At 45.1% G+C, this 143,837-nt stretch overlaps 3 protein-coding genes across 5 annotated transcripts; all 3 read right to left on the reverse strand.

Moving 5' to 3' along the window:
- Positions 1 to 18,830: 18,830 nt before the first annotated feature.
- RFWD3 (ring finger and WD repeat domain 3) lies at positions 18,831 to 59,198 on the reverse strand. 2 transcript variants are annotated; one of them, XM_070500250.1, is made up of 13 exons: positions 59,062 to 59,198; positions 53,915 to 54,740; positions 41,536 to 41,738; positions 36,272 to 36,342; positions 34,140 to 34,331; positions 33,949 to 34,040; positions 29,414 to 29,528; positions 28,687 to 28,915; positions 26,171 to 26,321; positions 24,833 to 25,009; positions 22,972 to 23,186; positions 21,507 to 21,718; positions 18,831 to 19,684 (listed from the first exon to the last, which is right to left on the reverse strand). In XM_070500250.1, the coding sequence occupies exons 2-13, from the start codon at positions 54,736 to 54,738 to the stop codon at positions 19,541 to 19,543; spliced, it is 2,625 nt and encodes an 874-aa protein (XP_070356351.1). In that variant the 5' UTR covers positions 54,739 to 54,740; positions 59,062 to 59,198; the 3' UTR covers positions 18,831 to 19,540. The 2 variants fall into 2 exon arrangements, with proteins under 2 accessions (XP_070356351.1, XP_014705800.1); XM_014850314.3 differs by having other exon boundaries at positions 34,140 to 34,334.
- A 3,633-nt stretch (positions 59,199 to 62,831) lies between these two features.
- On the reverse strand, positions 62,832 to 83,574 carry MLKL (mixed lineage kinase domain like pseudokinase). 2 transcript variants are annotated; one of them, XM_014850012.3, is made up of 11 exons: positions 83,299 to 83,574; positions 78,961 to 79,429; positions 75,677 to 75,751; positions 74,652 to 74,835; positions 72,424 to 72,521; positions 71,176 to 71,311; positions 68,524 to 68,608; positions 66,528 to 66,679; positions 66,269 to 66,318; positions 65,875 to 66,015; positions 62,832 to 64,360 (listed from the first exon to the last, which is right to left on the reverse strand). In XM_014850012.3, the coding sequence occupies exons 1-11, from the start codon at positions 83,488 to 83,490 to the stop codon at positions 64,329 to 64,331; spliced, it is 1,614 nt and encodes a 537-aa protein (XP_014705498.1). In that variant the 5' UTR covers positions 83,491 to 83,574; the 3' UTR covers positions 62,832 to 64,328. The 2 variants fall into 2 exon arrangements, with proteins under 2 accessions (XP_014705498.1, XP_014705578.1); XM_014850092.3 differs by having other exon boundaries at positions 78,961 to 79,419; positions 83,299 to 83,557.
- A 9,811-nt stretch (positions 83,575 to 93,385) lies between these two features.
- Positions 93,386 to 143,146, reverse strand: FA2H (fatty acid 2-hydroxylase). The gene is made up of 7 exons (XM_014849904.3): positions 142,739 to 143,146; positions 116,657 to 116,749; positions 105,960 to 106,102; positions 105,251 to 105,357; positions 97,789 to 97,961; positions 96,086 to 96,338; positions 93,386 to 94,849 (listed from the first exon to the last, which is right to left on the reverse strand). The coding sequence occupies exons 1-7, from the start codon at positions 143,006 to 143,008 to the stop codon at positions 94,770 to 94,772; spliced, it is 1,119 nt and encodes a 372-aa protein (XP_014705390.1). The 5' UTR covers positions 143,009 to 143,146; the 3' UTR covers positions 93,386 to 94,769.
- Positions 143,147 to 143,837: the final 691 nt, after the last annotated feature.

Below are 143,837 nucleotides of genomic sequence, written 5' to 3' on the forward strand. Positions count from 1 at the left end.
TCTCTTTGAGAATGTTCCATGTGCAGTTGATAAGAATGTGTATTCTGCTATTTTTTATGGAATGTTCTCTATATATCTATTAAGTCCATCTGGTCTAGTTTTTCATTTAAGTCCCCTATTTCCTTGTTGACTTTCTCTCTGGATGATCTAGCCATTGATGTAAGTGGGGTGTTCAGGTCCCCTATATTACTGTGTTGTTGTCAATTTCTCCCTTTAGGTCAGTTAATTGTTGCTGTATATACTTTGGCACTTCTGTGTTAGGTGCATATATATTCATATGTTATAGCCTCTTGGTGAAATGCCCTTTTTATCATTATATAGTGCCCCTCTTTGTCTCTCATTGCATTTTTCATCTTGAAGTCTGCTTTGTCTGATATAAGTACAGCAACACCTGCTTTCTTTTGCTTGCCATTTGCTTGGAGTACTGTTTTTCATCCTTTCACTCTGAGCCTGTGTTTGTCTTTGGAGCTGAGATGTTTTCCTGGAGGCAGCATATTATTTGGTCTTGTTTTTTAATCCATCCAGCTTCTCTGTATCTTTTGATTGGAGAATTCAATCTATTTACATTTAGATTTATTATTGATATATGAGGGCTTAATACTGCCATTTCATCTCTTGTTTTCTGGTTGTTCTATATTTCCCTTTTTTCTCTTCCCTTGTATTTCTGACTGCCATTTCAGTTTGGTGGTTTGCTGTGATTGTTTTCTCTTTGTTTATGATTTGTGTCTCTGCTCTGATTTTTTGTTTAGTGATTATTGTGAGGTTTATATAAAGGATCTCATAGATGAGATAGTCCATTCACTGACAGCCTCTTATCTCCATTAGCCTAAGCAGATTCCATCCCTTTCTTCTTCCTTGTCTAAGTTATTATTGTCACAAATTAGTGTTCTGTGTTGTGAGTTTGTGATTAAAATGAAGTGTTTATAGTTATTTTTGATGGTGTCTTTCCCATTATCTTTTATGTTATAATTAAACATTTGCTAACCTGTTCTTTTGGGGAAGAGGAGTGAGGAAGATTGGCCCTGAACCAACATTTGTTGCCAATCTTCTTCTTTTTGCTTGAGGAAAATTGTTGCTGAATTAACATCTGTGGCAATCTCTCTCTATTTTATGTATGTGAGATGCCGTCACACCATGGCTTGATGAGCGAGGTGTGTAGGTCCACATCCAGGATCTGAACCCATGAACCCCCAGCTGCTGAAGCAGAGCACATGAACTTAACCACTATGCCATCTGGGTCAGCCCCTGCTAACCTGTTCTGATAGAGAGCTGTAATTTTCTGATTTTGTCTGTCTATTTATCTTCTTGCTCAAGGCTTTGTAAACCTTTGCTTTTTTGTTTCAGGTATGAGGGCATCCTTGATCATTTCTTGTAAGGTAAGTCTAGTGGCAAAGAACTCCCTCAGCCTTTGTTTATCTGGGAAAGTTTTCATATACTTGTAAGTCCATTTCCTTCCCCATGTTTGGGAAATTCTCAGCTATTATTTCTTTGAACAAACTCTGCTCCTTTCTCCCTCTCTTCTCCTTGAATACCTATAATCCTTATGTAGCATTCCCTAATTGAGTCAGATATTTCTCAAAGAATTTCTTCATTTTTTAAAAGTCTCAGTTCTCTCTCCTCGTCCACCTGAAGCATTTATGTCCTCTAAATTACTAATTATGTCCTCCATAACATCCGCTCTTTTTCCTAAGGTTTCTAGATTGTTTTTTTAAAATCTCATTTGTTGTGTTCTTCATCTCCAGAATTTCTGTTTGTTTTTTTCCTAGAGTTTCAACCTCTTTGGTGAATAATTCCTTCTGCTCATTAATTTTATTCCTGATTTCATTGAACTGTCTTTCTGAGTGTTTCTGTAACTCATTGAGTTGGTTTTTTTTTAATGCTTTTTTCTCCCCAAATCCCCTCAGTACATAGTTGTATATTTGAGTTGTGGGTCCTTCTAGTTGTGGCATGTGGGATGCCGCCTCAGCATGCCCTGACGAGTGGTGCCATGTCCACGCCTAGGATCTGAACCAGCGAAACCCTGGGCCACCAAAGTGGAGTGCGTGAACTTAACCACTCGGCCACGGGGCCAGACCCTCGTTGAGTTTCTTTATGACAGACAACTCTTCTGAATTCTCTGTCATTTAGATTGTAAATTTCTATGACTTGAGGATTGGCTTCTGGATACTTGTCATTTTCCTTCTGCTCTGGAGTGTTAATGTAGTTCTTCATAGTGTTTGATGAAGTGATCCTTTGCCAGTGCACAGTGGTGATATCAGGTCACAGATTCCACCTGCCACCACTGGGGAGAAGGGGACAGGAGCTGTGTTTTCTGAACCTGCTGCATATGCTGGAAGTTGTGCCAATATGCCTAATCTGCATTTGCCCCCTGGCTGCAGCCACTTGGCAGATCACACATGCACATGCAGGTGTTCTGGTGCAGGTCTGCTGCCTTGGTTGGGGACTAGCTGAGCTGGTGCGCTAGGTGGAGTAGGGTGACACTTTATTGAATGCATGCTGGCCCATTCTGCACTCACAGGTGGCCCACCTGGGCTGCTGCATTTGGTGGGGGTGCCCATGTGGTGGCTGACTTGCACCACTTGGTGTGGAGCATTCCTGTAGGCCAGGCTGCAACTCTGAAAGTGAAAGCATTCACATATGGGCCTGCTTGCTCCCCCACCTCCTCTTTTTTTTTTTTTTTTTTTATTTATTTATTTTTTTATTAATGTTATGATAGATTACAACCTTTTGAGATTTCAGTTGTACATTTTTGTTAGTCATATTGTGGGTACACCACTTCCCCCTCCGTACCCTCCCCCACCCCCCCTTTTCCCTGGTAACCACCGATCAGATCTCCTTCTCAATATACTAATTTCCACCTATGAGTGGAGTCATATAGAGTTCGTCTTTCTCTGACTGACTTATTTCGCTTAACATAATGCCCTCGAGGTCCATCCACGTTGTTGTGAATGGGCCAATTTCGTCTTTTTTTATGGCTGAGTAGTATTCCATTGTGTATATATACCACATCTTCTTTATCCAATCATCAGTTTCTGGGCATGTAGGCTGGTTCCACGTCTTGGCTATTGTAAATAATGCTACGATGAACATAGGGGTGCAACGGACTCTTGAGATATCTGATATCAGGTTCTTAGGATAGATACCCAGTAATGGGATGGCTGGGTCATAGGGTATTTCTATTTTTAACTTTTTGAGAAATCTCCATACTGTTTTCCATAGTGGCTGTACCAGTTTGCATTCCCACCAACAGTGTATGAGGGTTCCTCTTTCTCCACAACCTCTCCAACATTTGTCGTTCTTGGTTTTGGATGTTTTTGCCAATCTAACGGGGGTAAGGTGATATCTTAGTGTAGTTTTGATTTGCATTTCCCTGATGATTAGCGATGATGAACATCTTTTCATGTGTCTATTGGCCATATTCATATCTTCTTTTGAGAAATGTCTGTTCATGTCCTCTGCCCATTTTTTGATCGGGTTGTTTGTTTTTTTGTTGTTAAGCCGTGTGAGTTCTTTGTATATTATGGAGATTAACCCTTTGTCGGATAAGTGGCTTGTAAATATTTTTTCCCAATTAGTGAGCTGTTTTTTTGTTTCAATTCTGTTTTCCCTTGCCTTGAAGAAGCTCTTTAGTCTGATGAAGTCCCATTTGTTTATTCTTTCTATTGTTTCCCTCAACTGAGGAGTTACAGTGTCTGAAAAGATTCTTTTGAAACTGATGTCAAAGAGTGTACTGCCTATATTCTCTTCCAAAAGACTTATTGTCTCAGGCCTAATCTTTAGGTCTTTGATCCATTTTGAGTTTATTTTGGTGTGTGGTGAAAAAGAATGGTCGATTTTCAATCTTTTGCATGTGGCTGACCAGTTTTCCCAGCACCATTTGTTGAAGAGACTTTCTTTTCTCCATTGTAGGCCCTCTGCTCCTTTGTCGAAGATTAGCTGTCCATAGATGTGTGGTTTTATCTCTGGGCTTTCAATTCTGTTCCATTGATCTGTGGACCTGTTTTTGTACCAGTACCATGCTGTTTTGATCACTGTAGCTTTGTAGTATGTTTTGAAATCGGGGATTGTGATTCCGCCGGCTTTGTTTTTCTTGCTCAGGATTGCTTTAGCAATTCGCGGTCTTTTGTTGCCCCATATGAATTTTAGGATTGTTTGTTCAATTTCTGTGAAGAATGTTCTTGGGATTCTGATTGGGATAGCATTGAATCTGTATATTGCTTTAGGTAGTATGGACATTTTAACTATGTTTATTCTTCCAATCCATGTGCAAGGAATGTCTTTCCATCTCTTTATGTCATCGTCAATTTCTTTCAAGAAAGTCTTGTAGTTTTCATTGTATAGATCCTTCACTTCCTTGGTTAAGTTTATCCCAAGGTATTTTATTCTTTTCGTTTCGATTGTGAATGGGATAGAGTTCTTGAGTTCTTTTTCTGTTAGTTTATTGTTAGTGTATAGAAATGCTACTGATTTATGCACGTTAATTTTATACCCTGCTACTTTGCTGTAGTTGTTGATTATTTCTAATAGTTTTTCTGTGGATTCTTTGGGGTTTTCTATGTATAAGATCATGTCGTCTGCAAACAACGAGAGTTTTACTTCTTCGTTACCTATTTGGATTCCTTTTATTTCTTTTTCCTGCCGAATTGCTCTGGCCAGCACCTCCAGTACTATGTTGAATAGGAGTGGTGAAAGTGGGCACCCTTGTCTTGTTCCTGTCCTCAGAGGGATGGCTTTCAGCTTTTGTCCGTTGAGTATGATGTTTGCTGTGGGTCTATCATATATGGCCTTTATTATGTTGAGGTACTTTCCTTCTATACCCATTTTACTGAGGGTCTTTATCATAAATGGGTGTTGGATCTTGTCGAATGCTTTCTCTGCATCTATTGAGATGATCATGTGGTTTTTGTTTTTCATTTTGTTGATGTAGTGTATCACATTGATTGACTTGCGGATGTTGAACCATCCCTGTGTCCCTGGTATAAATCCCACTTGATCATGGTGTATAATCTTTTTGATGTATTGCTGTAATCGGTTTGCCAAAATTTTGTTGAGGATTTTTGCATCTATGTTCATCAGTGATATCGGCCTGTAGTTCTCCTTCTTTGTGTTGTCCTTGTCAGGTTTGGGGATCAGAGTGATGTTGGTTTCATAGAATGTGTTAGGGAGTTCTCCATCTTTCTCAATTTTCTGGAACAGTTTGAGGAGAATGGGTATTAAGTCTTCTTTGAATGTTTGGTAGAATTCTCCAGAGAAGCCGTCTGGTCCTGGACTCTTGTTTTTGGGGAGGTTTTTGATTACCGTTTCTATTTCCTTACTTGTGATAGGTCTATTCAGATTCTCCATTTCTTCCTGATTCAGTTTGGGGAGATTGTAGGAGTCTAGGAATTTGTCCATTTCTTCCAGGTTGTTCAATTTGTTGGCATATAGTTTTTCATAGTATTCTCTTATGATCTCTTGTATTTCATTGGTATCTGTTGTGATTTCTCCTCTGTCATTCCTGATTTTATTAATTTGCGATTTCTCTCTTTTTTTCTTGGTGAGTGTGGCTAGGGGTTTGTCAATTTTGTTAATTCTTTCGAAGAACCAACTCTTTGTTTCATTGATCCTTTCTATTGTCTTTTTTGTTTCAATATCGTTTATTTCTGCTCTTATTTTTATTATTTCCCTCCTTCTACTGACTCTGGGCTTTGTTTGTTCTTCTTTTTCTAGTTCTGTTAGGTGTCGTTTGAGGTTGCTTATGTGAGCTTTTTCTTGTTTAGTGAGGTGAGCCTGTATTGCGATGAATTTCCCTCTTAGGACTGCTTTTGCTGCATCCCAAATGATTTGGTATGTCGTGTTCTCATTTTCATTAGTCTCCAGATAAAATTTGATTTCTTCTTTAATTTCTTCAATGATCCATTGTTTGTTGAGAAGCATGTTGTTTAGTCTCCACATTTTTGCACCTTTCTCTGCTTTTTTCTTGTAGTTGATTTCTAGTTTAATAGCATTATGATCAGAAAAGATGCTTGATATTATTTCAATTCTCTTGTATTTATTGATGTTTGCTTTGGTTCCCAAAATATGGTCAATCCTGAGAATGTTCCATGTGCACTTGAGAAGAATGTGTAACCTGCTGTTTTTGGATGAAGTGTTCTATATATATCTATTAAGTCCATCTGGTCTAATTTTTCATTTAATTCTATTATTTCCCTGTTGATTTTCTGTCTGGATGTTCTGTCCATTGGTGTTAATGGTGTGTTGAGGTCCCCTACTATTATTGTATTGTTGTTGATGTCTTCTTTTAGTTCTATTAAGAGTTGCTTTACAAATTTTGGTGCTCCTGTGTTGGGTGCGTATATATTTATAAGTGTTATGTCTTCTTGGTGGAGAGTCCCTTTTATCATTATATACTGTCCCTCTTTATCTTTCTTTATCTGTTTTGCTTTGAAATCTACCTTGTCTGATATTAGTATAGCGACACCTGCTTTCTTTTGTTCGTTATTAGCTTGGAGTATTGTTCTCCATCCCTTCACTCTGAGTCTGTGTTTGTCTTTGGGGCTGAGGTGTGTTTCCTGGAGGCAGCATATTGTTGGATCTTGTTCTTTGATCCATCCTGCCACTCTGTGTCTTTTGATTGGGGAGTTCAATCCATTTACATTTAGAGTGATTATTGAGACGTGGGGGCCTTCCACTCCCATTTTGTGTCTTGTTTTCCGGTTTTCTTCAGTTTCCTTTGTTTCTCGTCCCATGGTTTAATCTGTTCTGATGTAGAGCTGCTACTCTCTGTTGTTGTCCTTCTACTTATCTCCTCTGCTCTTGGTTTTGTAGCCCCTTTCCTTTTTTGGATTTTTCAGGAGTGAGGGTTTTCCTGAGGATTTCCTGAAGAGGAGGTTTTGTGGCAATAAACTCCCTTAATTTTTGTTTATCTGGAAAAGTTTTTATTTCTCCATCGTATTTGAAGGATATTTTCGCTGGGTAGAGAATTCTCGGCTGTAGATTTTTGTCCTTCAGATTTTTGAATATATCATTCCACTCTCTTCTAGCCTGTAAAGTTTCTGCCGAGAAATCTGCTGATAGCCTGATGGGGGTTCCTTTGTAGGTTAGTTTCTTTTGCCTGGCTGTCCTTAATATTTTCTCCTTGTCGTTGACTTTTGCTAGCTTCACTACTATATGTCGTGGAGTTGGTCTTCTTGCATTGATAAAGTTTGGAGATCTATTGGCTTCTGTCACCTGCAGATCCATCTCCCTCACCAGATTTGGGAAGTTCTCAGCCATTATTTCTTTGAATAGGTTTTCTGCCCCTTTCTCCTTCTCTTCTCCCTCTGGTATACCTATAATCCTTACGTTGCATCTCCTAATTGTGTCTGATAATTCTCGGAGAGTTTCTTCATTTCTTTTAAGTCTTGCTTCTCTCTCCTCCTCTGCCTGCAACAATTCTATATTGCCATCTTCCAAATTGCTAATTCTTTCCTCCATATTATCGGCCCTACTGTTCAGAGCATCTAGATTTTTCTTAATCTCCTCTATTGTGTTCTTCATTTCCAATATTTCTGTTTGGTTCTTCTTTATCGTATCAAACTCTTTTGTGACATAGCTCCTGAACTCGTTGAGTTGTCGGTCAGAGTTCTCTCTTAACTCATTGAGAATCTTAATGATGGCTGTTTTGAAGTCGTCATCATTTAGGTTATATATCTCATTTTCTTTGGGATTGTTTTCTGTGTATTTGTTACCTTCTTTCTGTTCTGGAGATTTAATGTATTTTTTCATATTGCTTGATGTTGTTGATTTATGCCTCCGCATGGAGATAGAGTTTAGTTGCTCCTTTCACTTGTTTCAGCTGCTGTGGTGGGGGGAGCCGCTGTTTATACTTCACCTACCAGGAACCCTGTCCGTAGTTGCTAACTGGGCCTGGGCCCCTCTTCGTAGCCACAGTGGCCCTTTGTATTCCCTCCTCTGCCGTGGGGGCCGTCACAGGGGGGCTTCAGGCTGCAGGTGCCTACTGTTGCAGCCCACCTAGATGTGCTCTCTCCTTGGGGTCTGCAACGGTGTTATGGGCTTTTCCAGCGGCCAGGGGTGGGATCACTTATATTTGTTGCTCCGTTGCTCTCTGCACCCACCAAAACTCACTTGTCCTCTATGGGTCGCAGGAGAGCTATTGGCATCTTCTACAGTCTGTGGTTAGTACACCTAGCTATGCTGCTTTTGCCCTGGGGTCTTCCAGCCTTGTGGCTGGCGGCTGGGTGCCTTCTACTGGTGCTGTGCAGAGGCTTTCCCTAAGGCTGCTGTGAGCCTGTAGGGTTTCCCACTAGGCTACTAAGCTGGGTCTCTGGAACTCTCTCCAGCCCCAGTCCTCTCTGAGATCTCCGGCAATCCCTAGCCTCACGGGGTGGGCAACGGCAGCTGGGGGTCGCCCCGCCCTCTGGGATTCTCTCCGGGCCTCTGCCGGAAGCCCTGAATGCTGGGCGTGGCCCCTCTGCTAATGGCAGACAGAGAGTTTTGTCTGCTGCCTGGCGGAGCTCCGGCGCTTCCCCTCCGGGTCGCAGGACCGGCCTTTGAAACTTCCCCCCGCCCCGGTCCTCTCCGAGATCTCCGGCAATCCCCAGCCCCACGGGGCGGGCAACGGCAGCTGGGGGTCGCCCCGCTCTCTGGGATTCTCTCCGGGCCTCTCCCGGAGCCGTGACTGCTCAGCGTGGCCCCTCTGCTAACAGCAGACAGAGAGTTTTGTCTGCTGCCCGGGCGGAGCTCCGGCGCTTCCCCTCCGGGTCGCAGAACTGGCCTTTGAAACTTCCCCCCGCCCCGGTCCTCTCCGAGATCTCCGGCAATCCCTAGCCCCACAGGGCGGGCAACGGCAGCTGGGGGTCGCCCCGCTCTCTGGGATTCTCTCCGGGCCTCTCCCGGAGCCGTGAATGTTCAGCGTGGCCCCTCTGCTAACGGCAGACAGAGAGTTTTGTCTGCTGCCCGGGCGGAGCTCCGGCGCTTCCCCTCCGGGTCGCAGAACCGGCCTTTGAAACTTCCCCCCGCCCCGGTCCTCTCCGAGATCTCCGGCAATCCCTAGTCCCACGGGGCGGGCAACGGCAGCTGGGAGACCTCCGTGCCCTCCGTGTCTCTCTCTGGGACCCTCCGGGCGCCCCGAGCACCAGGCTGGGTCTCCCCGCCAATGGCGGGGAGAGACTCTCCCCGCGGGCTCAGGTGTGCAACTCCAAAGTTTCCCTCTGCGTTTAGGAGTAATTGCGGGGGGTTTAGGTAGGGTTCTGGTCACCTGTTTCCACCGTCGCTCCTCTGTTGTGTTCTCGCTCCTGGCCTAGATGTGTGTGGATCCTCTGGGGGCGTCCGTTGGAAGAAAGCCGCTTGCGGGTACTAGGCTGCCCGTCGGGGTCGGAGAGTTTTCACCTATTTCCACATCCTCCCGGAGGAAAGTCCATTCGCCTTCCGATGTATAGTCGCGTGGGTGTCTCAGACGTCCTGAGATGTTGTCTGGATATCCTTTGTCAAGCGATAAGTGTCCAAATAATTGTAGACTCGAAGGGCGAGAGACAAAGAGGACTACTCACGGCGCCATCTTCTCTTTAATCTACCTCCCCCACCTCCTCTTACAGTCACACACCGGCTGCTGTGTGAGGACCTGCAACTTAGATTGGAGGGGGAGGGGATCCACTTACCTCCTTCCACTGCTTCCCAGGAATCCAGTACCCCCATCTTTAGATGTATGGGTGCTTGGATCTCTCAGATGTCATTTTGTGCTTTGTAGGGAATCCTCTGTTGGTTAACGAATGTCCATCTGGCTGTTACTTAGTGGGGAGAGACTAAGGGAACAGCTTTCTCCACCATGATGCTGATGTCACTCCATATCATTTTCATATTTATTCATTTATTCAGCACTTATTTTCTGGGCACCTTTTATGTGTTTTCTGCCTTGGCGACAGCACTGTTGTTGGAAGAACCAGCCAAGACTGTCTAGGTTTCATTATCTACTCCACCATTTATCTGCTGATGAGTTAGTCTGGGTTCTATGAAAAGCAGTCTCCAGAGAGGATTAGCCATGGAAGAGATGTATTAAGATGAAAGCCTCCCAGGAATGGGCCTGCTGTAGCATCTCTGCCATGCTCCCTTCGTTGGTGGGAGAAACTCTTTGGGAGTGTGGTCTCAGAGTGAATGCCATGATGGATTTCAGCAGTCCTGGTAGCAACCATAACTTGTAGTTCAGTAGGACACTTGCTGTGTCCTCTGCCAAGGTGCACCCCCTGTAGGAACCCAGGACCTTCAACCATGTGGAGCCCAGAGTTGCGGGGATGGGAAGTACAATTGGTCAATTACACTCCCCACAGTTGGAGATCTGAGAGGCAAATTTTCATGACCACCATATTTCACCCCTTGTGCCTCACAGATTTATTTCTCCACACAATTTTGGTGAGCAGCTACTCCTTAGTGTCCATGGATCTCTCTTTCTGAGGGAAAAGCTCAGAAGAGGGAGACTAGTGGGATAAACTAACATCCATCACTGCAGGTCATTTCAGAGCTGCCACTGTTATTCATCCCCTTCTCCTCCATTCTGAATTTCCTTTATGCTCAGCTAGCATCTCAGAAGTCTTTATGGCTTACCGGGTGATGTGACACAAGCCTTTATTTTTGAGGTGGCGGTGGTGGTAGTGTCTGAACCCTTATTAGTCACCATACCCTTCTTGGTCTGTTGTTGTATTGTTGCACATGTCTGCTCACAGTTACAGAGAGGAAATGGAGTACCAGAAGGCACCCAAATAGACCACCTGGGTATTTCCCCCTGCCTCTGTTATGTACAAGCAGCTGTACTTCCTCTTGTTGATCAGGGTTAGTTACCACAGTCAGTATGATGATTCCTCTTCTCACCTACTGGTCTCTGGCTACAAGGTTCCAAAGTGTCCTGGTAGCAGCCATAACTTGTAGTTTCAGTGGGATCCTTGCTGTGACCTCTGGCAAAGTGCATCCCTTGTAGGAACCCAGGGCTTTCAACCATGTGGAGCCCAGAGTTGCTAGGATGGGAAGTACAAGGTCACCCAGGTCACTGGGAGCAATGGTAAGTGGGACCCTCCTGTTTCCCCATGTTAGTTCCTGGACCCATACATTCTCTTTTAGGGACACAGCACCATTTAGAGGTCTCTTATTTAACACTGCATCCTGAAGAATGGCACCCCACTCTTTCAGAGTGTTGCTTCTCTGTTAGTGCTTCAGCTGTGCCTTTAGAAGGTCAATACCAGTATTCTGTCAACTGGCTCCTTCTGGACGGTGTAGTATATGACATGACCAGCAGATCCCATGGTCATGGGCCTGCTTCTGCAATCCCTTCCCTGTAAAGTTAGTCTCCTAGGTCAAATGCCATGCTGTGTGGCAATTTGTGTCTCAATCAGGCATTCCACTGGCTGAGGCTCTGAAAGCAAGAAAGGCAATTCTACACGCAGAATAGGTATCTATCCCTGCAATGATGAACTGCTGGCCTTTTTAGAGGAAAGGGGCCCATTGCAGCTGACTTGCCACCAAGTAGCTGCTTGGTCTTCTCTAGGAATAGTGCACATCAGAGACTCAGTGTTGGTCACTGTTGCTGACAGGTTGAACATTCAGAGGCAGCCTTGGTAACTGGAAGTCTGTTCTCCCATGTGGACTTTGGGCCCATATGTAGCCTCTATCTCTGTTACCATGGCCACTCTCTTCTTGTGCCTAGTATATCAGGTCTGCAGGAACTGAAGCCTGGCTAATGTCAACTGGCTGAGTCATTTTGCCTACTTGGTTGTTCAGTACCTCTTCCACGGTGGAGGCTTTCTGGTGGGCATTGTCATGTGATAAAAAATCTTTACCTATTGTGCCTTCTCCCATATAGTTCATCCACATGCCTATATCCCAGACTAGGCTGTTGGACCCTGCCCAAGAATCTGTATATACTCTCACTTAAGACCACTTCTCCTTCCATACAAAGTGGAAAGACTAGGGGCACAGCTTACAGCTCCACTCATTGGGAATATTTTTCACCCTTCACCATCTTTTCTGGGCATACTTGCATCCTTTAGGTCTTTTATTTTTTTTTTTTTAAAGATTTTATTTTTCCTTTTTCTCCCAAAGCCCTCTGGTACATAGTTGTGTATTTTTAGTTGTGGGTCCTTCTAGTTGTGGCATGTGGGATGCCACCTCAGCATGGCTTGATAAGCAGTGCCATGTCCGCGCCCAGGATTCAAACTGGCGAAACCCTGGGTTGCTGAAGCAGAACATGAGAACTTAACCACTTGGCCATGGGGCCAGCACCCATCCTTTAGGTTGTTAATGGTGGTTGTAATCTCCACCACCATCCATCCTCCAATAAGACATTGCTTTTAATTTACTATCTTGGCTGGTGGTGGGGAGCAGTTTCCAAAGTTTACATTTGGCCTTGCCTGTCATGCTCATTCTTACCCCATAGGCCAGAAACACAATGTGAGGTTATTCTAGATCATTTCCAGTTATATATCTGGGGACAGGGGAAATGACCACTGGTTGGGTCCACATTTCCAGTTGGGTCACTGTAAGCCATACTTCAGCCAGGACTCCACTTATTACCTGGCCCTCAGAGGCCAGGGGGCTATGACGCTTTTGGTCTCAGTATCAATTGAACTCAGACCAAGTGTCTAATGGTCCTCAAAATATTTGGTTATTTCCCTTTCATGAATGTACATCCAGCCAAGTAAATGGCCAGGAGTCTCTCTGGGGAAGGACTGAGGGAATCACCGTGGTGGTATACACTTGCCGTGGGGCTGCAGGGTCTTTATTCCTAGGTTCCCAATTACTTATTCATCAGTGGGTTCTGGATCTGAAAACTGGCTCAAGTCTAGAAACTGAGCAAGAGAGCATGACTTAGTGGGGATGACCACGCTTAGCCTCCTGCTCTGCCATTCTTGTGGGGTTTTTTGGTTGGAGATGTTAAAAAGCACCCTTGTTGGCTGTATCTATTTTGCCCCTAGGGATTTTCTTTTTTCTTTTTCTCCCTAAATCCTCCCAGCACATAGTTGTATATTCTAGTTGTGGGTCCTTCTAGTTGTGGCATGTAAGACGATGCCTCACCATGGCCTGATGAGTGGTGCCATGTCCACGCCCAGGATTTGAACTGGCGAAATCCTGGCCGCCCTCCCCCACCCCCACCACCCCCGAAGCAGAGCGGAGGACTTAACTACTCGGCCATGGGGTCGGCCTGGGATGCTATCTTCTATTAACCTTCTCCACAACTCCCTGCTGGTTAAGACCCTTGGTTGCCTGTTCATTCTTGCTGGTAACAATGGTAATTGTGGTCTTCTGGCTTGTGGCAGTTAAGCATTACCACCTGGTCTTTATAATTCTGAGGCCCCAATCATCCCAATCTTAGCACCTGTTTTCTGGCACACTCCTGGCACTACTTGTGTTAGTCTAGGTCTACCAACAGCAGACAAGAGGGGACTAGCCATCAACAAAAAAACAAACAACTCAATTAAAAAATGGACTTATGGGGTCAGCCTGGTGGCGTAATAGTTAAGTTCACACACTCTGCCTTGGTGGCCCAGGGTCCATAGGTTCAGGTCCCAGGCACAGACCTATACACGGTTCATTAAGCCATGCTGTGGCAGCATCTCACATACAAAATAGAAGACTGGCACAGATGTTAGCTCAATGACAATCTCACTCAAGCAAAAAGAGGAAGATTGGTGACAGATGTTAGATTGGAGCCAATCTTCCTCATCAAAAAAAAAACCCACAAAACCATAAAAAATAACAAATGTGCAAAGAACTCAAATAAACATTTCTCCAAAGAAGATAAACCAATAGCCAATAAGCATATGAAAAGATGTTTCACATCCCTAATCATTAGGGAAATGCAAATCAAAACTACAACGGCGACTACCAAAAAAACAGAAAAGAACTAGAGTTGGAGAGGATGTGGAGAAAGTGGAACCCTTGTGCACTGTTGGTGGGAATGTAAAGTGATACAGCTGCTGTGGAAGAACAGTTCCTCAAAAAACTAAAAACAGAATTATCATATGATCCAGCATTTCCACTTCTGGGTATACACCCAAAAGAATTGAAAGCAGGGTCTCAAAGAGATATTTGTACACCCATGTTCACAGCAACATTATTCACAATAGCTAAAATGTGGAAGCAGCCCAAGTGTGTACTGACAGGTGAATGGATAAGCAAAATGGAATATTACTCAGTCTTAAAAAAGAAGGAAATTCTGACATGTTACAATATGGATGAACTTTGAGGGCATTAGGCCAAGTTAAATAAGCCGGCACAAAAAGACAAATACTGTATGAATCCATTTATATGAGGCAATTAGCAGTCAATTCACAGGGACAGAAAGTAGAACGGTGGTTGCCAGGAGCTGTGGGGAGGGAGAAAGGGGAGTTAATGTCTAACGGGTAAAGAGTTTCAGTTTTACAAGATGAAAAGTTATGGAGATGGATGGTGGTGATGCTCACAGAACATTATAAATATATTTAATACCACTGAACTGTACACTTAAAAATGGTTTAGATGGTAAGTTTTTATGTTATGTGTATCTTCCCACAATAAAAAGAACTGGAAAAAAAGGGGGGAGGATTAGCCTTGCAAGAAATTTATTAGGGGCAACATCTATAAAAAAAAATTGGGTGAGTGAGAAAGCCATCAAACCGTGATGCAGGTGTCACCCTCTGTGAAGCAGAGAGGGAGGGAAGGAAGGATGGTTGGGAGAAACAGATCAAATTTAGGCTGAAGTTCAATTCTAAGAGTTTGGCCAAGGCCATCGGAGAGTCTTCAAGCTAAAGTTGCCCGTCAGGAGTTCAGTGTCTCCTAGAAATGGGCCTGGATTAGTATCCCTGCAATCCTTAGTTGCTGGCTGGGAGCAACCCTTGGGAAGCGTGGCCTTGCTGTGGATGCAGTAATGGATTTCGGAGCTGAGCAGCTGGAACTATAGTCGGACATCTGAGAGGTTCATTTTTATGGCCACCACACCCAGGCAAATTCTATTTTTTTAGAAATGTTATTTTTCTTTCTTTTTTTTTTTTTTTAAAGATTTTATTTTTTTCCTTTTTCTCCCCAAAGCCCCCCGGTACATAGTTGTATATTCTTCGTTGTCGGTCCTTCTAGTTGTGGCATGTGGGACGCTGCCTCAGCGTGGTTTGATGAGCAGTGCCATGTGCGCGCCCAGGATTCGAACCAACGAAACACTGGGCCGCCTGCAGCGGAGCGCGCTAACTTAACCACTCGGCCGCGGGGCCAGCCCCTATTTTTCTTTTTTTTGGTAAAGATTTTATTTTCTCCTTTTTCTCCCCAAAGCCCCCCGGTACATAGTTGTATATTCTTACTTGTGGGTCCTTCTAGTTGTGGCATGTGGGACGCTGCCTCAGCGTGGTTTGATGAGCAGTGCTATGTCTGCGCCCAGGATTTGAACACTGGGCCGCCTGCAGCGGAGCGCGCTAACTTAACCACTCGGCCACGGGGCCAGCCCCTTCCCCCCTACCCCCATCACTTTCTTATGACAGGCCCTCATTCCTTCCTGATCTGTTCCTGGCTAACCTGACAGACAATCAATTTTCTGTACCATGTTTAAGAGAAACAACTGAGCCACACCAACGCCCAATACCTCCCACCATGGCTCAAGCCTGGAATTACCAGGACCCTTCTGGAAGCACTGCTTTAACCTTATGGTGACATTTTAATCAGATGGTAGGGAAGGTCTATGGGCATGATACAGACCTGAGCACTGCAAAGAGTTTGAAGGCAGAGTATGACTATTTATCCTGGGGAAGACATTCTCTCCTCTATTCCAGGAACAAGTGCCCTGCTAAGCCTCCACTTTCATTAACCAACAGTCCATCCAACTGTCGGCAGCTCACAGTTTAGCTTAGGTAACAGAACCTCCAGTCTTTTTACCCAAGCATCTGTTAAGTGAAGTTCTGAACTTCCTTTGTTTTCCTCTCAATGTGCAACATTTCCTTTTAATCCAGATATTGTTATTTGGGCCCACGTCTAGCCTCCAGGTGAGCCATTCTGCTTGGTGAGTCCATAACTGGATGAACCTATTGTTACTCTTTAGGGGCACACGAGGGGTCATGGCACTCCTTCGCACATTGTCTCAACAGCAGGCTCCTTCCTCAGCCAGCACTGCACTCCGCTCTCTAGGAGCAAGACAGAGCAGCTCCACCCACTTCTTTCCCCTTTCAGCTGACGTCTGTGATAGCCCTGAACTGGGGGGGTTCTAGCCCATGTGTCACGGACTCTTCACTGGATGGTGGTGTTCCCAGCCTCAGCACCCAGAAACTCAAGACAAATGAGGGCATTTGTAAGTGTCATGATATGCAAGACTGTCTGTTTTATTTTCATTTTAAATGTAGGAGAAGTTGTAGGGAATCAGCCTAGGCTGTTCTGGAAACAGAGACATCAAGGGTGGAAGTGAGCTTCCACCCAGGTTCCCCAACTCCTGCTCAGCTGTCACTATTGGAAAGTAGAGAATGTAAAGACTAGGGAATGTAAAATTTAATTGAATATCACCTAAATGCCATTTTCCTTTAATAGAATTTTTAACCTCTTTCTTCCCCTGTAAATTGGAGTAACAATACTTATTCCACAACATTGTTTAAAAATATATTAGGAAGGGGCTTTGTAAACTATAAAAGGGTTAAATAAACAGGAGATCATTACCAACAAACAGAAATTGACTGATAAAAGGGCAAGGACACACAAACATCTATTTTCAGAATTTCACTTACAGCCAGTCACTGAGATGGGAAACAAGAGGAAGAGTATTATGAACAAGAAAACAACGATGTAGGGTTTCTTAGTAATTGGGGGTTTATTTCTACCCCAGGACCTCTGTCATCTTCTGTTGGAGTACCAGGCTCCATTACAATAGTAAGCTAAGACCTATGGATTCAGTCCTCCCGGAATCTAGTATACAGACTCAATTTGCTATTCAGCTGGAACACATTTTCAGCCCTTCCAGTCTAATCCCAGAACGCCATGATTTATGGCAATAGAAATTCCTAAACTAAACAGAACAAAGAAACTGAGGCACTTGGCCAGAACTGTGCTCAGTAGGAACCCAGGAGCCCACACTTGCCCGACACTGCTGCCACCATCAGAAGTGCTGCCAAAGACTAGAAGAAATAAAAGGGTAAGTCGTCTCCTCCTATATTGCAGTCTTCTGGATTCAAAGAAACTAACAGGAAGACAGCAGGCAAAGGGAGTCTGGGATACGTAGTTTTCAGGAGTTAGCCCCTTGGATCTGAGAGTAAACAGACAAATAACCAGCGAAGGGGAATTCTTACTAGGCAAACACACAGCTTTCCATTAGCAACAGTGAAATAGAATTGCCAGCTAAACCTTAAACCACCTCATAAACGTAAATGAGATGTTTACTTCAGATCCAGGGACCGTCCTGTGTAACTCAGACCTAGGACACTGCCTGAAATGGAGAAATCTCCCAGACTGGGATTATACCCCTCTCCCAAGAGGCAGACCTGTTCCTGCCTCTGGCAGTCAAAGAGACAACAGACACCAGGAGCCGGTACACATGGCAGATGCTTTATTTTCATAGTAACATTAAAACATAAAACACAAACATTAAAACATAGAACACGAACAGAGATCCAATTGCCCTGTTTCCAAAGTAGGTAAAGGAGATCTACAATGACAGGGTATTTTCAGTCTGCTTAACTCCCACCCTCAAATAGGAAAAGCACTTTACAGACAGGGTGACTGAACAGAGTGGGGCAGGGCCAGGTCTATAGATGTAATCTCCTGCCAGGCAGAGGGGGCCTGGGGTTGGGGGGTTAGGGGTGAAGTTTTTTCCTTTGGAGAAATTAGCCATAGTCATATGAATTTGTTTCTAAAACATTCAAATTTACCAGAATAACGCAAGGCTTGGCAAGACATGAGGTTCACTCAGCTTCCTTCGGTTCCTACGCGTCGGGGCGTCAGCTTCAGGTTAGTGTGCTTCAACACTAGTCCAGTCCTAACCCTGCCCAGGTTCTGCCCCTGCCAAAGACAAAGGCAGCCAGGGCCTGACCATCTGCATCCTCTCTGTGACAATCTGTGGAAACCAGATGAGTTCTGCTTTTTAATTCAAATCTCTTTCTGCCACTGATGCTCTAGGCCTGGCAGTCATTCTTAATTATCAACATAGCAAAAGGAATATCTTTGAGAAAAGGGGGCTCTTTCCAGCCCTGGAAACTGGCTTTTTGAAAGATGACCTTAAAGAGAAAGAAGCCACTCTTTAAAAGGCATACCTAGAACTTGGAACTCTGGGGAGAATCGACTGCAATAACCTCTTGCTGCTAAGAAATACTGGAAACAGCTCAGGAGTTGACAGGTCATAACTGTTGTAAAATAAAAATAATGATAACTTTTCTCCAACAATTATTTAAGAAAATCACACTGTTAGCCATCCTGCTCCCAAGAACAGGGCAGTGGCCGTCCAGCCCTTGAGGCACGTTCTGCTGTGGACCGGGGTGTTGCAGAGTAGCCTCAGGCAAAGCAAACAGGTATAAACTGAACCCTCCGCTGGAAAAATTGCAGCTCCCAGTGTCGGACAACCCAGGGATGGAATGAAAGCTGGTGGGCATCTCCCTGCAAATCCACACACATCTCAAACCACTATTATCTTCCTGAGAATAAATATTTCACTAACAACACTTTATCTTTGATACTAGTAGAGACTTAAGCAAGAGCTTTGACATACCACTCATCTTTTCCTAATGAGAAGGAAAAGGAGTGATCGTCAAAGCTGGGCTTATATAAAACCCATCCTGAGATTCTAAGCTGGCTAGAAAAAAATGAGTCTTCCCCACTGCTCAAACAGCGGGTCTCTTTCCTTGGCTCCCACAACCTGATGAACTTCATGCCTTAGGAAAAGGTCTACGTCTCATCAGCTGCCTCCATCACTGGGCTTGTCAATATCACAGCACTGCACACCTGAAAGATAACTGTTGCTGCCACAAAGCAGATTAGATGTACTCTACCAGACACTTCTGTGGGGATAAGACCAACTTACTAAAAGGTTGTCAGCCCACAAGGTCAGAAATAGATCAAATCCCTCGCAAGGTTCTACAGTGCCCTCTTGTGTTCCACTGAAGACTCTTCTGCATCCATGCAGCGTCAAGAAGATGGTTAGTCCCTTCAGGGACATAAGCATTCTCAACTCACGCAGCTCAAGTGACAAGACCACTCAGGCATGGTGTGACATCCTCCAGAAAATGCTTGGTGCACACTCATATCCTAAATAACTGCCAGGGGAGGATACTCTCTGAGGTCCAGCAGAAAGTCTGATCGAAAATGCAGATTCTCAACAAAGATTAATGAAAACTTTTAACCCAAGGAATGGATAACGTAGATGGAGTACCAGTCACTTACTCTTTTGGTGGACACAGCAAATACATGATCTGTAGTGCTTCAGTGACCTGGAGTCCTAGAATTACACCAATCCAAAGGAACCATGATCCCAAAAGTTCTCGGCGACAGACAATAAGCAGAGCTCTTGCTCAGGGCTGCTAGGTGCTAGCAAACGATCTTTAATCTTAACCAGCAGCATGCCTGGTAAGTTTCAAGACCATGGTCACTCCCACCTATAGAGGTGGACCATCTTCTCTGTTAAGGTAGCCAAGTAGCTGCTATGGTTCACCTCAAATGGGCAGATGTCCAAGACAGGCTGATGGGTCTGCAGATCCTGTAGCAAGGAGCCACTGCCAGCATCCCACAGCTAAAGATGACAAGCAGAGATAAAGGTCAGGAGTCATTCAGGTGAGCTGAGAGACTTGCTTTCTATTTTTTTAAAGATTTTTTTTTTCCTTTTTTTCCCCAGAGCACCTCCGGTACATAGTTGTATATTTTTAGTTGTGGGTCCTTCTAGTCGTGGCATGTGGGATGCCGCCTCAGCATGGCTTAAGCGGTGCCATGTCTGCACCCAGGATCTGAACAGGTGAAACTCTGGGCCACTGAAGCGGAGCGCATGAACCTAATCACTTGGGCATGGGGCCAGCCCTGAGACTTGCTTGCTTTATCATAAGACAACTTTGAAAGAGCTGCAGAGAGCACACTGCCTGGGGAGCAAAGTAGCCCATCCCTAACCTTCACAAGGTTGCACCAAGCCAGCACACTTGACATGCTTCAGGCACAGCCTCACCTACTGCAATCAGCCATTAGTCTGCCTGGCTTTCAGAGCGGATCTGAAAATCAAGCTGAGCATCACCCCTTTAATCTGTGTGCCTGGCACTCTTCTAGGGACAGACAGGAAAAGAAGACAAAGTCCCTGTCTCTGCCTTCATGGACCCCATCTTCTAACTGGAGTTCTCTTTTCCTTTTAAAAAATGTTTTTTAATGAAAAAATTCTTAAGTAATAATAATTTTAAAGTAATAAAATTTTAAACTACAATGAGCTACCCATCACTCAGATCATTAAGCTTCTGCCACCTCTGCTTTATTGATTCTACTTTTTTCTTGGCTGATTTCATGTCATTTTACTCCTATATACTTAAGTATGCATCTCTAAAAAAAAGTTTCTTATAACAATGTCATCATGCCCAACAAAACAAACAATAATCTCATAGTATTATCTAACATCCAGCGCATAATCAAAATTTTCTGATAGTCTCTTGTTACATTTGGTTTGCTTGAATCAGGATCCAAGTAAAGTCTACATTACATTGGCAGTTATAAATGTTAATAAGTCTATTTTAATCTAGAGCAGATCCCAACCTCCCCGCTTTTTTTCTTCTGCCATTGTTGCAGAAGCTGGGCCCGTTGTCCCACAGGACGCCCGCAACCTAGATTTGCCTGTTTGCTTTCTGTGCTATTATCTACATTGTTCTCTATCTATTGCAATTCCAGTAAATGAAAGTTAGCACTACACTCTAGAGTGGTGCTATCCAATATGGGGGCCACTAGCGACATAAAGCTACTTATATTTATATTAAAAATTTAAAAATTAAGGTTTTCATTCGCACAAACCACATTTCAAGTGCGCACGTGGCTAGTGTGACTATATTGGACAGTGCTGCTCTAAGGCTTGATTAAATTCAGGTTCAAGGACATCTCACAGAAGACACCATGTGCTTCATATTGTCTTAACATTAAGAGGCAAAGAATTCCTGGTTAACCCACTTACAGTAATGCTAAGGCTGATCAATGTTTCCAGGTGGTGACAGGCTGACCCCTCCACTGTAAAATTTCCCATTAACCTTTCATGTGTTGGCTTTATCCTGAATTGATGAAGTGGATGCCTGAATCAATTATTTCATAGGGGTTTCAGTAGCGCCTTTTTTCTTTATAGGTTCACAGTCCCACAGGACACTATAACTCAGGTAAAAAGAATGAGGTGAATCTACAGATATTGAAATGGAAAGATATCCAAGATAGTAAGTTAAATGGGTAAAGAGCCAACGACAGAGCAGTATGTAAAGTGTGACTTGTGTAAAAAATAGTTTAAGCAACCACAGATATACACACATATGCAGATATATGCAATTACAGAGAACTTGAGCTTTTTGCTTTAAATTCTTCTGTATCAAAAATAATAGGCTTACCAGGGCAGAATTTGAAGCTTCATCCCCAGTACACACCAGGATGTTGCCATCATTCTTTGGGTTTTGGAAAATGGCACTTTTGGTCAGCAGTTTGCAAGTGGGTCCCCCAAGGAATGTTTGTACAGGATGGCAGGAGCAAACGGGCTCTCCAGCATCATCCAGCTTGTAGGACATTTCCATCAGCACGCTTCGTAAGGTGGTATGATTTTTATCTACGGGACAGAGAAATCAGTGTTGCTTCACAGGGATGGTCCAAAGAAAATAACCAAGTACCTGAACCTCAGATGCTTACAACCTAGTTGAATGGAAAAGCCACACTTTGTTAAACCATCAACAATAGCTACAAAGCAAACATAATAATAAGAACAAAACAATACAGCAAAAATGAAATGTAGAACCCTAGGCTAGGATGAAGCAAGGTATTTACAATAGGTTTTTGCCCATGAGGGAAATAATTCTGAGATCCTTTTTAGTAAAATCACTGTATCCTGCCAGACCTCTGCTTGGGTTTTTATCTTCCTTAAGAGTTCTGACCACAAGTTTTTTCTTCCTTCCCCCATGAAGACCCCATGAGCCCCTGGAATTGCACATCTTTATGAAGTGAAAGCATACTATTACAGAGGGGGAATAGATACCTGCAGTTCTGCAGAGGCAAACAAAAGCTGGAGGACAAAATGGGACGCCCAAGCTTTCTACATAAGTCACAGCAAATCACAGCCTTGGAGAGAGAACACCTATGAGGTAACTAAGAACCAAAACGGTAGGAAGAGTTGGCTGACGCAGATGCTCAGCCCAAAAAACACATAACTGATTAGGCCTACCCAAAACTAGCTGAAGTATGGGCACTTTAATGACTATCTCTGCCAAAACACCTGCCTCACCATCAGTATAGTTCATTAGGAATTTAGATTCAGACCTCTCAGGCTACAAGAACCTGGGAGTTTACGCACAGGTGGCTGTCCGGGGCTCCACCCTGGTTCTGGAGGCAGTGAGAAGTTCAGCTGGCTAGGCCCACCATGGCTGTCCATCTACTCCCCATTTACCTTTGTTGGCCCCAGATAAGGAGGAACAGCTAATACCCTACTCAGGCCCACCGGGCTGCCTTCATCTGGTCCTTTCTTTTAAGTGAAGTGAGGGGCAAGCAGCAGATATGAAACGGATGTGAAGGTGGCTCAGTGGCTTCAAGAGCTGGTCTCCTCATACCACCACTGTTCTAAATCATAGAGGCTCCTAAAGTGGCTACTTCACTTCCAGGGAGTATCTGGCAGACTACGTTCCCGTTCACACAAGTGAGGAGTCGGGAGGCAGGCTCTATGGAAGGACTTGGGGCCACCATCCTCACTGTAGTAGCAAGAGCTGTTAGCCTGTGAGGGGCCTCAGTACTATCTGAAGGGTAGGGCAAACTCTCCTGTCTTCCCCTCTACCCAAACCACAGAAGGTCCCACAAGGACACCCCAACACTCACCAGGCCTGTAGGTCACAAGACAGTGGCGGGTACTGCTCTCTGTCTGAAAGTCTATGCAGCCCCCTGGCTCCACAGGCAGCACATGAGGCCAATGAGAAAAGCCCATTTTCAGTTCCCAGAAGGAAGCGTTCTCCAAGGTTCCAGCCAACACTCCACCATACGGAAATGTAGCTGAGGCAGCTCGGGGTATGTATGACAAGGATACCAGTGGGCATCTGAAGGGAAAGAAAGGACACCATGTCTTTCACGTTCCAATACTTGGACTGCTCCAGACCCCACTACCAGGAGCCCTCAAGCACATTCCTACCTCTATAAGAAGAGATTAAAAACCTGTGGGTCACTATCCTTTATGTGATAAAAACTACCAACCCACTTGTAGAAACAAAAGGGCATATATGTAACATTCTGTGTCCAATTTCAGAGGAGACACCACATGCCCTAAAAGCAATGAAAAAATGGACTAGGAAATTGAATAGTATAAGATCACAATTACAAGAAAGCTAGACTGGTGTGAGGCTTCTGGAAATGGGGTTAGCCACATATACAAGAAAAGTCAGGAAGGAAACACAGCTTATACATCTAATAAAAGAAAGCTTCCAAGCTGTTGTTGACAGACCCTTCAATTAAAATACAGCCTAAAGCAACCACACTTTAATTCAGAAATAGGATCTTTTCTTTAGAGATTTTCTAAATCTCTTTCTGCAAGCCTATGACCAGCGTCACATGCCAAGAACTCTTCTCAGAAATACTGGCCTGCAGACCATGTTACTATGAACCCGTTTCTGCTGAAGTTGCCAAAGCGATCACTTTGTCTGCTTTATTTCACTGCCCTGTCAGAATGAAGCCAACCCAGGCAAACTAAAAAAATGAACCATACATACACATATTCTTTCCTTGCTGCTATTTGCTGTATTTTACTGCCTGCTCTATGTGGATCCTTCTACATCGATGGCAGTTACCTTGTTTGCCTGGAGCTCACATTTGTCTAAGTTTACATCAATCATCTTCAGGCCCATGACCACATCACTGAAGCATGATTCCACCCCACCGAAATGAAAAGAAAACCCAAGTGCTGGGCTAGGTTTCAGAAGTCATTATCACTGTAGTGATATCTTTATATTTAGATCCCTGTGCCTCTTTTTAATACATATTCAAATTGGAAATGGAAATTCCTCCTAAGACACTTCTCATTTTGGCCCAGGTCACAGACCCCACTCCCCTTTTGAGAACTTTATGCCTCTAGAAGAGTATTATCCTCAAATGGCACTCAACACATTCTGAAGAGCCACAGTAGCGCTGGTGGCCACCCACCCTCAGAGACGGGGCTGACTTCGCAAACCTCCCAACTCTGTAACTTGATTATGATAAATCATAGTTGTATTGTATCCTTAGACCAAGTTGGTTTAGCTGTGGATTAGGGAAGTTTTAAATCACTTTTTATTGGGCTACTCTTTACTGATCTCTTCTAGTGTGTTAGACATGCAACTATTAGAGCAAATCTATGCTAACCATAGTTTACAGATGAAGCTACAACAGGCCAAGAAACATGACCAAGGTCACACAGCTCGTACATTGTGGAGCTGGGTTCTGAACACAGATCTGACTTCATTTTGCCATGCTGGGTGATGAGTATATATACTCTATATACTTGGTACCAGAGCTTTCTACCATGTGAAGTATGAACACAAAACTCTAAGGATCTTACTGATTCTGAAGTGAGAAGTGAGACTAATCAGTGGACTCAGAGAACTGCCCTCTGTGAGAAATTCTGACCATCTGTGAAACACTCTGCAAGGAGAGGATTAAAAAATAGTCCAAGAGAAAGCTGCTACCTACAGGAAAAAAGCGAGCAGCTCCGTACCTGGCTTTCTGAGGTACTAACTCCTGGATATGACTGCTCGTGTTTCGAAGGTCATACACCAGAATTGAACCATTGACCAGTCCGGCATACATGTAATTGTTTTCATCAAGACACCAGCAGCAGCTCCAGACAGGACGTCCAGCGTTATAAGTCTGGACCACGGTATTTGTTTCCAGGCTGTGGAGTTACAAGAGACTTTTACAACTATGCATTAAGAAAATCAAATATGTAACGAAGATGTAAAGATTATCATTTCAACGATGATCTTTTAAGAACACACCCACACACCCAAACTCTATTTGGATTCCCAGTTTCTTCTAGGGGACTGCCCAGATAACTCCTTCTCATTCAAAAATATTTGTTTTGGGGGACACAGTTTTCCTTTGAGCTCTAAGGATGTAAAAGAATAAGTTAAAAAGCCATATAAACAGTACATTCCCCACCCTACCCCTTACCTTCTCCATAGTTACCTATTACACAGGTAATCATATTCAATGTTAAAAAATTAGAAAATACACATAAGGGAAGTAAAATAAATTATAATCTAAACACCCAGAGGTAGTCAATAACACTCTGGTATTTAACTTTTCTTCTTTTCCCCCTATTTTTGAAAACCACTAGAAAAAAATCATAGGTTAATACATACATATAAAATATAATGGTACGTTGAGTTTTGGGGCAAAATTAAGCTGAAGCAGACTTGAAAAGTCAAAAGGCTTATCAGGCCTGATAGTGCTATCGTGATGTCCCTCAGATTTAGTTGCAGAAATTAAACAGGAAGCCAACTATCAGAGATCTGATCAGAACTACTTCCTAAAAGATAAGGGCATGGAGCACACTGAGATCTAATTCACAGCACTTGCAGAGCATGTGAAAGATAAAAGGCAGTAACTGAGGGTTACTGATGAGAGAAGTCATCCTGGTACCCCAGGAGAGTGAGTTCCTGGTAAGCATTTCTGTTAGGCAGAATGATCCACGTAACAGATCAGGAATAAGCAATGCCAAGCTGGTATGGTGACTCCATGGTGCCAGATCCCAAGGCTCTCTCCATATTGTCATTCTACTATCTCTAGCGTACTACTCTCGTCTGTATGGCTTAAGAAGTATTTTGCAACATATATAATTTTAAAGAAACAGGACACTACACATACTGTTTTATAACCTGCTGTGTCCACTTAAAAGCAACAGATTTTAAATTCAATGAGCCTGAATCTCAGAAGACAATGCCTCACACCAAAAAAAAAAAAAGCAAGCTAAGACCATCATAATAAGGATATTAATTTCCACACTGTTCAACATTAAACAGCCCAGGGCCCATCTCCTCCCTGAAGGACTCACCTGGTCAGTTTAATAGTGCTGTCCAGAGAAGCAGAGAGCAGCAAGCCTTTGGACCGACTGCTGAAAGCCAGTCCGCGGATCTGTTTGCTATGCATGGGAATGTACTGACTGCTCTTCATGTTGGCAGTACTCAACATCTTAACACCAAAGCCTGCCAAAGGTAAGAGAGAGTGAAACAGCACAATGAAAGTCAATCTAGGGCAAAGCAAACTACCTGTTCAAGAGGCTCCCTTGTTCATCTTTCTTGGCATACAAGTCCCTGGAAAACAGCAGGTCAAACAAAGAAAACAAAAATTCCCCAGGGTTATAAGTTATTTTAAAAAGCATATTCCATTCCAAATCTCCAGCAACAGGTAAATGGATAAATCATTGTATACATATACAGTGGAATACTAGCCATAAATAAAAGAGAATGAACTATTGATATATACAGTAATATGGACGTATCTCAAAAAACTTATGCTGAAAGCAGCCAGACAAAAAAGAGTAATACTGTATGATTTCACTTATGTAAAATCCTAGAAAACGTAAACTTATCTATAGCGATAGAAAGTAGATCAGTGGTTGCTTGGGGATGGTGAGAAGGGAGGGTCAGGTGGGAGATGGATTACAAAAGGGCATGAGAAAACCTGTGGGGTGATAGATATGCTTATTATCTTGATTGTGATGATGATTTCAGGGGTATACAAATATATCCAAACTTACCAAACTGTATGCTTCAAACATGTGCAATTTATTATATGTCAATTATACTTTAATAAAGCTGATAAGAGAGACAGAGAGAAAGAGACCATACCATTTCAACCACCAACACTCAAGATGCAGAAGAGACACTGAACAAAAAAGAATGAAGATAAATTTCTATCTCAGGGGGTCAAGATATGCTACATTTGTCTGAAATGGAATGAAAACAGATGACACCTCAAGAATCCCAATCAATGTATATCATTCCAGGAGGGCAAAAAACTCCAGAAATTGTCCTTTTTAATTTATTTCTTACTCTGTTCTCTTACTAGGCTATGATGATATATTTACTTTCACTAAATATCTATTATTATCTGAGTTACACATGATAGCCTTGAATCCCACTTCAGCTTCTCCAGGAAATCAAGTGGGAGAGTTCTTTGCATTTTCTCCTGAAACAGAATTAGGAGAGCCAGAGACATAAACAGGGAAACTATAGGCTTTAAATCAAGAAGGGAGCATGAATACTTGCCTAGGTAATCATCAATGGCAACAAGGAGAAATCAGCACCAGCAGGATATCAAGAAGAGCTAGCGCTGGGGCTGGCCTGGTGGCGCAGCGGTTAAACACACACGTTCTGCTTCGGCAGCCCAGGGCTCGCTGGTTCAGATCCTGGGTGCGGACATGGCATGGCTTGGTAAGCCATGCTGTGGTAGGTGTCCCACATATAAAGGAGAGGAGGGTGGGCACAGATGTTAGCTCAGGGCCAGGCTTCCTCAGCAAAAAGAGGAGGATTGGCAGCAGATGTTAGCTTAGGGCTAATCTTCCTCAAAAAAAAAAAAAAAAAAGAAGAGCTGGGCTGTGCAGGGTGGAATAGATACATCAAGGAAAAAGGAACAGATCATACCCAATTGGGGGAACAAGGAGAAGAAACAAGTATTTTTCCAATTTTCAAAGACGTTTTATTTAATTATAATTCTTTTTATTAAAAACTTGGATGAGAAATAGGAACATTATAAACAATCTTCATATTTTCCCCTCAATTGGAGCCCCTTGATAATCTCTCAACTCATAGCTAATATCAGTGACTAGAAAAATATATGACAATCCAGGGATTCCACTCCCAATCCTAACTTCGAGGACACAGTTTTGAAGCATGTGAATGGAACTTCTAAGTGCGGAGACAGAGGAAATCAGGCTGAAGCAAAGGGCCCTGACAGTTGGCAGAAATCACAAGCTGAAGGTGGTACAAAGAAACATCCACAACACTGAGGAATGATTTAATTGGGCATGTGAGGAGATCTGGTTTTCCAAATTAATACAACCTAAAATTAAGGTTAAAAAGCACAATACGAGAAAATTAGTAGAGTATCAATGTATTCCCAAATTCTTTTATTTGGAATTTGTACACTACAGAAAATAAGTATTAGATCTTATTTCAACTTGAAGTAGCCCTTGGGGGAGTGTTTTTTGAGTACTCCCAGTCTAAAATGAATCTGTACCTTTAATGGGACATCCAGGGGGTGATGTCCCCCCTGGACTATCCCAGGAACCCACACTTCCAAGTACCTCATCTTCTTTCACTTTATCCCAGTTATCAGTATTTCTGCCCTTTTGGTGAACAACTTCACAGAATGAAGTCAACAGACGCTACAGACATCTCTGCAGCATGCTAAAGTATCTGCATTAACAGGGAACTGACTAGGAAAGGTGATTTGGTGGGCTGTGGTCAGTGTGCACCCACTAGTGAGTCATGGATTCTCCAAAAAGAGAGGAGAGAAATAAATGTAGTCCAATAATGAACATGAAAGCAGAGGTTGTGGACTGTTCACCTGGAAGGAAGGAGGCCTGAGGAGAAGGTTGTGACACCACCAGGCAGCCCAGAGCATCACAGTATGTCATGATTCGGCAGTTTCCTGTCTGAGACACCGTGAAAGTCTTCTGGAAATGGTACTTGTGCTGGCCCTGGCTGGAGGGCATGCTGTTTAGTAAACGTGCTTGGGAGCCCCTGGGTTGCTGTGAAATCTGATCCTGATGCTGCACAATAAGTTTTTGCAAGTCCTAAAATAAAAAATATTTTATAAATGTGAAGCTTTTTCGTTTGATATTCCCTTCATGTACAATTCCTTGATTTAATTTAACATATGAAAATGTTAACACAAATCCCAGAGAGCTGCTGCAGTTTTCACGGTATTTCAACAAGCAACTGAAATAAGGAGAGCACAGAATCAGAAAATATTAGGGTTGAAAGTCTTCAACGGTTGTTTTGTCTAAAACTTTCATTTTATTGGCAGATTCAAGGAGGTGAAATGACTTAAGCTTGAATTATCAGCTGGCTGTTTAAATTTTTTAAAAATCCAGACTGCAGTAGAATTCATGATAAAGTGTGTAAGCTTCAGACAAATACTCTAATCAGAAATAAAATAGCAGGTCATGTTTACATCCTGAAAAACTTAGTAAATCCTATTTGTATCCAAGATAAACCCAAGCAATATTTAGATTCCTTTTCTTTTCAATTCCTATCCCCCAAATTCTTCGGATTGGAAAGGGCCACCTCACCTGGACACGACTATGAAGCCTGGTGCACTCCTCAGTGAGGACTTGCAGCTGGAGCCGGCACTGTGCTGACTCTAGCTCGGCCTGCTGCCGCAGCATCTGCTCCTTCAGTAAGGAACTAGAGAGGGAAAGCCAGCAACAAGGGGAGATTAGGAGGCTACAGAAGACTTCCCATCAAGATGGCACAGTAAGTTCATGCTATGATATACATACTGTGCTGTAACTATGTCATGATAGTGAGTACAATACGAGAAAAATCTCTCAAGTCCAGAAACAATACAGAAAAGTAGCATGCAGGGCTGAACTCATGAGCCTACTGGGCTTTGGTGTCAAAGCAGGTAGTGACAGCCAGAAGTCAGGCTCCCTCTAGGGAATGAGGACTAAAAATAGAAAATGAGAGAACAGAGCCAAGTTCACTGCTTGAGTTGGGACCAAATTATATAAGAGTAAAATGACATGTTAAAAGACCAAGGTTCTCTATTCTATTAAAAGAAAATAATAAGCTATTCATTGTTCATCAGATACTCCTATAATACCACAAAAAAGGGTTGAAGTTAAAAAGAAAGTATATACCAGGAAAATGCTAACAAAAGAAAGACCAATTAGAATTAAAAAGCACAAATAGCTATAAAGAACAATGCATAATGAGAGGACACATTCACCAAGAATAAAAATCAGTGCTTGAATCAAGATTAAGAAAATTAGATAATAGCATTTTCTAAACACCAGATAACTGATCAGGAAATATAATAGAAATAAATTCACTGACAACAGCAATTCTAACAATAGCAACCTAGGAATAAAGGCAAAGGGCATGCAGGATCTTTACAAAGGAAAGCACACTTGTAAAAGACACAAGAAAACAGTGAATACATGAAAGGATATTATATAATGTCCATGGCTGTAAAGACTCAAAATCATGAAGATGGCACTTCTCAAGTTACTCTAAAAATATAGTGCAATTTCAATCAAGATCTCGGAGTTTTTCAGGGAACTCACCAAACTAATTTTAAATTAATATGGAAGAGCAAAATGGCAAGAACAGGAAAGTGAGTTTTGAAGAACGAGGTGGGAGGATGTATTTTAAAGCTACAATAAATTGTAACTTGGGAGTACTGGGCGAGAATCAACAAACAGAGCACGCAGCAAGAGTAGTTCATTCATACGTAGAAACTTAATTTAGGATAGAGGCAGCAATGAGAATTCACATAGAAAGAATATACTTTTTAATAATTATGCTAGAACTTGTTATCCATAAGACTAGATTTTAGATAGATTAAAAATCTGTGTAAAAAGCAAAACTTCTAAAGACTTTAGAAGATATTACGTCTTTATGACCTTGAAGCGGTAGACACAAAAAGCACAAAACAAGATATTCATAAACGATTATGTTAAAAATTAAAAAGTCATGGTCAATAAAAGAGACCATAAACAAATTAAAGAGAGAAGCCACAGACTGGGAGATGACATTTGCAATGTATACAACCAACAAGGAATCAATATAAGGAAAACACAAAGAAGTATAAATTAATAAGGAACAAACAATACATTTTGCTCAATATAAATGAGTAAAAGATATAAACACAATTCATAGAAGAGTATGTTCAACCCCATTAGTAATTGAGTAAATGCAAATTAGGTAAATACTATTTCACCCCATGAGACTGGCAAGAATTGAATCTGATAATAAAAGGAGACGAGTGTATGAAAAAAACAAGAAATCACTTACACTGTTGCTGGGGGGAGTATAAATTGTTAATCTTTTTTTTTCCCTTTCCTCTTCTTCTCCCCAAAGCCCCCCAGTACATAGTTGTGTATTCTAGTTGTGAGTGCCTCTGGTTGTGCTACGTGGGACACCGCCTCAGCATGGCCTATTGGGTGGTGCCATGTCCACGCCCAGGATTCGAATAGGTGAAACCCTGGGCCGCCAAAGTGGAGCCCGTGAACTTAACCACTCAGCCACGGGGCTGGCGCCCTGGTAGGAGTATAAACTGAAATGACTTCCTGGAAAAGCAATTTGACAAAATCTAGTAAAGTTGAAATTACAAGTACCCTACAATAAAGCAATTCCACTTCCAGACCTAAAGAAACTCTCGCCTGTCTCTGCAGCGTGGCTTATACTAACAAAACTACACACCACCTTAACTGACCACCAATAAAAAACACATCTAGGTAAATTCGAACTAGAGAACTAGAATACCACACAGAAATTGAAATGAATAAACTAGAGCTGCAGGGATCAACTAGCATATATGCCCCAAACATAATATTAAGCAAAAAATCAAGCTACAGAAGGAAAATTATAATCTTGTAACATTTGAATAAAGTGTATAAACCTTCTAAATCTACTATATATGAATTATGGATATAGATCCTCTAGGGAGAGAGATGGAATTAAGGAGAACTTGGTTCACAAGGAAGCTTCTACTGATCTATAATGATTTCTTTCTTTCTTAAAAGGCCCAAAACAAATATGGCAAAACATTAGGATTTGAAAAAGTTGAGTACAAGGGTTTTCATTTATTAGTTTCTGTATTGAATGGCATTTTGAAATTTTTCACATTTTCTAAAGAGCCTAGGGAGCACCCTGATTGATTATAGTAATCAGCAAATTTTTTAATACAATCATCCATTACAAGCACACCTATAGGTTCCGCATTTTCAACAAAATTTCCCTCTTCACATAGCTGCCATTTTAAAATGCTACAAATAAGTATTGGAGCAAATGAGAAAAAACCAGTAAGGAGGAAAATTAAAATCGTCTGCAAACCCACTCCTTAGTGACTACCTGTGTGGTTTTTTTCCAGTTCACACAAATAACATGCTTTCAATGACAACATATTATGTGCACTTCAACATCAGTTTTAATGAGTGTGTAATACCCCATCACATGGATATGCCAGTGTACTCAACCCACTAACATGACAATCCTCTCAGCTTGGATTATTAGCAATGCTAAATGAAAAGTCTCAGTAAGTAAATCTTTGCATACATCCTTAATCGTTTCTTTAGAATAAATGCCTGAAGAATTACTACATCAAAGGCTTTTAATGGCTTTTGAAGCATACAGCCCAGGGCCTCTCTAAATAGCTGTGCCTGTGTACATTCTTACCAGTAATGTGTGAGAGAACCCATGTCCCATGCTCTCTCACAGTGGTGGGTATTTTTATTATTTAATGTTCTTGAAGCATATTTTAAGGAGCGTCACTAGCAACTATTCTTGGCTTTCAAAATCCTGATCATTTCTTGCATTGCACTGCATGTGCAAAGCTTCACCTAGGAGTCTTCTGTGTAGAGTGCTGTTGTAGGAGGGCTTAGAGACACGAGAAGCAAACATGGCAACATTTAAGCAATATGCCAGATGGTCTTTCTTTAAAGTATCATTAGCTCTATTCTAGTGATGAGGAGACTAAGACTTGGAGAGGGTTCACATGGCCATGAATTGGCTACAAAGAGTTAGGCAGGGAATCCCCGATTCAGTGTTCACGGTATTTAGCAGCAGAGGCAGGCAGTAAATTTAATCCCTAGCGAAGAATCTAGACAGGCTACAAAAAATCCAGGATATCTTTCAGCTTGGGTCTGCTGCCCAGGCAAGTGTGAGGTATTACTATAGGGCTGTAGGTTTCTCTATGGCTCCTGGATTTCAGGAAGGCTTAAGACACCACGTTATTGTACTTCCTAGGTCATATTACCAAAGGCTTAAGTCTGAGAGCTGATTCCAAGTTCATGGAAATGCCTAAGTGCTCCTGCAGAAGGAACGGCTGCTCCACTCCTGCTGAATCTACTTGTTCCAATCAGCACGCAAAAGAGGCTTCTGAAAGCAGAGGTTTACGAGAGGTGCTGAGGACACAGAAGGAGTAAGTGGCATAGTCTACCACCTACCTATCGCCCTGCTTTCACCTCCCTCTCTTTCAAGGAAGGAGAGTTTCACGACCCAGGTGTCAGTCTTCCCAGGATGGCTATGTCAGGTGACACAGCACTAGTCAATACTCCTTAGATTACAGGGATGAAAACTTTTTTAAACTGGCAAACTAAAGCTGAAAACCAAGGTATTGACTCATGTAACTGAGAAATCCACTGGAGTCTAACCGCAAGCACGGTGGATTCAAGGGTCAGGAACCTGTCTTCCTCCACTTCTCAGCTCTGCTTTCCTGTGTATCGACTTCATTTTCAGGCAGACTCCCCCGTCCTCTGGCTGAGAAGGCACTTGGGAGTTCTGGGATTACCTTCTATTCTTTCTCAAGGGTTCGAGTAAAAGTCCTAGAGCCTACATTCATTGAGCTAGCTGAAGTCACAATTATTTGTTACTCCAGATCCTCATTTTTAATGCTGATGGAGAACAAACCATGCAGGCCTCCTTCAGAAGATGATCAGTCATGTATTATAAATCACAATGTGAGACAGACTGCCAAGAATCCCCACTCACAGCCCAAGTAGCCTCAGAAGCGCACTAACAGTGACTTATACCTCCTTTTTCAGATGCGCCTACAAGGAACCAAAAAAGGAACGTTCCAGCTAGGCAGACTCTTGCCACCTACCTTTTCATGTGCTCATGTTCACTAGTGTCCAAAGCTCTCAAGGTTCGGGCATAAAGGACAACGATGTCACTTTGCTTGGCTTTCTTGTTGCACTAAAGAGCCCAAGAGGACACAATTAGTGTAGTTCTAGCAATCCTCCTGACTCAACACATTGACTGTGTACATGCATAGTCCTTGCCTATGGTCCTTACCTGGGGACATTTTCGAGCCTGTCCTTTAAGCCACTTAGAAATGCACCCATATCCAAAGAGGTGTCCACAGCGTAATGCTGAGAGTCGGTGATCCCCAACATTGGTCCACTGTTCCAAACATATTGTGCAGGTGTCCCCTTCTTCCTCATCCACAGAAACCGAAGGTACAAGGGGGCTGGACTTCTGGGGAGACTGCTGGATGGAAACCAGAATACATTCAAATTACAGAAAATGCAGTCTTGAAGAAGATGTGCAACTCTATCAAACTAACAAAACCCAACTGAAAACTCTGTAGGAAAACTGCAATGCCTATGAATCACTTGCCATTCTTTCTAGAACGTAATCTAGTCAAACGTAATACAAGCCATGAAAATATCACTACCCTTTGAACTTACGAAATGCTTGCATTTTTTTTTCATTCAAATGAAGGAGGTACCTTTACAAAGATTAAAAACACCTAGCAGTTACGTAGATAACCAGGAGGAAATAGTAGGTTTGTTATACATTCAACATTAGGTTCATAATCAACTCAAGTGGCTGCAATATACTTGGCTCATGTGAATCAAAGGGAAAAAAAACCAAGAAAACAAAGAAAGGATATAAACAGTTTACAAAAAAATACAAATGATCAACAGGTGTTCACCTAGCAATTTAAGAAATGCAAACTAAAGAGACCATTTTTTTAATCTATTAGATGGTATAAAGTGATGTCTGATGACACAAAGCACTTTGATGATGAGGGAGAAATGGGCATGCTTACGTACTGCTGCTGTAAAGAGAAAGTGGCACAAAGTTTCCAGAGGGCAACTTGGCATTACCTATCAAAGCTAAAGTACATATATCTTTCCTCAGACACAGCAATCTCTCTCTAGAAATATATCCCATAAGCAGAGTCATAAATATTTGCCAAGATAATTGTACAAGGATACTTAGTCCAGTTTGATTTCTATCAAAAAAGAATGAGGGGGCCAGCCCAGTGCTGCAGCAGTTAAGTGCACACATTCCGCTTTGGTGTCCCGGGGTTCGTCGGTTCCGATCCCGGGTGCGGACATGGCACGGCTTGGCAAGCCATGCTGTGGTAGGCATCCCACATATAAAGTAGAGGAAGATGGGCACGGATGTTAGCTCAGCGCCAGTCTTCCTCAGCAAAAAGAGGAGGATTGGCAGCAGATGTTAGCTCAGGACTAATCTTTCTCACAAAATAAAAAAGAAAGAAAGAAAAGAAATAGGGAACCATTAGTGTACATGACAAAGGAAGAGTTAATCAAAAATTTATTCATATGATGGAAACTATGCAGCTATTAATGAGATTTAACTTTATGTACTGATAACAGAAAACTCTACCAGATGTAATAAATCACAGGAAAAAGGAACCAGGCTCAGAACAAGGTATAATATAATCCCTCTTGTGTAAATTTAAAAATAGAACATTTATACACAAACTTACGGGTACATAAAATTGTTTTAGAAGGAAGAAATAAAAACACAGAGGCCATACAGAAACATGCAAAAAGTAGATCAATGATGTTTTGGGATTGGCAGAGTCCATAGTCGATGTAAATAACTCTCGTATTAAGGACAATGATGTGTTATTTTTAAAAATCAAAATATATCACATAACAATCATATTCTGCCAGGTAGTTCATAAACTGCATTCATATCTATTATTTTAATTGATACTTAACCTTGTTGTGTAGGTAGGACAAGTTATCCTCCTCCCCACCCTGCTTCCCCCACCCCTTCTACTTTTTAAACCTAAGCGGAAGCAGTCACACAAATGAGAAACTTGGATAGAATTCACAATTGCACCTCCTGCCTACAAAGTCCGGAAGCTTTCCATTTTGGCCTTCAACCTCCTTTTTTTTTTTTAATATATTTTTTTTAAGATTTTATTTTATTTTTTCCTTTTTCTCCCCAAAGCCCCCCGGTACATAGTTGTATATTCTTCATTGTGGGTCTTTCTAGTTGTGCTATGTGGGATGCTGCCTCAGCGTGGTCTGATGAGCAGTGCCATGTCCACGCCCAGGATTCGAACCAACGAAACTTAACCACTCAGGCACGGGGCCAGCCCCCTTCAACCTCCTTTTAAAACAGAAATCCAAGGCTTTCATTTAAAAAGATGCTCATATTACCTGTTTGGGGAGGGTCTCTTCTCCACTGATACATGTGACTTCTTGCTCTGCTGAGATACCTCCTACTTGCTCTGCCGAGCCGTTTCCAGAAATGATAGGACAGGTAATATACAAAAGAAGACACAAATCAGGCATGAGAGGCTAGCAGGAGGGAGAGTCTGACTCACCAAAGCTTTCCATTTCTAACTGGCACTGTTGTCGTAAAAGGGATGACAATTTCCCCAAGAAGCATCAGTGAATTTATTTTTTTAAAACTTATTTTGGATATTTTCACACAAATATAAAAGTAGACAGAACAGTATAATTAACCCAAGAGTACCCATTACCCAATTTCAAAAATAATCAATACTTTGCCAATCTTGTTCCACTGAAGCACCCATTCCCATTATCTTCTTTTGGAATACTTAATAACAAACCCTAAATATCATTTCACTTGTAAAAATGTTTGTAATACTAACTGATAAGGAATTTTTTTTACATAAACACTATCATTATTATACCTAACAAAATTAGCAATGATCCTTTAATACCATCTAATACCCAGACCCAGTTCAAATTAAAAATTTTCCAATTATTCTAAAGTTGCTCTTTACAGTGGATTTATTCCAGGCAGAATCCAAACAAGGTCTCCACAATGAGCTTGAGTGTTACGTCTCTTAAGACTCTTTCGGGGGCCAGCTCCATGACACAGAGGTAAAGTATGATGCCCTCTGCTTCAGTGGCCTGGGTTTGTGGGTTCAGATTCTGGCTACACCACTTGTCAGCCATGCTGTGGTGGCAACCCACATATAAAGTGGAGGAAGACTGGCAACAGATGTTAGCTCGGGATTAATCTTCCTCAGCAAAAAAAACCCAAAAAACAAATAAGAAAACCCAGACTCTTTCATTCTATGACAATTCTCCTTCACTCATTTTTAGCCCTTCCTTGTCAGTGATTTGTTAGGAAGAGACCTGGCCATTTGTCTGATGAATGTCCTACCTCCTGGATTTGGCTGACTGCTTCCTTGTGGCACTGCTTCCTTGTTGCTTTATCGCCTACATTTCCTATAAACTGGCAGTTAGATCTAGAGGTCTCAGTAGATTTAATCCTGTTTGCTGGGAAGAGGAACGGCAGCAAGAACACTTCACGGGTTGTGTGCTTCTGACTGCAGCACATCAGGAGGCTCACAGTGGGTTCAGCTGGTGTCAGTCCAGTCCCTAGACCATCAGGTTCCTCATCAACCTTTCACAACCTCCATTAATGATCAAGAAGAGGATTTTTAATTTTTAGTCACTTTTCTTTTTGAGTCTCAAATTGTCCCACTGTAGGCCAGTGGGGGGGGAGGGATCCCTTCAAATTGGCTCTTCTTCTTTTAAAAAATCCAAACTTTTATTGAAGTGTAATATGCACACAGAAAAATATATCATAAGTATTCAGTTTAAAGAATTTTCACAAACTACTATAAACCAGAACATCACCAATAACCACAAGAGTGCCTCTTATACCCTTACGTCCTCCTTGTATCTGCAAGGGGAGGGGCTCACCTTGCCTGCACCACAGGTAACCACTACACTAAATTCTAACACCATCGATTGATTTTTGTGTGTTTCTGTATATAAATGACATCTCAGAGTTTTTTGTGTCTGCTACTTTTGTTCCTCGCTGTCTGTAAGATTCTTCCATACTAATGTGTGGAGTTGTAGTTCATTCATTTTCACTGCTCCAGTGTTTTATTACATACAGTACTACATATGTAACAATTATTCATCCATTCTACTCCTGATGAGCATTTGTAGTAATCAGTTTTTCACCTATTACAAACAGCACTGTTACATTTTTGTACTTGTCTTTAACAAAAGTATGTACTCATTTCTTTGGGTATATATCTAGAAGTGGAATTGCTGAGCCATAGGTTATATATGTATAACGAGCTTGAAAGATACTATCAAAATGTTTCTACCAATTTACACTCCCATCAGCAGTGTATGAGAGATCTGGTTACTTTATACCCTTTCCGATACTTGATATTGTCAGTCTTTGTAATTTTAGCTGTTGTAGTGGGTGCATACTGGTTACCACACTGTGGTTTATTTTATATTTCCCTGATACTAATGAAGTCTTTTTACATATTTATTGGCCATTTGGCTACCCTCTTTTGGAAAAAAAGTCTTTTGCCCATTTTTCTGTTAGGTTGTAGAAGTTATTTATATATCCTAGATATAAGTCCTTTTACAGATATATGTATTATGAATGTCTTTTCCAGTCTGTGGGTTGCCATTTCACTCTCTTAATACTGTCTTCTGATGAGCATAAGTTCTAAATTAAAATTCACCTGTTTTATTATTGATTTGCTGGAGAAATCTGGTCCTTTGTCCTGTAAAATGTCCTACATCCTCGACTGGACTGACTGCTTCCTCATGGTACTGCTTAACTTTCATTTACGGTAAAGTTACAGAGTTGTACGACCATCACCACAATCCAATTTTAAAACATTTCCATCACTCCAGAAAGACCCATCATGCCAATTTAGAATCATTTCACATTTGCAGCAGCAGTCCTAGGCAACTACTAATCTACTTTGTCTCTATATTTACCTTTTCTGGACATTTTATATAAGTGGAAATATCTACGCTGGCTTGTAATTTTCTTGTATTGCTTCTAGATTTTGAAGTACTCCTTACTCCTGGGTTTTATCCTTCACATATTCTTCTAAATATTAGAATGGTTTCACTTTTTACACTAGATCTCTGATTCACTTATAATATATACTGAATTACAGTATGAGGATTCTTGCAACTTTATTGTTTTCTAGTTAGCTATCCAGTTTTAACAATACTAATGCAAAAGTCTATCTTTTCTCCACTGATTTGAGACATCCCCTTTACAATATAGATTTTCATACTCATTTAAGACCTTTTTCTAGATGTTCCATTTGTAGAATGTCCTACATTTTAGATTTGAATGATTACATCTTTGAAGTCTTGTTCACCTTTTTCTTCTACTCCTGCCTATAAACTGTGCAAAATGGTTATCATATCCAGAGTCTTAAGTAGACTCAGAGTTTTTTGGGGCAGCAACAGTACTTCCTAGGTGGTGTGGACATTTCTGACTGCCACACATCAAGAGGCACACAGGGTCTGGTGGTTTTCCTTCTCTGAGATGCTAAGACTGATCAATGGATTCTGGCGGTATCAGCTTGGTCCTTCCATTACAAAGAATCCCACCAACCTTTCAACCTAATGGTTTTAGGATGCACTGATGATCTTTGCCTAAATACATCATTTCATTAGGAGTCATAAAATGATGATTTATTTTCTATCATTCCTGCTCCAATTATTGGCTGGAATTTTTCTATTTAAAAAAACTTCCTTGGGGGTGGGTGAGAGGGATGAAAAGGCAGAGAATAGAGAATTTTTAGGGCAGTGAAAATACTCTGTATGATATTATAATGATGGATATATGTCATTATACATTTGTCCAAACCCACAGAATGTACAACACCAAAAGTGAACACCAATGTAAACTATGGACTTCGGGTGATCGTGGTGTGTAACAAATGCACCATTCTGGTGAGTGATGCTGATGGGGAAGAGGCAATGCATGTGTGGGAACAGAGGATATATGGGAAATCTCTGAATCTTCCTCTCGATTTTGTTGTGAACTTTAAACTACTCTAAGAAAATGAAGTCTTAAAAAAACCCAGGGGCTGGCCCCGTGGCCAAGTGGTTAGGTTCACGCACTCCACTGCAGGCGGCCCAGTGTTTCATTGGTTCGAATCCTGGGCGCGGACATGGCACTGCTCATCAAACCACGCTGAGGCAGCGTCCCACATGCCACAACTAGAAGGACCCACAACGAAGAATATACAACTATGTACTGGGGGGCCTTGGGGAGAAAAAGGAATAAATAAAATCTTTATAAAAAAAAAAAAACCTCAGGGGCCGGCCCCGTGGCCGAGTGGTTAAGTTCATGCTCTCTGCTTCGGCGGCCCAGGGTTTTGCTGGTTTGGATCCCAGGCATGGACATGGCACTGCTCATCAGGCCACATTGAGGCGGCATCCCACATGCAACAACTAGAAGGATTCACAACTAAAAAATGTACAACTGGGGCCGGCCCTGTGGCTGAGTGGTTAAGTTCGTGTGCTCCGCTTCTGCGGCCCAGGCTTAAACCTGTTCGAATCCTGGGCATGGACATGGCACCGCTCATCAAGCCATGCTGAGGCGGCATCCCACATGCCGCAACTAGAAGGACCCACAACTAAGAATATACAGGGGGCTTTGGGGAAAAAAAGGAAAACAAATCTTAAAAAAAAAAAAATCTGTGTTTAAAAAAAAAAAAGCACAACTATGTGCTGGGGGGATTTGGGGAGAAAAAGCCGAAAAAAAAAATTAAAAAAAACAAACAAACCCAAATCTCTTTCATCAACTATTTGGTTTTCCTGAATACAGTTCACACAGGAAAGGCAAGATAAATGCTTAATCCTTTATTTATCAGTTTTCAGAGTAATGAATTAGGGCCCTAATAACTTATGATGGTGATAAAAGAGGTTTTTAAAAAAGTGCATAATTATGAATTTATAGCTTTTCATAGATTTCATGTATTTCAATCTATTTCAATCCACAATCCAAGATATATTCATTATTCTTTTTAATGCTCAAATTGTCCCATCTTAGGCCACTAGGATTTCTTTCAAGGCTGCTCCTGGGCCTACTGACATAACTCTACGAAACTTAGATGGCTTCCCTGCTTTCTAGCACAACAAAATGCCCTAAAAACATTGTCTATTTCCTATCCCAGACCTGGAAAGCTATTTCTCCAAGAAGCCCTGGTTCTTTTTAGTGGGAAAAGACCACAATGTGGGGTATCAGGAGGTTTTTAATGTAAGCAGATCACTACATAAAGTTCATGTGCACAATACATAACATTATAGTAGGACTTAAAGAGTGGCAGACTGGACAGGGGGCTGAATTTACAAAGCTTTTCTTTTAAAGAATCAACTTTTTTCTCAGATATCGAAGAAAATAAAGGGGAATGTAAAATGCCATTACAAAGTGACTGACTCACTGGGTCACAAATCACATTAAATTGCAAGCTAGATCAAATCCTCTCTATATAATTATGGCCAGCGAAAGCTCTGTACTATAAGGCAGGAATCTATCAGATTGGGGGCGGGGGGTGGGGGGAGAGAAAATATCGAAACACAAATCTAGAGTTTCTAGCCTTCTGAAGTCTAAGCTTTATGCCTGATAGCCTTGCGAATCCAAAACTGGACAAAATACACACCTTCTAAAACGACAGCTCCAGGTTCCTCCGCCAGGACAACAACCTCTTCATTCTCTGTGGAGCTGTCACTGTCAGAATCGGACCTACTTGATACCTGCAAGTCTGCAGAGACAGGATTCCTGGTCTCTGAATCATTAGAGGTAGCTGGCAAGTGAGGCTGGGTCCTGCTCACTTGAAAGTAAGCATCCAATGGTGCTCTTGACCTACATATGCAGAAAGACAACAGAATTATAGTACAATGGATCATCATCACAAGAATAATCCACAGGAAGAATTTGAATGTAAATCCTAGTAATTTCAACCCATCTCCAGGTTATTAAATGCTGCCTTTGAACACTGAAGCAGGAACAGCAGATTTAGGCAGATGCTGGCTGACCTGGACATTCTCTTTTCCACTCAATTATTAGCCCACACTGGAGCTTGACCCTTCTGTTAAAAGCTAATTCCACTTTACTGGCCTTTGGCAGTGTGTCGCTATCTTTTAACAGACATGACTCAGCAATTTGTTCGCTGTTACTAGAGAACTGAAAAGAGAAGATGGGCAAGAAGAAAAAGGACACTGTTGATCAACATGACCCTACGGGATTCTGCTGCTGCAGCTCCGGAGACAAGTCTTTCAGAGCATTGTATGAAGTCTGGCTTCAGTCATCATTGTTTCACTTCTTATTTTAAGATAATATTTTTTTCTTTCTTGCAGGGGAAGATTTGCCCTAAGCTAACATCTGTTGCCAATCTTCCTCCCCACCCCACCCCCGCCCACAAAGCCCCAGTATACAACAGCTGTGTATAGTTCTAAGTTCTTCTGGTTCTTCTCTGTCAGCCGCCGCCACAGCACGGCTACTGACAGACAAGCAGTATGGTTCCATGCCCAGGAACTGAATGCAGGCTGCCAAAGCAGACTGTGCCAAACTTTAACTGCTAGGCCATCAGGGCTGGCTCTTAAGATGCCATTTTTCTTTTCAAGTTTAAATAATGTCAGGTTAAGATTAAAAACAGTATAATATCAAAAAATAACTCAAAATAAGAAGAGCTGGGAGGAGACAACACTCCAATCTATTCTGGCTGGCTGAGTTTCAACCGTAACCACTACTATACCTCAGTTTCCCTCACTTCCAAGAGAACAAGTCATCCCCACTTATGGCACAGAATTAATGAAGTTTAATATTAAAAACCAAAAAGCTGTTCTGAACTTTAGATCATACTTCCTAGCTAATAATTACAAAGTATTACTGAAAGGTGGCCTACTTTAAGTTTTAATAACTATCTTTATGACATTAAGATACATTATTGTCCAGAAACATTGTCGGACACTGCTCACACAAAAAAATTTTGATTTTTCATAGTTTGGCTGCAATTTATGACAAATTAGGGCTTTTTATTAAAAAATTAATGATTGAATGGAACAAAATAAACACTATTTGGTATCTAATTCAGTAGATAAAAGATTTGCTCTTGTAAAGAAAAAAGAAACGTGAATGAATTGAAATGAGAAGTAGCAATCAAGTGCTTTTTTCTTTTTGAGTCACAATTTCTAAGTGTACAATTCAGTGGTTTTTAGCATAACCATAAGGTTGCAGAACCATCGCCACTATCTGATTCTGAAACACTTTCATCACACCTAAAAGGAACCTTGTATCCATTAGCAGTTACTCCTCCTTCTCCCTTTCCCCCAGTCTCTGGCAACCACTAATCTACTTTTTTGTCTCTATGGATTTGCCTACTGTGAACATTTCATAAGAAAGGAATTACATAATATGTGGTCTTTTGTTCTGGCTTCTTTCACAACTTGATATATACAGAGATCACATCATCTGCAAATAGCTATGGTTTTATTGCTTCCTTTCCAACTGGAAAGCCTTTTATTTCTTCTTCTTGCCTAACAGCTCTGGCTAAAATCTCCAGGATAATGGTGAATAGAAGTGGCAAAAGCACACCTCCTTGTCTTGTTCCTGATCTTAGGCGTAAAGCTTTCAGTCTCTGTCCATTAGGTATGATGCTGGTTGTGGGTTTTTCACTGATGCCCTTTAGGAGGCTGAAGATTCCTTCCATTCCTATTCATCGTTGTTGTTATAATACGATTTTGTCAAATGCTTTTTCTGCATCTGAGATATTCATGTTTTCTCCCTTTATTGTATTAATATGTTGTATCTCATTGCTTTTTATATGTTGAATCAACCTTGCTTTCCTGGAACAAATTCTATTTGGTTATGGCCTATAGTACTTTTTATATGTTGCCGGGTTTGGTTTGCTAGTATTTTGTTGAGAATTCTTGCTTCTATATTTATAAAGGATATTGGTCTATAGTTTTCTTGTGATGTCTTTGTATGGTTTTGGTATCAAGGTAACACTGGGCTTACAGAATCAGTTGGGAAATGTTCCCTCCTCTTCCATTTTTTGGAAGAGTTAATGAAGTACTGGTGTTATTTCATCTTTAGGCATTTGGTAGAATTCACCAGGGAAGCCACCTCGTTCTGGCCTCTTCTTTGTAGGAAGCGTTTTTAAATTACTAATCCAATCTCTACTTGTTATTGGTCTATTCAGATTTTCTTTCTCTTGACTGTGTAGCTTAAGTCTTTCTAGAAATTTGTCAATTTCACCTAGGTTACCTAATTTCTTGGTATGAAACTGTCCACAGTATTCCCTTATAATATTGCTTTCCTCTGCAAGGCTCACAGTAATGTTCCCCCTTTCATCCCTGATTTTAATACTTTGAGTCTTCTCTTTAGTCAGTCTAGCCAGAAGTTTGTCAACTTGGTTGATCTTTTAAAAGAACCAACTTTTGGATTAGTTGATTTTCTCTCTTGCTTTTCAATTCTCTATTTCTGCTCTACTGGTCATTATTTCCTTCCTTCCTTCTGCTTGCTTTGGATTTTGTTTGCTTTTCTTTTTCTAAGGCTAGGTTATTGATTTGAGTACTTTCTTCTTTTTTAGTATACCCGTCAACAGTTATAAATTTCTCTCTAAGCATTACTTCAGCTGCATAAAAGTTTTGATATACTATGTTTTTTTTGTTTTGGAGGAAGATTAGCCCTGAGCTAACTACTGCCAATCTTCCTCTTTTTGCTGAGGAAGACTGGCCCTGAGCTAACATCCATGCCCATCTTCCTCTACTTTATACATGCAACACCTACCATAGCATGGCTTTTGCCAAGTGGTGCCATGTCCACACCCAGGATCCGAACTGGAGAACCCCAGGCCGCCGAGAAGTGGAACGTGCGAACTTAACCACTGTGCCACCAGGCCGGCCCCTATGTTTTTCTTTTCATTCATCTCAAAGTACTTTTTAATTTTCCTTGGGATTTCTTCTCTGACCTATTGGATATTTAGGAATGAGTTGTGTAATTTCTACATATTGTGAATTTCCCAAAACTCTTTCTGGTACTGATATCTGCTTTCATTCTATTGTGGTAGGAGAACATACTTTGTATCACTTCAATCCTTTATTGAGGTTTGTTTTACGGCCTACTACATGATCTGCCCTGGAAAATGTTCTATGTGCACTTGAGTAATAAGTATTCTTTTGTTGTTGACTGGAATTTTCTATAAATGTCTCTTAGGTCTAGCAGGTTTCTTTTTTCTTTTCTTTTCTTTTCTTTCTTTTTGAGGAAGATTAGCCCTGAGCTAACATCGCCACCAATCCTCCTCTTTTTGCTAAGGAAGACTGGCCCTGAGCTAACATCTGTGCCCACCTTCCTCTACTTTATATGTGGGACACCTGCGACAGTGTGGCCTGCCAAGCAGTGCCATGTGCGCACCCAGGATCTGAACTGGGAACCCCTGGGCCGCCGAGAAGCAGAATGTGCGAACTTAACCGCTGCGCCACTGGGCGGGCCTCAGGTCTAGTAGGTTTATAGTGTTGTTCCAGTCTTCTAGTTCCTCGTTAATCTTCCGTGTAGCTGCTCTACTCATCATCGAAAGTGGGGTACTGTTTTGTGCCAGTCTTAGCCTACTGGTAGTGAAGCTACCAGCTAGAAATGCCGAGGGGTCCCAGTGAGTCTCCCACAGACATCTTTCCTTTCCAAACCAATGTTATGACCAGATCGAACCTTGTGGTTCTTATTATGATTGCAAGACGCCCTTCAGCAATAACCATCAGAAAACTTGGAGAAAAAAACATTTACCACTTACAGGCCCTGGAGTGTACAAAGCACACCAGGGAGCATGTGGTGAGGTTGCAGGTAGAGAGGGAGAGTGAGCAAGCATGGGCCTAGGGTTCTACTTTTATTAGGGTTGAGGGTAGGGGTCTAGGGTTTCGCAGACTTGCTCTCTATTGGCAAATTTAAAACATAAGAGCGGGAATTTAAAGTGCAGGGGAGGGGGGCTGGCCCCGTGGCCGAGTGGTTAAGTTCGCGCGCTCCGCTGCAGGCGGCCCAGTGTTTCGTTAGTTCGAATCCTGGACGCGGACATGGCACTGCTCATCAGACCACGGTGAGGCGGCGTCCCACATGCCACAACTAGGAGAACCCACAACGGAGAATACACAACTATGTACCGGGGGGCTTTGGGGAGAAAAAGGAAAAAATAAATAAATAAATAAATAAAGTGCAGGGGAAAAAAGAAAAAGAAAGGAAGAAAACCCAAGCAGCCCAAATGGCCAGTTATCTAAATCAACCGGGACCTCTAAAACAAGGGAGCCTCATGGTTGTGGTGGTGCTAGGCACTTATCTAGTTGTGTGGCTGGCAGTGTCTTTATTGGAGACAGCCTTCAGTGAAGCACATGCCTCTTCGCAGTGGATGCCTCAGCAATAAAAGCTTAAGTCAGGTACTTGCTCTACAAAAGAAGAGCCCCTGCCAGGACTTACACCACAGGTACTGACATCTACTATTATTGGTGAATTGTCTATCTCTCACATCAATTCTGTCAGTTTTTGCTTCATCTATGTGGGGGCTCTGTTGTTAGGGGCATATGAGCTTATAATTGTTATGTTTTTTAGATGGATTGACCCTTTTATCGTTACAAAATGCCCCTCTTTGACTCCTAGAACAATTTTTGTCTTAAAGTCTATTTTGTCTGATATTAGCATAGCAACTCCAACTCTTGCGTGGTTAGTGTTTACATGGTATATCTTGTTTCATCCTTTTACTTTCAACCTATTAGTGTCTTTGAATACTAAGTGTGTGTCTTGCAGACAGTATATAGATTTTTATAAATCCATTCTGTTGATCTATGCCTTTTGATTACAGCATTTAATCCATTTGCATTTAGCATAATTACCAATAAGGTCGGATTTATGTCTGCCATTTTGCTGTTTGTTTTCTATGTCTTAGGTCTTTTCTGTTCCTCTCTCTCCATTATTGCCTTCTTTTGTGTTAAATATTTTCTAGCATACCACTTTAATACTCTTGTCATTTCTTCTACGACGTATTTTTGAGTTATTTTCTTAGTGGTTGACCTCAGGATTATAATTAACACCTTAATTTACAATAATCTAGTTCAGAGTGATATCATCTTATTTCAACAGTAACAAAAACTTTACTCCTATATAGCGCCATTCTCTCTCCACTTTTGCTGTTGTCATATAAATTACATCTGATGATTATGTGCCCATCAACACAGATTTATAGTTATTTCTTTTCTTTCTTTCTTTTTTTTGAGGAAGATTAGCCCCGAGCTAACTACTGCCAGTCCTCCTCTTTTTGCTGAGGAAGACTGGCCTTGAGCTAACATCCGTGCCAATCTTCCTCTACTTTATATGTGGGACACCTACCACAGCATGGCATGCTAAGGGGTGCCATGTCTGCACCGGGGATCTGAACCGGCGAACCCCAGGCTGCCACAACAGAACGTGCACACTCAACCGCTGCACCACCAGGTCAGCCCCTATAGTTACTTATGCTGTTGTCTTCTAAATAATATAGGAGAAAAGGAGAATTATAAATAAGAAATATATATGTATTGTCTTTTATATTTACATATGTAGTTATCTTTGTGGTGCTCTTTGTTTCTTCATATGGATTCAATTTATGTCTGGTGTTAATTTCAGCCTGAAGAACACTCTTTAGTAACTCTTGTGGGACAGGATTCCTCTGAGGAAATGGTTTTTTTAAAAAAAATCCTGGGGCCGGCCCAGTGGCGCAGTGGTTAAGTTTGAACATTCTGCTTCTCCGCAGCCCAGAGTTTCCTGGTTCGGATCCCGGGTGTGGACATGGCACCGTTTGGCAAAAGCCATGCTGTGGTAGGCATCCCGAGTATAAAGTAGAGGAAGATGGGCATGGATGTTAGCTCAGGGTCAGTCTTCCTCAGCAAAAAGAGGAGGATTGGCAGTAGTTAGCTCAGGGCTAATCTTCCAAAAAAAAAAAAAAAAATCCTGAAATGCCTTATTGCTCTTTCATTTTTTAAGGATAGTTTTGCTTGACAAAGAATTTAGTTGAGTTTTTTCTTTCAATACTTGGAATAGGTCATCCAACTGCCTTCTGACTTTCATGATGATGAGAAATCAGCTGTTAATTTTGGGTATCCTTTGTACACGATGAGTCACTTCTCTCTTGCTGATTTCAAGATTCTCTCTTTTCTTTAGCTTTGACAGTTTGATGTGTCTAGCTGTGGATGGATCTCTTTTGAGTTTATTCTACTTAAGAGTTTGTTGAGCTTTTGTAATGTTTTACATCAGATTTGGGAAGTATTTGGTCATTATTTCTTCAAATATTCTTTCTGCCCCTTTCTCTCGTCTCCTTCAGGGACTCCCATTATGCACATGTTGAAATATTTGATGATGTCCCACAGGTCTCTTGAGATTCTGTTCATCATTCTTCATTCTTTTTTCTTTCTATATCTAGATAGGATAATCTCAATTGACCTATCTTCAAATTTGCTTCTTGACTTTTCAAGTCAATTCTTTCTTTTGCTTGCTCAAATTTGTTGTTGGGTCCTCTAGTGATTTTTTTCACTTATTGTTCTTGTTTATGCCAGCATTTCTATTTTGTACATTGTATAATTTCAATCTCTTTATTGAAACTATTTGGTGACACATTATTTTACATTTTCCTTTAGTTCTCTGAATATATTCATTTATTTTAAAGATTGGTGGGGCTGGCCCTGTGGCCGAGTGGTTAAGTTTGCATGCTCTGCTTCGGCAGCCCAGGGTTTTGCCAGTTCGAATCCTGGGCACGGACATGGCATCACTCATTAAGCCACACTGAGGTGGCGTCCCACATGCCACAACTAGAAGGACCCACAACTAAAAATACACAACTATGTACCGGGGGGCTTTGGGAGAAAAAGGAAAAATAAAATCTTTAAAAAAAAAAAAAGATTGGCACCTGAGCCAATCTTCTTTTTTTCCCCTGCTTTTTCTCCCCGAATCCCCCGGCTACATAGTTGCATATTCTAGTTGTGGGTCCTTCTATTTGTGGCATGTGGGACGCCACCTCAACGTGGCTTATGAGTGGCGCCACATCCGCACTCAGGATCGGAACCAGCAAAACCCTGGCCCTGCGGAGCAGAGCGGGTGAACCTAACCACTCGGCCACGGGGCCGGCCCTCTCTGAATATATTTAAATAGCAGAATTAAAGTCTGTCCAGTAAGTCTACAGTTCCTTTTTCTCCCCTGTGTATGGGTCATACTTCCTTTGCACATCTTGTAATTCTTTTCTTGAAAACCGGACATTTCAAATAATACAGTAACTTTGGAAATCAAATTTCCCCCTTTCCATGGTTTGTTGTTGTGATTTCTTACAGTTGCTACTGTTTAGAGACTTTTCTTAAGTAATCCCTAAAGTTTGTTTAGTTAGCTTAGTGGTCACTTCCTAACTGGACAGAGATTTCCTTAAACACCTAGAACTAGCAAGTCTCCCAGTCTTTGCCGAGGGACTGTGTGTATGTGTTGGGGCATGCCTTCCATAATCAGCCAGCTAGGCGACAATTCTGCCTTGGCTTTCACTTCCTGCTTGTGCAGAGCCTCAAGGTCAGCCAGAGTTGAGAGCTTAGTCCTTCTTAGGTTTTTCCTGAGCATGGGCACAGCTGCACAAAGCCCTGGGCATACGTGTGGCCTTCTAGATTCCCAAAAATACATCAGAGCTTTTCGAAACTCCTATGAAGCCCTCATTCCCCAGCTTTGCCTTTTAAGCTTTTTGGTGAGTCTATTGTTTGCCCCAGTGGTTATCTACCGCCTCAGGCAGCTGTTGGGGAAAAGGCTTTAGTCTTTTTAGACTTGGCAAGCTCTAAGTCAGGGACAGTCTTGTGAGTGGGATCTTCTAGGAAACCACTAAACAGGTCAAAAAAAGAATTCTTGGGGGCTGGCCTGGTGGCGCAGTGGTTAAGTTCGCACATTCCACTTTGGCAGCCCAGGGTTCGCTGATTCAGATCCCAGGTGCGGACATGGCACCACTTGTCAAGCCATGCTGTGGCAGGCGTCCCACATATAAAGCAGAGGAAGATGGGCATGGATGTTAGCTCAGGGCCAGTCTTCTTCAGCAAAGAAAGAGGAGGATTGACAACACATGTTAGCTCAGGGCTAATCTTCCTCAAAAAAAAAAAGGAGAATTCTTTGGGAATGAGGCTTTGAAAGAGCTCCAACCCCATTTTACTCCCGCTAGTGTCTGCCAGGCCATTGGTTTTCACTGTGATTGCAGGCAGTTGGTTTTCAAGGTCACCAGGGAGTTGAAAAGGGGTAGGGAATAGGGAATGCCACAAAGCTCACTGTTCTTACTGAGATTCAGCTGTTTTTCTTTAATAATCACTCCCTGAATTGCTACAAGCATTTCGTAAATTTCCAGAGTCCTGAAAAAGTTGATTCTGTTAAATTTTGCCAGTTGTTTCATTGCGTTTATGGAGAGAATTTTCTGAAGTCCTGACTCTGCCATCTTCACTGATATCACTCAGGTTTTCTTTTTGAAAAAATGCTAAGCAGGTTTACCAACTTATTTTCGGGAACTGTGTGAACAGCAGCTTTCACTACCATGAGAATAAGTATAAGAACATAACAGCATTTCCAAAGAAAAAAATTTTTTTTTTTAAGATTTTATTTTTCCCTTTTTCTCCCCAAAGCCCCCCCGGTGCATAGTTGTCTATTTTTAGTTTTGGGTCCTTCTAGTTGTGCACGTGGGATGCCACCTCAGCATGGCTTGATGAGTGGTGCCATGTCCAAGCCCAGGATCTGAACTGGTGAAACCCTGGGCCGCCGAAGCAGAGCGCACAAACTTAACCACTTGGCCCCAGAACCTTTTAATCAAATTAAACATATACTAAAGTTAGGCTAATAGTTGGGCTACTGACATGCATACCAATAGCAGTCTGCATAGAAACCAGTAAAAAATTAAGTGATTAACTACTTTTTAAAAAATCACTCATGAATATTGCTTTTATATAGCAAAACAGGCATTTCCAAGGTCAGCTGGGGACACAGAAAAGGGGAGCTATGAAGAGTAACAGGAGGCAGTGCTAGGGTTTCTCAGCCGTGAAACCCAAGAAATCCTCCTCCTTCCCTGCACTTATCTTTGAATTAAATAATAGTATAGTAAGTACTCGCCTCCTGCTTACCCTCTGTCGTCCTAGGTTCCATAAGCTCCCTGAGAACATACCCTGATCTGTCCTGATCACCAGTGTATCTCCAGGGCAAAGTTCAGTCTCCCACATAATGGAGTGTTATAGACATTTGATGAATGAGTGATGACGCTGGCAGCCAGAATCAAGCAGCCTCAAACAAAGAAACAGGAAAGGAGTTTGTGACCTTGGCTGGGAAGCCTGTTGGGAAAAATACCTCACTACTCAGCTTTCCCCAACTTTGGCTTCTTGGTGGAGTCTGACGCAAAAGCTGCTCACCTGGCCCAGGTTCTCAACACCTGGCCAGTGAGTCTGTCAGGCGGAGTTAATGCCAAATACCATAATGAGAAATTCACCTCAAGAAATGCAGGAGTAAAATCAGTCCTGAGAAAGCTCACACTTTCATGTGACTTTAGTGTGAAATCTGCTTACAACACAATATTTAGGGAAAAAAAAGTTTTAATACCACGTTTATCTGGCTCCGGAACCCATGTTCTGTCCACTGAACTGCTCAGTCCCTGGCCCTTTAGGTTTATTCCCTTTGTGGGGAGACACATGCAATTGTCAGTCAAATAACTTGACTGACATCTTTCAACATCTAAATTTTGCAACCTAGTCCCTGAGCACAGATTCTACATACATCAAGCAATTTTCTGACTGGAGTTTGGCTTTGTGTAAATATCTTCTGGGAAAATCATGCTGACCAGGCCAACAAGAGAATTTGGTTTCTATGGTGTTTCTATTTCTCTCTGTAAATTAGTAACTGGTTTACAAGTGTCACTCTCCCGTGAGTTGATTAAGACAAGTTAGCGTCCCCCACCATGAGCAATCAACTACCCCTGACAAGAGTGAGCGTATGAACAAGGCTGAGGACTACTGCAGAGGCCTCTTGGCAGCCACCAGCTCCTGACGACACCATTCTCAATTCTCAACCCACTTACTCACTTCAAGGGGGTCCCCAAATTGCAATACAAGTTGCCTTCACCTATGACACAAATGTAAGAAATCTTATCTTGTCTTCATAATCCAAGGGAATGACATCCTAAAATAACAGAGTAACATGCATTTGCAAGTCCTGTCAACACAGAACTATGCACCCAGCTTCCTTGATGGGTCACACCCAGAAGTGACCAGACACTACAGAGCAGGAGCCACAGTAAGAGTAGGCCCTGAGACAGTAATCAGCAGGATCCATGGAAAAAAGATGCTGAATCCAGAATCAGAAGGCACAATCCCAATTCCAGAGTTACCCCAGTCGAATCACAAATTATCCCACTGGCTTTCTTATTTGTTAAATGTAGGTAGTAGATGGCTACCACTTTTTAGTATCATCTCGTTCTTTTCTCTTTTTTTTTAAAGATCTTGTTTTTTTTCCTTTTTCTCCCCAAAGCCCCCCAGTACATAGTTGCATATTCTTCGTTGTGGGTCCTTCTAGTTGTGGCATGTGGGACGCCGCCTCAGCATGGTCTGATGAGCAGTACCATGTCGGCGCCCAGGATTCGAACCAAGGAAACACTGGGCTGCCTGCAGCGGAGCAAGCGAACTTAACCACTCGGCCACGGGGCCAGCCCCTCGTTCTTTTCTTTTTTTGAGGAAGATTTCCCAGAGCTAACATCCGGTGCCAATCCTCCTCCTTTTGCTGAGGAAGAGCTAACATCCCTGCCCATCTTCCTCTACTTTATATGTGGGACGCCTGCCACAGCATGGCTTGATAAGCGATGTGTAGGTCGGCACGTGGGATCCAAACCGGCGAACCCCCGGCTGGCCCCATCATCTCATTATTTTCATAGTGTTAGAAAACAAATGGATCTGACTGAAGCTTCCTTTACTTGCCTGTGTAGAAAACAAGTCAGATCCAGGTTCCAATCCCAGCTCTAACCTCCTGCGCACTGGGGCAGTGAGATCCTGAAGCAAGTACTCTCTCAGGGTCCAAGTTCCTTCACAGTAAAATGAAGAGGTTGAATTCAATCTCTTCAAACATTATGAAAACACTTAGAAGGCCAAATGTGAAATGAAGTATTTCAAATAAAGCAGGAGGAAGTTAAAAAACAGACAAGGCATAGACAATTGTTATTCTTCATAATCACCCTGTCAAGACTTGACAGCTAAGCCCTTTAAGAGGCAACTTCAAACCAAAAAACTATGAAAGAAAACTATTTTTGACTCTGTAACACATTCTCAGGTGAAGGCTGGAACATTTGCCACTTAGTCAGATAAGCTGTAAACTAAGTGACATCCTACTTTTCACAAGGCTTCTCTAAATCCAGCCTGCCTGTCTCCCAAGACCACTGCACCACTAAGTGGAGTGCCAACCAACAATGGATCTTGGGAGAGTGCAGCAGCCTTGCAAATTAAAAAACACTTTCTTGGGGCCGGCCCCGTCACTGAGTGGTTAAGTTCGCACGCTCTGCTTCAGCGGCCCAGGGTTTCGCTGATTCAGATCCAGGGCGTGGACATGGCACCGCTCATCAGGCCATGCTGAGGTGGCATCCCACACGCCACAACTAGAAGGACCCACAACTAAGATACATAACTATGTACCGTGGAGGGGGGGGGTGCTTTGGGGAGAAAAAGCAGGAAAGAAAAAAAGATTGGCAACAGTTGTTAGCTCAGGTGCCAATCTTTAAAAAAAAAAAGAAACACTTTCTTGATGTACAAGATACAAACGATGTAAAGAAGGGCCAGCCTCTACAGGAACTGTTGCCAACAAGCTACCACCTAGTCTTCAGAGCTACCAAGGTTAACACATTCCCTCACTACTTTGTGAAGTAAATGAGGCAAGCACTTTTATTTTCCTCTGACTCCGGCCCATCCTTAGCAGCACCGGTGGTATGACCAGAGCCTAAGGTTCACAATTCCCAATCTGGCACTAATCACACGAAATATACACATATTTACCTGGCACTGTCTGTCCTCTGAGACCCTCCGACTCGTGTCCTGTGTGAAGCAGACCTCCTCCTCCTCGCTCTTATTGGCCCCACACCACTGTCTGAGGGTGGTCTTAGGAATTGCAGCATGCCATGAAGCCTCTGCAGCCCGCTGATGAAGCTGTTCACTGAATTCAACGAAGACACTCCAAGGGTACGGTTAGCACCAGATTCCTGTGTATGTTCCTCTGAAGGTCCTGGGTTGACGTTCTCCACACTCCCTTCTCCCAAGAGCTCCACTTCCTCTGTCAGGTCAATGGACACCTGTGGAGCAGGCTGGAGCAGGGGTGGTCCCCTTTGGCTGCTGACCACATCAGCAGGTGCAGGCTGAAGCAGGAGTGGCCCTCCTTGGCTGCTAACCACTTGAGCAGGAGCAGGCTGAAGCAGGAGTGGCCCTCCTTGGCTGCTGACCACTTGAGCAGGAGCAGGCCGAAGCAGGAGTGGCCCTCCTTGGCTGCTGACCACTTGAGCAGGAGCAGGCCGAAGCAGGAGTGGCCCTCCTTGGCTGCTGACCACCTGAACAGGAGCAGGCCGAAGCAGCAGTGGCCCTCCTTGGCTGCTGACCACCTGAACAGGAGCAGGCCGAAGCAGCAGTGGCCCTCCTTGGCTGCTGACCACCTGAGCAGGAGCAGGCTGAAGCAGGAGTGGAGCTCCTTGGCTGACCACCTGAGCCGGAGCAGGCTGAAGCAGGAGTGGCCCTCCTTGGCTGCTGACCACTTGAGCAGGAGCAGGCTGATCTGCAGCATGATGATCTAACTGCACGTGAAGATCATATTCCATTGCTTCATGAGCCATTACTGGGAAAGCAATAGTTGTAAAATGTATTAGCAAAATAAAAAACATACGATGCAGCTGATATAATCATATCTAGTCTTGTAGAATTTGTTTAAAATCATTCTTGGCAAAACTGAGAAGCTTAAAGAGAAGATTTTAGTTACTTAGTTTAAGTCAGAGTGTTTTGGTAATCATCAACTTTTTCCTCCATAACAAGAGCTTATAAGCAGTTTTCCAGTTCCACCCTTGAAAACATGAAGTCATGTGATCATACCACTGTCTTCTACAATAGAAAGATCTATAAAATATGGAGATTGAACTATTCTCCCAGACCTCTTGCAGTTCTTTGTCCCAACCTGAATATGGACATTTACCAAAACAAATGCATAAAATGCTGTATTTAATTCTAGTAGGCAACATTCATCCTTCATGGCACCAAGTTACAAAGCATAAACAAAGGACATGTTTACACTTGCAAAATTAACTTGATTACTAACTCAAAATGGAAGTTTACCTAATTTCTCCAAAAAGGCTGAGTAACCTTTATTTACCCGATTCTTTTCATTATCTTTGTTTCCCATCTCTAATTCCACTTGTCAGTCTAGTCAACAAATACTTATCAATCACCTGTTATGTCTCTTTCATTATGTTTTCCATTTCTAACTGCATTACATCAGTCTATTCAAGAAATACTTATGAAGCACCTGTTATGCAGTCAGACACCCCAGAGGCAAAGACAAATCTCATATAAGAGTTTACAATCTATGGGGGCCGGCCCCACGGCCGAGTGGTTAAGTTCACACACTCTGCTTTGTGAGCCCAGGTTTGGTTCCTAGGTGTGGACCTACACCACTTGTCTGTCAGTGGCCATCCTGTGGCAGCAGCGGCTCATATACAAAAAGAAGATTGGCAACAGATGTTAGCTCACAGTGAATCTTGCTAAGCAAAAAAAAAAAAAAAAGCTGATCATATGAAGAGCCAAGAAAGTTTCAGAAGGAAATCAGTAGGCAGGGTCCCTGGTGAGCATGGATTTGGTGCTTTTGAGAAGAAATCACTGTAAGGAAGAGCAGATAGTATGGGATGAGTTGATGAGGCAGGATGCTATCACTAAAGGCCTCAAGGGCCTTGGTAAGGGCCTTCTCTGTTAGGAATGGACTGTAGGGGAGCAGAGTGCAAGCAAGGTGACCAGTTTATAGGCTACTGTGGAAGTGTAAATTAGTGGTCAGAGGCTTGACAGCAGCGGAGATAGAAAGGAGTAGACAGCTTTAAGAATCCTCAGCATAGTCACGTTACTTAAAATCATGGGATAGATTAAACTACCTAAGAAGGAATAGAGATAGAAGACAAGTGGGCCAAAGACTAAAACCAGAGAGACTAACATTAAAATGACAGGAGTTATAGGAAGAGAAGCCAGTAAGGAAGACTACGAGTAGGAGGAAACCTGGAGGAGTATGGTGTCTCGGGAGAATGTTTCAAGGAAGGAACGCTCAAGTGTGTCAAGTGCTACCTGGGGAAGAATGGCCACTAGACTCAGCAACATGGAGATGACAGCCAATCCAGAAAAGAGTAATCTCCCATAAGTGATGGGGTCAGAGGCCAGACTGGAGTGGGCAGAGTAAATGGAGGGAATTCCAATATACATGGTGGATAAAGCAAAGTATCCTTCTCTTTCTAGTCATCCCTGAAAACCCATGAACATAACAACAGGCATTAAAAAAAGGATAAACTACAAGGACAAAGCATATGCAAACAGGATATAAGATATGCAAATCAGTTCTTTGAGGCCATAAAGGAGACTGATGACTGGCAATTACTTAGTAGAGCTGAAAAGATGAAACAACAGCCTGGAAAGAGGGAAATGTGTGCTATTGGTTTCCCACTAAGGGAAGTGTAGAAACCAGGTACCACAGAAGGCAGCATTGAAAGATGGAGCTGCAAAGGAGGGCCGGTTGAAAGCCTGTAAAAGCAATCAGCCTGTCTCCCACTCAAACAACAAAAAGCCAGTCAGCCAAAGAAACAAACAAAACCTCCTCCCCGCTGTGCTGTAGAAAACTCGAAGTTTGAACCCAACAGGCTTAGGACCAGCATGGAAGGTGGCACAGATGTGACAATAAGGAGTTTTACAAACTGATCTGAAAGTCTACAAACTGAACAGTGTGAGGCATTTCCAACCTTTCTCCCCAGCTTTTTTCCCCTGCACAAATCCAGGATACAATATTCTGGTTTATATATATTCTCTATGCCCCAAAGCAGGGGATTAAAGGATTGTTCCCCAGAGAAAACTAGCTCAAGAAAAAAGATCTATAAATACTGACAGTTGTGAATCCCCCAAGAAAATGGCTGCATCTCTGTCTATAAACCTAACAGTAAAAGCCCACTGGTTGATAAGGTTCAGCCGGTCATACGGAGCTTTCAATCAGCTTTCTGGAGGGGGTCTCTCCTAATAATGAATAAATAGCTAAGGATCAACCGACATTTGAGGAAAGCCTCCAACGTGACATAAAAAGATCCAACTAGACGAACAGAAGAAACTTGGAGAGAAAAATGGGAGAAAAGCAAGAAACAGTAAAAAAAAAAAAAGTAAATTAAAATTTAAAAAAATCCAAACTTCCAAGAAAAGAATGCCAGGGGAAAAAAGCACAAATCAGAAAACAATAATGAGTTCTTGGAAATAAAAATGACAGTCAAAATAAAGGATTTAATAGATGGATTGGAAGATAAAGTCAAGGAACTCTTCCAGAAAGTACAATAAAAAGATAGCCAAGTAAGACAATAACAAAATGAAAAGACTCAAGCCAGGATATCTGATTAACTGAAGTACCAGAAAGAACGAACGCAGAAAACCGAGAAGAAAGTAGCAAAAACCTCTGGTCAAGATAGAACCATAAGCTCTCTTCCAACTAAGAATCCCAACATGGTAAAGTTTCCTCAAAAAAATAAATCCAACAGAAAAGATCAGGTTGCAAACAAATCCATTATAATTCCATTTTTGGGACATTTAAAAACATGCAAAACCATGCTGCTATCTGGACTTATATGCAATTGCAGAATAAAACAAGCCTGGGCATGAAAAATAACAAAGGCAGGAGAGGGAGGGTGCAGGGTACACACGAGGCTTCAACTATATATATATACATAGTATTTTTATTTCTTTAAAAAGAAATTGGAAGCAACTATATTAAAAGGTCAAGGGCAAAATTTGTTAGATCTGGGTGATGAGTGCACATCTTTTGTTTTTTTTTATTATTCTCTGTACCTTTCAGTACAGTTAAATATTAGAAAATGAAGTAAATTTCTTCCCATCATATGCCAGTTCTGATTAGAAAGCAACCAGTTCAGATTAAAACAGGAAGGCAGACAGTCGAATCCTAGTCTGACTCATTCCTATATCCACAGCATCAAGTACCTAGCAGATGCTAAATACCTACTGAATTATCCATCATACACCTAAAAAAACCCAAACCAACCAAAAAAACCCAACAACTAAGAACATACCACCTGATGTAGAGAGATACAGATACAGCAGAGATACAGAACATCATCTCGGCAGAAAGTTCTATGGAACAGTGCTGTTCTGGAGCCAAGCTTCCCAGACAATGTGGGGAAATACGATCCCTCCAGTCCTTGGGGTAACCAGCGGTGCAAAAGACCGCCGGCTGGTCCCGCCAAGCCTTGAGCAGCCTTGTCCTTGACCTCGGCATGCCACACAAATGCTATTTTCTAGGTATGCCAAGAGAGTTGGTGCTTAAAATGTTAACCTCTCACTTGTCATCTCACCAAGCTTCGTTATTCAGATTTCAACGTCCTCAACAGGCCCCAATGAGCAAGGTAAGAGGCGGCCCCACCTCGGTACAAAGGATCCCTGCTCTGCCACGTACTACTTTCCCATCCTCTGTTAAACTGTAGGGTGGGGATAATGAAAGTATTTATGCCACGCTGTTGTTGTAAGGTAAAGTTGGATGAAACTAACGACTAGGTTTTCATTTTACTTGAAAGCGATGCAAAGAACGGGCGCTCAACGGGAGGGTAGCCGAGGGACCTCGCACTCCCGCCCGCGGCGAACTCGGCTCGGTCCGGACGGTCCGAAGTTCCTGCCTTCCCCGTCCCCCACCCGACCTCGGGCACCCCCTCCCCCAGCAATCCCGAAAGGGCGGGGGTTCGGGAGCTCAGCCCCGACCGTTGGCGCCGCCCGGAGAGGCCGAACCTCCTCAGGCCGCCGGATTCCATGCCCGCCCGCAGCCCACCTCGTGGGACGTCCCCAGGCCCCGCATGCAGGGACCAACCCGGGTCGTTACCGCGGAGCCCGAGGCTCAAAGCCTGGGAAGGGGCAAGCGCCCTCCTCACCTGAAGCCGGAAAGGCGAGGTCCGGCCCACGAGGGCACCGCAGCGGCAGACCGTTTCTTTAGTAGAAATCGCCTACGCCAGGGCCAAACACCACTTCCTGGGCAGCTCAAGCTGCCCGCCCGCGCCGCGGGCGCAGCCTGCTCCTATTGGGCAGCAGTCCCAGCCGGCGGCCAATACCCTCTTTTCTTCTTCCTTTGGTCGCCCCTGGCTGAAACAGCGGCGCTCTCATTGGCTGGTCCCTCGTAAACTGACTAGGCGGGACCACGCGCGGGGAGCCCTCGTACAATTGGTAGAAATCTACGTCCGTCACCTCGCGCCCGTTTCCAAAGAGAAGAGCCGAAAAAGGGTTTTACCGCTTTTTATTTGAACTTTCTGGCGGGAGAAAGTTCTAAGGAAAAGATTTATGGACCCATTTCGAAAAGAAGACGGAAATATTAAAACTGTGGCTCCTGCTGCTTCTCCCCAGCTCTTTAGCGAAAGAGCTGTCTTTATGCAAAGGCTGGTAGCTAATCTAATAATTTCAAAATATTGCCCCCAGAATTCTGGAGCCCATTAAGAGGCGTGGGACACTCCCCTTCATATATATCCTCCTGCGGGGTTGGAGAGATCGTGCAAAAGAACTTGCCTACACGATCTCTTCAATTTGAAACGTTTGCAATACATTGCCTGCTGCTATAACTATCATCACATCGCTTAACTGCAAACATTTTTCAGTCATCTCGCTGAAAGACAAAATCTCACTTTTAAGAAGAAGACCTAAAAATGTAAACCTTAGACACAGACTACACATTGCCAAAATTTTATTTAATCAGCTACGAATTTTCAGTGAAATTGGTAGCAGAGGAGGCCATAAATAACTGAAAGTCATAGATAATCTGAATATTGACTTTTCGGTATTTTTCTCCTCTAAACTTTTCACCAAAGGCGGTATCAGCATTTGCACTTTTTTTCCTTTTCTTGCCTTTCTAAGGAAGTTGCTGCTGAGTCATAGAATGGCTCATATTAGGAGAAAGGAATTTTTTCTTTCATAAACAAACACATATATTAGGAGTAGAATGAAAAACGTTTTGAGTGACTCTCACTGTTGTATAAGTACTGCATGTCCAATGCAGAGAAATTAGACAATGCAGAGAGGCAGAAAAAAAATTGTCTCTATCCAGAGAAGTCGCGACCAACTTTGTTTAAATCTACATCTATCTAAATACAGTCATGCATCCCTTAACAACAACAAAGTTGTTAGGTGATTTCGTCGTTGTGTGAACATCACAGAGTGTGCTTACACAAACCTAGATGGTATAGCCTGCTACACACTGTAGTAGGCTGTATGGTCTAGCCTATTGCTCCTAGGCTACAACCAATACAGCACGTTACTGAACCGAATGCTGTAGGCAATTGGGACACAATGGTATTTGTACATCTAAACATAGAAAAGCTACAGTAAAAATACGGCATAAAAGATAAAAAATGGTATACCTGTATAGGGCACTTACCATGAATGAAACTTGCAGGACTGGAATTTGCTCTGGGTGAGTCAATGAGTGAGTGATGAGTGAATGTGAAAGCCTAGGACACTGCTATACACTTCTGTAGTCTTTATAAACACAGTACACTTAGGCTACACTGAATTTATAAAAAATAATTTGCTTTCTTCAATAATTAATTAACTTTGTCTTACTGTAACTTTTTTACTTTATAAACTTTTTAATATTTTTAACTTTTTGACTGGTGATAACACATAGCTTAAAACACAAACACATTGTATAACTGTACAAAAATATTTTCTTTCTTTATATCCTTATTCTGTAAGCTGTTTTTTTAAATTTTTATTTATTTATTTATTTTAAAGATTGGCCCTGGGCTAAGGTCTGTTGCCAATCTTTTTTTTTTCATCTTCTTCTCCCCAAAGCCTCTCAGTACATAGTTGGCTGTCCTATGTGGGACGCTGCCTCAGCATGGCCTGATGAGCGCTGCTAAGTCTGCGCCCAGAATCCGAATGGGCAAAACCCTTAGCTGCCAAAGTGGTGCACATGAACTTAACCACTTGCCCAGGGGCCGGCCCCCGTAAGCTGTGTTTTAAAAATTTTTTTAATTTTTTTACTTTTTAAACTTTTTTGTTAAAAACTAAGACACAAACATGCACATTAGCCAGGCCCACACAGGGTCAGGATCATCAGTATCACTGTCTTCCACCTCCACATCTTGTCCCACTGGAAAGTCTTCAGGGGCAACAACACACATGAAGTTATCATTTCCTACAGTAACAAAATGCTTTCTTTTGGAATATCTCCTGAAGGGCCTGCCTGAGGCTCTTCTTAAAGAGATGTCACTCTTTTCAGAAATATGTCCATGGTGATTTGCTTGATTTCTTTCTTTTTTTAAATCATAGTACTGATGTCTGAAATTTTCTTTTAAATGCATAAAAATTAGGATGGATTAGTGGATAGAAAGAGGCATGGACAGGCGGATTTGTATGCGATAAAATACATATAGTAAACTGTTACTTGTAGAATTTAGATGGTACATATATAGGTGTTTAGAATATAATTCTACTAACTTTTCTGTGTATTTGGAAATTTTCATGAATAAATGTTGAGGAAAAAATTAGGTGCTGAGCCTGAGAGGATATCCTGTGCAAGTGAGGGGCCGTGAAGATTAAGTTTAATAGTTTCACAGTGAATCCACCTCTCCCTGTGGGTCTGCCAGAGTGTGAATAATTAATCTACAAGGGAGAATTGTCATTGTAACTCTTACAGTAAAGAGAACAAAGGATTTATTTTATTTTTTAATTTTTTTTGCTGAGGAAGATTTGCCCTGAGCTAACAGCTATGCCAGTCTTCCTCTATTTTGTATGTGGGTTGCCGCCACAGCATGGCCACCACTGAATGGTGTAGGTCCATGCCTGGGAACTACACCTGCTCTGCCACAGCGGAGAGAGCCAAACTTAACCACTAGGCCATGGGGCTGGCCCCAAGAACAAAGGATTTTAAAGATGAAAATAGTAGTGCTTGATGGTAAACTCCAAAAAAGAATCATTTTAGGGGCCAGTCCAGTGGCTGAATGGTTGGGTTTGTGCCCTCCACTTTGGTGGCCCAGGGTTTCGCTGGTTCAGATCCTGGGCATGTGTAGCCGCCCCTGATGCAGGAAGGGTTAATAATCACTGGAAAAGGCTTGCCAGCAAACTGTGACCCAGAGGTGAGAATGCCGGTCAGCCAAAGATGGGTAAGACCCCCAGGGCGGGGCAACCTAAGACAGGCGTGGTCGCCTGGGGGCACAGATGGAGACACATATCGATATCGGGAGCAGGAGGGGCCGTTGCCTAAGAGACCTTGCCTGCTCCGAGATAAAAATATACGAGCACAGCAATAACATGATAATATCAAAACAGAGGCCGAGGGAGGGCTCCTTGAAAAATCACTAAGAATTCTTGGCATTCGCTAATTACTTCATCCAGAACACCTGTGTATGTTTAACAGATGTAAGCTATGTATATATTGAAACGCTGGTTATAATAAACTCAGAGTGGCCATCAGCCCTCTCCGCATCTATCCTGGTGTGTACATTGGATCACGACACCGACAGCATGGGCTTGGCACTGCTCATTGGGCCATGCTGGGGTGGCATCCCGTGTGGCGGAGCTGGAGGGACCTACAACTGGAGTGTGTAACTGCGTACTGGGGGGTTTTGGGGAAAGAGGAAAAAAAAAAAGATTTGCAGCAGATGTTAGCTCAGGTCCAATCTTTAAAAAATAAGTAAATAAATAAAAAGAATCATTTTAAATGTTCCACCTGTCCATGTTTATTCATCTACATCTTTTTCTTTATAGAAAAACATGTTCTAGGTTTAAAAAAAGAAATCAAGAATAAGTAAAAGATAAAAAAGAATAGAAATCAGTCATAATTTTATTCCTCAGAGATGAATACTAGAAAATAAACCCCAAATGTGTTTTGTTTATTGTTGTCTCCTCTGTGATTAGAACAACGCCCAGCACATTTGCTGTTGAATGATTTGGGATGAGTTGCAGAAAGAAGAAAAAAAAGCAACATGTAGAGATAAGTGTGAGTGTATCCTAGTAAAGCATACACGCCAAGCAAAGGTGTAAAAATTTGGAACACATGGGCCACACGCAGGAGACGAGGGATTTGAGTCTGGCAGAGATTAAAATCTGGGAGTTCCTAGATTAATATATTTTGTTTTTCCTATATGGCATTAAAAGAATTTTTGATGAGATCCCAACCTTTAAAAAATCTGAATTTCCAGCTTCTTTTGACAAAACGGAAAGCTCTGGAAACATTGGGATCCCATTCCTACATGATAAAAATAGGCTGGAGCTGAGTGGAGGCTGTCCTTAACAAAGCTCATGTGTTCCCTGAAGTCACCTCCAAGCTCAACTCACTCATTTAGATTCCCTCCTAGACCCTAAAGGCAGTAGAGTTTTCAATCTCTGGTAGGAGAACTCTGGGACTTGATATTGGAAGTCAGGTTGGGGTCAGAGATACAAGGCCATGGCTATCCAAATGGGCAGTTTGTACTTAGTTCAGTGGGCAAGAGGAAGGATTGGACAGCATTCTCTCAGTTACTATTATTGTGTAACAAACCACCCCAAAATTTAGTGGCTTAAGACAACAATAATTTCTTTGGTTTATGATTTTGTGAACGGGCAGTTTTGGTTGGCTCAGCTGTATGGTTCTTCTGGCCTTGACTGGGCTCACACATGTGGCTGGGTCACCTGCTGGGATACCAGGGCTAGTATGACCTCAGCTGGGGCAGGTTGCTCCATGAGGTCTCTCATCCTCCAGCACACTAGCCCAGCTTGTTCACGGCTGGGTAAGGTTCCCAGAGAGGGAGTGGGAGTTTGTAAGGCCTCTTGAAACCCAGGCTTAGAACTGGCACACCATCACTTCTTCTACATTCTATTGGCCAAAGCAAGTCACGATGCTAGCCCAGATTCAAATGGTGGGGAGGAAGACTCCACTTCTTGACGGGAGGAGCTACAAAGTCACATTGCCAAGAGATGTGAATACAGAGAGAGAGGACATTTTTGCAAAGAGTCTGTCATAGTTACCATTGGAGGGGTATTTTTGACAATATCATTTGGAGTGGGATATGCTCAGTATGACTGGAATTGTTTTCTATTTGTAACAGAAAAGTGCTGCCAATCTATACCAATAGATAACTTCATGAAAGGATTTGAGAGAGACAGATGCCCAGCTTGTGCCTCTTCCAGCTTCTTGTCCAGGGACTCCTGAGTTTCAGTTTGAATACACAGCTTAGTGAAAGTCAGACAGTTTCTCCAAGATTTCTGTAAATAAGTGAACAGAAAGTGAGACAACAGCAGGGAGCCGACAGCTATGATAGAAACATAAAGATGTTTCTATTCTTCACAATAGTGTAGAAACTGCATTCCCCCGGGTCTGGCTAGGGCCTAAACCACCATCTGCATTCATGCCTTTATGATATGAAGTTCTCTCTTACTTGGTCAACTTTTAAATACAAATAGCTTGTGGGAAGGATAAACTCACACATTAGTGTGAATTAGTCTCGGATATTAGATTCTCTAATACCAGGAGGACCCTGGGTTGTAAGAGAGCCTGGAAGAGGGAGGAAGAAGACATGGGAGAGTTTGAAGGCGAGGAAGGTACTACACAAAACATTGTCAGCTTCTCTTCCACCCTGAAGGCTAATTCTTCAGGAAGCACCGTTGAGTCTGTTCTTCTGCTCTGTGGTGGCAAAGAGAAAGTTTCAGATAGAAGCTAGGCCACAATTTTGATTTTTCACTCCAAAAGGTAGGCATGGTGGTGAAGGGAGAGGAAGGGTGAGGGATGGGATACCCTCTCATGTGTCTGTTAGAGTGATTCCCAATGGACCACCTATGAGACAGCCTTAAAGAACAGTCCTCATGCCACAGACGTCTGTAAATACTGATGATGTCCTTGGGGAACTGCCTTAAAAGGTTGGACACCTGTCTCCTTAGTTTGTGTCTCAAGGCATTTTATCTTCAATAATGAGTGTGCTCCACCCCCTTGTCTATAACTCAAAATACTCTCTCATGAGTGCCCCAGGATATATGCATAAGAATATTTAAAGGGGCATGGTTCCTGAGAACAAAGTACTGGAACAACTAAAATATCCACCAATAGTGGAATGGGTAAGTGAGGTGCATGGTTATCTAATGGTCCACTATAAGCAGTGAAAATGAATGAGTTGAAACCATCACAATAGCATGGATGAATTTCAAATCATGATGTTGAGCAAGTTATTGTAGACTATAGTATATCATTTTTGTTCTTGTACATGAGAAACCAAATAATATAGTGTACCTAGTTGTAAAACTATAAATAAATTTTTACCACAAAAGTTAGAGCAGTGGTTACATCTGGAGGAGGGGGGAGGAATGTGAAAAGCAGGGAGTCACAGGATGTTGAAAAAAGAAAAGAAGGAAGGAAGAGACAGGAAGGGAAGGAGGAAGGAAAGAGAGGGAGAAAGAATATAGGTTAGAGAAGTAATCTGCCTTCTCAATACACTTTAGACTAAACCACACCCTTAGAGCGGGGTTTCTGGAGTTCTGTAGCATTGATACGTGGGCTGGATAATTCTTTGTTGTAGGGTGCTGTCCTGTGCATTGCAGGATGTTGAGAAGCATCTATTCACTAGATGCCAGTAGCGCACTCCACCCCACCCCACCTCTCCCGAGTCTCCCAAAATGTCTTTAGACATTGCCAAATGTCCCCTGAGGGGCAAAACCACCCCGGTTGTGAAGTACAAAGGAAATCTTTCACATGTGTGGCTCATGCTCTTTAGACCAGAAAGGTCTACCTTTAACAGAGGGTCGCCTGGAGGGCTCATATGACCGGCAGTCATCAATAATCTCCTGCAACTGTGAAGGGCAGTCTTCACCCAGAGGCTCCTGGTACTGGTCCATAACCACCCGCTGGTAGATCTGCTTGGAATCAAAGCCTAGCATAGGAACAATAGGATGGGAGGCTTAAAAATTTGATCTGGCACACATCTCTCTGGATGCTGATGGCTGGCATCAGAACTAGAGACTCTGAGTATTGAAGAAACAAGAGCTTCCAATGACCCATTGACCAGCCCAGGCAGTGCCCACATTGGAGTACAACGCTCCCAGGACAGCATTGATGGGAATTTCTAGTCTATCGGAAGGAGACCCAATCCCAGCATCATCCAAGCCAGGCTTCACACTGGTTACCTTCAAAAGGGACCTTCCCAGTGGCAATTTCCCAGAGGACGATTCCAAAGCTAAAAGAAAACCAAGAAACTGAATAACCATAATGTTTCTCTTTTCCTATGCACCTCTAGGCATTTCCAGAAAACTCAGTGAATTTTCTGATTACCACCCGATCCCACTCAATAGAGTTGAGTTACAATGGTCCTCAAAGGTGGGGTTTGCCCTCGGCTTTCCCGTCTTGTTCATCTGAGTTAGAATCTGCACAAGAACATGAACACACCTGTATATTTCAGCTTTTATGTCATATTTACGATACACATTTTCCAGTCTCTCAGGTGAGATGTATGCTGCAGAAATGACTCTCTCTGCTTCTTTTCCCTTAGTTCCTCGACTGATGGAAGTCTGTGTTTTGCTCAACTCAAATCCTGCAAGCTAGATAGAGACGTGACTTAGAGACAAAAAGAAACAGCACGATCTTGGGAGTGGAGTAGAGGGCAGGGAGTTGGTGCTACACACAATTGTCAGCGGATGGTCTTTTGCCTCTGGGATTTATTTCCAGTGCTGTCCTCTGCCTGTGTGGCTACTCCAGCACTGGCATTATGGGTTCAACTTACAGCACATCGACCAAGAGATACACAAAGAAGTGTCTTCTATATAAGATGGGACAATGAAGGTTACTTGAGATAATGGCTGTAAAGCACCTGTAAGACTTGGTGAGCTGCAGTTGTTCTGGTATTACTACGTTAGATACAGGGCTTTCTCACTTGAAGACTCAACTTCCTTATGTCACCACATGACTTTCTTTCTCTCAGAGCAGATGAAAAAATGACTTGGGAGCATCTCCTCTCTTCTTTCTGATCATATAGAGTGGCCAGCCTGTTCCTTTGGATTTAATATAACTGTAAGTTACCCCACCAACCCTGCATGTCCAACGCCATGTTCTTTGAAGCCACAGCATAGTTAATGGCAGTGTATATTCTCCTTGCTCCCTGCACACCTGTCATTAGCACCATCAGTGTGCAAAGGGCTGCCAGCCCCAAACTCAGCCAGATACCCAAATCTGGGGGCAAAGTCAGGAAAAGGATTAGACATTTAGATGGCTCATCCCCCTTTCATTCACAAGTTCACTGAGCACTGACATCCTCTGACATCTGACACCATGTTAGATACCAGGGATGAAAGGCTGAATAACACATGTTACGGTTAGGTGGGATGAGCACCATGAGTATGGTGTAGACATGGTGCTTTGGGAGCACTTAAATCATATCAGTGAGGGGGAAAGGGATCCGAAAGGCGGAAAAGACCTGTCTTCTGTTATTTGAAAGCTGTTCCTGACGCTCATAAGGCTGGAAAAAAGAAAGCCATCAATGGATGACAAAGAAAATATTCTTTTAGCATTTGGGAATTGTGGACATTGAATTAACAAAACATTTTCCTCTTCCATTTGAGAATCTGACTTTCAGTTAACTTTTTGGTTCCATTCCCCTGGGAACCTGATAAAGGCACACTGTCACCTATGCTCCTACGTAATATTGCTGATGATAAAAGATGACTGTTGATTGGTAAATTGCTTATAGATGGGGGGTCAGGAGGTACGGGGACTATAAAGAGCTGATGGGGATGCTGGGCTTTGTGGTGACTCATAACTAGCATGCCCCTTGTGGGGACACGTGAAGGTGTGCCCACACAGTTGTTATAAGAGAATATTGACTTCTGTAGGTCATGAGGCTTCTACCCTGGACGGCCCTGCACCCCCCTGAGGGGAGCCTCTTTCTCTAGTACCTGGGGCAAAAGCAAAATAAATATCTCCTGGATGACTGTGGGGACAGCTGTGGGGACTACCACTGGAGAGAAGGATTTGATGCTGCCTTGCTGGCAAGCTGTGTTTCCTGCCTCATACCCTTCCAGGTGACTCCCAATATCAGTGAGACCTATGGCTGTCCTGTGCGTCCGAATTCTTAGTTGGACCTAAGAAGATCCCTTGGTGGGTGCTGGAGGGATGTAGAGGTGGTGTCCAAGCACCTCAAGGGAAATGGCTCTTAGCCCATTCCTGCTAAGCAGGCAGTGAGGGAAGACAAGCATCAGAACAGCAGACAGGATTGAGTCTGTCCTGTGGTGGGCACACAGAAAGGTGTCCAGCCAGTGGAGGAGTTGAGCTCAGTTCTAAGGTTAAGGCAGAGAAACAAGCAGGCACAGCACTTCTAGGAAACGTGTCCCTCTCCCACCACCAGTCACACAGGCCAAATCCAAAGAACCCCCTGGAAGGCTGCACTCACCTTCACTTTGTAGCCATCAGTTACCAGGAAGCTTGTGCTGCTGATGTTTCTGTGGAGTTCTGGAGATGCTTCCGAATGGTGCAACCTGACATGACCAAAGGCAAGGAGAATTAGTGACCTTTGCACAGACTTTCTTGGGGGGCTTGACAGTCATTACTGGGATAATGAGGCTGGTCAGTATCACGCCTTCTTCATGGGTAGCTATCCATGGATAGGTGGGGAAACCAGGATGCAGAAGTGAGATTTGACAGTTGTGTACTGTGAGTGTAGAGCAGAGCTAAGATGGAACCCCAAGTGTCCATTGGACAAGTGGGTGTGACAGTCCTTGGGCAGCGTGTATGATCTGGTACTAGAGGTCACGTTAGGTGGAGAAAGATGAAGGTGCCTCTCTGGTTCTCTGCCTAGGGAGTGATGGGCAGATCCAAGTGCCCAGAGGCATGGCTGGATGGTTGGACCATGCCTAGGATGCTTCTGGTTGAAACAGGATGTGAAGCTGGGGTTTCCTCCAACTTAGTAAGTGGTAAGTGCTTTGGATTGATGGAGCCCCTGCATCCCAACTTGGTTATTATCATAGTAACTGCCTTAGGTTGAGTTCTCCCAGCAGCAGATCATGAGCCAAGGATTTGGGTACAAAGTGATTTATTAAGAAGGTATTCCTAGGCAAAACTGGCAAGAGAGTGGAGGAAGCAGTATAGAGAAGAAGAAGAAATAAAGCGAGAGTGTGATTTCACTTGAAGTTCCAGCCTCAGCATGATCCCATGGGGCTCTCTGGAGGATAATTACCCTTCAAGGTTTGCTCCGCATGAAGCAAAGAATCTGGACTTTTGTACTCACACCTGTTGTTCAATGGCGATGGACTGGGAGCAAGGGGGATTGAGACAGGAACGGTGGAGATAAAACTCATGGGCACTTTCAGCTATCTATAAGGGCAAAGGGGCTCCAGCGCCCACGGATAGTCCTCTGTAGATGGCAGCCGTGAGGTGTCAGCAGCAAAGCATGCCGAGTGGGGGATGAATATGCAGAGCCGGCGAAGAGGCCGTCTGGATGGGGCACTGACAGTATTCCCTACAGTCCAAAATTACTTCTTATAAAACTCACTAGTGTAGGGAGTCCAGAAGAAATAAACTTTATGATTTCAAAGAAATAGCTAGGCAGGGTCTCCAAAAGTATGGGATAAGTGGTATGCAAGATGACATCGTGACAAAATTATTCTCTCTTCAATTTATTCCAGTCTTTCTGATCCTATCAAGGAGAAAGTCTTGGTTGGTGTCAGGTGTCTTTAACATCTCTCTAAATCTGTTAATATCTCCTTTGTACAAAGAGAACGTGGGTCTGAATTATGGACCTTTGGCAGGCAGCATGATCCAGCCAGAATTTCATAACGTTGCTTTGGTTTCATTTGTGGTCACCTTTTTGTGGCAAGTGATTCTAGTTTCCAATTTATGGTAATAATAGAAAGTATCCTTTTCTTTTACTTATTTAGCTTCTTAAAAAGTGAGCTATTTTAAGGAAACATATGAAGTAAATAATACTAGCAGGATTGTGGATATGGTAGAAACTATGGAAGTGGTCTGTGAGTGACTGACCTTTGGGGATCCTTGGGATAAAGGAAGCACAGACTATATGAGAGTAGGTAGAGTTGACAGATAAAATACAGGACATCCAGTTGATTTTGAATTTTGGATAATCAATGGATTTTTTTTAGTATAAATATGTCCCAAAATTCCATGGGACATACATCTCCTAAAAAATTATTTATTAATTATCTGAAATTCTATATATCTGAAATTTTAGTAAAAGTATGTCTTATGTAATATTTGGGACATATTTATACTAAAAAATTATTCATTGCTTATCTGAAATTCAAATTTAACTGGGCACTTTTTTTTTGTTTGCTGAGGAAGATTTGCTCTGAGCTAACATCTGTTGCCAATTTTCCTCTTTTTGTATGTGAGCCACTACCACAGCATGGCCACTGACAGACGAGTGGTGTAGGTCAATGCCCAGGAACTGAACCTGAGTGGCCGAAGAGGAGCATGCCTAACTTACCACCTAAGCCACTGGGGCTGGCCCTAACTGGGCATCTTGATGTTTTGTTTTATTTTGCTTTTTTTTTTTTTTTGCCTGAGGAAGATTCACCCTGAGCTAACATCTATAGTCAATCTTCCTCTTTTTTTGCTTGAGGAAGACTACCCCTGAGCTAACATCTGTGCCAATCCTCCTCTACTTTATATGTGGGTCGCCACCACAACATGGCTGATGAGTGGTATAGGTCTGCACCCAGCATCCGAACCCATGAACCCAGGCCGCTGGAGCAGAGCACACAGAACTTAATCACTATGCCGTGGGCCAGCCCTAGGATTTTGTATTTTTATTTGCTAAATCTGGCAACCTTAAGAGTAAGAGCTGTCCAGCTCCACAAGAGCAGCCTGGACAATAAATTCCACCCTCAATTCTGTGAGCTGGTGCTCACTGGGTGAAGCCTCCTTTTCCCTCCTGTCTAAGGTGTTCTAATCAGAGTAAGTAGAAAACAGCTTATGGAAGGCGAGACTCGTGGGGCTTCCAGCCTGTTCTCTCATCACATCTGGGATTATCAGTAGGGGAGACAGACTCATTCTGTTCTTCTTGGTGCCCTTTCACCCGCTCTGGTACCTGTACAAGCCTTTGGCTGCCTGCAGGACCAGGAAGATGCGCAGAGCAAATATGATGTCCTTGTCCTTGTCCAGCAGTTCTCGCAGGGTCCCGAGCTCACAGTACTCCATGACGATGGAGAATTGAGGTGGGGTCACTGATGGAAAGGAGCCAAACACTATGAGGATCCTGCTCCACTCAGAGCTCCCACTCTCTGCAGCCCACCTCCCCCTCTCTCTACAGAGACAGACTCAGCTCTGCTGTGAGTCTCATTTCTCCCCCACCCTCTATCCCCATCTCACACAGTTTGCTCCCCGACCTCCTTGAATGGGTCAAATACCTGCAGAGTTCCCATACCTCTTCTTCGTGGTATAGGGTATGTCATAATTCTACATTTGGCTTAGCTACTTGAGTAATGTCCCCCCCACTCAACTGTAAGCCCCAAGAGTACAGAGTCTGTTTTATTCATACAGTGCTCACAAGGAGCTGAGTAAATATGTGTGGAAGGAAGGAATGATGCACAGACTTCAGGGGCTGGCGAGGTGAGAGAAACTCAGACAAGAAGCCGAGGTCTCAAGTCATGGGCCTGAGATGCAGGAACCAACACACACAGTGTCAGTCACTCAGTCATCACCCAGGAGAATAAACGTCACTGGAAGTTTTCGTTCAGGCTGGAATTCTAAGCCCCAAAATCAGGTCACCTGAGGCTGTGGAGAAACTTCCAGAGGGGATAAAATGGGGGTTGCTCTGTCCTGTCTGTAGGCAAGAGCAGCAAAACAGAACCAGCAGGAGAAGCCATGCCATGAGGGAAAACGTGGCCACATTAAAAAATAAAAATTAAAAAGAAGCTGACACATCAGGTTCTCGGCAAAGAGGCGGTTAATTTAGTTTTTAGGCTTAATCTACACCGATGACGATCAAGGTTAGATTCCTTGTTTAGGTCAGTCAGCCTTATATTTGATAGCAACGAAATGCACCCATCACCTAGGGCAACATCTGAACAAGTGCCCTCTCAGTTCCCAGTGGTCTGGTAGGAGACATGGCCACATCAGTGCAAACCAGCCCTCTGGCTGAAGCCAGCTTCAAACCCTCTTCTCAAGAAAGAAGATGGGAACTTGCATCCTGGGAGTGGAAACAAATTAATGTTGATAGTAATACCAATGTGTAGATTTTGCCCCTTTGACTGTTCTTTAAAAATGCAACACATTATAGCACAGAAGATATATGACAGACCACCAAGAGCATGACCTATCCCAGAAGCACCCTTACCTGTTTCATCAATGCAAATCCCAAATATACGCAGGGTGTTGGGAGAATCAAATTTCTTCATGGTTCTGATCTCATTATTGAAAGTATGCCTCACTATTCTATGAAGATAAAAGGGGAAATTAAGATTTCAGGACTGGAAGGTCCCCCAGAGAACATCTGGTGTAGTGATTGTCTGTGTATGTGTGGGGCGGGAGGGACTGTCAGCATCTCCTGGGGTGAGAACTGGTGCTGGGATGAACTTGGCCACTGATGGCAGTGTATGGAACCCCTTAGATGTATTTGGCAGCAGAATTAGCATGTACGATACATGCTACAACACAGATTTACCTTAAAAATGTCATGCTAAGTGAAAGAAGCCAGACACAAAAGTCCACATATTGTATTATTCCATTTGTGTGAAATGTCAAGAATAGGCAAATCTATAGAAACAGAAAGTACATTAGTAGTTGCCTAGGGCTAGAGTTGGTGGGTGGGAGTGAATGGGAGGTGACTGCTAATGGGCATAGAGCTTCTTTTGGGGATGATGAAAATGTTCTAAAATTATATTGTGGTGATCATTGCACAACGCTATAAATATATTAAAAGCCATTAAATCGTACACTTTAAATGAGTGAATCTTATGGTATGTAAATAATATCTCAATAAAGCTGTTAAATATAATCTCAGTCAAAATCTCAATGTGTATTTTGAAGAATGTGATAAATTTTCTCCGATACTCACTTAGCTAAGTCACCCTGAGAAAGAAGAGTCAAGAAGAAGGAGATGCCTTACTAGATATTGAGAATTATTACAAAGTCATAATAAAAACAAAACAAAACAAAACACAGTGTGTTAATGGTACAAAGACAGACAAGTTGACCAGTGGAACAGATGAGAGAGATCAGAGCCCCATCCATGTCTAAATAGAAACTTCACATACAATAAATGGGGCACCAAAAATCAACAGGGAAGAACATTTAATAGATGGTGTAGAGAAAATGGACTCACCATGTGGACAAAAATAAAACTAGGCCCTATATAACATCACATACAAAGGTGGATTCCTGCAAGCTTAAAGCCTAAATGTGAAAAATAAAACTGTAAAATTAATAGAAGAAAATCTGGAATAACTTTGCCACCTAGGGTTGGGGAAGGGCTCCTCAAGAGCACAAATTTTGGTGGATTTGATTACAACAAAATTTAAGAGGTCTGTTTGATGATGGACACCATGGACAAAATTAAAATGTGGATAACGTGATGAGAGACGACCTTTGGAATACTTAAAACTGACAAGTGATTAATTTCCACAATACATAGGATCTTCTACAAACTGACAAGACAACAACAGCAACTGTGACAGAAAAAAGGGCAGAGGATATGAACAGGTACTATATAGAAGTGGAAACCCAAATAGCTAAGTCATAAGAAAAAAATGTTCAAATTCATTAGTAAACAGAGAAATGCAAATTATAATAAGTATAAGATATTACTTTATAACTATAAGGATGAAAAAAATTAGAAAGCTGGATAATACCAAGGGTTGGTGGAGACATGCAACTATAGAGCTTTCAGTCATTGCTGGTGGGAGAGTAGGTGTATTCAATCCATTGTGAAGAATTATCAGGTAGAACTTAGTCAATTTCATATATGCAAATCCTATGATCCATCAGTTCCTCTCCTGGCAATATAGCCCAAAGAAATTCCCACATAGGTCCATAAAGGCATATATCATATTATTTTTGGTGGCGAAAAGTTGGGAACAGATTGGGTTCTATAACTGGAAAAATAGCTAAAATGTGGGTCTACACCACGGACAGCAATCAGAAGGAAAGGACTACAAGTCCATGATGCTGAGTGCAAAAAGTAAGAAAAGCAGGAAACAGACATACAACGCTACCATTTGTGAAAAATGAAAATGTATGCACATGTAATGACAACACACATTTTGCAAGAACACATACAAGCAAAACACTTTATTGTCTGTGGTGGGAGGATGGGGAACTGAGAAACATGAATGAAAGAGAAAAGATTTTTAAAAATACATGAATAAAAGACAGAAGTTTCTAGCATTGAGGTGAGAAGACATGCAATTAAGCATAGGCTCTGCTCCTTAATAGTGGGGGCAAGTCATTTAACCCTTTGGGGCTGGGCTTTCCCCACCTAAAAATGGAGACAATGTCCCTCTCTCCTTGGGAAGTTATAGGGAGGAAGTGGAACGATGCATGAGACAACTATACAAAAGGACTTACCCAATGCTTCTGGCCTGTGATTTGCTGAATACTTTTATGGCCACTGGAGATTTGTGGTATTCTCCTTTATAAAGTGTGCTGAATTCACCTTTCGTTAGTGGGATCCCATCCCATCCTGAAAGCTCCTCTTTCTTAATCTCCTTGATTTGATCTTGTGGGATCTCCTTCATGGGTTTCTGTAAGTCTGACCTCAGCCAGGGAGAAAAGGAAATAGAGTCAATGAGCTGAGGAAGGTGTCCTAAGGGAAAGAGGCATCTTCGGAACACGTGAGTGGGAAGCCCTTACACCATAAACCAAAGCTGGCACTGGCTGGAGTGTCCGATTGATGCATCTAGGGGAGAGGTGCCAATGCCTCTGAGTGACTGGTAAAGACACAGCTGGATGGTTAACAGAAATGTGTCCTTTCTCTCCTCTTCAAATCCTGCCTGTCTCTCCAGCCTAAATCTCCATTTCTACCCGTCTCTTTCACTTGGCACTTGAGCATTTAGCATCTTGTCTAGTCATTTCAGTTCTAATACTTAGATACATAGTTCAGGCTCAGTAACTCCACTACTGTTATGTGTACACATGTCTCTCTTCCCTCTCCCTTCCTCTACCCCATGGCTGTGAGCTCCTGGAAGGCAGGGTCCTTCTCTGCATCTTAGTTTCCTCTATGTACAGGTTCTGTCATAAAGCAGATACTCTCAGTTTTGTTGAATGAATGAATGAGCATTTAAAATTTGATATGAATTTCTTCTTACAAATTCAGCAAAAGGATTGAAGCTGTGATGTTATCTAAAGGAAGTTTTCAGCACTTTGACAGGTGCTAGAAGATATCTTGCTGGTCAAGAAGCTCCCTTCAAATGCTGCTCTATGGACAAAAGCCTGGGCTGGCCACGAGCACATTCCAAAACCTGTTAGCTGCTTCCAGCCATCCAGCCCAGAAAACAGACAAGGATGGGGGTAGGGGCAGGCCGGAGTTCCTAGTAAACAAATGACTTCTAGTTTGGGGACAGTCAGAGGTAGCAGGGCACATGATAACTCACATTGCCTCACGATTCTCCTGGTTTCTTCGATGCTGATTTCCAATTTTCTCAATGAAGCTTCTACAATTTCATCTCCTGCAGGAAAAAGAGTAGCAAATACTCAAAAATAGAAATGCTAATTAAAAGCACACAGAGATACTGTTTTTTTACCTGTCAAATTCATTGTGGTAGGAATTATTACTGCTCAAAAATATTTATCTTTCTACTTCTAAGCACACAGGAAGTGCCTTGAAGCCTGGCCGTGTGACTTGCTTTGGCCAAAAAATGAAGTGAAAGAGATGTCAGGGAAGTTCGTGTCAACAAAAAAGTGCCAAAATATTGAAATATACTGGAAGGAAGACAGTGACATTGGAGAGTCTCCTGGACTTTGCCTGAATGAGAAATAAGCTTTTGTTTCCTTAAGACATTGAAGTTTTGATAGATTTTTTTTTTAACCACAGCATAATCTAACCTAACCTGATTTATATACTCAGAAATATGTTTAAAAATTGATAACATACTATACAGAGTGGCCAACCATCCTGGTTTTCCCAGCACTGAGGAGTTCTGTGGACATGAGACCTTCAGTGCTAAAACCAGGAAAGCCTCTAATGGAAAAAAGTATGGAGAAACAGACACTCTCTATACATTGTTGGTAGGAGTGAAATTTGTGTAACCTCTGTGGAGGGTAATCTGGCAACCTCTATCCAAATTGAAAATGCTCATACTCTTTGATCCAGCAATTAGACCCAGTAATTCCACTTCTGGGAATTTTCCTAAAGATATCCTCAAATATATACAAAGATCTCATTGCAGGATTATTTACAATAGTTAAAAATTGGACACAAATGCCCATCACTAGGGAGCTGCTTAAATATATCTGGTCCATGTACACGAAGAAATACTAGACAACTCTATGGATATTTACATAGAAGAATATTCAAGATTATTTAATGAAAAAAGCAAGAAGCAGAACAGTGTGTCAGTATGTGGCCGATTGTGTAACAACAACAAAATACATACACTTGATGTCAAGGTGAGTCAATATACCTTGATGTCAAGGGTGAGTGGGAGGCTTTCTTCTCATGCTGGGCCTTTTTTGTACCTTTTGAATTTTGTACCATGGGAATGTATTACGTAACAGAAATGTTTTTACAAAATTTAAAAGCGAGAACAGGAAGTAAATCCTTTCCTCTAAGTTGATGACACCAATATGCCTCCCACCTCCACCAGGAAATGGACCGATGAGCACAGAAGATTAGGAAGGTCAGGGAGCAATCCTGCTCTTCAGCTGGGTCAGACTCTACCCCGCCCCAACTTCCCTCTAACCCAGTCTCTGACTCTCTTTCTCCTTGGCAGCAGCTGTTTGTTTGGGGGATTACAAATGCTTCACTTTCCGTTATCCAGAAAAAGATTCATTTTTTCTGCAGGTCTCCCCCAGACCTGATTTGTCCTGCTGGAGTCTCTCCTGCTGATATGACTTGGGATGGACTGCCCTCCCCATCCAGGTGGCAGAACAGTTCTTCCTCTGGGCTCTGGTGCCCAGAAGATTCATCCAAATGTCCTTTACCCTCTCCTCATTCCTCTTTCTCCACCCATAATCCTTACAAGAGGGAAGGATTTGGAATTCGTATCACCAGGATCTGTAAAAGCGTAAAGAGACCACATTTGTTTCCATTCTTCCGCCCTCTTCCGTCTTCTGCTGGCCATGGCTCCACTGTCATCCCCCACTCGAACCTAGCCCACATCTCATCCCCTTAGAAACTTGTCCTCCACTAAGTCAAACTAGGGCCATTCTAGTTTAAGCCATGGTCATCTCTTACATGGGCTCTATAGTGGTCTCCTAACTGGGCTCAACTCCCACTCTTGGTCCGCAGGGGTATGTTGAATTATTAGTCCGAGTTCTTCACTCCCAATGTAGGAGGAGGAACATACATCCACACCCTGGCCATAGCCTCATAACAGGCACTTTGTACTTCCTGTCCCTTCATGTTGGCTTTGGCCATGTGACTTGCTTTGGATGGTAGTGGACGTGATACAAGTAGAAGTTTCAAATGTCCTGGCACAGTTGGGCTTGCCTTGTTGCAATTCTGCCACAAGAACATTCTCTGGGTACTCACTGCTTCTTCAGCCTTGGCTCCAGAGTGGGACACATGGATAGACCCAAATTGGACCTGGTGCCTGGAGTCAAGCCCAGACAAGCCCACATGAGATGAGGAGAACCTCAATAGATCCACAGATTCGTGAGAATGAGAATTAATAACCATTGTTTTAAGCCTCTGAGTTTGGTATGGTTTGTTGTGCAGCATCAGTGCAGCAATAAATGACTAATACACATCAGTACGGTCCATTTGCCACATGACAGCCTGAGTGATTTTCTTTTAATACAAGTCAAATCATGACAGGCCCAAGTTTAAGGACCTTCCTTCAGTGGCTACCTATGACTCTTAGAATAAAATCTAAAATTCTTATCATGCCTACACAGCCCTGCATGACCTTGCTCCTTTATCTTTTGGCCTACGGTTCCCCACTTTCATCTGACTCCATTCTCTCCCTTGCCAACCACACTGAAGTTATCCTGGCCCTCTGGCTGTTCTTTGTACATACCAACTTATTCCCACCTCGGGGCCTTCACACTCACCATTGTCTCCGCCTGGAGTGCACCTCTCCTTCATCTTCACATGGCTTGCTCCTTCTCATTATTCAAGGTGTTCATTCAAATGTCACCCCATCAGAGAGGCTTTCCCTGACCACTCTCTCTGCACCCACTGTCTATTTCCACCTCCCCACCCCACTTACGACTTTCATTGCTTTTCAATAAAACAATTTACTTAGCCCTCTATCTGCAGACTTCATGTTCCATGAGGGCAGAGATCTCATCTATTTTGCTCTGTGTGTATCCTCAACACTTAGAACAGTGTCTGGCACACAGGAGTTTCTCAATTTGTGTTTGCTTAGTTAATTAGTTAATTCTTCCTCCTGGATAATTTACATATTAACTGAAGATCCTGGATAAACTAAGGCTGGAAGGAATTAGCTTCTGGAATTTCAGGTATCACATCAAAAAGAGAATGGAAAGGCAAAGAAGACGCATCAGTATTATCTCCCCTCCCTTTTGCCCGTTGGCTTGCCCAAATTTCACCGGCCCCCACCATATCCAGGCCCAGGGACGTTAGGAGTTCCGAGTCATATAAATAGACATCTACTCAAATGTCTTCAGCCTTCCTGCTCCTTTGGTAAATCAAAATGAAATTAATATGCCCCCATTTGCACTCCCTTTCCCCCACCCCCCACCAAAACCTTACCACTTTCCAGATTTTGGAAGACTTTCCTGTCTTCCTCTGCATCCTGCTGATCTTCCTGTTGCCAGGACGCTTTTTGTCTGATGCTTGAAAGAAGGATCCGTTGATCCACCTGAAGTTGCAGTGAGAACTCTTCCCAGACATCTCTCAGCCTTTCATTCACTTCACTGAAGAGTATTTTCTCATGCCCTGCTGTTAGAAACTTCAAGATACTGGGTTTATTGCTGAACTCATGTATCCGCCCCTGGGCTTCCTGGAGGACAGCATGGAAACGGTCCAGGGCATTGATTATCTTATCAGGCAGGCTCCTCCCTCCTTCGGTCTGGAGCATTTGCAGAGGCTGCAGCAGGCCATTGACACGTTGCCCTAGACGCTGGCACTGTTTCTGGCAGTATTTCATCTCGTTACACTGTTTGTAGATAATCTGGCCCAAGGAGATGATCTGCCCCAGTTTATCCATACCTAGAAGAAACTGATGGAACTTAAGTCCCAGGATCTCCTGCATATTTACTACTGGGCTAAAAGAACATCAAGGATGTCTGTGATTTAAATGGCTGAAGAGGTCTCCCCACTATTTTCATGTAAGGTAGAGACAGCCTGATGTCCACTGAAATCTATTCTGTCCTTCCACAGTAACAGAGTTAAAGCCAGGAAGTGTGGGCCCAGCTATATCTCCCAGCCTTTCTTGTGACTTGATGTGGCCATGTGACTAGTCCTCACCAATGTGGTATGAGTGGATATGATATATGCTACTTTGGGCTGAGACAGGTTTGTCTCCTTTATGCACTGTCACCTGGATGCTAGGATGATGCAGCCCTAGGTGTGGTATAGCCCCAAGAAGGAAAGCAGAGTCCCAAGAAGGAAGAATCCTGGATCCCTGAATCATTGCTTGGAGGAGAGTGGCTCACAGGCCTGGAATGTCTGCCATGGACTGTTAAGTGAGCAGGGAATAAATTTCTATTGCATTTGAGCCATTATATTTTGGGGCCGATTTGTTACATCAGTTGAGCCTGTCCTAACAAATGTATCCTGTCAAAGGATATGGATGGCAATAGGATGGTGGGTTGGAAAGCTCAAGCCCTGTCTAAAGCAGGCAAATGTTACTCAGCAAGTCACCAACTGATGCTCTTCAAGGATAAAGGGCCCAGTGGTGGAAGATCTCCCAGCTTTCAAAGAGCAGTCATAATCTGGATTTTTGTGTTCAATCTCCCAATTTAAAATCCTGCGGCTAAGTCGAAAAATGTTTTAAAACCTACGCAGTCCAACACTGTGTAGGTCAAATAAAACATGTTTGCCAACTGGATATTGCCCATGAAGCCCCAATGTGCAACCTTGCCCACAGTTGGCCAAGGATATTCAGGATAATAATAGAAGTTGGCTTCTGTCAATCTCAAATATACCTTTCTGTCTCTTTTCCCAATGCTCGAGCATCCCTGCCTCCCTAGTCCTCACCCCAAGCCCTCTCTACCCCATTTTTAGCAAGCTGCGAATTGGTTCCAGCCTCCTCATTGGCCTAAAATCAATAAGACCTCATGTTGCAAGTGCTGCCCCCCCAAGAGGTATTTGCACTAAAGATTCTAAGGTTTTCCAGGCTCAGAGAAATTGTGGTGGACATTTGTGTTTCCCCACACAGCATCCATTTCTCTACTTCCTATTACTGACCAGGTTTTCAGTAGCTATCTGCTCCTTCCCCATTCAGCAATGAGTTTGCAGGGAATGGTCCCACCCCTGGTTCCAGGGGTGAGACATCGTGTGTCTAAGCCAGGGGTTTTCCATCGAAGGTGACTTTGCCCCTCTTGGGACTTTTTGAAACGTCTGGAGACATTTCTGGTTGCCACAGATGGGGAACGGGTGCTACTGACATCTAGCGGGCAGAGGTCAGGGTGCTACAAGGCATAGGACAGCCCCCTCTCGCCCCCCCCCAACCCTGCCAACAAAGAATTATCCAGCACAAAATGTCAACAGGGCAGGTTCAGAAACTTCAATCTAAGCCATCAGACAATTCCTAATAGCCTATCACAGTGATTAGTTCAAAACTGGGCACCTGGGCCAATTTGAGCAGAGAAGACTATTTGCTGGGGAGCTTCCCTAAGACAGCCTGGGAAGCCAGCTTCTAACTCTTAACCTCTCTTTCTCTTCTCTGAATATGAGAGAGAAAGCATGAAGCCCGGATCCTAAAGCCTTGGAACGAAGCTAACCTATGGATGGCAGGATGGAAAGAAAAGAAAAATCTGAGTCTTTGATGACAACATTGAGCCACTGGTTTGAACTGACCCTGAAGTCTACCTCATTCCTCAATTACAGGTTTCACGAACCAATAACCTTGCTTATTGTTTAAGCCAGTTTGAATCATGTTTGTTATACTTGCAACTCAAGGCAACTGGGTTCAGGAATGAATGATCATAACAACGATGATCACAAATCTCCCTATTGACCTAACACATGCTAACTGCTTTGGAATCACGAGCTCACTGTGGTTTTCGTCGTGTTATAGATAAAGATACTGAAATTCAGGGAGATTGCATTTAAATAAGTACAAGGCCATGGAAACAGTTTCCAATGTACTTTTAAACAAAGATAATCTCAACAGCTCAATGAAACAGGTTGGACACACATTATCACCATTTTACAGATCAGATAGCCATTTGGAGAAGATAATTGGCCTGGAACCCAAATCTGGCTTTAAAATATGAGTAAGAAACTAGCAAAAGTGAACTGAGATAAGCAATCAATTGATAGACTTTCATTTTTGTTGCCTTAGAGTTGCATTGACCTGGCAAGGGAAATAGGTATTAAGGAATGACTAAAAAGACTCAATGGATCTCAGGGTATCCAGCTATTCCCAGTTGCTAAGCAGATGACTTCAAGGCCATTTCTTGGGACTGGGAGGGCAATGGGCTTTACATCTTTCTCTGGTCCTCCGGAGACAGAAATACATGTGAAAGCGTTGCTCAGGGAATCTTGTGGATTTCAGCCGCATAGCTCCAAGCTCCACTTATCTTATTAGTAGCCTCATCAAAAAGCCATATCTCCGCAATAACCAGTCAGAAAAGATAATGGGAAAAATATTTCATTAAATGGCAATTTAAAACAATAAATTTTATAGGAAAAGTGATGGGATGGTATGAAGGAAATCACACAAATCAAAGCTTGAAGAAATGGAGAGAATTGTTACATTTCTGGTTGGTAAGACTAAAAATGACAAATCTGCCAATCCTTCCCAAATGTAAACCCAATTTAACGCGGTTTCAATAAGATTCCCAATGGTATATTTTGGTATTGAAACCAAATGATCGTAAAGTTCATTTGAAAGAGAAAATTAGTAGCCATAACCATGATTTAAAAAAACAGGTAAATAAAGGGACTTACCTATAAGATATTAAAATATTAAAAATTGAATTAACCAAAATCGTTTAGGGCTTATTAAGCATATGATAAAGATATTGAAAGGCTCAAAGGGACTATAACTACATATATACTTTGACCCAACACTGTGAATTTCTAGGAATTTATGCTGTAGAAAAGCTTGTATGTATATAGATAGACGGATACTAAGCTGTTCATTGCCGTGCTGTTTCTAATATGTAAGAACTACTAACAACTCTAATAAGAATGTGTTCATATGTTTTAAAAGTGAAAAATCTTAAAATGGTAGTAACAATATAAACCCAAAAAGAACTCCGGTGCCATTTCCCTCTCCCCTACAATAAAAAATGGTATGAGGCACTCCTTTTCTGAAGCTACATTTCACGTCAGGCTATTCTCCCTGTGCCTAAAATGGATCCCCGAGCTGGGTGGCATAGTGGTTAAGTCCGCGCTCCGCTTCGGCAGCCAGGGATTCGCAATTTCGGATCCCGGGCGTGGACATAGCGCTGCTGGTCAAGCCACGCTGTGGCGGCATCCCACACAAAGTAGAGGATTGGCACAGATGTTAGCTCAGGACCAATCTTCCTCAGAAACACACAAAAAGAACTGGAATTATCCATGTTGGTAATTTCCCCACTGACAACCGGGAGTTCGCCTGTCTAGGGCTGTTGGTGCAATTTTTCTGAGCCAGGTTCCCGAGGCCGCTCCCCGATCTCCACCTTGATCCCCACCCCTGCTCCGCTTCTTCCTTAGCAGGAAGCAGAGAGACCTGAGTAACTTCACCATCAGAGCGGAGGAAACGAAACCAACTGGGTCCTGAGTTCCAGAAAAGCGGACTATAAGTCACCCTCATCCCTACCCCGGGTTCTCCCATCACTGCCCGGGAATCCGGCTGCAGCCCCTCTGCGCCGCCCCTCCTCCCCCCCACCCCGCCTCTGGGGCTCGAGCGCGCCCCGGGACGCCCCGCAGACTCACCCTCGTCCCTCCCGAAGGCGTCCAATCTGTTCCAGGAAGTTCCAGGAAGACACAGGCTTCTCCGAACGCTGCCTGCTGCCTGCTGCCCAGGGGAGAAGTCTGCAGACGCGAGGCTGGGGGGTTGCGAGTCCAGAGCCTCCTTCCCTCGAGTACCCGGCGCTCTGTGCTCTTGACGGCAGTGTGGGATTTCATACGGGCGGCGCCAGCTGTGGCGGGGCGGTCCTGCTTCCTTCCGAAGTGAAACTCGAGACGGCACGTTGTGCCTAAGTCCAGCCCCTACACGGGTCCCTCCAATCAGCCTTTGAACGGCTGTCAGTCTTGCACCCTCCAAAGGCCACTGCCCCTGGGCTGGGACATGGGCAGGGAAGTCTAACGCGTTTCCTTGGAGCTTTGCACGTGGTTCTTGCTGCCAATCACCAGGCTCACGACGCCTGGCTCCCTAGAACCCTTTTCCAGGCAGTTCATAGGGAAGCCTCCTTCCTTCCTCCTGGTGTTCTCCTCCTGTCCTTTAGACACTCTCCCTACCCTCCCAAATTCACTCTGTTATAGAGTACTCATGGGTGCCAGGCTCTCTGCTTGGGGCTGGGGATTCAGAAAGGAATAAGGTCCCAGGGAACTATTATAACCAGGACACAATATGAGAAGGATTGGATGGGCAAAAAACTGTGGGAGCCAGATAGAAGGTTCTTGTGTCTGCTTCTCTGTGTTTGAGAAGGGGGTTGGGGTGTGGTGGGGACACACACCTAAGTGGGAAAAAGAGCACTTCCTCCTCTAAGGTCATTGCAGAGCTTTCTGTTACAGTGTGAGATGTGTTTTATTAAAGTTAGCTGTGCCCCCAGCTGGAAAGTCTAAGTGATGTCATTCATTTTCTCATCAGGCTATTTTACTCTGAAAGGACAGACTTGGATTGTACAAAAAGATGTTATGGATTGGGAAGGCAGGGGTTGAGGATGTCTGGGGTGTTTGTTTATTCACTTTTTTGCCCCTGCTATTGTTCCCCATCTATCGCATCATTAGTTTTCTTCTTATCTTAGGTCAGCTTCTCTAGAAGCAGAGCCTGAGAGAGAGATTCAGGTACATGTGATTTATTGAAGGAAGGCTCTCAGGACAGAGGGTAGGATAGGGCAGGGGGGAGAAAAAACACTAAGCAAGGATGTGGTCTCAGTGGATTCTACCTTCAGCCAGATTCCTTGGGGAGGTCTGGAGCACAACGCTCTGGAGCAAGAGGCAGCTTCCATTCTGCCCAGGATAGGTCACATGTGAGATCACAATAAATCTTAACAATTTCAAGAAGCTTGAAATCATACCAAGTACCTTTTCTGACCATAATGGAATGAAACTAGAAATCAGCCGAAGGAAAAATTAACAAACACATAGAAATTAAACAGCACTTAAACAACCATTGTGTCAAAGAAGAAATCAAAAGAAAATTAGAAAACACCTCAAGACAAATGAAAATGAAACACAACATACCACAACCTATGGGATGCAGCAAAAGCAGTACTAAGAGAGTAGTTCATAGTGATAAATATCTACGTTAAAAAAGAAGAAAAATCTTAAATAAACAACCTAACTTTACACTTTAAGGGGCTAGAGAAAGAAGAACAAAATTAAGCCCACAGTCAGAAGGAAGGAAATAACAAATATTAGAGCAGAAATAAATGAACTAGAAAATAGAAAAAAACCAATGAAACTGAGTTTTTTTAAAAGAAAAGATAAACAAAATCAACAAACCCTTAGCTAGACCAAGAAAAAAGAGAGAGATTAAAATAAATAAAATCATAAGTGAAAGACATTACAATTCATGTCACAGAAATAAAAAGAATCATAAGAGACTATGATGAACAATTGTATGCCAACAAACTGGATAACCTAGAAGAAATGGATAAATTCCTAGAAACATACAACCTACCAAGACTAAATCATGAGGAAACAGAAAGTCTGAACAGGGGGCCGGCCCCGTGGCCAAGTGATTAAGTTCGTGAGCTCTGCTTCGGTGGCCCAGAGTTTCACCAGTTCAAATCCTGGGCGCGGACATGGCATCGCTCATCAAGCCATGCTGAGGTGGCATCCCACATGCCACAACTAGAAAGACCCACAACTAAAACTACACACCTATGTACCAGGCAGCTTTGGGAGAAAAAGGAAAAATAAAATCTCTCTCTAAAAAAAAAAGAAAGTCTGAACAGATCTATAACTAGTATGAAGACTGAATCAGTAATTAAAAAACATCCCAACAACAAAAGCCCAGGGCCGGATGGCTTTACTGGCAAAGTCTATGGAACCCTTTAAAAATAATTAACACCAATCCTTCTCAAACTTTTGAAAAAAACTGAAGAAGAGAGAATACTTATAAACTCATTTACGAGGCCAGCATTACCCTGATACCAAAGCCTGACAAAGATACCACAAGAAAAGAAAACTACAGGCCAATATCCCTGATGAATATAGGTGCAAAAATCCTTAACAAAATACTAGCAAACCAAATCCAACAGCACATTAAAAGGATCACACACCATGACCAAGTGGGATTTATTCCTGGGATGCATGAATGGTTCAACATATGAAAATCAATTAATATGACACACCACATTAACAGAATAAAGGATAAAAACACATGATCATTTCAATAGATGCAGAAAAAGTGTTCCACAAAATTCAACACTCTTTAATAACAAAAGCTCTCAACAAACTAGGAATAGAAAGGAATTCTCTCAACATAATGAAGACCATATATGACAAACCCACAGCTAACATCATACTCAACAGTGAAAAATTGAAAGCTTTTCCTCCAAGATCAGAATAAAGCAAGAATGGCTACTTTAACCACTTCTATTCAACACAGTACTGGAAGTCCTAGCCAGAGCAATTAGGCAGGAAAAGGAAATGAAAACATCCAAATGGGAAAAGAGGAAGTAAAGTTGTCCCTGTTTGCAGATAATATGATCTTATACATAGAAAACTCTAAAGACTCCATAAAAACTCTATTAGAACTAATAAGCAAATTCAGTGAAGTTGCAGTTTACAAAATCAACATACAAAATCAGTTGTGTTTCTATATACTAATGACAAACTATTTGGAAAGGAAATTACGAAAACAATCCCGTTTACAATAGCACCAAAAAGAATAAAATACCTAGGAATAAACTAACTAAGGGAGTGAAAGATGTACACTGAAAACTACAAAATATTGATGAAGGAAATTAAAGACACAAACAAACGGAAAGACATCCTGTGTTCACGGATTGGAAGACTTAGTATTGTTAAAATGTCTATACTCCTCAAAGTAATCTATAGGTTCAATGCGATACCTATCAAAACCCAAATGTCATTTTTTACATAAACAGAAAAACAATTCTAAAATTAATACGGAACCACAAAAGACCACAAATAGCCAAATCATTCTTGAGAAAGAACAAAACTGGAGGTATCACACTTTCCCATTTCAAAATATATTACAAAGATATAGGAATCAAAGCATAAATGCCAACATACGGACGAATGGAACAGAATAGAGAGCCCAGAAATAAATCCACACATGTACACTGATCTTTCTTTCTTTCTCTCTTTTTTTTTTGAGGAAGATCAGCCTTGAGCTAACTACTGCCAATCCTCCACTTTTTGCTGAGGAAGACTGGCCCTGAGCTAACATTCATGCCCATCTTCCTCTAGTTTATACGTGGGACGCCTACCACAGCATGGCTTTTGCCTAGCGGTGCCATGTCCATACCCAGGATCCAAACCGGTGAACCCCAGGCCGCCGAGAAGCAGAATGTGCGAACTTAACCACTGTTCCACCGGGCCGGCCCCGGTCAACTGATCTTTGAGAAGGGTGCCAAGCATACACAATGGGGAAAGGATGGTCTCTTCAACAAATGGTGTTGGGAAAACTGGATATTCACATGCAAAAGAATTAAATTGGATCCTTATCTTACATCACACACACAAATCAACTCGAAATGGATAAAACACTTAAACATGAGACCTGAAACTATAAAACTTCTAAAAGAAGACATAGAGGAAAAGCTTTGTGACGCTGGTCCTGGCAATAATTTCATGGATATGGCACCAAGAGCACAGGTAACGGAAACAAACAAGTAGGGTTATATCAAACTAAGAAGATTCTGCACAGAAAAAGAAACAATCAACAGAGTGAAAAGGCAGTCTATAGAATGGGAGAAATTATTTTCAAATCATATATTTGATAAGGGGTTAATCTCCAAAATATATAAGGAACTCCTACAAATAAACAGTAAAAAAACCCTAATAACTTGAGGAAAAAAATGGGCTCAAGACCTGAATAGACATTTATCCAAAAAAGACATACAAATGGCCAACAGGTATATGAAAAAAATGCTCAACATTACTAATCATCATGGAAATGAAAATCAAAACCACAATGAGATGTCATCTCACACCTGTCAGGATGGCTATTATCAAAAAAACAAAAGACAACGAATGTTGGTGAAGATATGGGGAAAGTGTTACCCTTGCACACATTGGTGGAAAAGCAAAATGGTGCAGTCACTATGGAAAACAGTATGGAGGTTTCTCAAAAAATTAAGAGTAGAACTACCATATAATGCAGCAATCCTACTTCTGGATATTTTTCCAAAAGAATTGAAATCAGGATCTCAAAGAGATAACACTCCTATGTTCATTGCAGTAATATTCACAATAGCCAAGATGTGAAAACAACCTAAATGTCCATTGACAGATGAAAGGATAAAGAATATGTGGTATATACATACAATGGAATATTGTTCAGCCTTACAAAAGAAGGATATTCTGCAATATGCAACAACATGGATGAATCCTGAGGACATTATGCTAAATGAAATAAGCCAGTCACAGAAAGACAAATACTGCATGACTCCACTTATATGAGGTATCTAAAACAGTCAAATCCATAGAACCAAAAAGTGGAATGGTAGTTGTCAGGTGCTGAGGGAGAAGAGAAAGTAAGGAGTTACTAACCAATGGGCATAAAGTTTCAGTCAAGCAAGATGAACAAACTCTAATCTGCTGTACTACACTGTACCTATAGTCAACAATAACACATTGCACATTTAAAAACTTGTCAAGAGGGCAGATCTCATGTTAACTGTTCTTTCCAAAATAAAAAGAACTATAAGAAAATACTATGAACAATTGCATGTCAACCAATTAGATAACCTAGATGAGATAGACAAATTTCTAGACACGCACAAATTACCTAACTGAATCAAGAAGAAATAGAAAACTTGAACAGATGTATAAGTCAAGAAACTGAATCAGTAACCAAAACCCTCCCAACAAAGAGAAGCTCAGGCCAGATGGCTTCACGGGTGAATGCTACCACACATTTAGAAATGAATTAACACCAATCTTTCTCAAACTCTTCCAAAAATAGAAAAGGAGAGAACACTTCCTAACCCATTTTGAGGCCAGCATTACCCTGATACCAAAGCCAGACAAAGACACAAGAAAGAAAACTACAAACCAACATCACTGAACGTAGATGCAAAAATCCTCAACAAAATGCTAGAAAATGGAATCTTAGAGCATATTAAAGGATTATACACCATGATCAAATGGGGTTTATCCTAGGGATGCAGGAGTGGTTCAACATGTGAAATCAATGTAATATACTACGTTCTTAGAACACAGGAAAAAACCCCACATGATTATCTCCATTAATGCAGGAAAAAACATTTGATGAAATTCAACACGCTTTCATGATGAAAACACTCGGCAAACCAGGAATAGAAGAGAATTTTCTCAACATGATAAAGAAGATTTATGAAAAACTCACAGCTAACATCATACCTAACGGTGAAAGACCAAAAGCTTTCCTTCTAAGATCAAGAACAAGACAAGGATGCTCAATTTCACCACTGCTGTCCAACATTCTACTGGAAGTTCTGGCCAGAGCAGTTAGTCAAGAAAAAAAATTAAGGAATCCAAATTGGATAAGGAGAAGCAAAACTATCTCTGTTCACAGATGACATAATCTTGTATACAGAAAACTCAAAGAATCTATAAAAAAATTTCGCTGGAGCTAATGAATTCAGCAAAGTTGCAGGATACAAGACTCACATACAAAAATCAGTTGTGTTTCTATGCATCAGTAATAAAAAATTCAAAAAGGAAGTTAAGAAAACAATTCCATTTACAATGCCATCTGAAAGGATAAAATATTTAGGAATAAATGTAACCAAGTGGGTGAAAAGGCCGGTACACTGAAAACTACAAAACATTGCTGAAGGAAATCAAAGAGCTGCGGGAATAAACACCTGGACCTCAACCTCTTCCATCCTGCCAGTCTCTTGCCAGTGCCTGCATTTGCAGAACAACTGGCAGCCAAAAAACAAAAGAACACACTGATGCAGTTCACACAGATCAGCCCCTCAGGGTACCGAGAGGGATGGGGAAAGACAGTGAATCTGGAGAGCAAATGGAAGATATCTAGCACAGCTCATAAATTCCAATGTGTGACGTCTTTGTGGGTGGATTTCTGTTGCGTTTTGTTTCTATCAGCTTTACTCATGGTGCCTTCTTTCCTTGTGTGTTTTCTTTTGTTTGTATTGTGAGCTTATAGTCCTTGGAATTTTATCTGTGGGAATTTTTTGAGGCCTGGATTGAAGTCGTGTTTCTCCCCAGAAGTTTTTAAGTGCTTCTTCTGAGAGCGCTGTGGCTCCACCCGTCACGGCTAGTTTACACTAAATTTTTGGTTTAAGGTGTTTCAGACCATCCAGTTTGCATGAATTCAAGCTTCAGACCTCCATGAGGGCTATGTTTGTGGATCTCTATTCTCAAAAGAGCCTTTCTCCACTCCATGCAGGCAATTTTACTTGTGGTGCCTTGGGAAGGTGGGCTTATTTCTGGTTCACTCTTACATTGAGAATATAGCCCTTTGGGGTCTGTAGGAGACACATCTGGTAAGTCTTGTCATATCCCTTCTGTCCACCTCTGGTCTTATCTTCAGTTGTGTTGGGAGGTTCTGTGTGAACCCTGTCTCAGCTTTGATTTCAGCCACAGTTCTGGTGGATAGTTCCCGGCAAGCTCACACTCAACTGGTACTGACTGCAACCCCCTGGAAGTGCACACAGCCATCTTTCTGCTTTTGCTCCAGGACCTTCGTCAAAGCCAATGAATCTGTCTGGCTTCCATGCCAGGACAACCCACATCTGAGAAGGGAGTCGACACTCTTGAAGACAACTCTCAACCAAGAGGAGAGGAAGCTGGTGGATAAGTCTTCCAGCCTCTTGTCCTTTAAGTGGACAATTTCAGCCAGTATTCTGTTTCTCAAGACGCCCCTGCAGAATCCATAGGAGAACTTTACATATTCATCCTTATATGGCTCCCCACTTTCCCTTCCTAACCCTTCGCAATCTCTCACTCCTTATTTATGCAATTGCCTCCCAAATAAACTACCTGCATCCATTTTCTCATTCCAGGTTTTGCTTTTTAGGGAACCTAAATGAAGACAGGATCTCACCTTTATGCTTTTGTCAAAAAAATTTGTTCTTCTTTTTCTTGTCATTTCTTCTTTTTCTCTGCTACAAGCTTATAAGCTGGATGGAGGAAAGATGAGAGTTCTGGTATTTTCCAAATTTCACATTCATCCTGTAGCATTCATCCTGTAGCATCTTTATTTTTTATTTTTATTTTTATTTTTTTTAAAGATTTTATTTTTTCCTTTTTCTCCCCAAAGCCCTCCGGTACATAGTTGTATATTCTTCGTTGTGGGTCCTTCTAGTTGTGGCATGTGGGACGCTGCCTCAGCGTGGTTTGATGAACAGCACCATGTCTGCGCCCAGGATTCGAACCAACGAAACACTGGGCCGCCTGCAGTGGAGCGTGTGAACTTAACCACTCGGCCACGGAGCCAGCCCCCATCCTGTAGCATCTTTAATAGATGAAATTTATTCATTGTGCTGTATCATCTAACCGTAAAGAATGCTCCCGTCAAATTTTTGCAGGTATCATAACTTTATAGAAATTTATATCTGGAGAGTTCATATGCATAGTTCTATAGATGAGACAAAGTAGCAAATCAAGAGAACAGACAAGGTGAAATACTGCTGGAGTTTTACAGTCATAGACATCTGATTCCAAAAGTCACTATGACGGCAGTCATAAGGGGGCAGGGCCTCATGCTGTCACCAGAGGGCAGCAGAGGCCAGGGAATAGGTGGATAAGTGAGGGCCAAACAGTGGAACTTGCCAGAGTTCTGATAGGGGCAAGAATAACATTTATTGGGGCCTGTTACAAGTTGGGCATTGTGCTGGGCACAATAAGAAATCATACAAAGCTCAAAGGCAGAGACTGGGAGGCCAGAGCCAATGGAGGAGTGGAATGGAGCTGAGTTAAGAGGGCAGTTCTCCAGGTCAGCCAGGAAATGCCCAAAGACAGCATGTCTAGAAGGACAAGCACAATGGCAGAAATAAATACCATCGCTATGGGTCTGCTAAGGGCAGCTGGGGTGTTGCTAGAGAGTCAGGTGAGGTAAATTGCTAGGATCACTGAGAGTCAACCTGCATATTTACTTTACACTCATCAGAAGTTAATTGGCCCTTCGCCTGAGCAAACAAATTTTGATGATTTTTGTGTCTTCTTCCACTACAGAAATAAACATAATCATGTGCCATAAGTTCCAGGCTTTCCCATTGTGCTAGATATGTTGGCATTTTGACAATGTCCGTGCTTGCTTTAGCATCTAATCTTTGACTCTTACACTTAATCATAAAATTCTCTGATTCAGCCAGATGGCCTCTGAGTAAGGACTGTGCCATGAGTGTCAACTGGTTTGAGGTTAAGGGCCTCGTGGCACTTCCTATATTCTTCTCTTCTGTACAATGGGACTCACTCTCTCTCTTCCAAAGCCCTTGTGGAAATTCCTAACCCTCTGGAAAGTTACAGGGGACACAGCAAGGAGTGTCCAGCGTTCACTGAGTGGACCTTTCCGTCAGTAGGTTGACTTGGTTTTGTGGAGTTTTTTCCTACTATTTTTCCCCTAAATATTCTCATTACCATGCTACAAACTCAGATTTTGGTGTTTCCTACTAGTTGTGTTTCAATCTTTTTAAAGAAGTTTTTTTTTTTTTTAATTAATTTTTTGCTCCAGCTTGCTCATCTTAGACTTTTCTCTGGTGAACTTATTTACAAGTAGTTGATCTCTTCCTTTGCTCCTCCTCTTTGTTTCTTCCTTCCCCTGGGGTGTGATGCTCCGTGGTCTGATTTCCACTACTGTCTAGGAAATGGAGGATGTGATTCCTGCTGCTTGGGTGGGCCCGATTCCAGTGATTCCAGGAGACTGAGGGATGGGGGTCTCAGACAGGTCGCATTTATCTTCAGGCTGGGAGCTGCAGGAATAAAGCCACCGCACGGCTGCTAGAGCAGGGAGAGACAGCAGCGGTGGGGGCTCCCTCCATGATGCCAGAGTCTCACCAACATTAGCTCGCTTCTGCTTCCGCGCCTGCGTTTGCTCCCGCTTCCGCTTCCGCTTCTGCATCCTCAGGCAGGCGAATCCAGAGCTCACGTTTGCCGGACCTACTGAATTAGACTTTTGAGTGTGAGGACCTGGATCTGTATTTTGACAGGTTTCTCTGGTAATTTTGAGGTGGTGACTGAGAAGACATCCTGAGAGACTTTCACCTAGGCTAAGCCGGCCTGAAATTGTTAGTTTCCACTCCGAGCATTTGTTGCTGGAGTCTTCCCCTTTTGTTTTAGGAAAGTCAACTGGAATCTCAGTTGAGATGGGATAAATTCCAGAAGAAATGCCTTCCCAGTGGTGTACAAAGGCGGTTGGTGGGAGTGACACCCGCCCCCCCCCCCCGACCCCACTAGGTGCAAGCAGTGAGGGGAGATGCTGCCTGCAAAGAATTTTAAAACAGTAATAAAACCGAGTAAGAGGATGAGAGTTGGTCAGCTTTTTATCATCACCACGCCGCAGCCAAGCTACACAACCTGGCCAGTGATAAACACCCCTCTCTGCCGGACCGACCACCTCCCATCCCCCACCCTGCAGCCCCTCCCCAGCCATGATGACGTCTGGTGAGTCACCATCAACAAGTAGCAACTAATCTTTGTTGGTTTCTTTTTCAATGTTTTTATTTTTCAAAATATACAATTTATTTACACCTTTATTTCAAAACTGTAGTTTTTATATTTATTCCAAAATCTTTAAATAACTCCACAGTAAACAGTACAAATCACAGGATCGGTCAAACTGCTTCTCTTTAGCCTTTGCACACAGCGAGTTTTTAAAAAGTTTCAAGTAGTAGTGGTTTGTGGGTAAGAAGGGAACAAAAACAGGACAAAATTTTTTACATAAGCTCGACACGTAGAATTAGAAAGGACAATCTGAGCAGCTACTTGGTCTGGGGCCAGACTAAGGGCATTTATATAGTTTATAAATAAGACCCTCTTATGAACAGTGAGGGTTTTGGTTACGAGGAAGAAAGGGCTGGAACCTCATCTGCCAGGGGGAGCAGGGAAGCAAAGAACGAGGAGAGAAGGCACCGCATGAAGGCTCCTTCTTGGCTTAAGGGGGCTGGAAGGGTCTTCAGTGAGGGAGCAGGGGCCCACCTATGCCAGGTGGAGGTCAAGAATGGCCAGGGATGGAGAGGGGCTCCCACTCATGAAGAGGCCTCCAAAGCCTTGGGGAAAAGCTTTGTGGTTCTGGAGGCAGGGGAGAGATGGCTAGAGCAGCTGGTGTTTCCTAAAGAAAGAGGCCTGGGCTCCTGCCAGCCTTGAGGTGATGCCAGCTACCCTGCACTCAACTGCACAGGCAGGTGAGGGCTGGGCGTGTGGGTGCTGGATGTGTTGTAGCCTGAGGCACTTGGTGGTACATCTGGCATTTGTGATTGGCAATGGTCAAAGGCTCTGCTGTGGGATTTAGGGGTGGCCTGTGGGAGGCATCATGCTGTCTCTTCTTGTGAGAGCCCTTCATCCACCTCACTGTTCTCCATTCATTAGGAGAATAGCCGGAGCTACCCAATCCTCCCCAGGAACGTGGGGAAGATGAGGGCCACAGGCCTTGCAGACCCCACTCTTCGCTGTGGACATCAGCAGCTCCACTGTAGGGGGTGGCTCCTAGGCATCCCAAGGTGCTAAGACACTGGTGGGACACAGGCCTGGCTCCAGGGGTCAGTTTCCTTCATTCCCCTTGGGAAATTCCCCATTGGCCAGGTCCTAAAGCAGTCCTGTGGGCTAAGGCTCTGCGCAGGGATGCTGGTGGAGAGGCCGGGATGCTCCAGGAAAGAGCTAGTCCCTGAGGGCCATTTGGCCACCAAGTGGATGTGACCCTCCTGTGGTGGGTCAGGAGGGCAGTCTCAGGGTCAGTCTCAGCCTTCAGGGTCTCCCTAGCACCGCCCACCAAGCCCGAGGGCCGGACAAAGCCCATCTTGCCTGGCCAAGCAAACCTTCTTTGCAGGGTCTAGATGGGGGTGGGGGTGGGGCAGGGGCCACAGCGGGGCTGGGAGTTGTCACTGCATCTTCGAGTGGGGTTCTTCCGGCATAAGGGTGTGGAAAAAGTAATCCCAAAATTTAGAGCTGATGCCAAATCCTAGAGAGGGAGACAAATGGGGAGAAGATGAGGCACTGTTGAAGGAGTGGGGGAAATTTGCTCAGGAAGGGAGTCTGGGTGGGGGACCGGAGCATGTGGGGAAGCTTTCAACATCTGTCCCTGCTGGCCTTCCCAACCCTCAGGGCCATCTTGGTAGAAGTCAAGAGCAGGGTACCTGTGCTTCTAGTCTTCCAAGAATGCCATTGGAATAAACCCAAATTCCTGGGAGATCCTGGCCCCTGCCTGCCTCTTCCTCCCTCTCTCTTACACTTCAGACTCTTCCTCCACTGTGAAGCTGTCAAGTTCATTCCCACTTCAAGGCTTTGCACCTGTTGCTCCTGGGATGCTCTTTCCCCAGACATTGGCTGCTGGCTTCTTTCAATTTAGGTCTCAGCTCTAATGACATCTCTGCAGCACACTTTCCTGGACCACTTTATCTAGCACTCTGCCGTCCAACATGGTAGCCACTAGCCCAAGTGATTACTGAGCACTGGGAATGTGGCTAGAGCTATGGAGGGGCTAAATTCCTAATTTCATTTAATTAACTTAAATTTCAGTTAAAAAACATACTTGATTCAGTTCCTGGAAAAACTTTAAGCACACTTGGAGCAACTCACATATGTGAATCTCCTTTTTTTGGCTGTAAATTTTATAAGTTCTAAATACAGATCAAGTATTTCCCAATGAAAATCTGACTTGAATTGAGATGTGCTGTAAGTGGAAAATATACACCAGATGTTGAAGACTTAGTACAGGCAAAAGAATGTAAAATACCTCATTAAAGAGTTTTTATATTGATTACATGTTGAAATGATAATATTTTGGTTATATTTGGCTTAATAAACTATATTATTAAAATTAATTTCATCTATTTATTTTTACCTGTAAGTGGGGCTACTAGAAAATTTAAAATTACATCTGTGATTCGTATTATTTTATTAGACAGTGCTGGGCCCCTCTCCCCACTGAAATGGTTCCTCTAACATCATCTTGCTTTATTTTCTTTGTAGCACATATCACTGACTGAAATGGTATTTGCTATTTATGGATTTCCTTGTTTGTCGTCTCTGCACAGCCCCCGACACCAGTGAGTAGCATGGGAGGCTCAGGCTTGCCTTGCTGTCTATGTATCCCCAGTACCCAGAACTCTGCCTGGCCCTCACTAGGGGCTCAATAGTAGCTTCAAATAAATAAACGAACAAATGAGGGAGGCTGGGAGGAGCTGGCGGTCCTCACCTGACTTCTGATGTGCAAAGTGATGCTTCACATGGTGGGCCTTCATCTTGTACAGGTAGGAGCCCTTGTGCGGTGAGCCGAAGTGCAAGTAGTAATGGGTCATGTCGTAGAGGACATAGCCCAGGAGGCCCCCAGCAAACACAGTGCCCCCCACCGCCTCAGGCAGGAGGAGCCGCAAGACCATGTAGAAGAAGGCAATCATCAGAGAAGCTGGTACAGGGGGGAAGACCAGGCGGGACTCATCGAACGGTGCCTGCAGATGGAGAGGCTCACGTGTCAGAACACAGCCCAGGGCCCCTGGTCCCACCTGTAGTCACAGCATGCCAAGCCAGAAACGCTCCCCACAGAGGCCAGGGTGGAGCAACCCAGACATTGCAGTGAGGGGGCAGCAACCTGTCCTGGGTAGGCTTGGCACTTTCAGTGGCTTTGGGGAGGGCAAGCCACCATACTTGAAAGCCCTAGAAAGACTATCCTGCTCTCAGTTTCCAAGCCAGGATGGAATCTGGGAAAACTGTCCAAGAACATGGGGATGGATGTGTTGTGGGCAGGATGCTCACGGTTCCGAGTTCTGCTTTATGTACAAGAGGCCACTTTGGCTCTGGAACTTGTTAGGTGATAGAGGGGAGCTCCCCTGCCAAATACCATGTGGGGTACCTAGACTGAGGCCTGATGTTGTCCGGGAGGGCAACACATCAGTAAGCTGAGGTTAATGCAGACGCAAATGGTGGGACGATACTGGAAGTGTTAACAGATACATTCTCCCCAGACCCACGTGCTAATGGGAGTCATTCTTCCTTCCAAGGGGGTGTTGTCACAGCGAACCAGAAAACAAAAGAGCCAAGCCTTTGGCCCTGGAGCTTCAAAAGCCAAGGACCTGCCATAGAGGTAAGATTTTAGAGACTGCTTGGTGAGTATTCTGAGAAGAGAGAGACCCTTTAAAGTCTGGAAGAGAAGAGAGAGAGAAAGCAGGTGATAGTCACAGAGCGGTACGCTGGTGTGGGCTTCCCTCCTCTCAGACCTGGAGCACCTGGACCCATGGTGTGCCGGGAAACTGGCTCTTGGAAAAAGAAGACAGGAAGGGAGCGGGGAGGGATGCCCTGGGTCAGGCTAAGAACAGCCTGTGCAGGGACAGCGAAGCAGCCAGGGGATACAGCTTCCTCTGGGCAGACCTGGCTTCCAGTCCCAGCTGCTGGAACTGTCGTGCTGTCCTTAAAGAGCCCGGGGGGGTGGGTAGTTGAGAGCACAGACTCCGGAGACCACAGAACAGGGCACAACATCCTGGCTGTGCCAGCTGTGACCTTGGGCGAGTTCCTTAATTTTTCCGAGCCTGTTTGCGGCTCCACAGAATGGGGAGAGCTGCAGCACCATCTGCAGAGGAAGCTCCGTAAGGACCGGGTTCCTGACTGTTTTGTTCAGTGGTGTCTGGAACTGGACCTGGCACATAGGGCGCACTCAGTGAACATTTGTTGAATGAATGGAGGAGTTGTGAGGATTAAAGATGGCACGTGGAATGTACCTGCAGAGTGCCTGGTATTAACATGATGGCATACAGACACACAAGCTCACTCTGTCCATGCCCGGTTCAGACTAGGACCCAGTCCCCGCTCTGAGCAATATCAAATACCCTTGATTTCCCCTCAGTCCCAACCTGACTCCCACAAAGATGGGCAGCAAGGCCCTGGGTGGGAGCCCACCCTGCTCACCTTGTGGTGCTGGCCGTGCAAGATGAAGTGCAGCGTGATGAGGTAATAACTGTTGCTGGGGGGCTTCATGTGGAACAGGAAGCGGTGGAGGACGTACTCCACTAGGCTCCAGAGGAACAGGCCCAGCACGAAGAGGCCCGGGAACACGGACTCGGGCATGGCTACTGAGTACTCTGCAGGAGGGCAGGGGAGAGGCAGGGTCAGGGGGGATGGCCTGGGGTGCAACAATGCCTGCTGGCTCCAGACATCTCACCGCGCCGGTCACAGTGGGAGCTGCTGCCCTCTGTCCAGCAGCTATGGGGCCAGGCCACGCTGTTGCGGCCCTTGAGTCAAAAAGGCAAGGAGGCTGTGAGGATCTGTGTTGGGCTTGGAGCGGTCCTCAGACAAAGGGGCCACTGGCCAGAGGTCTGAGCTCTTCCTGAGAGGGACTGTAAGAGGAGTACTGTGGCCGGTGTTGGACCTCTGCTTGGTGCTATGGTCTAAATGTGTCTCCCCAAATTCATACATTGAAACCTAACTCCCAAGGCGATGGGAGTGATTAGGTCATGAGGTGACTAGATCAGCACCCTTTTTATAAAAGGGGCCCGAGAGAGCTCCTTTCCCCTTTCTGCTACATGAGGACACAACAGGGAGTCTGACCAGGAAGAGAGCCCTCACCCAACCATGCTAGTGCCCTGATCTTGGACTTCTGGCCTCCAGAACCGTGAGAAATAAATTCCTGCTGTTTATAAGCACCCAGTCTGTAGTGTTTTTTTATAGCAGCCTGAACGGACTAGGACACGGGTGAAGGGTGACCTTGCCTCAGTGGCGTGGGGGAGTGGGAGAGGTGATCCCAACGATACCAGTAAAGCTGGGAGATTATGGATGGGGGCAGGGGAGACAGGAACCCCCAAGTAGAGAAATCTCAATGGGCAAGACTTGAGATCATAGACTATGAGGATGATGTGGAAAAATGGAAGATGATTAGTCTGGAGACCAGAAGACCAGAGAGATTAATTAGACCACGTGTGAGGTTCCCAACACCCAACTCTCGGATGACAGCCTGCAGTCCTTGAGGTTCTTGTTTCTTTTCTCCACTTCATTCATCTTTGCCTTCACGGGACTTCAGCTCTTGTCACTGTTTACTCCATGTCTGTCCTCACCCTCTTAGCTTGACTTCTCTTTTCCATAAGCCATTGCTTTGGCCACGCTTTCTCGTTCTTTTTAAAAATAACAGCTTTATTGAAATATAACTCACATATCATACAATTCTCTCATTTCAAGTGTACAATTCAATGCTTTTTAGTACACTCAGAGTTGAGCACGTCACCACGTCACAACAATTTTAGAGTATTTTACTTCCCTGTACCCATGAACAGTCACTCCCCATTTTCTCTGACCCCCAACATTTCTCAGACCCAGGGAACCACTAATCTACTTTCCCACTATTGCATTTGTTTATTCTGGATATTTCAGATCAATGGAATGAAACGATATGTGGTCTTTTATGACTGGCTTCTTTTAATTACATTATTTTCAAGGTTTATCCATGTTGTAGCACATATCCAAACTTCATTCCTTTTTAGGGCTGGATAATATTCCACCATATCGACATACCCCATTATATTTATCCATTCATCAGCTGATGGACATCGGGGTTGTTTCTATTTGTGGCTATTATGAATAATGCTGCTATGAACATTCATGTGCCAGTTTTTGTGTGGACCTATGTTTTCAGTTGCCTTTGGTATATGCCTAGGTGTGGGATTGTTGGGTCATATTTTAACTATGTTTAACCTTTTGAGGAACCACCAAACTGTTTTCCAAAGCCAGCCATTCTCTTCTGAACTTTATTCCATCTCCCTTGCCTGCCCCATGAACTCCTAACCCTGGATCAGGACAAGACGTACAAGCTGCTGAGCATTCGTGTAGCCATGGAGGGTTGTGTAGCCATGAGTCTGGTACCTTCAACCTCAGCTAGACCTCAAACACTGCCTGGTGATCCTTTTATGTCCCCAGGTCCAGCTGCCTCCTCACTGCCCTCAAACATCCCCCCCTTCTTCTAGCTAGCCTCCTATTTCACAGAGAAAAGAGGCCTTGGGAGGAAGAGAGGGAGAGGGAGAATGGCTTCCTTCACAGCCTCCCTTCCACCTTCAACCATATCCAATTCTGCCCCCACCCTGGAACTTCCTTCTTGCTCTTCAGGGAAGAGGCGTGCACCCAGGTACCTGGGCACTGGATGGTGGTGGTAACGTTAACAATAATCATTGCAGATGTGTATTGATCAGTACCTACATGCCAGGCACCATTCAACTGCTTTACATGGATTCTTTCATACTTCATCTCACTCCAACCTTACGAGGGAAGCACTAGCATTGCCCATATGAGTGAGGATGCAGAGGTACAGACAGCTTCTATTACTTGTCCAGCTCAGCCCACTAGGTGGTGCACAGCCCTCAGCCTGCCTCCCGCAGAGCCCCTCCATCCCAACCAACCCCTCTGGGCATCTTCAACTTCTCCTTCTTCACCGGTTCTTCTGCTCATCTTTAAGACGTTCCTATCATAGACTCCGTCCCTTCATAGCCAAGCCTCCTGAAAAGGTAGGCTAGACTCAAGTCTCTCCCACTTTCCGTTTGCTTCTCAAGCCCCTAAAGTCTATCTTCTGCAAAGAAGAACTATGAAAGCCATTCATGATGCGTTTCTTGCCAAATCTAAGCAATTTTTTCAATTCATCTCTAACTTGGCTGTGGTATATGACATTGATAACTACTCTCTTCTTGAATCTGCAACTGGATAGGTTCCTAACCTGAGGTTTATGAACACCCAGAGGGTCCTCAGTTGGATTTCAGGGTGTCTGTGAACATGCTGAAATGATATCCCAAACGATGCATCTGTGTGCATTTTCCTGAGGAGTGAGTCCACAATTTTTCAGATTCTCAAAGGACCTGAGACCAACAAGGTTAGAATACACACCTCCACTTCCTGCCTGCTGGGACACTTGACTTTTCTCCTCTTCTCTACATGCCCTTTGTCAGGCTCCACTGTAGAAACTCTGCCTCTGTTCCCAGGGTCAAAGCCTTGACCCTCCACTCTCACATGCTCTCTGCTCTGTCCAGGATGTCAGCCACACTCACCTGCTGATAACCCCCAGATCTATACCTCCAACCCAACCCTGGACAGCCACTTGCTACTGAGCATCTCCACACAGCTGCCCATGGGCCCCTCAAAGTCAACAGCTTCCAAACGAGGCCAGTCATCTTCCTCTTTCTTCCTGCCCACCCAATTACCCCAGGCTGCTCCTCTTGGGTTCCTTCCCCAGTGAGGGGTGTCGACATCCATACATTACCAAGGCTTAAGTTATCCCTCTCTCCTGCATCCAGTCACCAAGCTCTATCAGCTCCTCTCTTTACTATCTCTTGGCAAAGTAAAAGAAGCCAGACACAAAAGACCACATATTGTATGATTCCATTTGTATGGAATGTCCAGAATAGGCAAATGTATAGAGATAGAAAGTAGACTGGTGGTTGTCGGGGACCACGGGAGGAGGAAATGAAGAGTGACTGCTCAATGGGTATGGTGTTTCCTTTTGGAGTGATGAAAATGTTTTGCAACTAGACAGAGGTGGTGGTTGCACAGCATTGTGAAAGTACTAAATGCCACTGAATGTACTCAATGCCATTGTTCACTTTAAAATGGTTAATTTTATGTTATATATCTCACCTCAATTAAAAAAAATCTGTCTGTCTGTCTGTCTGTCTATCTATCTATGTCTTGGGTCAGTTCACTGCTCTTAATCCCCCACTGCCGTATCATCTTTTGCCCAATGACTGCTTCAGCCTCCCACCCCAACTCCTTGCCTCTACACTCTCTTAAAACCTTTCTATGATGCCTCATTACCCTTAGACAAAGTCCAGACCCCTAGCATGACACTTATGGTCCCTTGAGACCCGGCCCTGCCAGCCACATCCCTGCCTTGTCTCCCCATCACCCTGTACGGGGTCAAAACAAACCACTGTGGCTTCTTAGAGCACCACGTTCCTCACCCTTCCCCACCCCTCCCCTGCATCCTCCTAATCTTGCTCATGCTTCCTTCACTGGAATTCCCTCCCTGCCTTCCTCATCCTTGGAGATTCAGCCCATGCGTCACCTCCTATGAGAAGCCTCTGCAGACGCCCTTCAGCCCCACCCAGGCTGGGTTCAAGGCTCCCACCCTGCCCTCCACATCACCTTTGTCACACTGAACTGTGGCTGCCGTTTTACTCATTTCTCTCCACTAAGTTATGAGCATTTTATGGGCATAATTCATTTTATATCTCCAGTGCTTAGCCCAGCAGGTGCTCAGGCACATGTTGGGAGATGAATGGGTGGACACCAGCTTCTCTGAAGGGCTGTACACGGATGAGGTTTGATACGTGCTGTTCCGCGCAGAACCAGGTCCAGAAGGAGGGAGCTTCTGGTTCTGTTTAAGGAAGCACTTCTGAAGGGGTGTGCCCAGCGTGCATGACCACAGGTGGCTGCTGAGGAAGGAAGAAAGCCCAGGAAGGCAGGGAGGTGACCTCCAGCTCTTTGGACCAGATTCCAGGCCCAGTGGCATTCTGACAAATCGTTCCAAATGAGTCTGTGTGCAACGGAAAGATTTTTCATGCCTCACCTGGAAACTAACATGTGATGCGGCTAAGATTCAATCCCTAAAATGTCCATCTCTCTCAAATCAGGTGTTAAACTGGTCTGACATCTCCCATCAGTGGGACCTGCTGTGTCCACACCCGGTACAAGATGCTTGCCTAACAGCATTGTCTGCGAGTGGCTGTTTGGCCTTGGCTGGGCTGCTCTGGTTGGCCAGAGGCTCTGCTTCCAGGGAAGCCTTGACACCTCTGGGGTCCTTCAGAACAATCTGGTGAAGTGCAGACAGCACAGGCTTTGGATTTGCAGACCTGGGTTCAAATTCTGGCTCTGCAGCAGCTACGTGTTCTCGCCACAGTAAAGTATCCTACCCATTGTGAAGGACTGTTAGGGCGGAGGGAGTATAATCCTTGATCATAAGATAAGTATATATATCATCTTCTAAGAATATACTATTATGTATTAATACCTATCATAGTAATATAATACTCCTCATATATAACAAGTAGCTACTAAAATTTTTAAATATAATGAGTCAAATATATCTAAGTTCCAATCCACAGTCCTCCTGTGCCCACCTTCTCTTGTTTCTCCTTGTCGAGCTCCGGAGGGTGCCTGGTTGGGGGAGAAGGAGCTTCTCAGCCCCCTGCCTCCCCACTGCCCAGAGTGCAGGAGCCTGCCATTGCTCCTTAGCTCTCTTGTCGGCAGGGAAAGCACTGGACACACAGCAGCATTCCCTGGCCGCAGACTTTGGCTTGACCTTTGCTGGCGCTCCCACTACACAATCCCCTTGGAGGTCTGCATCCTCACCCAGGATGCAGCTCGGCAATAGTTGCAGCTTGGGAGTCACTCTAACCAGCTCCCGGGAACTTCTCCAGGGCCATCCTGAATGTGCAGAAACTCTCTGCTTTTCAAGGCATTTTCACACATGCATCTAGGAATGCCAGCCTTGAACTGATCTCTCCGTTCAGCTTCCACTGCTTCTTGGCACCCTGACTCTCCTGCATTTATTCCAGTGTGCCTTTTGTCCAGCAGCTGCACTGGGACCCTGCTGAGGCCCCTCATCTTGCTTTGTGGCTCTTGTTTTCTCTGCCTGTGGCCAGTGCCTTGCCTGATGAGCTGGGGGCGAGGGAGGCCTGTGCATATTTCTCATGCCACCATCGCTGGCATCATGTCACAGGCCCACTAACCCTCTACACTCAACCTTTATTAGACAGCACATCAGCTCTCTGAAGAGGCCTGTGGTTCTGACCAAGCCCTCAAATCACTCTCCCTGCCATGCAGAAGAGTCTCCTCCTATAGGTCAAGTCTCCGCCCGCCCCCTCACCCCAGCATCACCCCTGTCGGCCCATCAGGCCGGAGCTGGTACCGAGTGGCATCTCTGGAGGAATCTGCAGAGGGACCTGGGCCAAAGCTCCGGCATCCCCTGCCCCCTCCAGCCGCCAGCCCTGGCGGCCCTGCCTCTGTTGGTGATTGTTAGGGGAGCACCGGGCAGACAGTGGGCAATTCAGTGAGCAGGCCTTCTGAGCAACAAGCCCTGTGCTGTGCCTGAGCTATTCAGCGTGGGCAGAAAAGGGTAACCTTGGCTCGTGGGGTACACACACATTAACCCTTGGTGACTGGGAGTAGCTCTGGGCTCTGGGGGACTTCCTGCAGTTTGCTTATCCCTGCCCCGTCCTGGATCAGGTGGGATAACCAGGGCTCCCGTCCTGGATCAGGTGGGATAACCAGGGCTCCCATCGCTGTCACTGTGGCCCTTCTCATTTAAACCATTCAGCCTTCGATTGGCCACTCCCAGGAGAGGTGGGCAGGAGAGAGCCTCAGAGTGTGGAGAGGAGGAGCCTGCGTCTGGCAGAGGGAGGAGGGTTCAGAAGGCTCCAGTCAGGAACATGGTGTGTGACCAGGAGATGGAAGCCCACCTGAGCTCTCCCAGCACCCCTCTCCTGTCTGTCCCCTCAGCCTCTATCTGAGCCACCTGCCATGGCCAGCACCTCCTCGAGGCAGGCTCAGCCAGGACGGACAGACCACCGGGCAGATGGTATGAACCTGGAGGCCCAAGGTAGGCGCTGAGCTTGGGAGGCAGGCTGGCAGAAGAGGCCACACCAAGCCCACGGCTGCCCTGAGAGACTCAGTCCTATAGGCTCTTTGGAAGTCACACATGTCAGCCCCTCTCTCTGTCCCCTGCCCCCTGAAGCTGAGGGGCACCTGGCCTCCTGGCCACGTGACCCTGAGTTGCTCACTTGACTTCTCTGAGGCTCCGTTTCCTCGTCTCTCAAAGGGCCTGATGACAGCACCTTTCTCGTGGGGCTGTTGGGGGGCTTCAGTGAGATGGTCCCCAGACAAGGCATGTGGTAAGGGCTCAGTAGAGGTTAGTGGGGTGGCTACTCTGAGTCAGAGCTTCTGCCGCATGGACCTTTGCCTAGGAGACACTGTAGGACACTCCTGGATCTTTCTTTCTCAAGTTCTAATCTGTGCTATGTTCACAGGCCATTCTGGGTCCAGCTCTCAGCTGTGCCACCTGCTGAAAGGATTTCATTTAGTTTCTTGACAAACAATCCCAGAGCTTACATTTCCTAGTATTAGACTCAGTAAGAAATCCCCTTCTTTATTGCTACGCCACCTGATAAAATGATTTCCTTCAGTTTCTGCTAACGTGTTGCTGGCTTTTTAAACCATTTTGTGGGGGAAGGATCTGACATTTTTCTTTGGAAGACTATTTCTACAGATCAGACTCCTTTGAAAATGTTTGTGATGTGGTGGTTTGCAGTTCTGTGTTCTCAGAAACTCAGGACCAGGGTGAGCGCTGAGGTCTCCCGCCTCCAGGAGCCATGGGAGCAATTCAGGAAGGAACCGACATTACCTGTGGTGAAGGACGTGAAGAGTCGGACGTTGCCCTGGGCGAGGGTTCGGTAGTAGGACCAACTGAGGTACAGGATCAGGGGCATCCAGACGATGGGGACGCTGTACCTGCAGGAGGGCCATCAGGGTGAGAGAGATACAGGGCTTGACAGGGTCCAGCTTCCCTAGAGACACACCTCTCAATAAGAGGGAGGATGACATGACACCAAAGCATGTGCAGAAACCATATGGAGACCTGGGGATAAAGGGACACTGCTGTGGGGGGTGGGGAGGGGAGGAGGAGAAAGAAGAGAGTCGCTGTGAGTCCATTTGCCCCAGTCTCTGAGATGAGTTATTGGCAGAAAACAAAGGTGTTCCTGTGGCTACTGACTCTGTGCAGCTGGATAGATGCTGACCTCTTGTGGCAGAGGTACTAATTGCAGGCAAAATTGTTCCCATGGGCGTTGGGGGCTACAAACTCCTCCTAGGCATCTGGAATACAACAGGAGTGACACTCAAAGTGGTTTCTGGCTACATGTTAGGTTGTCACTTACTCGGTAGACAAAACCATGCATAGGAATGGATTATGCCTATGGCCTGTTCCACTATCCCCAAGAGCTTACAGTACAGCTCTGGCCTCTTGGGAGGGACCCAATTGCCCTTCCCCTTCATATCTGGCTGGCACCATCAGGATGAGGGACAGCCCACCATAGGCTCAGGGCAGGGCTCACCAGACAGTCTTGGTGAGGGACTCGATGAAGTCTGAATGGAAGAGGCGGATGGGCCTGGTCACCGGCTGGTGGACCCACTCATCGTACTTCTCACCCAAGTGGCCTACCTGCCACAGTATGGGCTTCCGCCAGTCCACCAGGTCCTGCAAGAGACAAAGTCAAGTGGACACTTGATATTCACACCTGTGCACAATCATTCTTCCATCTCCTAGTTACAGTATCCCCATCTCCACCCCCCACCTCAGCTCACATGGTCTGTATGGAGCTACCTACCCTCCTGCTTCAACGATCCAGAACTGATCAAGCTACTCATCTCAGCCTCCTGGCAACAGAAATGGGAACTAGGACAGGCTCATGCACCTAAGCTGATGCAATGAGCTGTCAGACACTCTCTCTTCCTACTGGAGTTGCTAAATTGGCAGGGCATGACCCTGGAGTTGCCAGAACCCTCTGAGGACTCAGTCAACAGAGAAGATGGCCAAGCCAGGAACTAGAGACACCAAACCCTGGTGATAACATCTGAGCACCCAGATTCAGCAGTGCCTGAGGCTTAAAGTCTTCACTAGGACTCTTTAGGTACAGGAGCCAAAACATTCTGTACTAGGAATGAAGTAGGCCCTTTCCCTTCTACCATGGGCTTTCTTCTTAGTGTTGGCCTGGGCAATTCATTCAGTCATCCACTCAAAAATTCATCCATTCAACACTTTTGCTTGAGATATATATATATATAATATATTTATATGCTAGGTGTGGGGAAGAATAAACAGGAATATAAGAGACAGTCTTTGCTTCATACAGCTTAGTGCTTAATCAGAGTTCAGACTCTGCAGTCAGGCTGGGTACAAATCCTGGCTCCATCACTTACTGTGTGACCTTGGGCAAATTACTTGAATTTTCTGAGCCTCAGTTTCCCCAGCTATGAAATAGAAGTAATAATAATGGTACCTGCATAAAGTGCTCAGCAAGATGAGACATGTCAAGCAAGATAGTTTAATGGTGATGCAGGCAGGCTGAGGTCAGGAGGTAGAACGATTGGTACAAATGCCCGGGTCCAGGGTAGGAGAGGAAGGCTTTGAAAAGAAGCTGACATTTGGGCTGGAGCTCATAAAACATGGAGGACTTGGAAGGGGGAGAGGGGAAAGGAGGTGGGTAGGGAGCGTGGGCATAGATGTGGAATTGAGAATGACTGTGGACTATTTGGTACCTTGACACTTGATCTGCACTTGATCTGCAGGGCAGCAGGAAGAAATCTGCTGAGGGCTTTAGATGACAGAACACCCAGTACCCAGCCCAGGAGCTGGCATTTCACCCTCTAGGCCTGCTCTCTCCAAGGTGGGGTGTATGTGTGCCCCAGGGGTACTCACAGGCTGATCCCAGAGGTGGGGAGAAAATATTCGAGACTATTTTTGATGTATTTGTTGCATCTATAAACCATATCTGAATGTTTCCTAATGTACATAATACAAGAGCACATTAGCACATACAAATAATTTATAGATAATTAAAATGGACATAATGGAGAATGTGTTCAAAACCTTTTACTTAAAGGGATGCAAAGGTCAAAAAAGTTTGGAGGCTGCAGGTCTAGGCAATGGGAAGCCCTTGAAGATTTCTGATGAGTCAGCGTAGTGAAGAAGATTAATCTGGACCAAAATCAGTAAACCAAAACCAGTTAAGAACAACGACGTTACAGTCAGGGGACCATCTTCAAAGCCTGGCCCTGCCATTTATCAGCCATGAGATCCTAGGCAACTGTCTTCATTTCTTAGAGCCCCTTGGCTTTCCCATCTGTAAAGCCAGGTGTGCCAGGACCCACCACCCATGATATGCAGTGATGTGTCCAGTGTCTGGTGCATGGTGAGTGTCAATAAATCTCCAATACAAGGAGTTAGGCAGCCACTGTAGGTGAGAAAGGAGGTGGTGTCAGGAAAGGACAGGAGAGGAGAAAAAGATATATGTGGAAAGAGTCAACAGTAACTCAGAAACCTGCCTTCCTATAGCCCTGGCTAGAATCTCATCCTTGCACAGGCCTCCATACCAAAGCTGGCTCGGCCTCAGCAGGTCTTTCAGCTCTGCTGGAGATGAAGCTAGCCCCACCACCACAGCCTTGGAGCAGAGGTCTGGGGGTCACAGGGCAAGAGGGGAAGGTCACTGAGCATTCTCTCTATGTGTGCAACCCGGGAAAGGCCCAAAGATGGTTGTGGTTCCAGCCATGTGAACTTGGCAGGTCCCAGGTGCTGGCTGCCTTCCTGTTTCTCAGGCTGGAAGATGATCCCGGTCAGCCTGGAGCTATCCCATCCAATACCAGTTAAACCAGGTAATCATCCAAACCTCACCTGGTCACTGTTCTCTTCCTGGCCCCAGTTGCCATGTCTCCTTGACTTCATCCCTTGGGTCTAGCAGCAAATGGATTCATTGGGTGCATGTTGACTCGTGCCTTACATTCCTCTGCCTTAGGTCTCTACACACACACACACACACACACACACACACACACACACACAGCATACCACCACCACCAGGAAAAAAAACTGGAGGAACCAGCTAGCGGCCTGTTTACATCTCGTCTTTCAGCAGCCTGCAGAGCCCCACCTCAGAAGAAGCTAGGCCAGGGTCACAGAGAGATCTTGAGGCTTTGTCCCAATTACAACAACCTTGGGAGCTAACACTCATAGAGAATTTGTTATGTGCCACGCATGGTTCTAAAAACTTTACATGAATTCAATCATTTGATTCTTACCATACCCCTAACTAGGCAGGTACTATTATTATTGTCATCTCCTGCAGATGAGCAAATTGAAGCTAAGTAACTTGCCCAAGGTTGCCCAGTTATGTCTTTTTGACAAATTGGCCCTTTAGTCATTGGGAAATAGCCATTTTGGTCCCTGGTAATGCTCCTTGCCCTGACACCCACTTTGACTGATGTTAATAGTGCCACACTGGGTTTCCTTATGCTTGGTGTTTGCATGGTCTATCTTTTCCCATCCTGTTGCTTTCTACTGTGTATGTCTTTACATTTAAAGTGCATCTCTTGCAGACAGCATATAGTTGGGTCTTGCTTTTCTATCTAGTCAGACAATCTTTGCCTTTTAATTGGAGTGTTTAGTCCATTTGCATTTAATGTTGGGGCAGGTCTACCATCTTGCTATATATTCATCCTTAACTTATCACCATCTATCTTGAATGAAACCCCTTGTTTTTATATGTTCCACTTTTGAATGTTGCACATCATGCTCTGTCACTGGTTTTCATTTGTACACTTAATTTGGACTTAGCTACCTTAGAGAATAAACATTTCCAACTATAGCATGGGGGTGTGGCCAGGTGGGCCTTTTTCTCAGCCAAGCAGTAGTTTGGGCAAATTTTTACCTGATGATCCATTTTGCCCTTATTTCATAAAGTGAGTAGAAAATAGCATAAGATTCATAATTAATTCAGTTAAGACCCAGGAAGAAATGTCTAGATGAGCAGCGAGCAGGGATTCCAGCCTGAATCTTATACCCTATTGCAAAGGGAGCAGAACAAAAGGACAGAGGAGGTGTGGAGAGCTGGAACTAGATTGCTGAAGAGGTGTTTGTTTACAGCTATGGTGGGAACGTTGCCAGCCCCCCTCCAACACAGGGGTTTCTCGTTTGACGTCTTGTTGCCCATTTGATCTTTGGACATGACTTTGGTTCTTCCCTTGGTAAACCAGTGGGTACTGGTCACTGGACAAATGGTGGGCTTGCTGCCTAGAGTTGGTCCCAAGGGTCTTCTGACTTGGCCCTGGCCTTGGAGGGCCTCGAACCCGGGCTCTGTGTCGAGCTCACAGTGCATTCTGTGAGGTAGCCCTCCTTGGTGCCCAGGGAGGGTCACTTCTCCCTGGGAGCTGGAGGACCACCCTGGAGGGATCCCAAGAAGGCTCGCCCTCCCCTCTGCAAACATTCCCCTCAGTACTCAAAGGCCGACACCTACACTTCCACCACTGGAGCCTCAGTTCCGCTATTCCAGGGGAAGTAAAGTGAGCCTCCCACGTAAGTATAGAAATCAGGCCTGCTAACTTCCTCTGCATTTTATAGACAGGCACCCTGAGGCCCAGAGGTGTTAAGTGCCTCTTGAGAGTAGATTGGTTGGTCCCGAAGTGGGAGTTTCCCTTCTGGCCTCCCCCTGGCTGAAGCACCCTCCACACAATCTCCCAGGAGCTGGGACATTCACCGTATGCTCCACCTTCGTTTAGATGGTACATAGAACGACAGGGTGTCTTTTCTCAATTTTCTTCCAGTCCTGATCACTGATGAGAATGTCTCAGCTGGGTGCTAATATATTCAATACTTCTCACTTGCTGGTCATTTCCAACATGGCAGCCAGCTGGGAACTGGTTTGAGAAGGGAGGATGGCAAGAGATGATGGCTTGGGATCCAATGAGGTGGGAAGGGACTCAGGATAAATTTCACTTCCTACTTTCCCTGGCCAAGGACCCCTTGGCCCCTTAACCCTCACACACAAATGGCTCTCTTCCTGCCAAACTGGTACCTGGTCCTGGCCCCTTCACACTCCTACTTCCTAAGGCTCAGGGGACACAGAAAAGGCATTGACAAGGGTCTGCTGGCCTCTGTAGGAGGTTAGGTGGGGGAAAGGACCAGGGAACAGGCCAGTAATCACCCATCCAGTTCCCAGGCATCTAGGGGCTTCCATAGCTACCCTCACAATAGCAAATCTTCCTTTTACAGCTGTGGAACCTAACCCTCAGAGAGGGCAAGTGATTCATTCACGGCCACCCAGCTAAAGCTGGACTGCATGCTTGAGGGTGAGGATATGCCCAGAAACTGCTCTGGAGTGGGCTTGTTGGGGATGGTGGGGGCAGGGGGGTGTTGTCATTGGGTGAACTCAAAGACCTCATGTAACAGGCTGGGCCCCAGGAAGTACTTGCAAATTAGGGTGAGTTTGGCCAAAGCCTCTTGTGTGTCCCATTCCACCTCCCACCCCAGCTCTGCCCCTGCCCCAACAGGAGGGAGGAGGAGGGCCTCTCCCGGGCTATGCCAGGAATGCAGCTGCAGCTGGGCCAGCAGGGGGAAAGGGCAGCCTGCTGCTCGAGGGTGGGTGGAAGGGCGTGCTGCCACAGTGGGAAGGGGCCTCCTCTGCTTCCCCACCCACTCCTCAGGTCCTCCTCCTCCTGGGCAGCACAGGGGCCAGGTGGCATAGAACTCTCTCCAGGGACAGCCCCAGCTCAGGAGTGTTGAGCTGGGAATATGCTTCTCCCCAGAGCAAAAGACAAATGTGGCAAGATGGGGCAGGTGCTCTGTGCCAGCAGCTCCTCCCACCACCACAGCCCGGAGCCAAGGCAATTGTTTAAAGAAATGTGCACCCAGACCCCAGAGCTCACAGCTCCAGGGCAGCTTTCTGAGCCAGGGAGGCGGAGGCTGGGCTTCCAACCAGCAGGAACCAGCACGGAGGGGAGTGAGGACAATGAGCTTGCAAACCGGCCACTGTTTCTGTATCCTGCTCACAGGCCTCTGGGTGCAGAATTCATGTCTATTATCCTTCATACGGCGTAATTTTGAGAGAGAGGGCCTTTGACAACCTCACTTACAAATGAGGAAAATGAGGTCAGATGCTCAGCTGTATATGCTGCAGGCAGGACCTGCACCCAAGTTGTCCAGAAGCCCAGAGTCTTGACCACAGGGCCAGGAGGCCTCCTATCAGCTGGCTCAGGACCCCCATGGCTATGAATTCTCTCGCACAGAGGCTGTGAGGGACCCAGCAGGAGAATGTAGTGGCATATCTGGTGTGGTGGTCCATGGCGGCTCTTGGTGGCCTTGCAGGGGTGGCAGCAGGCCTGTGCTGTGCAGTCTAACTGGGAGCCCCCAGCTCAAATCCACAGAAGCAGTTCTGGACCACCTGCCTCCTCCCTGTGTGCCCTGTGACCCTCGCTGCACTCAGAGGAGGTTGCTTTGGGCTCCCCACCATGAGGGTTCAGGGAGATGAGAGTGGACAGGGAGCAGGGGCGAAGGGGCTGAGGCCCAGGGAGAGAGGAAGGAGGGCCGCGGCAGGCAGAAAGCCAGCGTGACTTGGGTCCTCGGGCTGTAAACAGCAGAGGGCCTGCCTCGTCCCCTCATCCTAAGGCGAGATGGGCTGGTCTTTCAGCGGCAGCTCACTGTCTGATACCCATGTCTACGTTCTATTAGATCCTCCCGGCAACCCCACACAATATGGGGCAGGAATAATTTCCTCCACCTTGTTGATGGAGAAGCAGACCAGAGCCGTTTGTGATCACCCAGGGGCACCTCCTGCGCCCTAGCCTGCCTTGTCCACTGCCCTTACAGGGACAAAGAGGACAGCACCCAGCCCACCTGCCTGGTTTCTCCTAGGAGGTGGGTATTTTCTGAGCACTGCTAAGCTTTTCAGAAGAGGGGCAGGAGCTCTGGGCGAGGGGACAAGCAGAGAGGAGACTCAAGAGGCCCTGGGCTGCCGCCGAGAACAGTCCTGGGGAGGTCCCTGCGGATCCCTTCAGGCAGCCAGACCCTCCAGACCCCTGCTCTGGGGCGGGTCAAGGGGAGAAAGGAGGCCCAAGGGGGCCCAAGGCGACTGGGCCAGAGCATTGGGAAGTGAGCCAAGCCAGCTCCCACAGCAATGAGGCTGGTCCTTCCCCAGAGGTGGGCTGTCCAAAGGGTCTTTGTTCTCATCCAGGTGCCACTTTCCTGAGTTCTCAGGGATGTCTCTGAGGGTCCCGAAAGGGTAAAACCCATGTGGCCAACATCAACATCTTTGCCAGGCCCTGGGGACCCTCGGAGCAGCCTCCGATGCCAAGGGTTGTGTATGTGTGCATGCACTTACATATCTGCGTGTGTGTGTCTGGACAGAGGCCAGGGGGGTTGGAGAGCTGCATTTTGCTTTGTGACACACGTGGTGGCTGGATGAGTCTACCCACTGGTGCCTCCAGGAGCTGGAGTGAAGCAAGTTCTGCTGGAGTCTGGCTTAGCACGAGGCAGGATAGGGGAGATGTGGCCCCGCTTTGCAGACATCTCCTAGTGGTTACTCAGCCTCCTCCCTCCCTTCTGCCACCCCCTCTTGTGGTCACAGGCCTTAGGGTCTTATTCTTGGCTAGCTATCAGGGTAGAAGCACTGGGACACACAGAGGCAGGCAGGGCTGGGGAGAGGGGCTCAGCAGTAACCTCTAAGTAAGCCACTAAGCTAAATAGCAGAGTGACTTTGACTTTGGGCAGGAAACTTCTTTTTTTCTCCCTGAGGAAGATTTGTCCTGAGAGCACATCCGTTGCCAATCCTCCTATTTTTCTGCTTGTGGAAGATCAGCCCTGAGCTAACACCTGTGCCAATCTTCCTCTATTGTTTTTGTATGTGGGACAGCGCCACAGTATGGCTGGCGAGTGGAGTAGGTCCCCACCTGGGATCTGAACCTGGGAACCTGAACCCCGGTGCCAAAGCAGATCATTGAGCTTTAACCGCTTGGCCCCCGGAGCCCAGCCGAGCAGGGCCCTGGGCAGGAGACTTAATGCTCTTCCTCATTAGTTAAATCAGGATCATTATAATCCCCATCTCTTCCTGTTGTTGGAAGGATTAAATCAGATAATAGATACTACAGTTAAAGTGCTTGGCTCCCAGCGTCTGGCACGTGGTGAGAGCTGAATAAAAGAAGCGTTAATTCAGTGCTAAGGCCGCTGCCTAGGGGGATCTGGGCAGGGAATTCTGCAAACCCTTCAAATCACACCAGTTCAGTCTGGTTCCAGGAGGCTGGCCCCTAAAGTGGGAAGAGTGGAGGAGGCTGCCAGGGGAGGGCTCTGAAAAGGACACAGTGAAGCAGCAAAAAGAGGCAGTGGGACAAATGGGACAGGTGAGCCCAGAAGCCAGGAGCAGTGGGGAGCTCCGGCCTCCTCTCCAGGGGCAAGCTCCAGGCTGGCTGTGTTCCCAAACAGGGAGAGACACGTAGGGTGTAGTGGGAGGTGAGGTGAGGAGATACAACCTGGGTTCTTGTCTCACAAGGAAGCTGGGTCCTGCCTGACCGGGTGATCAAAGGGATGATTTAGAAACTGTTTCAGTAAAATTCCAGGCAGAGCCTGAAAGTCAGACTACATCGTACCTCTAAGCAGGGCGGGGCACTCACAACCTGCTTCCTGGACCTTTCTGCTGTCTTTTCAGAACCTTCTACCCTCTGCCCAAGCTCCCCATCCCAGTTTCTCCTCATTCTTTCCAGTGAGACTCATTCTGGCCTGCAGCTTCTAGGACCAGGGAGGCTGGGCCATGAGAGCCCAAGACTCCTTTTCTCAGGAGCTCCGGGAGGGGTTCACCTGGAATGTAGAACTCAAAGGGTTAACTTTGACACATCCCTTTGTCCCTTTGTCCCTTTGCCCCAGGAGCCAGTGTGCAAATCCACCCCAAGCCCAAGGACCCTCAGCTGAGACAAAGCTGTTGCCCACTTGGCCTTTCTCCACAGCTCCTCAAGATCCAGATGCAGCCCCTGGCCTGAGTAAGAAACAAATGCAACGCTTACGTCAGGCAAGGGGCTCTCGGGCTCTCCCTGTCTCTCTGCTCCTTGCAAAGGGGCCAGGATTGACCATGTAGTGGAGAAATAAAAAAGAAAGCAAACCACTCTTCACTCTCCCTGGGGAGCCCAGGTCCCAGAGCTGGGTCTTCTCAGGGTGCTGGTGGAGGAACCAAGCCGACCACATTGCCGCCAGTGGGGTTGGGGGCTCCTTGCCAAAGTGGGTGTCTATGCCCTCTCTCTCAGCCATGGACACAGGAGGAGGGGTGGAAGAAGAGAGAAAGTGTGTGTGAGAGAATGACAGAAGGGTGGGGAAGGTGAGTCAGGCCTGAGCTGCCTGGCAAGGAGCCAGGAGCAGGCCCTGGGGGAAGTGGGGGATGGGAGGCCCTTCTTCTCCCCAGGTGGGGGCACAGGTCAGGGCTGAACAAGTTGGGAGTACTTGATCCCCCTGCCTCCTACAGTGACAGGGCCAGGGTCAGCCTTGAACCTGTGGCCCAGGGAGACTGGGAAGCCCCTTCCTCAGAGCAGGGCTGGCAATGAGGGATCTGCCCGTCCCCAGCCAGCCTCAGACGACAGCCCCCTTCCCTCCAGGATGAGTCTTTCTTGCCACTCTGCCCCGAGGGCTGCCCATGTTTATTCAGCCCTGGTCAGCTCTCTTAACCTCTAAGCCAAGACCACAGATGCTGGCCCCAAGGACCCCTCTTCTCTGCCCCTTCCACTAACATCCACTGGCCACAGAGCCCTAAGCCAGATGCACCAGCCAGATGCACCACAGCTCACTCTCTAGTCCTGCTTCATCCCCGTCCCTTTCTCACCTCCCACTGAAGCTCCTCCTTTTTCAGGAAGAGGTCCTGACCAGGTTCCAGGGTCCTTGTCCTCAAGCTGGCTGTCTCTCACTCCACCTGCCCACATGCAGAACAAGCCCAGGTCCCCAGAACTTCCAGAGAAGTTGCCATTTGTACCAAGACCACCCAACCTTGGCCCCTGGCCTGGGCAATGAGCAATCGCAGCAGAGCCCAGGGGCAAGGTCAGGACACTGGGTTCTGGCGAGCCCTCTGGATCCTGGACACTGTCCGGCCTCAGCAAGCCTTTCCCCTTGCTTGTCTTCTATTTCCCTTTGGGTCATGTGCCTCCCTGAAGGAGGAGGGGCATGGAAAACCCATCCCGGCCTCTCTAATACAGCACCCAAAGGTGTCTTTGCCATGGCTGATGGGCTTCTCCAGAGGCAGTGGCAATTCCCATGTGACAGATGCCACTTGTGAGTCCTTGGGGTCAGGGCCTCAGGAGTCTTGGCTAAAGGGGCCCAGCAGACAGTCAGCTTTGTGGAGTCCCCACCTCTCCTCTGGTCACCTGTGTTGCCTGGGTGTGCTTCTCGCATCTCCCCATTGTAATAAGTGTTTATGGGAGGGCATCTGTCTTCCCTACCAGTTTGTGTGCTCCCTGGGGGCAGGGGCCTGACCTGTTTGTCTCTTGTCCCCTGTGTCCAGCACAAGTGGGGGACATTCATGGACATAGTCACTCGTGTCTATTCCAGGAGGAAATTGCAACACTATGTTGCGAGAGTCCCATGGCCCAGGTTAGAGGGAGATGTTACCCAAGTCTGGTTCCCTCCAGAGCCCCAGGCCATGCTGCTTCTCCCCCTCCCCACTGAGGGGCTCCACTTCCACCTGTGACCACTCAGCTCCCCCAAGACTCCCCTAACCAACAAATAGGGTCTGATTAATCACAGCAAGGTACTGGCCTCTGAACACCAAGAAGGTTTGTCGTCAGGCTCTGCAGACAAACGTCACAGATGGCCCAGCTCCATCTCCCCCGGCCTCAGCAGGCCCCCATGCCCATATCAGCCGCCGACCCTCGAGAGTGATCACTGGTACCTGAGGCAGCTGCTTTGTGCACTGCTCAAGCTGGGCATGTCTGAGCCAGCTGACCCTGTCGTCGTGCCCTCCTCACTTCCAGGGGTCCTTGTGGGAGACCTCCCTCTTCTCTGGGATGTTTGGGGCCTGGCCCTGCCCAGACCTCCCTGTGCAGTTTTCTCGCACCCACCGCAACCTCAGCCTGGGTTTCCTGCCCCAAGTCATGTCTGTGAGCTGTGGGCACCTCCTTCCCTGGCTTTCTCTTCCCGGGCAAATGTCATGAAGAACCACAGCCTTTAGCTCCACATACCCTCCCCTGGGCCCTGGGAACCCCCGATCATCATCCCGTCCCATTCTGTGCCAGCTACCTTGTCCCAATCCACCACTTTGAGCTTTGGCTCCATCGTAGGGTCTGTCTCCTGAGTGTTCACAGAGGCTACAGCCCCATTCTCCACGGAAGCCTGGAGAGAGAAGATACGAGGTGATTACCTACAGTGGGTGAGGGAAGAGAGCCCCCAGCCGCCCTGCGATGAGGCAGCCAGGAGTGATGAGAGCCCTGTGGTGGGGCAGGGTGGGCGGAAATCAAGGGCGCTGAGCACAGGGAAAGCAGGCAGACACTGTTGTGGGTGGTATTAGTCTCTGTACTTTTCTTCTCCCTTAAAAAAATAATTTCTGCAAAAACAAGAGGCAGAAAGAGGTGGGAGAGAAAAGGCACTGGTGGAGGGACTATAAGGAAACGAGAGCTGTTAGTGGGACTGCTCTGGGCAAGGAAGTCCCTGCCAGCCTCCCCTGGGTCCCTGGCAGGTGTCAGGCAGAGGGAGTCACAGGGAGTCACCTGGCGGGCTCACTGTGGCACGCCCGATGACTACCCCACCTCCCTCCCTCCCTGGTAATTCAGCAGAGCTTGTGGGTCACAGGCTGGGACATCATGTCCATGTGCCCACAAGAAAGAAAGGCAGCAGAGAGTGAGGGAGACGGTCCATCCAGGAACGTCCATGTGTGGGTCAGCTGCCACACATGGGGCAGAGCTGGCAGAGGACAGCCTAAATGGGCTCAAGGTTAAATCGAAGTAGCAAAGAGGTAGAGACAGAAGGAAATGGAATGTGTGGGGAAAATCATGTGGCCCCAGCTGGCCCTGATGTCACATAGGGTGAGGCCGGAGAGGGCAGGCCAGCACGTAAGTACAACTCAGGCTTCCCTACAGGAAGGGTGGGGAGAACACTTGCCAATGGGGGGCCTGCCCTCTGCACCCCTGTGACTAAAGGAAACCAGGGTGCTCGTGGCCGTGGAGGTGCCCTTGGAAGCTGGGTATCGGCAAGAGCCTGAGGGGACTGAGCAGCCATCTGGGTTTTCTCTTGTCACGATTCTTACATTTTTGCTTCCAATGAACCAAGAAAACCTGATGGTGACTGTGATGCTGGCATTTTCTGGGAAAACCCACATGTAACCCAAATAAAAGGGAGCTTTCGTGGTCCTTCCTGTCTTGATTGGGGAATCTCACTATTTTTAGTCTGTGTCACCATGCTAATACCTAAATTCCTAAAAACGGATCTCTGATGATCTCTTAAGGACAAAGAAAAGTGTATAGCATACCATACAATGACACTCCCTAAATATCCAGTGTAAACGTCATATGATAATCTTGTCCTCTCTAATTCTGTTCTAGCCTCAAAATACCCCCAAGTTTCCCCATCACTGAGCTGTTGATTCTCCACCCCCCCCCCCCGGAGAGTTCTTTGCACCTGGTCACCCCAAGTCCTTTCTTAAGGAGGGTGACCTAATCCTTCTCTGCACCCCTAACTCCATCCCTGTCTCAACAAAAGGTGTATCTTGGGGCCTGCGCATGCCAAGCAGGGAAGGAGTTATCCTGTATTGTTATTTAATGCTTTTGTCTGTGCTATACTATTCAGACACCCCTGAGTGGCAGACACAGATCTGTTTTGGGCACACCCACCTGAACAACCACTGGAAGCAGAGGAAAGGGCCATCGCCTCTTCTTACTGGGCACTTGGTACCCACGCTCCTGCTCACTCAAGTCTGGACTGTTTCCTGAGAGCTCCAGTCCTTGGGAAAGTCTCCCTTCTGCTCAGCTGGCTGCCTCAGTTTCCAGAGATCACTCCTGGCTCTTCCCCTCTAGGACTGTACAAGTTCTTTCTTTTTCACCTGGCAGGCTTATACATATATGAAGACAGCCAGTACCCCCCACGCCCTGCCATCTGCTTTTCCCCAAGGCCCTCTTAGGACATAACAGGGTCTCTAAGTACAACGGTTGGTCCGTGTTCCTTTTCCAGGGCAGGTGTGATGGGGCCAGGGCAGAACCCCGCAGGGCTCGCACCTCCCTCATATAGAATGTCATACTTCAGGTCATGGAACTCCCATTGATCTTTCTGACTGCCATCTTACATGGCTCATTCACCTAGCTTATGTCCACCTGAAGCCTTTTTCGTGGACTACTGCTGCTGGTATGGAGTGTGGAGAGCTGGTGTGGTCCAGGAGGTGATTTGGACCTGCAGATCTGTTCATTGGAGGATCACAAAAGATGTGTGACGAAGACAGGGATACCCTGAGTAGTGATGAATGGGAGAGCAGTAGGCAGTGGAAAACAGAGAAAGCTTGAGAAATGGGATCCTCAAGGGGAGTTTGCAGGGATGGGAAGCCCTGGCTCCATATCAGCCTCCTCTTCAGGGGCTGGTGGTCTCAGTGAAGTATGGTCCCCTTCCTTGTCCCTCAATTCTTCCTGCAAGGATCTCATCCATGGTTACTGCTTTCATCCACTCATCCACTGCCATACATGTTTGAACATCTGCAACGTGTCAAACCATCAGCTCAGAAGACTCTACAACAGCTCTCTCTCTGACACTGGCCCCACTCCTTGCCCTTGAAGAATGTTTCCAACTGCCCACATCATAGTCTGACCCAAGAGTCCTGCTCTCCCCTCTGATACCACATTCCTAAGAGTGAACTTACTATGGTCCACTGCAGATCGGCTTATCCTTGACTTCCCTATATTTTAAGTCTTTCCCCTGTATCCGGTATTCCCAAACTCCTCCTCTGTTATGCCCTTGGATTAACCCTAATTGTTCCCTCTAGTCAGTGTGGACGACTTGCCATTTCCCAAACATGCCTTGCATTTTCCTTCTTAAGTGTCGCCCTGTCCAGGATGATGACAGAGGTCACAAATTCACAATATTCACAAATGCTTACTATGTGCCCAACCATTTAATCATCATAACTGTATGAAGTAGGCACAATTATCATTCCCACTTGACAGATGAGGGAACCTACGCATGGAGCAGCCCCACAGCTAGCGAGGGGTGGAGCCAGCAGTTGGACTCCGGAATATTCTCTTGACCACCATGCACTTCTTTCCTAACCATTCTAGACAGAAATGATCTCTTCATTTTCCGATTTTTAAAAAAATCATACTTCCCACGTGTCCCAATGCCTCAGGTGGTCTTTATAATTTCCTGCCTCTTGTTTTTGTATGTTTGGGCAATTTTCTCATTTGTCCAATGGTGTTATAGATTCCTGTAAGGCAGAAAGCTACTGTTTTCTCTCTCTCAGGCTGCCTAGGATGGGCTCTTGAAAATATTAGATGCTGCACTCACATTTCTTTTTTCTTTTTTTTGAGGAAGATTAGCCCTGAGCTAACATCCACTGACAATCCTCCTCTTTTTGCTGAGGAAGATTGGCCCTGAGCCAACATCTGTGCCCATCTTCCTCTACTTTATACGTGGGACACCTACCACAGCATGGCTTGATAAGTGGTGTGTAGGTCCCTGCCTGGGATCTGACCCAGTGAACCCCGGGGCACAGAAGTGGAGTGCGTGAACTTAACCGCTATGCCACCAGGCGGCCCCACTCATATTTCTTGAGTGGACCATTTTCAACGTTGGGTCTTCGCAAAACAGCCAAGGTCCCCTAGACTCCTGCAGTGTGGTAGGCTTGGCTGCTGGGGATGGAGCTCTGAAGATCTGCAGGGCTCATGCTCCTCGGAAATGTACGATAAAAAGGGTCGACACGTCTGCTTAGATGAGCAGGGTGGCCCAGGATACTGAACACAGCATCTTAGAGCGCCACTCTGGGCTGTATAGGACAGTGCCCACATACAAGGGTCAAAATTACAATAATCTGGGCCATAGATTTTCAGTGCCGTTTGGCCACACACAGGATAGGCACAAGCAGAACTGAAAGTACACGAGACCAATATGAGAGTGCCAGCATTTTATTTTGCCAAATAAAAATATTTTTAAAAATTATCATCGGCAGCTTTTCATAAATGAAAGGAAATTTCAATACCAAATAGGTAGGAAACACATGCTTTCAGAATAAAAGGCAGTTCTTCCCAAGGAAGGGCATTTGGCAAATTTACACTAACATTAAAAAAAAAAAAGGTTCTATTTAAAAATATTTATTAACGCAGAACAATTGCAACTTAAAATTTTCCGTGAGTATTAACTGTACATAATTGTTTTATTGGTTCAAAGTGGTGGGTGTGGGGGCTCTAAAATCGATGTGTAACAGGAAGCAGATCAAATTTTCACTTTGTTCCTGTTCTGAGGTTTTCTTAAAAAATTACTAAAAATCTGGTTTTGCAGAGACGTTGGCTAAAAGTGGGAAGAGGACGTTTAAGGTTTCCTCACTCAACTGGAAATCTTCCAGGTGAAATGAGGGAAGTGGCAGAGCCCCACGGCTCTCTGCCTGCCTCCTGAGAACCAGGAGGAAGAAGGGCTCGCACCCAGGGCATGGCCCACTGGCTGGCATCCCCAGCACGGAGCGGTCAGGGATTCTCTCAAGGTAGCTCCCTTGAATTGTGGACCAGCGCCGTCTGAGGGCTGGCGCTGGGGGCACAGTGTCTCTGGAGGATGAGGAAGGGAAGGGAGTAGGCACCGTTTCCTCCTTGTCCTTCACCCTCCTTCTGCTGCCCCAGCTTAATCACAACTTGAGAGTCCTGGAGCCACCAGGCAGTAATGTCGTGGGCGATATGCTTTTGGCAAATAAATCCCAGACTGACCATATAAGCAAGGTGCTCTCTGGGTGGCCTCATCACGACCACACCCCTCGCTGGCAGAAGCCCAGGTTATTAGTCACAAGATCGCGCACACCTCCAATCTGGGAGGAGACTTCAAGGAGAGCCAGAGTGCGCAGCACGTTGGTGCCGCCAGGAGCAGAAATTCCCTCAGGTACAAGGAAGTGTCCCCTAGCGTGTCTTTCATTGATTGTTTTCTCAAGTCCAGTTGTGAGATTTCAGAAGGTCTGAAGACCTTTTTCCGCACACAGACAGGACATAGCCTCCCTGGAGAAGCTCTCCCATTCCTGCTCTAAGGGCTGCTCCCATCTGCACCGGGCGAGGTGGGGTTGGGGGGGGCAGGGTCCAGAACTGAGTCCGGCTGGGAGCCGCTGCACCACACACACTGATCTGGGCCATGTTTTCCAGGCTTCCATGCCCCAGTGTTTATTTTATAGTTGAGCTGGGCTCACCCTTGAATTCCACAGGCAAATACCATCCATGAATCAGAAGTGTGTAAAGGTCATTCCTGGGATCGAGCGTATGGCTCAAACTTTAAAATACTTTTTAAAAAAAGTTTCTTGGAAACTTCCACAATGCATAAAAAACTCTCCTGATCCTGAAGGCATGCCAAAGGGAGCTTTAAAAACCAAAAAGCATTCAGAAAGTGAAAAATATGTGTGTTCTTTTCCAGGAGGTGAAAATCGTTGAGCGATGCCTTCGGATTGGATGAATTTCCGTATTTGTAAGGGAAGTGAGTAATTCCGTAGTCAGACTCATACTGGCTGTCACAAGAATGGTCAGCCCAAGTGTTAATGGATGAGGCTGGACGTGGGGTGTCCCATCCACCTGTGACAGGTGATATTCTTCTCAGAGAGTCCACCTGAAGGATACAAGACTATCCTGGGGCAACAAGAATGGAGCTGAAGACCCAGCCCCTTGTGCTGGCCCCTCTAGACCTCTCTACCTCGGGGAGGCAGGGAGCGGACCAGCTGGCTGCAATGCTTTTGTAGTCAGGCCCAAGGCTGTTTGGGGAGGAACCCAGTGAGTCCAGCAGGGTAGCCCCAGCTGAAAGCATCTGGCTTTCCTCCTGCATTGGCCTCTTTTTGTCTGCCAAGCTGGAACGTAAGTTCCACGAGGGTAGAGACCCTGCTGTCATGCGCACTGCTAGGTCCCCAGGAGCCAGCACACGGTCAAATACTTACTGAAGGATACATTAATGAGTAGATGGTGGCCTGTTTAGCTCTGGTGGCCCAGGCCTGGAGAGGTCCCCAATGTGTATGGAGGCCAGGCAGGAGGAGAGCTGCCCCAGCGCCTTCCAAAGCCTGTGTGTACTTGGAGAGAGAAGGTCAATGTGCTCTGCCAAGGAGATTGGGTAGACAGGCCCTGCTCATTCTGAGCTGAGAACCACTGGACATGCTGGGCAATAGGGTGGGGGCAGTGAGGAGGGCATTTTGATGCCTTTAGGTCCTTCCAGCCACAGTCTAAGGCTTCAGGGAAAGAAGCCAGTGAGACAGCCATGTCAACCCAACTTTCTCCCAGCGTAGGGCCAATTCCTGGCTGGTCATGAAGCATGATTTCCTCTTGGGTCAGCCCAAGCCATGGCTCTCCTCTCATGGAGATGGTCCTGCTGACACCACTGTCCCTTCTCCTGGGCTCCCTCCTCCTCCCACCTCCCTCACACTCAGTTCAGCATCCTCAGATCCAAACTCACAGAGGATGCAGGAGTGGTTCCCTGCCAGCACCCTGAGGTTCCAAGTCAGTCTCCCCAACACATCTGTGCCTCAGGGAGGCAGCCCTCAGGGGGCAGGGGGAAGAATCCAGGGCCAGCCTTTAGTTCTAGACGCTGTGCATTCATCTCCAGGCTAAGGGACACAGTTCTCTACCAGGCTCCATTATCAACTTGCTGTGTGACCTGAGGAACTTCCTCTTGAAACAAGAAGTCGCTTCTCTCTAGAAAGCGCACCTCAGGTTCCTGCTCTGTCCTTGAAGGTTGAGCAGGTGACATCAATGAGTGAAGCAGGCAGGGTATGGTTCATGGTACGGACCCATTTTGTCTGCACATTAAACATGTAAGAATATTCTTCACTTCTGCAAGGAAAGATGCTCACTCAGAATTTCCTTAAAACATGAGGCACCAAGAAACAAAAAACCAAAACCATGAGGCACCCTTTTGCTAGAGACATGGGTACAGAGAAAAAAAGAGATGCAACAAGTGCAGTAATCAACAGTCATTGTCACTTGGTCTTGATATCAGGGAGGCTGCAGGGCACGGAGCAGACTGCAGTGAAGTGGAGGCATCAGGCCCTGTTAAAAGGGGTCAGCCCTGGGGCCGGCCCCGTGGCCAAGTGGTTAGGTTCGTGTGCTCTGCTTTGGCGGCCCGGGGTTTCGCCAGTTCGAATCCTGGGCGCGGACGTGGCACCGTTCGTCAGGCCACGTTGAGGCAGCATCCCACATGACACAACTAGAAGGACCCACAACTAAAAATTCACAACTGTGTACTGGAGGGCTTTGGCAAGAAAAAGGAAAAATAAAATGTTTAAAAAACAAAAGGGGGGCAGCCCTGACTTAGGTCAGGTGAAGACAGAGTCCAGTGCTGTCAGACCTTCTGATTTCTCAGAAAAGCTGAAACACTAGATTTCTATGTGAAATCTTCAGGTTTTAAAATTTGACTTGCATTTAAAAGAAGCAAATGATGGGGACCAGACCAACCTGTCTGAATACAAATGTAACCCTTGGTCTGCTGGTTTGCAATGTCTGGGTGAACTGCAGCCTCCTGCCCCTGCTTCGGCCACAGAGAAGGGTGGGCATGGACAGGCAAGAATGAGGGTTATGCACCCCCTGCACAATCCCCAGGACAGGGGATCCAGACAGGAGCCTGCATCCAGGCTGTGCCCCTATGGGGCACGTCTGCACAGTCAGCTGTACCAAGGCCCCAGGTAGGGTGGGTGACAGGCTAGCACCAGAGGGATCAAAGCCCCAGCAAGTTTCAATAACGGATGACCTCTTCCTCCCTCCAGATTAGCCAAGAGGATTGACTTCAGGAGGAAGCTGGGGGTGGGGGGCAGAAAGGGGTGGTGCATGCTGATTTCACCGGTTCTCCTCCCCTTGTGATATCTGGAGAGGAGACCAAATTCGTGAGGCTGAAGGAATCACAGTGGAGATGGAGGCCATGCACCAAGGATGTCACCTCCAGGGTCTTACTTCCAAGTATAGAGGCCCGTTATGGGTTAAATTGTGTCCCCACCACCCCCAAATTCATATGTTGAAGGCCTAACCCCAAGTACCCCAAAACGTGGCCTTATTTGGAAGCAGAGTCTTTGCAGATGTAATTAGTTACGACAAGGTCATCAGGGTGGGCCCTACTCCAACATGACTGGTGTCCTTTGTAAAAAAGTGTCTTTTGTAAAAAAGGGTAAATTTGTACACAGAGACACACGCAGGGAGAATGCCATGTTAACATGAAGGCAGAAACTGGGGTGATGTATCTACAAGCCAAAGAATGCCAAAGATTGCCAACAAACCACCGGAAGCTAGGGAGAGGCCTGAAACAGATCCTTCCTCATGGCCTCAGAAGGAGCCTACCTTGCCAACTCCCTGATTGCAGACTTCTAGCCTCCAGAATTGTGACACAAGAAATTTCTGTTGCCCAAGCCACCCAGCCTGTGGGACTTTGTTACAGCAGCCCCAGGAAACGAACACAAGGCCTCAACCTGTTCCCCTGGGGTCAAGTCAGGGCCACAGAAGGAGAAGGACTTCAACCAGGAGAGAGAACAACTGAGAGAGGCACCCATGGAGATGTGGAGACGATTCTGCTTCTCCTCCTGCGCTGAGGAGGCAGCAGAAACCAGGGTCTTGCACTCAACACAGCCTTCCTACGGGGCCCTCCTTAGCACAACCCTTGGCCTACTTTGCACCCCTCCCCACCCCCAGCCATGTGAGTCCTGGGACAGCCATGCCACCTCCATGGTGAGCACCATTACCACCCTACATGTGCGGCCAGCTTCTCATTGGTGTCAACACAATTTCCTCTGAGAGACTGGAAGGAGGTATTCCATAGATGGGGGAAACTGAGCCACAGAAGGACCAAGTCACTGATTCAAGAACTCTCAAATGGTTGTTGGGAGAGCCAGGCAGGAGCCCACTTCCACTGCTGTCTCTGCTAAGATTCTTCATGCACCTTCCCCTGCCCCCTCTAGGAGGACTCACTGGATGCTCCCAAGCCCCTGGCAGGGACTCTGCCTTAGCCCCCAGCCATCCTCCAGTGCCCCAGACCCTGTCGTCCCCAGAAAGACTTTGCTTGGAGGGTGCATGAGGGGGAGAAAAGAGAAGAACAACAGAAAGCCTGCCCTCTGCACGGCAAACAAACAAGCCGACCACAGAGGCCTTGAAAGGAGGCAGTGTGCTGAGGGGCGGGGGCTGCGGGAGGCGGGGGAGCCGGCATAAAGGAATGTTGTTCGCGAAAGCCGGGGCTGGGCACCAAGGGATGGACAGATGGCCTTTTATCCCGCAGCCTGGGTATGGCCTGAAAACCCTTTTTCTGAAATGAGATGGTGCCCCGGGCCCTGTGTCCAGCTGCCCCCACCCCATGGAGGCCCAGAGGAAGGTGGGGGCTCCAGGTGCCTCAGCAGGCCTGGGAGCATGTGGCCCTGGGCAGGTAGGAAGAGGCAGGCCCGGGGAGGAAGAGGACGGTGCTGGAGCCACAGCTGCACCAAGTGCCTTCTTTGGGAGGAAGCCTTCTGTGTTAACAAGCCCCCCGGAGGACCTCAGGGAGCAGTCTCCTCAGAGCTGCTGGTTTTCAGTAGCCTGAAATTTGGGGCAATGAAGGTAGCAGGATCTGCTTACTTCCGTTTCTAATAAGGTCCAAATCAGAAGTCAGGCCCAGCTAGGTCCCGTGGCCAAGCCTATCCTCAGAACATGTAAAATAAACTCTTTACGTGCAAAAACAAAACTAAAACAAACAACAAAACAGAAATCATAAATGGCAAGTGACAAGCCACAGAACCCCAAAACATACTCTCTTCTCACCCACAGTTACTGCAAGGCTGTTAGCTCCACCGGCCATGTCCCCGTGTTCATGGTAGGAAGACGAAAGGAAAAGAGAAAATGAGGACACTGTGCCTGAGGTGGGACCAACTTCTTCTGCTCTGGACATGTGGGGATCCAGACAAGACAGTCTCAACCTCCTGGGACCTTGAAGTCAGTTTGCCATGGACCTGGCATTGCGTCTACTCATGAAATGATGTCCCTCGGATGACATCAGCAACAAACTTGTCACCAGAAGCAGAAGCCAGCATAGATGGGCAATCCAGGACATGCGAAAAGGGGGCCAGTGGATTGAAAACACTAAATTACAGCTCAAAACTCACCCGAGTGTGCCCAGCAGTTTTCAGGCTACCAGATCCCACCATGGACCATCCGCATCCACATGGATCCTTTCCCCTTGGCCTCCAACCTCAGATTACAGCACCATTTCCAGGAAGGCATCAAGAGTAAGTGGATATGTGGTTTCTTCCAATGAAAGCCTGACTCTGGGATTTGGAGGAGCCCAAGGGGAAAACCCCAGCTGAGAGCCCGGGATTGGAGGTGGGACCTGGTGGACAGGGGCTCTTCTCTGAGGCTCTCCTCCAGGTCCTGCCTTAGAAAATCCTGCCTCATGCTGCAAGGGTAGGAAGGGTGGGATGGGAGTTTCGACTCTGATGTACAGTATCGGCAGCCTGCAGAAAATGAGTTTCTCAAGATTCATCCTTCTGTAGATTTGATGGGACCTTTCTAGACTGCAGTCTATCAAGACTTAGACCTCACATTCTAGAGGTCTAGCTTATAGAAGGTGCTATCCACAAGGAAAATACACTTAAGCCATCTCACTGACCCAACTTCTACAATGAGACAAATTTCAGATCTATCATATAGCCCTCCAATTTATAAGGATTATCTTCGAAATATTGTATTTTCCCTGTTTTTAAAGGAAAAATAAGCATTGATTTACAAACAACCTATATCACTCTTCCAGAAACAATATTGCTAAGTTTTCCTTTTACAATCTAATAACTTAATAAAGAGAAATAATTGTCGTTCTCATCATTGTTTACAAAATGGCAAATGATTACACTGCTGAAAACAATAAAAGTCACTGAACTGTTCTACAAACAAAACAAAACAATAACAAAAAAACAACCTGCCTTACACTTACTACTTCTTTTTACTGATTCAACAATTCCCTCTCCCCCTGCCTGGACATGCAATCTTCTCCCATTTACAGTTGAGGATGTTTATGTTCAGCGAAGTTGACTGGCTTGTCTCCAGTAGAATGGTTAGTTCTGGAACACAGGACTGTTGGATTCTAAGCCTGTGTCTTCTTTTCCACTCTCATTTATCAAACCAGAACATTTCTTAAACTAGCAAAGTCTCCACAGTAAGCTCTAGAATTGATGTCTCCTCGTGAGCCTACACTCCATCTTTTATGCTTCTTAAACACCATGTCTTATATTTGTCACCATAATGGTGCTCCAGAACCAGGAGATGATGTCCTTGAACAACCCCAGGGAAAGCTGTCCTTCTGGGTGGTCAGTGCCTCTCTGATGTGGCCACAGTTCAGGGACATCACTAAATACACGATCTGGTGTGGTCAAGCAGAGAAGGCAAGAGGGAGCCATTTGTGACACCAGCTTCCCAGGCCAGAATTACCAGATGAGGACGCCATTATCCTAGAGAGAAATGCCTTGGGACTCTGGGCCACAGCTCTAGACCAACACTGCCCAACAGAACTTTCTGCAATGATGGAAATGTTCTATATCTGTGCTGTCCAATATAGTAGCCACTAGCCATATGTATCTACTGAGCACTTGAAACGTGGCTAGTGTGACCGAGGAATTGAATTTTTATTTTATTTAACTTTAATTAATGTAAAATTAAATAGCCGCATGTGGCCAGTGTCTATCACTTTGGACTGCACTGCTCTGGACTCATATATTCAACTACTATTTGAAATCTCTACCTGGATGTTTCCTTGGCATCTGAAACTTAATGTGGCCCCAGTGAACTCTGTCCCATCGCAAACCTGGGCCCCAATCCCAGGACTCATCATTTCTATAAATCAAACCACCCGCTTGCTCATGTCAAAAACCTTGGCAACGCCCTCAACTCGTCTTTCCCTAACTCCCAACATTGAGTCCATCTGCAAGTTCTAGTGGTTCTTCCTCCAAGATATTTCCGATTTCTATCCACTTCTTTCTGACTGAATGGCCACCCAGTCCAGGCCACCTTCCTCTGTCACCTGGACAACAGTGATGGCCTCTTTGCTCTCTTCCTGCTTCCACTCTTGACACTCTTCAATTTACCCTCCATATGGCAGCCAGAATCATCAAATAAAATGTAGACCAACTTTTTCAATCTTCTGCTTAAGATCCTCGAGTGGCTGCCCAATGTACAAGACCTAAACCCTTACAAAGACCCATGAACCTTATTGAGACGTGGCCCCTGCTCACCTCCCCACTTTACCCCACACCATGCTCCCCATGTTCACAATGCTCCAGCAACACCAGAGCCTCTTTTTGGATTCCTGACGTCACCAAGTCCGGTTATACCCCAGGGCCTTTGCACTTGCTGTTCCCTATACCTAGACTGGTTTTTGTTTTTTACCCCATTCTTCTAACGACAGCTCCTTTTCATCCATCAGATGTCAGCTCCTCAGAGAAGCCTTCTCTAACCACCCTCACCAGAAGCTGCAGCTGCTACTCTGTCGCAGCCCCCTGTTCTAAAATATATTACCTATTATGTTGTATTTGATATATAATACATGTATATATTACATATAAGATATATATACACAGACTATTTTATTTTTTTTAAGATTGGCCCTGTGCTAACATCTGTTGCCAATCTTCCTCTTCTTTTTTTTCCTTCCTTTTTTCCCCAAAGCCCCAGCATGTAGTTGTATATCCTAGTTGTACATCATTCAAGTTCTTCCATGTGGGACGCCGCCATAGCATGGCTTGATGAGCTGTGTGTAGGTCTGCGCCCAGGATCCAAACTGGCAAACCCTGGGCCGCCAAAGTGGAGCACGCGAACTTAACCACTTGGCCACAGGGCAGGCCCCCAGACTATTTTAAATATATATGTATATAGATAAACTGCATTCTGTTGTTGCCACCTGTAATTGTCCTTTCTGCCTCTCTGCCTCCACTGGCAGCTACACCTCGTGAAGGCAGCAGCCAGTCATCTTTTTCTCCCCAGCACCAAGCGCAGTCCCGGCGTGAGGAGACGTCCACCATGTTTGTGGTTGGATAGAGGAAGGAACGGTGGGGAGAAGAAGGCAGCCCTGCAGCCTCCTGGAACCACCTGGGGCTTTGCCAGCCTCATCGTTGACAACTGTCTGTTCCCGGCCAGGGTGCATGCCTCCAGCACTGCTCTCATCAAGATGAAGATGGAATGAAGGTAGCAGGTTGATATAGACCCTACATGCTCTAGCTGAGGGAAGGGGCAACTCTGAGAGGCTAGAATGTCACCACTCTCCACTTCCTCCAGAGGGGTGAGTGGTCTTGCCCAAGAGGGTCTGAGCACATAGCAACTCAGGTTCTGAAAACATCCATCCCTCATCACCTAATAGGAATCTACCTTAGCAGACACTGGGGCCCATAAGCATTCTATTTCAGTGTAATCTATATGTTCTGTTTTACAGATCTCATTGCAGCCACACAAAGTCCTGTAGGGATGCAGGGAATAAGGAAACCAAGGCTGGGAGAGGTTAAATGACCCACACATTGTCACATAGCCAACAAGACCCAGAGCTAGAAGCAGAGCATGGGGCTTGGGTTGCAGATCCCAGGCTCCTCCTCTCTCCCTGAAGGCAACAGAGTGGGCTGCCCATTCAACACCCACTGCATCACTGCTCTGTGCCGAGCTCCACGCTGGGAGCTTGGGGATGCTGATTCTCTACTAATGCCAAGAGATCTGCCCACTGAGCCACTTTTAGTGCCTCCAGTTTTTCCATCTCCATTTTACCTCTGCCCTTAGCCCTCTAGAACAGCGGGTTGCAAAATTTATGGTGCTTCTGAGCCACAAAGAACGCTCGTTAAAAATACAGATTTCTGGGGTCTTGCCTTTAGAGATTCTGACTTTGTAGATTTGAGGAATGGCTCAAGAATATGGATAGATATGTGTGGATCTGTATGCTCATTAATTCTTTAATTTAGTTACCTGTGTGTTTTTTCACTCAAATGAAATATCAAACTTTTCACACAAGTCTTAAATATTGGCATCTCTGTCGCTACTAGAGTCACTTTTCTGAAATATAACACAGCTCTCCAGTGCGCATCATATCCACTTCCATCTAGGTTGTTCGAGCGGCAGAAGTTGTTTAATGATATCCAGCGTGGGAGGAATAGCACCTCTCACCCCGAACCCCCACCAAATTCGTGTTTACCTGGAATCTGTGAACGTGACTTCATTTGGAAATAGTGTCTTTGCATTAATCGAGTTGAGATGAGATCGCACTGGCTTAGGGTGGGCTCTAAATCCAACAGGACTGGTGTCAGAAGAAGAGGGGAAATTTGGAGACACAGACGCAGAGACACGAGGAAGAATGCCCTAGCACGGGTGCAGGCAGAGGCTGGAGTGACAGAGCTACAAGCAAGAACACTAAGGGTTGCCAGCCCCACCAGAAGCTAGGAAAGAGGCAAGAAGAGATTCTTTCTCTGAGTCTGCAGAAGGAAACAACCCTGCTGACACCTTGATTTTAGACTTCTAGCCTTTAGAACAGGGAGAAAAGAAATCTCTGTTGTTCTAAGCCACCCAGTTTGTGGTACTTTGTTACAGCTGCTCTAGGACACGAACACAGTTTCACTGGATACGGGATGCCTTGTTGCACATGACCATTCGCACGCTGTTATTTCGTTTTATTTTATTTTTCCACTCAACCTTTAAGAACATGTCTGTAAGTGATGTCCACAATGTAACTTAGTATTTTTCCAACATTTTATGATGAAAAAGTTCCAACACGCAGTCAAGCTGAATCTCACCATGAACAGTCGTAATGCCACCACCTACCACCTACTATTCACTTTACACTATTTCTTTGTGTTTTTGGGGGGTTTTTTTTTGGTGAGGAAGATTCGCCCTGAGCAACATCTGCTGCCAATCTTCCTCTTTTTGTCTGTGAGCCACCACCACAGCATGGCCACTGACAGATGAGTCGTATAGGTCCAAGCCCAGGAACCAAACCTGGGCCGCTGAAGTGGAGCACACCAAACTTAACCACTAGGCCACCAGGGCTGACCCCACTATTTCTTTGTAAAAATAATCTTTAAAGGCTTCTGTATCCCAACATCTAGCTCTTGCAGCCACGAGGGCGTATCCTTAGGAGCAACTCCTAAATATGAATTAAATTTACTTGCCTCTCCTTTTTTAAAAAAAAAAATGGGTATAATTTTCATATAATAAAAAATTACCAATCCTAAATTGGATAAATTTTGACAATTACATGCCTGCTTGTAGCCAATACCCAAATCAAGATGTAGCACATTTCCATCATCCCAGAAAAGTCCCGAGAATTTAATAAGCTCCTCGGATTTTGATGAAAGGAAGACAGAGGATAAGTATCCAGGTCTCTCTGCCAGAGGGACAAGACGTTTGAGATTTACAGAAATTTCCAAGCGAGGTGCCAAGTTCCCTGTTTGCAAACACAACTGCTTCCCTGCTCTCCTAGCATCTGGCTGCTCACACACACAGAGAACTTGACCTCAGGCCCCTCCTCCAACCCCAGGCTGCGAATACAATGCAGGAAAGGTACACAGGACCCACCGGCATGGAGTTCCAGCGGCAAGGCTGCTTCCAGGAGCTCCCTCCACATCCCTCCCCGACCCTGCCTTCCCTGAGGAAATCGCTACCATTCCATGACCACCGCTTGGACACCCCCCACCTGCCCCCCACCACCGCCATGGGCTCACTCACTGGGGCTTGTCCCCTGTGTGGGCTTCCTTGAGCCACTTCCTGCCTGCTCTAGCTCCACACAACCTCAGGGTCCAGGGTGCACCAGGCAGCCCCAGGCCCTCAAAGTCAGACTCGATTGTGTCTCCTCAAGGCCAGCAACATGGCCCAGAAATAACGCTCAGCTCTGGTCCCGCTCTTTGCTTTCTCTAGTGGAGCAGGTGGGAGCAGAATCCCTGCTGGAATGAAGCAGAAAGAGGGGAAAAAAAAACCACACTAACAGCTAAAACCCAATAAAAAACAAGTGATTTCACTGGTACAGAAAAGAGTCCAAAAATAGACCAAAATATATCCGTGAATGACTGATGAGCGATAAAAGTGTTTTTTAAATCAGTAGGAAAAGAAAGATTATTCCATAAATCTACTACGATAACCAGTTGGTCATTTAGAAAAACATAAACTTAAAATAATCCCTATTTTGTTCCTTATACCAAAAAAGTTTCAGGTAGATAAAACATTTAAACAAAAACAAACAAACAACAACAAAAACATTAAAAATTATTAGCAGGATACTAAAGTATTTTTATTTTTGTGTATAAAATCTTAAAGTAGAAGTGGTCTTTCTAAGAATGATAAAACTTGATATCTTTACTACATGGAAAATTTAAAGGTTTAAGTGGAGAAAAAAACATTAAACAAGTCAAAAGACAAATGAAAACTGGAGAATAAATAGTAATGTGTATGATGGAAAGTAGGCTAATGTTCTTTCTATATAAGGAATGATTATAAATCAATAAGAAAGAACAAATATCTAACAGAAAGATGGACAAAGGAAGAGGCAAATTACCAAAAAGGTGCAAATAGTTTAGACACATGAAAAGATATTTAATCTCTCTCATAGTTCATATAAATAAAATTTAAACAGGGAATAATTTTTTCACCCATTGGCAGAGGTTAAAAATACTGGTAATACACAGCATCTGGTGAGCGTGTGGAGAAACAGGCATTCTTACATGTTTTTGGAGGAGTTTAAATTGGCACAACCTTTTTAGGAGGTCAGCGTGTTTGACCCACTGATTAATCAGTAACGAAGAGCACAGAGAGTGAGTCACGTGTCAGGGCCAGGAGCGCCTGCTCCCCTCTGAGAATCTCCCTCACACGCATCCACCCCTCCCCGCACGTCACCCTAGAAGGCAGAGGTAGTTTATGAGGTCTAGAAAGCCATCCGATTCAGCTCGAGAGCCCCCCTCCTCTGTCTCCAAGGCCTGACTTCAGCCCAGTCAGAAGGATCAGAGGGAACCCTATACTGCACCCTATTGCTCTTAGCTCCCCAAGAAATGCATTTGCTTCCCATTGGTTCAATCTCACGCCTAAGATTTGTTCCTAATGGGTGTGCAATGGAAATTGACTGGGCACTTGGAAACCACATTCCATGATCTCTTAGCGCTAAAGGTTTCTAATCTATGAAATGGGAGAATTGACACCTGCCCCACCTATCTTATGGGCTCAAATAGAAATAAAAGGGAAAATATTTTGAAAAACATAAATTGCTATGCAAACTTAGGTGTGTTATTATTAGTTCTAAAAGGATCATTGTTATCCAAGTGTTCTTTATCTGAGTCCCTGGAGATTCAAGTTGCAAAGTACAGAAAAAAATCACCTTAATACTCAACTATTCATGAGTCAGCTGACCACTTATAAATTTATTTCCTCCTCAGATACTGACCACTACCCCCCAAACCCCCCAGTCCCCCTAGGAGAAGTGATGGTGGGGGCTGCTATCATCTGAGAAAATATGATGTAACAAAATGCAAACTGACCACAGAGGGAAATTGAAAATACAGGAAATTTCATGAGGCCAATGAAAGTGATAGAAACCGTTTTACTCACAATTCCATTGCCAAATAAAAATCTGGCAGTGTTAGGCCAGTTAACACTGAAAAACAGGCAATTAACAAAAGATGAGCTTCTTCAAAAGAGAACGACTTGTTTATCAAAGGATCAAGAGAAACCCTCAGCCCTAAAATACTCTTGCTAAAACAACCCTCGTTATGACCTCGTTATGCTGTGAAGGCCAGTGTGAAGTTTAGAATGTCACGTTGTGCTTTCACACCGTTTTGTTAGAAAAGCCACATGTGCACAAAAACAACACTCCTTGATTCATTATTTGCTCAATGTAAGAATGGGCATGCAGTTGCAGTCTTACTTTTGCTGTCAGGTTACAATAAACTAAAAAAATATTTTTCAGTTTCGCTTTTCAGGATAATCAATTTCCCTCTTCCAACCTCCTGGCCCATTTTCTGTGAAATATTGGTCTTCATTTAAAATAGATTCACTTTTCGAACTAGTGTTTTCAGGTTCTTTGGATAAATACTCAGAAGCGCAATTGCTGGATCATATGGTATTTCTATGTTGAATTTTTTGAGAACACTCACATGCGGAAGATAAACAAACACATAGATGTAGAGAACAGATTGGTGGTTACCAAAGGGGAAGGGGTTGCGGGGAGGGTGAGAAGGGTAAAGTGGCACATAAGTATGGTGACAGATGGAAACTAGACTTTTGGTGGTGAACATGAGGCAGTCTATACAGAAGCCACAAGATAATAATGTACACCTGAAATTTACTCAATGTTATAAACCAATGTGACCTCAATAATAATAAAACAAAAGTAGACTCACTTTAAGTGACCTTTTATCCTAGGAGTCAAGGACTTTCCCACTTAGGTCCAACAAACGACTGAACTTTTTAGGGCACCCTATCTCCAACCTACACTGGGCACTCCAAAGGGTCCTGTCTGGGACGAGAGAGAGCAATCACGAAATCAGGCTGATCTGGCCTTTCCCCTGGCTGGGGGGATGCAGGATCATGGAAGCTGTATTTATTCAGCCCCTTATAGGTGCTCCTTATTCCTCCGGGACAGCCAGTCTCAAAGTACGCGCCTTGAATTGACTTAAAAATTTGAAGTCTTTCTTTGACCTTTGTGGATAAATGATGCCCATTTCATAGACTTTCATTATTACCTAAGACTAGGGGCTATTTATTAGCAACTAACTGAGTTATTATGGACTACTAACATTTGGCATTTATAAAACTAAAACTAGCCAGAGACCCCTAAAAACTCTGATTCCATTTTCCAGTGGGAAATCTGAGCATCATGAGATGCTAAGCAATGTTGAAAAGGTTCTGCTGGGCACAGAAGAATGTAGAGAACCAGAACTCTACACCTTTTAAATTTTATTGCTTTTAAAGGAGAAATTATGCCTAATTCACTTAGGTAATCATCAACCAAGTTTGTTGTAGATTGCGTGGTTCACTCTAAGTGTGTAGTCACATGTATTTGTGACGAAACTTCTGGCTACTTGTTTTCCTGTGACAAAACTTTAAGACATTCTGTACGCATCATAGTGCAAATATCTTACAACAAATCCCCCTAAATTTGCTTGATCTGGTAATGCTATTTAAATACCTTGCAATATACATCAAGGTAAGAACCAAAGTATTTGGATAATTATGTTTTGGGGCAATGCTTCACAACACAAAATCCTGAATATGAGCTTTACATTTCTCAATAATAAACTTCACGAGCGTTGCCAGCATCAAGTTTGTTGTGCTCCAATTTTTTTACCATGACTGAGCTCTTTTTCCACTGGGGAACAGGAGCAGGTGGGGAGAGTGGTTTTTAGTCTTCTGCCATCTTAGACGAGCAGCAATTAGAGAAGAGGGAGGGAGAACCATTGTTCTGAGACTACTTGCTTTAGAGAAATTTACATAAAAATATACAGGAAGAGTAAACGGAGGTGGAAATCCAGGCAACCCGGGTCCTGCCCATGCATGTCATCCAGACACTCACAGCCCCATGGGGATTGGTCACAGCCCTGAGAGCAAGGAGGGCTCTTGGTTGGCATTTTCTATGGTTAACTTCACTCCTACCCTTGTAGGGGTCTCATGGGCAAGGGTGAACCGCAGTAGCCTGGTATGGAAGTAAATAAGTGAGGGCAAAGGCAGAAGTGAGTGACTCATCTGACAGCCCTTCATCCTTTCCATCAACTCCCAGCCCTTATAGCTAATAAAGAAGAAACTGGAAAGAGTTTGTTTTTTTGTTTGTTTTACATTTTAATTCTAGAAGTATCTTGTGTGTGCTAATTTTACCATTTTCCTTTTCAGTTATGCACATATCTCAGTTTTTCAAGCAGCTCATTCATTCATTTATTCAGACATTTATTACTTCCTGTTGGCATGCACCAGTGTAATGGTGTGTCCTAGCGAAACCCAGATGAATCAGACAATTCCAGTGTTCAGAGCTTATAGTTTAGTAGAGAAGATAAGACGCGTAGTGAAAATATAGTAAGGAAGAACATTATGAACGCTGTAATGAAGGTATGGGCAAAGTGCTATGAGAGTTTGGAAGAAGGAGAAAATCAATTCTAGATGGGGAGGTGAGGAGAAGCTATATGGAGGAAACAGCATTTGAGCTGGACTTAAAGGATGTGGCAATGGGGAGCCATTGAAGGCTTAGGAATATAGCCATAACATAACCAAGTTCTCTTTAGAAAAGTTTACAAGAAATGGGGTGCAGAAAGCATTGACAGGTAGAGACCTGCCCAGGAGACTTCTGCCATAATGAGCATAATGGGGCTCTGGCCAAAGTAGGGTAGCAGTGGGGAGTTATCCGGGAAGGAAGACTAAGGAGGCTAATGGGATTAGCACATGTCTGTCCAAACCATCGACACTCCTTTTTCCAGTTATTCCTCATTTTTCCCCTTCTACAGCCTATGGATTCTCTAGGGCAAAGCAGACAATGGAGACAGGTGCTGTTAAAGTAAGAAAAACACAGGTAATCTCCCAGACGTAGTATTGCGTGAAAGAAGCTGTACAGCAGAATGCACACTGGATGATTCCATTTAAGCTTTGTGCACCTTTCCGGGAAATGAGAAGCAAGAGAAACCAGCAATGGAGACTGAGAAGTAATGACCAGGGGTATAGGTGGTGAAGAAGGTAGAATAATGCACCCCCCTCCAAAGTCTATGTCCCAATACCCGGAACCTGTGAACGTGTTACCTTACATGGCAAATGGGACTTTGCAGACATGATTAAGCCGACCTTGAGATGGGGAGATTATTCTGGATTATCTGGGTAGGCTCACTGTAATCACAAGGGCCCTTATGAGTGAAAGATGGAGGCAGGAGAGTCAGAAAAGGAGAAGTGACAGGAGAGCCGAGGTCTGAGCAATAGCCGGCTGGGGGCCATGAGCCAAGGAATACAGGCAGCCTGTACAAGCTGGAATAGGCAAGAAAACAGATTCTGCCCTAGAGCCACCAGAAGGAAGGCTGCCCTGCCAACTCATTTTTGACCTCTGACCTCCAGAACTATAAGAGAATACATTTGTGTTGCTTTAAGTCACTGAGTTTGTGGCAATTCATTACAGCAGCAACAGAAAACGAATGCAGGTAGAAACCCAAAAGGAGGTGGTACCCAGAAGCCAAGTGAAGACAGTGTATCAGGGAGGAGGGAGTGACCTCAGTGACAAGAGCTGCTGCCAGACCAGGTGGATTAGGTGAGAATTGACCACCAGGTTTAGTGAGGTGAAGGTCCGGACGAGCCCGGCAAGGGCAGTTTCAGTGCTATGGGGGGTTTCAGAGAAAATAGGGAGCTTATTACATGTCCGTCTAAATTAATGAAGACAGCAGATGGCCCAGTGACGAGTGTGTGTCATAAGGAGAATAAACAAACAAGTAAGCGGAAGATGAGGGATGCTGCTCAGGCATCAGTTTGGGTTCTTGCCTGGGAAGATTTCCCAGGAAACCTTGGGATTTCTGTTTCTGGGATTCCTATTTGTTTCTTTATTTCCCCCAGAGAGTCCTAATTTCTGACCTTCCCCCCAATTTGCATCTCAAGGGCCCTTCATTCACTGATTTCTGGGATGACACTAGGGAGCACTCCTGGAGCCTGTGTTTACCCCGGTGTCATATGGAAACACAGTGACCTGGGTCCCTGGACCCTTTACCAGCTGGCCCTAAGTTCATCCTCCAGGTATGACTCACCTGGTTTCAAAGAATAAACTCATCTATGTGGCAAAATAGTGAGATTTGTAGGTAGAGATGAAAAGCCAGAGCTTGAAATTCCCTGGCAGGTAGCAAAGGATGGCAGCTGCTGATTGGCTAGGCAGGCTCAATGGGAAGCCCTTTTTGTTGGCTAAGCAGATCTCAACCCCCTTCAGTTAGCAGACTTAACATGTCCACTCCACTCTGCAGGCAGGAGCAGTCTGGCAAGTTTCCCAAGCATCAGCTTTTACTTGAATTCTCAACTCAGATCAGCTTTCCAAGTTGGGCTGTGCTCAAGATGGTCTGGAGGAGCCCGGGGTGGGAACCCCAAGTCTTCCTGCACCTAGCTCTCCTGCCTATTGTCCATCCCTATTTAATTACTCAGGTCCTAAAGCTCCGAATGGCCAGGCCCCAAAGCCTGGCAGAACCACATGTGGCAGAATCTGTGGACTTCTCAGCCACTCAGAAAGAGATTCATGCTGTGGGATTAGGACCTTCAGACATCAGTTATCCCGACCGCAGTGGCTGGGGTGTCAAGCCTTGCCCTCCTCCAGGGTCTTCTCAAACAGAGGGTTTTTATCCAGGAGCATGGTCAGATGTTTGCCCACCAGAGGAGCTCTCAAGGTCTGTGTGTGTGAGGCGGGGAAGTATGAGCCGCCCTTTGACATTATTATCCTCTTGGCGGCAGGTTTGGGGTAAGGAAAGATTCCAGTTGGACTGTGACGAAAACTGTAGCTTTCTCACCAGAAAAATGCACCACCAGGCATTTTTACACACAATTTCATCTCTTTCATCAATCCCAGAAAATGAACCACAAACCCCAGAGTTAAAAAGTTCTGCTCCATATGTTTTCCAAGGTGTGATCAATATTCCACTGATGATGCCCAAGATGATCTTAGGGGATACGAGGATAAGCATTTCTGGTTTTAATAGAAATATTTATTTCATTTATTTTAAAGTGCATATAAAACCTGTGCTCTTACTTGTATTATTGCCTAGGGTAAGTAAATGGTAAAATAAAAAGTGAGTCTACTTAAAGATAAATATTAAATATAATAGTTTATGTGGTATGCCATTTCAGAAAAAACTGGGACAGTAATTTGTGGAGGACCTAAGTCTGAGAAACACAGTATCTACGGCCTTGGGAGGAGGTTTGGACCCAAAGTTCTCTCCTTTCCTATTTCTATTTTTCTTTCTTTTTTTTTTTTTTTTAACAGAAATGCTAGTCACAGCTCAATAAATGGACTTCATGCCCCACTAACAAGGTGAGCTGCAGTTGGAAGAACACTTCTCCTACCTGAACTGGGAGTGAGGAGCTTGACCCTGCTGGCCCCTGAGGGCCAAGGCTCAGCCATCACTCTTTTACTTGCTCAAGGCAGGCAGCTCAGCTTCCCCAAGTCCAAGGCCACAGCCACAGCAGACCTTGTTTCATCCCCACAGTATGTTGGCCCAAACAAGTTTGACTTGTTTTGTGTGTGTGTGTGTGTGTCTTCGTGTTAGTGTGAATGTGTGTGTAAGTGTGTACACAGAGGGGGTGTGGCAAAGTGGGGAAGAGGAGAAACCAACGGGGCCAGGACTTCTCCATGGAAATTCCACAGCAGACCTCTAGGATGTTCCCCTCCAAGGACTACGCTTGGGAAGAAGCATCCCTAGGAAGGGCACCATTCAGAAATGAGGCCCAAACAACAGAGCTGGTTCATGACACTCCCCTTCCCCATCAGCACCCCTCCTGGTCCTCACATTACAGGAACCAGGCTCTAACCTCAACAGGTGTCAGTACCCCTGGTCAGCATCCCTGTTCCAGCAGGAGGAGAGGAGAGAGGTGGAGAAGGTAGCATGGGGGTTGCTCGAAAGGCTTAGCTAGGGAGAAGAACAAAAATGTCTTGTCTCCATTCAAGCCTTAAGAAGAGGGCTTCTCTCCAAAAGGATACCCCTCTCCAGATTTCTCCTCTGACTACCTCTCTCCCCCAGTTTAAAGACAACCCTACACTATCTTCTAGAATAGAAATCTGTAGACAGAAGCCAATAGGCAACCAGAGTATTGGGCAAATATGGCCACTGGTCAAGTTTGGGCCATGGGTTTGTAAATATGTTGTAGTTTTTAGTTTTTTCCCACATCCTCAGATTGGGCCCCGATATAAGAATGCCTGCAACATGGCCACACTGGGATTCTTGGGGTAACAGGTGAGTACAGGGGTAGGAAGCAAATTTGTCTGAGTCCTCCCTGAGGGTCAGGTAAGATGAAACAAAGCAAAACAAAATCAAACCAGAGTACTGGGTGGTTAGCGGAGCTGGCAGGTGGAGTCACCTAGGGCAGCTGGCCAGGAGTGATGCTCACGATGGTGCTGAGAGGAGAAGCCACACCCTAAGGCTCCTGTTTATAGGACACAGTGACAATGTAGGATGGCTCCCATGAGCCGTCACAAGCCTGGAAGTCTCTTGTATTCTGGTCCCAACCTCTCGTTTCCTACACTCAGCTTTAGTTATATCTATGGCTAAACCTTCTGCCCCTTCAGGACGACTCGACGCCAAACATCAACTTCCAAGATTAAATTGGGCTCCCACTGCACAATGCTGAGTCCTGGCATTTTACCTATGAAATCTCCCCAATTCAACCCCTTTCTCCCCTCCGTCGCAGCCACCATGGTGCAAGCCACTGTTACCTCTTGCCGGGGCTACACAGAAGCCTCCTGCCTAGTCCCTTCCTCCACTTGTGCTCCCTCTATTCCTTCTTGGCACTGCAGCCAGGGTTCTCTTCCCAAGATGCAAATACGACCACGCCACACCCCTGCTTGAATCCCTTCCCTGGCTTCCCGTGGTCCTTAGAATAAAGTCCCAAATCCTGACCACAGCCTAGGAGGCCCTGCATGATGTGGCCCTGGCTGATCTCCGGCCTCCTCCCACATCCGTCTCCTTGCCCACCAGCCTCTGGTCACATTGGTTTTATTTCTATCCCTTGACTGTGCCAAGCCCTTCCCCTTCAGAGCCTTCACGCATGCTGTTCTGTCTGGAATGCTCTTCCCGCCACACTTTACCTGGCTAAGCCCTATCCATCGAATAGCTCAGTGTAAATGTCACTTTCACAAGAAAGCTCTCCCTTGAACGCCTCCTCTCCAGCTCTGTACTCTGACAGCAGTAAGTAATTAAATAATTACTGTGCAATTAGTATGTTCCCTCCCCTTTTCCCCTTTCTTATTAGACTGTTAGCTCCATGAAGACCATACTGGTTTTGTCCATTGGTGTCTCCCCAGTGCCTAGCTCAGTGCTGCCAACCATTAAGGGACCAAGTGAGTGAGCGAATAAATGACTGAAGAATTAGGCAAGATGGCCCAGTGAGGAGCCACCTGGAACAATGAGAAGCAAGTCCTCTCATCCAAAGATCTAAAAGCACTTGCTGGGACCATCTTGAAAGCAAGAACTAGAAGCAGCGAACAACTGTTGGTTTATGTCCAAGCATGGTGGCCCCACTGTCACCAGTCCTACAGTCAGGCCCGGGGCAGGCCAGAGGAGTTGGTTCGCCCCTGGCCCAAGCCTATCTGGAGCCCTGTGGGTAGTGGCCATCTCCCCTGCCCAAAGACCCCTGGGATGGAGACAGCATCGATTTTGGAGTCAGGTACACTTGGCTTTTCCACTAACTAGCTGTTTGACCTTGGACAAATTACAGAGCCTCCTTGAGCCTCAATTTCCATATCCTAAAATGGAGATAACAAAACCTACTCCAGGGTCAGTTAGAGGCTTAAGGCCATAATGAGCTGTACTGCACAGCAGCATGCAGCTCAAAGTGAGAATCCCTTCTCCCTCCGCAAAACTGGCTCACGGCTGTCATTTCACTCTCTTAGACACCCAAGGCGGCACACCAGACAAGGAATAAAGGGAGCTCTGAGGGGTCGGAGGACACAGTGCACCCAAGACACTGCCCCAACCTCTCCACCCACCTAGGGGAGCGCTAGTGCCAGACTAGGGCGGCACCAGGAAATCCAAACTAGCTGAGAAGGGTGATATCCGTGCCTTTTGGAAGCAGGAGTAGGGTGAGATAGGAAGAAGAGGACAGGTGAGCTTGGAAGCTACTATTCAAACAGAAGTGAAGAGCGGTTGCAAAGAGGGAGAGGCTGATAAGGAAACAGGAAGGAAAGACCGGGCTTTTGAGGGGGCTGGGAAAGGTGATCCAAGCTGTCAGATTACAGAAGCTGCTGAAGAAACAAGTAGGAAGGAGGGGGTAACTCGGAAGGTGGGAGAAGCAGCAGATAGAAGAGGGTCGGGGGAAAGCTGGGAGAGGAGGGGCAAGGGCCTGGGAGCAGGGAGCGGGGTCAGTGACCTGTTACCTGGAGAGAAGAGAGGGGAAGTGGAGGCGAGGGCGGAGGCTTCACCTTGCGTCCCTCCTAGAGGGCAGGTGAACGGGGCTGGCTGGGGAGTAGAAAGTTGGGGGAGGGAGGAGGAAGGTGGAAGGTGTGTGACCCCCGGACGGGCTGTACCTGAGGGTCTCCCAGCAGGTCGCCCACGTAGTACTGCTCCAGCCAGCGGCGCGCGTTGGCCGAGTGCCGGTGCGGCGGCCCGTCCAGGTCGGCGCTAACGTCCTGGCCAGCCCGTGCCCACAGCAGCTGCTCGCCCCCCGGGTGGTGCCGGACGAAGCCGGTGAGGTCGTAGAGGCGGGCCCCGCAGCGGACCCAGCAGTCCCCGGCCGCCAGGCGCCGCTGGACCTCGGCTGCGGAGAAGGAGGCGGCGGGGGGCGGAGCGGGGGCCATGGCGGGAGAGCAGAGCTCGCAGCTCGAAGCCCGGGCGTCTGCTCGGCGGCTGCCCAGCGCGCCTCTAACATCCCCTGAGCGCGGCAGCCTTGACGGGCCGGCCGCCACCGCACCTGCTCATTTGCATGCCGCGCTCCTATTGGCCGCCCCGCGGGACGCTGCCGGAGCCCGGAGGGGCCCCCTTCCCCATTGGCCGGCAGGCAGCCCGGACAGACCCGCGAGGGGCGGGCCAGGCGCTGCCCGGCGCCCGCCAGGTGGCCCTAGGCAGGTAGAGGGCGCGCCCGCCAGGTGTGTCCCCGCGCTGGAGAGCGAAGGGGGCGGGCGGATGCAGGCGGGGCGCGTCTTCCTGTCGCTGCGGCTGTCCGGCCCGACATCCTCGGTGGTCTGATCGCCCCTGGAATAACTCTTCTGCTGCCTTATGGGAGAAACTTGCTGTTTTCGATCCTCAGGCTCCAGGGCAGGGCGAGGACTTGAGTAGGGCGGGTGAGGCACTGGCTTCCAGAGCAAATTTTAAGGGGGCGCCCCCAAATTCAGAAGTCACATTGCATAATATTTTAATATAATATTTTAAAAATCATATCGTTTAACAACAATATGAATGTACATAATGTCACTGAACTGTAAATTTAAAAAAGGTTAAGATGGTAAATTTGTTATGTATATCTTACCACAATAAAAATACATATAATAATTTTTTATAAATCATATTGGCAAACTAGAGCCTGTGGACTGGCCACCTGTTTCTGTAAATAAAGTTTTATTGGAACCAGGACTAGTGAGGCGATTGAGGCAGGGTGGTGAAAGCGAAGGGTTGGATCTTGTATTTAAT

Source organism: Equus asinus, chromosome 28 (assembly GCF_041296235.1).
Source record: "Equus asinus isolate D_3611 breed Donkey chromosome 28, EquAss-T2T_v2, whole genome shotgun sequence".
Lineage (NCBI taxonomy): Eukaryota > Metazoa > Chordata > Mammalia > Perissodactyla > Equidae > Equus > Equus asinus.

Bases quoted from the DNA above. Each gene is read 5' to 3' on its own strand.
- RFWD3 (XM_014850314.3), bottom strand. From the start codon at position 54,738: ATGGCTCATGAAGCAATGGAATATGATCTTCACGTGCAGTTAGATCAT. The intron at 34,335-36,271 runs GTAATATGAGCA...GTTTCCATCCAG, and splicing joins AAGAGACCCTCCCCAAACAG to CAGTCTCCCCAGAAGTCCAG. The intron at 19,685-21,506 runs GTAAGCCTATTA...TGTCATCTTTAG, and splicing joins AAGCTTCAAATTCTGCCCTG to CTGTGGGATGCTGGCAGTGG.
- MLKL (XM_014850012.3), bottom strand. From the start codon at position 83,490: ATGAAATCCCACACTGCCGTCAAGAGCACAGAGCGCCGGGTACTCGAG. The intron at 74,836-75,676 runs GTGAGTTATCAT...GGCTGAGGTCAG, and splicing joins CAGGAGAATCGTGAGGCAAT to ACTTACAGAAACCCATGAAG. The intron at 66,319-66,527 runs GTGTGTTCATGT...GTTTTCTTTTAG, and splicing joins ATAAAAGCTGAAATATACAG to CTTTGGAATCGTCCTCTGGG.
- FA2H (XM_014849904.3), bottom strand. From the start codon at position 143,008: ATGGCCCCCGCTCCGCCCCCCGCCGCCTCCTTCTCCGCAGCCGAGGTC. The intron at 106,103-116,656 runs GTAGCTGGCACA...TGTCTCTTGCAG, and splicing joins AAGTGGTGGATTGGGACAAG to GACCTGGTGGACTGGCGGAA. The intron at 96,339-97,788 runs GTGAGCAGGGTG...CTCCATCTGCAG, and splicing joins TGCACGGCCAGCACCACAAG to GCACCGTTCGATGAGTCCCG.